The 120086-nt window shown below is 33.1% G+C and overlaps 7 protein-coding genes across 11 annotated transcripts; 4 read left to right on the top strand and 3 right to left on the bottom strand.

Moving 5' to 3' along the window:
• Positions 1–5682: 5682 nt before the first annotated feature.
• On the bottom strand, positions 5683–12481 carry LOC123536431 (metalloproteinase inhibitor 2-like). Its single transcript, XM_045319619.2, has 6 exons — positions 12337–12481; positions 11302–11417; positions 8347–8435; positions 7044–7140; positions 6592–6702; positions 5683–6077 (listed from the first exon to the last, which is right to left on the bottom strand). Exons 2-6 carry the CDS (start codon positions 11405–11407, stop codon positions 6046–6048), a joined length of 435 nt encoding a protein of 144 aa, XP_045175554.2. The 5' UTR covers positions 11408–11417; positions 12337–12481; the 3' UTR covers positions 5683–6045.
• Positions 12482–16091: 3610 nt separating this feature from the next.
• Positions 16092–22696, top strand: LOC123536235 (metal cation symporter ZIP14-like). The gene is made up of 6 exons (XM_045319225.2): positions 16092–16531; positions 17861–18041; positions 18439–18608; positions 20105–20233; positions 21621–21800; positions 22339–22696. Exons 1-6 carry the CDS (start codon positions 16244–16246, stop codon positions 22648–22650), a joined length of 1260 nt encoding a protein of 419 aa, XP_045175160.2. The 5' UTR covers positions 16092–16243; the 3' UTR covers positions 22651–22696.
• A 66-nt stretch (positions 22697–22762) lies between these two features.
• On the top strand, positions 22763–24528 carry LOC128549905 (metal cation symporter ZIP14-like). The gene is made up of 2 exons (XM_053527658.1): positions 22763–22962; positions 23759–24528. The coding sequence occupies exons 1-2, from the start codon at positions 22864–22866 to the stop codon at positions 23921–23923; spliced, it is 264 nt and encodes an 87-aa protein (XP_053383633.1). The 5' UTR covers positions 22763–22863; the 3' UTR covers positions 23924–24528.
• A 4020-nt stretch (positions 24529–28548) lies between these two features.
• Positions 28549–35875, top strand: LOC123536236 (metal cation symporter ZIP14-like). Its single transcript, XM_053527659.1, has 6 exons — positions 28549–30171; positions 30843–31012; positions 32004–32132; positions 33249–33350; positions 33897–35075; positions 35376–35875. Exons 1-5 carry the CDS (start codon positions 30066–30068, stop codon positions 34182–34184), a joined length of 795 nt encoding a protein of 264 aa, XP_053383634.1. The 5' UTR covers positions 28549–30065; the 3' UTR covers positions 34185–35075; positions 35376–35875.
• A 16989-nt stretch (positions 35876–52864) lies between these two features.
• On the top strand, positions 52865–68275 carry LOC128549906 (paramyosin-like). Of its 2 annotated transcripts, XM_053527660.1 has the most exons (7): positions 52865–52924; positions 55369–55431; positions 58071–58208; positions 59919–59981; positions 66466–66561; positions 66844–66936; positions 67538–68275. In XM_053527660.1, the coding sequence occupies exons 1-7, from the start codon at positions 52872–52874 to the stop codon at positions 67674–67676; spliced, it is 645 nt and encodes a 214-aa protein (XP_053383635.1). In that variant the 5' UTR covers positions 52865–52871; the 3' UTR covers positions 67677–68275. The 2 variants fall into 2 exon arrangements, with proteins under 2 accessions (XP_053383635.1, XP_053383636.1); XM_053527661.1 differs by lacking the exon at positions 59919–59981.
• A 26861-nt stretch (positions 68276–95136) lies between these two features.
• LOC128549907 (uncharacterized) lies at positions 95137–100551 on the bottom strand. 2 transcript variants are annotated; one of them, XM_053527662.1, is made up of 2 exons: positions 100187–100551; positions 95137–99270 (listed from the first exon to the last, which is right to left on the bottom strand). In XM_053527662.1, the coding sequence occupies exon 2, from the start codon at positions 99263–99265 to the stop codon at positions 97028–97030; it is 2238 nt and encodes a 745-aa protein (XP_053383637.1). In that variant the 5' UTR covers positions 99266–99270; positions 100187–100551; the 3' UTR covers positions 95137–97027. The 2 variants fall into 2 exon arrangements, with proteins under 2 accessions (XP_053383637.1, XP_053383638.1); XM_053527663.1 differs by having other exon boundaries at positions 100125–100200.
• A 5702-nt stretch (positions 100552–106253) lies between these two features.
• LOC128549908 (metal cation symporter ZIP14-like) lies at positions 106254–114925 on the bottom strand. 3 transcript variants are annotated; one of them, XM_053527666.1, is made up of 8 exons: positions 114701–114925; positions 113955–114159; positions 113407–113576; positions 112501–112629; positions 109470–109673; positions 107811–108018; positions 107108–107295; positions 106254–106533 (listed from the first exon to the last, which is right to left on the bottom strand). In XM_053527666.1, the coding sequence occupies exons 2-8, from the start codon at positions 114079–114081 to the stop codon at positions 106366–106368; spliced, it is 1194 nt and encodes a 397-aa protein (XP_053383641.1). In that variant the 5' UTR covers positions 114082–114159; positions 114701–114925; the 3' UTR covers positions 106254–106365. The 3 variants fall into 3 exon arrangements, with proteins under 3 accessions (XP_053383641.1, XP_053383639.1, XP_053383640.1); XM_053527664.1 differs by having other exon boundaries at positions 114431–114924; XM_053527665.1 differs by having other exon boundaries at positions 107811–108015; positions 114431–114920.
• Between the last annotated feature and the right edge of the window lie 5161 nt (positions 114926–120086).

The raw sequence follows: 120086 nt of genomic DNA on the forward strand, positions 1-120086 counted from the left end.
CAGAAATGGGTCATATTAATAAAATCTGTAAAAGGACCCCTTGGAAGCAGAATATGCAACCAAGAATAATAATAATAGCAGACTCGGTTTGATTGAGTCTGTTCATGAGAGGTAATGTAATGTGCAACACCTCCCACGCGCCCTAGCACCGGCTTAAGCGGAACTCTATTACACATATGTTGAATGAATTCCATGATCCCAAAGGACCAGAAAATCTAACAAGCCGGTGTATTAATGCGCCAATGAGGAGTACAATTTAGCTCCTTCACAGTGTATCTAAAGCACCGTTTGCAACATGAACGTACCAAATAAATTAATTTAAAGGGAATTGAAACACAGCTGTTACAAATAGTTTCTGCAAGGACAACGCTTTCAGTGGGGGAAACTTCCCAATCGGGAAATCGGGACTTCCCCTTTTTTGTTACTATATTAAGACATTTTTTCCCGTTCGGGAAACAAAATCACAGTTTTTTATAGGGTCAGAAAAACTGATCAGTGCATAAGGATTTTCAAGTTACAGAAATATTGATGGTACCATTGTACAGAAGAAATGTAGTTCTAAAATTCTACCGTTCAGAATTTGTTTTAATGATTTTGTTATCTTTTTATTGTCTTCGAAAGTTGGCACTTCTACTTAGAGTTAGTGCAAAATATGCATTTCCCGAATTAGAAATGCAATTTCCCGTTTGGGAAAGGTAAATGGCTTCCTAAAGTGCTGGATATAATTTTGCTTAAAAAAACCTGTAACCCATTTCATTTATTCTGTCTGAAATATTAGCAATGCCGGAAGTATTGGAATACGGAGAAACGTATACAAGTGAAATATACAAAGTCGTTGATGCCATTGTATAGAATTTGCAAAGATGAACAATACTCAACAACAGCAGCATAGAAACACAAACAGAGTCTTGGTATCATGGGCAAATATAAGTAATAGCGATATAACTATTGATATAAAGATCACTGTCATATCAGAATTACATACATTGCAAATGCTGTGATCAAGTTGTATAGTTGCAGCTTATATACAATTTACCATAACTTTTCAGATCCGAACTGCTGTTCTTTAAATAACTGACTGATTTTATAATAGAGTTTCCTTTTCAAATGATGTAGAAATGTAAATTTTACCTTAAAGCCATTAGTACGGGTCTATTGCCATCATACTGAGTATGTTTTTCTAATGTAAGAAGTGAAATCATTATTTGCATTTTGAGAACTTATAGACCAGTCATTCATTTTGTATGAACAATGAAACATAGCATACAAAAGCCATTGACATTTCAGTCTGTTTGTGCATTGTTTATTAACCTGTTTTAAACTAGAGCACTCTGAGGTAAAAACCTAAGCAAAAAAATCCTATCAAAGTTGAAAAATAGACATAATTTTGTAAAAAACGCAAAATTTACAAAACCTGTACAGTGAGCAAGTGTGCGAAGTTCCAATCCATTTCAATCAGTGGTTATGGAGATACAAACTTACAAAGGACTAGAACTGTGTCCATAGAAAACAGATGCCCCACATACTGTCTGTATAGCAAAAACTTTTGAAGTGCCATAACTGCAGTAAAACATTCACTTTACGGACATCTGCACATCAAATTTGTTCATCTGTGAACGTTTGATGCAAATCAGGCTAATAGCATGGAAGAGGTTGTACACACAAGACTTTTCTCTACATTCCATAGAGTAAAAAAAAAAACATCAAAGGGCTATAACTGCAGTAAAAATAGCCGCGGAAAAACAATTCTTCCTTTATGGATATCTGCACATCTAGCTTGTTCATCTGTGAAAGTATGAAGCAAAATAGCAAATCAGGCTTGTTGTGTGAGAGGAGTTGGACACACAACATTTCGGGACGTACGGTCTGACTGACGGACATACATACGGACACTGTCACAGCAGCAACATTATATGTCCTCTACATAAATGTGTGGGGGTATAGAAAATGTAGATCGTACTACTATTGTTAGCTGAAATAAGAAGTTTGTTTTCTTTATGACTGTTTTTGCTATATATTATCTTCTTGAGAAAAACAAACCATAATTTACTAGGGTCTGCTCGTATTTTCTCAAAACTTTTTACTGATTGATTCTTTTTCAAATCTGTTTTCTTTATCCAAGATATTTTTTTTTAAAAAGTAATGTTAATTTATGACTACTAGGTGTTGATATCTGCGATGAAAAATCATTCAGGTTTGATCAAATCAATATAAAAAAATGTCTTGTAAGCGAATAAAAGGGCTTTGGGACCACAGAAATATAGAATATAACATAATAAAATTATGCTCTGATAAAAATAACATTTTAATGGGATTGTTTTAGTATTGGGTAAAATATTTAAGGTATTTCGTTCCAGTTGATGATGTCTAAAAATATTAAACCTTTTTATACCTAGACCTCTATCTGCTCTGGAAGCTGTTTCCCCGTTGGAAAATCAGAAGCAAAATCTGTAATAGATGACTCTAAAATACTATCCTCCATGTACAAAGATGTGTATTTGTTAAGGCAGCTCAACTTGAAAGTATATAAATGGAAGCGGAGTAAAGCTATTATTGTCTTTTTAGGGGGCGTTACTTCAGATATTGGCACTAAGCCTTGTTTACTTAACAAATGCATTGCAATTGAACATATTTACAGTTTATGTAACTCTTACTTAGTAGCAACTTTGTCTTTTATTTGGAACCTAATTCAGTATGGAGCTGCACAGAGTAAATCTGTCATATATCTGAACGCAAAATTAGGTCCTTCTCTCAGTTATCCAACAACTGTCTCAGAACACTTAACGTCATTACATTTCCTAAATGTTGACTGTATGATAGCTTTTGATAATAATTAAGTAATGGGAAAATCTGACAAGAAGTTGAATGCTTCATGGAGACATGTTACTTATATTATAAACAGTATATATGACATCAACTATGGGGAGTTATATAAAAGTTCGGACAATATTGTAAAAAAAAATGTTTATGAAGAGCAAATGCAGACACACAGTCATGTCACTGGTGTTAGTGATTGCATCGATCAATCGTTTTACAGATTTTATCAAACTGACAAAATTTTGCAACCAAAAAGATAACACATTTTATATGCTTTACCTTTGGACTGCAGCTCATATGATTCAGTTAGACTTGTACTTTATCGTAGAAATGGTTTAGACGTTGGTGTTGAAAGATATATTATGTCACAAGAAACCAAAATAGAATCGGCATTGGGTATTTCTCGGTATTGTGTGACAGTTTACCGTATGTGCAGATAAGCTTATACATGACAAAATGTAGCGACTCCATTCGTGGTACTGCAGGTTTTAAACAGCACAGCTTAAAGGGACGACACAAAATATATCTTTGAATTTGATTGGGTTGTTACACCTTTAGGTCACTTTGAAATGAACATGATTCTTTAACTAAACTTTGAACCCTGTTTAAAAAGTCTTGCTGTTTTGATTATGTGTAGGTAAAAAAAATGCTTTAAATTGTGCTAAACTCTGTCGATATAATCGCAAATCTTGGCAGATGCTGACAATATTTCCTTTTGGATCATTACCATATGTCAGGGAGGCCATTAAGAACAATAACGTCCCTTTTGCAGAGGGATACATACATTGATATAAAAGGTGAAAAAATCCAAATCAGTTGTATATGCATGAGCAAGTGTTAAGTATGGAACCTAAAGATCATTATAAAACCTGTATGGATACAAAAATGAATTAGTTTGAAAATGAAATTTTATATGGAGACAGTTTTTAAGGAAGAAAGGTTATGAGATTAATTTGATTCTGGTTTCATATCTCATAACTTTTACCAACTTTGCAACAGTTAATCACCAAGTTTTCTTTGACAATGAAATATCAGGTAATACGGCAGAGGTCCTGTGTATGTAACATCCACTGAAAGACTAACTGAAGAAAGCAATAATCAGTCAAAGGAAGCAATTTACAAATTAATTGAGAGTTGTTTGTACAGGCTAAAGAATGAATGAAGATATGCAACAGTATTATACAGAGAATACACGCCTTGAGTTTTGTGTAAATGTTTTGTTTCCAGAATTTCAATAAAAATAGTTATTATTACTCGCTTTTGTTTAAAGACCCACCACAACCTAGTGACCTACTTTTTTCACTCTCGAAAACTTTGTGAAAATCTTTCTTAAAATACAGGTAATATACCGCTATACTACAAGTTCTCAGCTGGACAATTAAGGCCTTTCCTTAATAAATGTGTTTTGACAACTTCATCTGCAAAGTTCTTCAGTCTATCTGTTTTCAGCATAGTTTCAAATATATAGTTAAATAATTATAATACAACGTAAAAACAAAATGTGATTTATATATAACTTAATACACTGATTTCTGTACATATTGCTACAGTCATTAAATGAAATGTTAAAACATTAAACACATCCTCTTGGCCTAAAATCTGTCACTGTCAATTCTTTACTAGATACTTGTCATTAAAATTTCTCATTTTCTTCATGCAAAGCATGTATAATTACCATCATGGAAACACAAAAGAATACAGTCATTTTGTGGTGCCTCTTTAAACATTTCCTGAATGGGAAATCAAGAGTTAAACAGTAAACTGCTGCATTTCCCAATTGGGAAATTGCATTTCTAATTCGGGAAATGCAGGCTTTGAGCAAGGATTGAGCAAATATGCTTATTTCGGATGACAAATAAAAAATAACAAGACCGTTTAAAGATATTCTGAACGGTAGAATTTTAGAACAACATTTCTCATGTACATTGATATTATCATTATCTCTGTAACTTGAATATCCTTATGCACTGATTAATTTTTCTGACCCTATTAAAAAACAGCAGTTTTGTTTCCCGAACGGGCAAAAATGTCTCAATATAGTAACAAAAAAGGGGAAGTCCCGATTTCCCGATCGGGAAGTTTCCCGCACTGGCTTTTGGACTACAAAATGATAATACGAGTATTATACAGTTGAACTTCAATGGCTCGAACTCGGATCTTTCGAACACCCGGGATCGCTCGAACTCTTCTCCTGGTCCCGAATTTATTCCTTCTTTATTCTATATTGTTCTACCTCGGATCGCTCGAACTTCGAAAATTCGAACTCTCGAACTCATTTGGTGGTCCCCTGGGCTTAATTACAGTGAAAATTACACCTATTCAGTCGAACAGACAATTTGTCGCCGGAATGGCTTGTGTTTACAAAGTTGTTCACACCTCTGCCTGACATTCGCCAAGCTTCCCCTTTAACCGGCGCGTGCGTAATTTTCACACGCTTATGTAATTAGCGTCGGTATACGACAAACAAATTAAATAAAGTGACTTTCGTTCTCTGCAATTCTTCAATGGGTTTTGGTTTATACGAATAGAATCATTTAAAATAATTTAGCAATGACTGTCTTTATTTTTTCTGCATAAGAACGGGAGATCCGATGTCAACTTTCATACTGCTTTAGCATGGCTGAACAACTTAGAAAAGGACCCGGAAACGGGGGCATATCTAAGTCGGCTACTTGAAAGCAATATAATTATTTGATAATATTTGTACTGGACTATGATTAATAAAGGTTTGCTTTTCATTTGATGTTCTCTTCACTAAATTCTTATAATCATATCAGTGTTATATATGTGTTGTTTTTTTTTGTATCTATGTCATGTTTGAAAATAAATAATAAAGCATATTTCAGCGTTCGTTTTTTATTCATGTACTTATATTAAATTATTTAGGATTTATATACAAAACAAATTGACATAGACGGAACATTGGAGGAGTTATGAAAATGTTTTACCAATTCATAGCTCATAACGCAGTTGTAATGTATACTTGTCAACAGTACTAAAATTATAATAAATATACAAAAAGCTTAAAAGGTGAATACAATTCAACGCTTTAATAGGTTTTTTTTTCTCGGCTACCTTTTCAGTGTAAAGTACAGACTGAATGGGTTTCTCTCTCATAGTCTAATTTATAAAATGAAATAAAATAGGTCCCCTCTACACATTGCAAAATGAGGGAAGAAATGGTGTAGGGCAGTGTCCAACTGTATCAAATCGCGTAAAACTGACCACCTATGTTGACATCCGATTAGGAAAGTAGATCCCTGAAAAAGATTCAAAGTCGTAACAAATTCGGTTTATGTTTCAGACTGAAACAGGGAGTGGGTGGGGTGGGTCAGGTGATTTAATTATACTTATTATACAATGGTAGATTGTATCTGTACAGAAAATCCTTTAATTTGATAAGCCACCCATTTTACAACCAAACGCAAAGTTTTTTACATATTATAAAATCATTATGTAATTATTTTTGTATAATAGAACTGCCTCGGCTTGAAACGAAATGGCAATGGAAAATCGTAATTATATCATGCTTTAAGTCAAACTTCTTCATGAAGGACTGTGATATATTGTAAAATCATTTAATTTTGAAGACATGATTTTGTAGACAAAACGGCTATTCCGTGAAGATATGAATCCGTGGATTTCATCATATGAAGATAAAAAGAAAAGGAGTTTTTTATGTTCCTTGGAATTAAATTTCGCCGACACAAACACATAATTTACGAAAATTACTCCCCCACGAATATTCATTATTTTACAGTATCTGATACTAACCATTACAATTCGGCGGTCTGTAAAATCTTTTAGGGTTCCTGTCAAACCGCTGTTGTATGTCACACAGTCCAGTTTTCATTCTTCTTGCTCCGTCGATCGTTCGGTAATACCCTGTTTAATGATTCAGAAAAAAGTATTCATTTTTTTGTGAAGCTGGTATTCTTAGAAATGCAAATGTGTCTTTTTTGATAAAATGATATGACAGAGTAAAGACATATTTTTTAAACTTGCAATACCATCAAAATTAAACCTTCACATTTTATTGAATATAACTTGTGATTTGCTAATTTTGATATAAGTGTTTGAAGATATAAAATAGTATACAATCTATTTCTGGATTTATCAGTTTAATGAAATTTGTGAAAGAGAAAAAATAAAGACACATACAAATATATCTTTAATGAAAGCCATATCGCGAGAACGAAACCCTCTTACTCGGTAACAACACAAACCTGTCAGGATATAGTAATATCCTCGTTGTAAGATAACACCACAAGCAGCACTGTTTGTTGCAGTGAATATCTGGCGTTTGTCCACACTTCCATACACCTGTACAAACAACACATGGAATGAGATATACAGCATTTTAAAAACATTGAGGGAGAAGGTATTATTTCAGGCACGGGAGGGCACCTGTTGGATCTACCGAACTTCCGTTAGTCAGCTGGATGGTCTCCTCGGGAGAATCTATACCCCAAACGAAGTTTCGAACCCAATACCCCGAAGGGCAAGTCGAAGTAATCGATCAAAACCATTTGGCCACGGAGCACCTCCCATCCCCTTTTCCTGAGATTCTCAAATGTTATATTTGAATTATGAATAATAAATGTTTTATTTTTGTATTATACGGTAGAGACATTAATACGTATATTTTTTTCACGTGAACGGATGTACGTCCAATCAAAATAATATGTAGTATGAAAAATAACCCAAAAAATGTTATAATTTTTCAGACATAAAACAACAGACACGTACGACGTTGTAAGGGTACAACTGGTAAAAAACAGAAAAGAAACAACTGAAAAGACACATGTAAAAACAAACAACTGCGGGTTTTCAACATATTAAACTGTCTCCTTCTTTGTGTTTTGCATCAAAAGTCTTGTTACTTCTGTAACTGTTGAAATTTACAAACGAAAGGCGACACACATGTCTATGTATAAATGAGCCGCACCATTGAGAAAACCAACATAATGCGTTTGCGGCCAGCATGGATCCAGACCAGCTTGCGTATCCATTTCAGCATTTATCGGCCGCTACCCTAGCTCATGCAATAACAAATAAAAGTTATCTTCCGTCTCAATTGAAATATGCCGAAATCGAAGACGGATAAATCACATGGAAATTGCCGATTCTCAATACGGTCCATTACCTTTAATCAAAATATGTTATTCAGGGAAACTGTACTAAGAAAAAGAAAGTCTGCGATACATAACCAACAAGTAAGTCTGTATTATAAAACATTACATTCGACCTGAAATGCAGTGCTTTATTTACATCTGATTGTTATACCAGTTTGAATATATAGAACGACCATGTTCATAAAATTTGGAATCTCAATGTTTATAAGCAGAACTAAATTGATGATTTCAAATCCACATTATGACATGGAAAAGAAGGTCGAAAATTAAAGTCAGAGATGTCTATAACTTGTCATGAATATAACAGATTTTAACGTTTTTCTACACAATGGTGTTTCTCAACTTAACACCGTTATTTAGCAATATGGAACAGATTAATGAATAATTTACTTACATTCGATCTATATGTAGCTTCGAGTTTAATTCTGTAGATTCTATTCATACCACTAACACGTCCATTGTTTAGCACCTTCACAAGAACCGCTGCAAAATATTTAACATTGAACATCTTACTTGTTCTGTTAAAAATTTCAAATTTATCGATCAGCATAACAGTTAGCCATATATAAAATATACAAGAATAAGACACGAAACGTATAGGCATAGTACATAGTCAATTAACAAAATGTATGCGACGTATGATAATATACAAATTATGAGCTGTACATAAAACAATTTAAGACAATCTTATAATAAGACTCAAAACTATATTAGTGGTTGTAGTGCCAAATTGCTTAAAAAGGTAAACAACAGAATGTGCACCAATTAAATAAACAGATACTTTTAATGCGGAACGTTTCAACAATGAAATAATAACATAAGACTTAATGCAATTCACAGAGTCAGTGGCTACATGACAAATAGACAAAAAAAAAAAAAACAACAAAAAAACTACAAATATCGAGGTAAATACAAACAAATATAGAAACACACTTTGGCACCGTCCTGACACGGTATATGGCAAAGCCACCACTGGGGGATTTGAACGGGTTAACTTCACTCTAATTCCTATCATGTTTCACTGCATCAAGACTGTGAAAATAATTATTTATCCCCACGAAGTGAACCTCTACGAAATGGTAACGAACATTCTCGTGTAAGAATATATTCATAAATGAAAAGAGAACCGTTTGATACATCCAGACATGTACTCATGACAATGACTTTGAAATTGTTTGAGCAAAACAACAAGAATTTTCCGACGAAACATAACAGTGCAACTCAACCCAAGCGAGCATTGAGAACTGAACCACCTATTATAGAGTCCATAACCGTGGAATCAAGTAAAGCCTTCAGCTGCAAAAGAGCTTAACATCACACAGGCGACGTGTTGTCTCAGAATAGATAGACCGTAACCTCTTATAATAAATAGAAAATATTTCTCAAATAAGACAGACCATAACCTCTTTTAATGAAATATTTTAATAATAAGTGTTAGTTTCTCAAAATAGACGGACCATAACCTCTTCTAATTAAATCTTTTATAGATGTAAATGTTTATCAAAATAGACGGACCATAACCTCTTCTAATTAAATCTTTTATAGATGTAAATGTTTCTCAAAATAGACAGATCATAACCTGTTCTAATGAAATCTTTTATAGATGTAATTCTAACACGATCCGCAGCAATTGCTATATAAACATATAGCGAATTCGCCTATACATGAATCTACGATAAAATATGGTTGGCTGTTACATTTCACCCCCCCCCCCCCTCCCCTATGATTGTAACATAAGAGATTCTACTTCAGTTCCATTACATACGAATTATTTCAGGGCCAAACGGTTGAAAACGGCATTTCAAAAAACATAAATATAATAAAAAGTCATACTAACTTATGTGTAGGTCCGTAAAACACGCTCTGATCTCTACGAGCGAATTCAATTAGCTTAATTATGATTCAGCGGTGACGTCATAATGATGTGACGTCATATAAAAGTTAATCTCGTCACTCGTAACACAGGGTCAACTCGCCTATTTTGATGATTCTGTTCATAATTAGTTTGCGAGCTGTTAGATTACTAATTTATAAATACTTCTCGAAATTCTGATAAAAAAGAAACAAATATATATACGTTCCATTGGCTATGCAACACTTTCTAACCATAGGGGTTAAATTGTAACAGCATATGACCCGAATGACGTATTACGCTGAAAATGTAGTACTGTAAAATGCGAATTATTTGCGTTGTTAGAATCGAAATAATAAATATGTTCCAATAATTTTATCAATTGATAAAACATAGGCAGTCGTTTGGATGCGAATAATTAAATCACTCGTGCTGCGCACTCGTGATTTAATTATTACGCATCCAAACTCCTGCCCATATTTTATTAACTGATAAAATATAGGAACAGATTTATTATTTCCTAAATGTTTCTCAAAATAGGCGAACCATAACCTCTTCTAATGAAATCTTTTATAGATGTAAATGTTTCTCAAAATAGGCGAACCATAACCTCTTTTAATGAAATCTTTTATAGATGTAAATGTTTCTCAAAATAGACGGACCATAACCTCTTCTAATGAAATCTTTTATAGATGTAAATGTTTCTCAAAATAGACGGACAATAACCTCTTCTAATGAAATCTTTTATAGATGTAAATGTTTCTCAAAATAGGCGGACCATAACCACTTTTGATGAAATCTTACAACGTTTGCATAAAAGTGTTGGCTTTATGTCGTTATTTGTTTAGATTACACTAATAAACAAAATATTTCCTCAACAGCAGTGAGGATAAGCATTACAACGAGAAATCATAAGCTCTCTGTCAGATGTGATTTTCTTTCTTTCATTGATTCAGAAGCTGGTATAAATTTTAGTCCGTCAGTATCAATTTTCAGTTTTTGTAACAGATTGTTTAATCACACTGCAAAGCTTGGCAATACGGGCATGTATCCTTCGTGTCGATCAAGACTTGGAAGCGATCATTTTAGATGTGTACATATGACGTAATATAAATTAAACACAAGCTTTCGCGTTCTTTCAGCATATGCTTTTGCAGTAACAAACCTTTTTCTTACTAAAAGATTAAAGCGCTAAATATTATACTTATTTTGTTGCAATACCGAAATAGAACGGATTAAAAGTTAGAAGTATTTTTTCATATTTCTTTTTTTAAAGTTAACTGAATACCCAGAGAATGCAGGTACTACAAAACAAAGGCAGAATCAAAGCCAGAGTTTGTTACTCTCAGGCCTCTCTAACACAGGCTCCATTGTCATAAAGGAACAGAAAATATAACAACACTGAGTACATATTCAAATTCCAAGTACTACTTAAATAATTAAAGCATAAAAGTAACGTATTGCGATTTCAAAAGTGTGTCATTTTGCAATACATACCAAAATCAGCTTTGCAATACTTTTCATGTACCGATGTATCAATACATGAACATGCACTGGACAGTCCTGTAATTGTTAATAGAACAAAAAGTATCAACAGCTGCATTCTTGGTTATCTGAAAAGAGAATATTTTAATTTTTCTTTAAAATAGAGGATATTACATGAGTGTCTTTTCATATTGAATTTATTAAACGAGTTGAATAAAATAATAAAATGCGAGGCTCTGCCGAGAATTTTATTAATTTTATTCAACGAGTTTAATAAATTCAATGTGGAATGTCACTTGTTAGCCTTTCTTGTTGAAACATTAAAAATTCGACTTTCTTTTACTATATAAACAAGTCAGTTTGACCAACGTCTCCTATACTATAAATGACGTCGACGTCAAAGCTTTATTACACTAGTGTATTATCATTTTTATTTAATGGCTTTATTAAACTCCCGCGACGTCAAACATGTGATAAAGCAAATTATTCAATCAAACTAGCAAAATAATAGCATTCCGTTTAATAAAGTTTGTTAATGAGAGGTAATGAAATGTGCCCCGCCCTACATCCGGCTCAAGCGTACCTCTGTTATGCAAAAGCAGTAAACGGATCCAAAAGTACGAGATCTTAGATGAAGTACGGGGTGGCTGAAATGATTTTTAAGGTAAAATAATAGAAGTGGAAACACAAGGTCGCCCTACATGACTGAAATGAAAATGTAGTAGACCCGGTTTGATTAAACTTCTTCATGGATAAAACTTGTTTACACTCGAAATATCCAGTATAAGTGATTCCCGGTAAGATAAATTGTTAACACGTTGAGAAGAAATCACGAAGAGAAAAGAAACAGCCTATGAAAATGAGATATACATTTCGAGTAAAATTTTGATTCATCACAACATTGCCTAGTTATTAAAAGTAAAACTGTCTAATAAATAGGGATATAAGGAAAACAATGAGCTATTTGTTTTCGAGAAAAGAAACAACAACAATTCAGTACCATTTAATTGGAAAACTTTAGACTTATTAATAAAATAATGAACTTACCTTTAGTCAGCTTCAGCAAGGCAAATATAATTTTATCTCGAGAGAAGGTGATTTTGAAATGCGTCTCGCTTTTCTTTTAAGCGTTTTCCACTCGACTGAAACGGGACTTTCATTTGTTTAAAACAACGGGAAGTACAAAATTGTTTACGTCAATACGATTTTAAAAAAATACACACATAAAAAACTAGAGTAATTACAGGATATAGGACAGAGGTTGAACTTAAAATGTTTGCTTTGTTGTGGTTTTCATGTTTTCTGTCAGACAGGATATTAATTTTTGTTTCTTTGTTATGTTTCATGTAGTAGTCTCATCAAGCCTTTCTGTTATCTTGGTGTAGACCCACTAGAGATACAATGCATCTCTACAGGTATTTTGTCCGGTTATATAGATTCTATTTCTTGAGATAACGAATATCATCATAAAGTTTTATACCTGTTAAATTTATAATCAGTGAAATCTGGTGCAGTTTATAAAAAAAATAATCAAAATATATCTAAGCCTATTTTGGGTAAAAAACTGAAAATTCTGTGATGTTTAAGGACACCTTGCTCCGGACTTCAGAATTGCAATTCAATGAAATACAGATGACTAATGTAAATATTAGGATCATATCTTTATTCAGATGCACGGAATGATTTTCAAAAAGGATGTCCAGGATTTAATGGTAGAGGATTGTTTACAAGACATTAACGGCAACATCACTAACGACGAATTGAAACGAATACATTAATTACGTAAATTTGTCTCATTTAAAACATAATTAGATTACTAATAATAGAGTAAAACAACTGTACAACCGGATCTAGAGATGGACTCTGATTGTTATGATTATATTTACATCTGTAATGTTGTGGTTTTCCGCAATATTATCTTTGTTTGTTTATAAAATATTCCTTTTTGTTTTGTTACAGGTATATTATATCTTACGAGATAGTTTCATATAGGGCACAGGTAGTTGCCTCATTTTCATATTTATATCACGCTGTATCTAAATATATGAGCCGCGCCATGAGAAAACCAGCATAGTGCGTTTGCGACCAGCATGGATCCAAACCAGCCTGCGCGTCAGGATCCATGTTGTTCGCTTTCAAAGCCTATTTCAATTAGAGAAACCATTAGCGACCAGCATGGATCCTGACCAGACTGCGCGGATGTGCAGGCTGGTCTGGATCCATGCTGGTCGCAAATGAATGCATTATAATGTTGGTTTTCTCATGGCGCGGTTCATATATCATCCATCTAAAATATATGATAAGAGATAATTTTATTAATTTTCCTAAACTAGAAAGGGATATAGCCTGGGATCAATTATATTTTATAATCAATTAGATTTGCTAGAACGTTTACTCAATGAACGTAATCAATATGATTATAATCAACAAAACAGCTTACCCGCCACTCGTTATTTTGCCAATATCTTAAAAATTACGGAAAGTTGTTTTAACTCTCTCAGAACAATAAATTCTTATAACATATCTTAAGTTCAACAAATTCAAACATGTTACAGATTTTACTACTTTAACTCATTATTGAAAAGTCACAAAAATACAGTAAAATGTTTAGAATGTACAAAGTAGCAAACAATGTTATAAGGGGAGAAAATGGCAACAAAAACAAAATAAATCTCGACATTGTCGTTTGTTATTGAAAGAGCATTTCATGTTTGGGTGAAATATAACCATTTTCTAGCATTATATTCACTCGTTGTCTAATGTTTTTGTGACATTTTAAAAACGGGGCATAATAGTAAAACGAATAGAATTACATCTTTGTGCGATTTGATATTTTTGAAATTAAGATACTTTATTAAAACATGTTGGTCTAATAGTTAGCATAATTGCAAAGAAGTAATTTCAGTATTTTTTATGATATTGGTAAAATAACAAATGGCGTGTTAGCCGTTTATCATATTGCCGAAAACATCCTTCTAGCACATGACGATCGCTATCATAAACTTCGAGAATATTTAACTATATTTTAATGTCTGAATTCAGATTTTGCTTTAAAATTTTATAGAATTCTGAATAAACAGGAAAAATCAACAACAACACGTGTAGCGTTTGTTCATAGATAATTATTAACTTCCAACGTTTCGGCGTTAAGCCTTCATCAGGGAAGAATAACATTAAAAACAACGGACGTGACGTCGTTAAACAACGTCGCGTAAAAAGGCGGTAAAATGTATACAAAGTTTAGATCTACATTATTTACAATGTTAAATGAATTCAAAATAACGTTTCTTTAAACGAATTTAACAAACATACCGAGTAAATTGTCGGATAGTGTTTATACATAATTTCCTATACTTATTTATATAAAAAACAGAAATAGGAAAAAACAACAATATACTCGGCATTACATATCTATATATATAGATCAATACAAGTAGTTAATTGGTCAATTAATATCAAATAAAACTTTAGAATTTAAACTATCTGGATAGAGCGTTTTCAGTTTATGTATCCACACTGTTTCTTTGCAGAGACGATCAATGTCATTTCTTACAACATCAATAGGCATAAAAGAAAAGTCCTTTAAGCAATGATCTCGTAAATTGAAATGTGATGCAACCATTGAGGAAAAAGTAGGGTCAGTAAAACTATTAATATCAAATCGGTGACTGTTCATGCGTTTTGATACAGGTTGCTTAGTTTGTCCCACATACTGTATGTCACATTTTTTGCAAGTAATCAAATAAATTACACATCTAGTTTTACAGTTTACGTTATGATGTAAACTGTATGCTTGACCAGTCATTTGACAGGTAAATTCTGAACCTGTTTTTTTTTTTTTATAGAATTCTGAAGACACTTCTGCAACAAGGCTGCCGAGATGTGTTTTGTGAAGGCCGCGTTCTAGGAACGTGACTTTAACTTTTGGAGCTTTTTCCTTGTTTTTTACAATATGATGGAAATGTTATATGAGCCGCACCATGAGAAAACCAACATAGTGCATTTGCGACTATTTTTGTTAAGATTTTGTATAACTTTTTTTGACAATAAATGGTAATTAAAGAGTGCATGCTGTAAATATTGAAGTTGTGTGACTTTAATAATGTTACCGATAGCCTATCGATACTTAATTGGTCTGATCAGTATAGTTCTTCGTGTTGTGTCTCAGTGGTCAACAAAGCTCATTGGTGATTCAAGAAGAGATTGCAACAACAAAACAACACAGTCAGATTTTATATCAAATATGTTCCTTTATTGGATGATAGAATAAATCAGCGCGAGTCTCTTTCTCTACGTATGTACAAGCTTTAAAAATATAAACAGTCTGATAAAATATGAGCAGTTCCAAGTTCTAAAGTAAAGCACATCCGACGCGAATTGGTGGCTTGAAATAACGTATTAACCTTACAGGTGTCTAGCAAACAGTGCGCCCAACAATACTGTGGCAAGGGTTTTTTTTATAAGATGTATGTGACCTTTAACAGTCTAGACATGAGGACATAGTTATTATTAGCCTCACCTTTACTTGACCGTCTCGGTACACCAAATACCATCTTGATCATGTTGACTTAACACGTAAGTGGGAACATGTTTGACCTGGTCAATCAGCCCTAAGGTATTTCACGTATAAATTAAATTATACAAATATATATGAAGGACATAGAGTTGAAATTAGGCTTAGACCTTATATCGTTATAATAACACAAAAACATTATATTTAGAAGTTTTGTTGAGTATAAAACAACACACATTAACGTTCATCCTAAAAAATGTGCAATTCTTGATTTGCATACGTAGTCCGTAAATGGTATGAATATTGTCACGTTCACAACAGATGCTTTATGTGTGGTGTGCAGTTTATATATCTAAAACAGAACGTTAATTGGGAAAGAATAGTTACTTGTTTAATTACTCGAGGAATAAGAATAGACATTTTGTTATCTAAACATTGAATATGTTAATGAAATTCTCATGTGTACTTTTGGCTTTGATTCTAATTGAAAATAATTTTGCTTTAGCACGCGGTCAGTTGTATTCCTATAATGAAGTAAGATATACTTTTATGACATCACTAATCAAACAGTTAGGAGATGGATCTAACATCACTGTTAGGGAAATTGAAGGATTTTATTCCATGAACGATTTGTTATGGGACAGGCTTTACAGAAAACCAGTGTTAGACTGTTTGGCAAATATGTCATCTGGAAGTCCTCAAGAGCAAGAAAGTTGTCTTCTGGACAGGGTAAAATATATATTATTGATTTATTATCTGGACGACAAATATATGTATGGACCGTTCGGAACGACAAATACATGTATTGGCTGTTCAGAACGAACAAATATATGTATGGGCCGTTCTGAACGACAAATATATGTATGGGCCATTCTGAACGACAAACATATGTATAGGCCATTCTGAACGACAAAGATATGTATAGGCCGTTCTGAACGACAAACATATGTATAGGCCGTTCTGAACGACAAACATATGTATAGGCCGTTCAGAACGACAAACATATGTATAGGCCGTTCAGAACGACAAATATATGTACAGGCCGTTCAGAACGACAAATATATGTATGGGCTTTTCCATGACAAAAATCTGTATTTGTGACAAATAATCAAATATGAGCCGTGCCATGAGAAAACCAACATAGTGGGTTTGCGACCAGCATGGATCCAGACCAGCCTGCGCATCCACGCAGTCTGGTCAGGATCCATGCTGTTCGCTTTCAAAGCCTGTTGGAATTAGAGAAACTGTTAGCGAACAGGATGGATCCTGACCAGACTGCGCGGATGCGCAGGCTAGTCTGGATCCATGCTGGTCGCAAAGCCACTATGTTGGTTTTCCCATGGCACGGCTCATATTAAGATAACAAAATATAAAGAACATTGTTTTACCTTTAAAATCTGAAAATGTCTTCACTACTTCAAGACTTACAATGCTTTTAAGTAAGTCACCGAAGGCATTTAGAGACGTGACGTTAAGAACGTAATGAAAACAGTATGACGGCATTATGCATGGCGTGTATTTTTCATGTCATAAAAACGACAAACTATACATATCACTAACTAAATATCATACATTTGAAAACAGATTAAAATGATTTTACTTAAAAATAACTTAACCATGTATGTTTGGTATTATCATTTCAATTGATTTGTTTTTATAGATATAATAAACTGAAGTTATGAGGAATAATTTTAAGACTGATTATTATGCCGAGAACTTTGGAGTTTGGCTGCTAGTACATACCAGTTATAACAGTTATTTCCCATTTGTTCTGACGCCGTTAAGTCGATCAAATAAACAATGAATTCTACACATTAAATTGACATTCATTCTACATGATTATGGAATCATCCTATAAAATGACATTCGAAGAAACAACATATTCTTAAGTTATCTTTAAATGTTTGAGTTTTGACAACTTCAAAATCCTTCATCTTCCGCACATACATGTAGACAGTGATACATAGAATAGTACATGCATATATGAGCATTTACTGCTGAGTGTGTATATAAGTAATTAAAAATAATTTCATTTCTGTATTTTTCCTATATCTTCAGTGTTTAGACCCTACAGATGTGTACAAGTTATCCGGCCTTTCTAGCAACACAAGTGATAAAGAGGTATCCACCATGTCAATGATATTACTGCACCTTTTAGAAAGCAGAGTGTGTAAACAGAATGTTGACATTCAACAAGGTCGAGCTCAGCAACACGACGAACCACCAACAACAATTGAAAGTTAATATCTTATCTATGTTGTTGAAAGTTAATACTTTTATTCTTGAGTAAAATACGAATGATATTTCCTGTAGAATCTGGTTTGTTCAAGGTTACATAGGCACACCAAAAATGCTGCTGCTGATGATGATGATTATGAAGATGGTGGGAATAAGAAATGATGAAATAATACTAATGATGGTAATGATTATTACCAGAACTAAAACCATTGTGAAAATTACCCAATCTAGACAAGTGATCTATTACTGTTAACGATTGCAGCTTTACGGTTAAAGAGTTCTTATATTTACGTTGTAAAATGAGTTTTAACAATAATTGTTTCAAACGTTTGCTTAAATGCCTTATTTCTGACGAGAGTACACTCTGTAAGTGTAACGAGTTATTATCTATATTGAAGCCTGGGGATACGGAATTCTGTGTACATCCGTCATTGTACTGGCAGCTCTTGGAGGATTCCTTGCTCTCCCATTCGTTCATGGTGTGAACTACAAGAAAGCGTTGATATTTATGGTAGGGCTAGCTGTTGGGACACTTGCTGGTAGTAGTCTGCTCTTCCTTGCACCGGAGGTACTGGTTATCCTGTTGTCTTGTTTTATATTTTAATCAATTTGTTAACCAACCCACATTATTGTTTACCTACGTATCATCTAAAATGCACTTTGTCAACATGCATTAACCTTGACGTTTAACTAAAATAACGGCATACGTTGAATCATTACATAGGTTTATAATGCGTACATTGTATCATGAAATCACTTCAATACGCCTTCGTTGCAAGGTCATTTTTAACAGTGCACATTGTTCACATGCTAAATCGTAAATTACGGTTTGTAATAAAGCTGCATTTTATTGCTAATCTCTGCATTAGATTAGACGTAACGAAACATCTGCCTTACAATTAGATATATTCCCAAGAAGCAGAGATGATTAACACATTCTTGGTGCACATCAACTGGTTCAGTACCGTTTTTTTGTCATTTGACATTTTGTTATGTCATATGTTTTATAAGTTGTTCATTCGGTGAGAATTGCAAAAACAGATTCTTAACGTAGAACGTATAAAAGATTCATTATTCACAACTGAAAATGATTATTGCTATTTCGTGGTATTTTGAGATCATTCAGCCGTTAATTGTTCTTTATAAAACAGATCAGCTTCAGCCAGCGCTAATATAAATGATAGCTGGTGGACATTTTATCACGTTTTATTAACAGAGTCAGTCAAACCGAGCCTGAGGTCTTTTGTTCTTCTTAGGTATTCTTTTAACCTTTAGCCTGCTGGCGGCAAGTGATTCTACCTTTGCGACCAGTGCAGACCAAAATCAGCCCGCACGTCCGTGCACTGTTCGCTATTCAGTCAGTAAATCTTTAGTGAACTCTCCTTTGAATAATAAGTGGTACTGTGCAAACTGAATGATTGACCAATCCATTTTAGAAATTTAACAGGGTAAAGGTTAAGTAATGATGTATAGTTACCATGTCGGTGTTTTGGGGCTGAAGGTAGTGGACCCGTATTTACAATTGGCAGTTTCCTTACATTTACTTGTACGTATTATCATATGTTATTGTCACATTCTTCGGTCATAAGAGAAAATAGCTTTGTCAAAAATCCAGTGAATGCCAAAATCAGAAACGGAGAATATGTAACCGAACGCAAAATGCCGATTGTTATTATGGTTCCAGTGCCTTTAGATAAAATATATTTGAAGATTACACCAAAGTAGCTCTGTAGGCAAAGCTCAAAACCTCTGAAGCGAATGAAATGTCTGCTTTTCTTGCTAATTTGTCAGCCTCTCACCTGTCTAAAGTTCATCATTTTCCACAAGCTCCTTGCGGATAAATTCAGTATATCTACTTGTACAAAATCCTGGATAAAACTGTCATTATTTTCTGTTTGTAACCCGCGAAAACTCGTGCAAATGTAAGCTTGACGTAATAAAAATATTTCTATCTCTTACTATCTCTTATTTTGTTTTAATTTTTAAATAAATGGATATTAATAGCTCATAATAAAGGGTGTAAAATATAAAATGTATGTAGGTTAAGACTTGTTTGCTTTTCAGGCATTGGAACTCACAGACCAAGAGATGAACGAGCATAATTATGTTTGGAAATGTCTTGTAATGGTGACAGCTATATATTCATTCTTCATAATAGAAAGAGTTTTGAAAATGGTCACCGGCTGGAGAGAGGTATAATATTTCCTGTCTTTTTAATGTTGATTCAGTACAAAATATGGGCACTCCACAGGACGCCGAACAAGACAAAAAGGAAATGTTGCAGTCTCGGTTTTATTGAGTCTGTTCATTGACAGCTGTGGGAAAACTGCTACCGTCTACGCCCCCAATCCCCGGGTTGAGCTGAACGCAACATTTTGCACATGTTATAAGTACTGAAATACATTTTAGAGACATCAACAGGTGTGTTCATACGGCGGTGCACATGGAACCCACAATGACTCCATAAAACTGTAAAATCCGCTAATACTTTGCGATTTAATAAGTATTTCGCATCGGGAAGTTGTCTGACATTCTTGTGTTCTGGCCAACGTAATGATTGTTTCAAAGTGATTTTTCTTTGCATTGGTTTATTTTATTTCAAAAGTCATTGAAATTCAAATTTCCGTAATCAATTATTTACAAATACAGAGCATTTTGTTACCATAACGGAGATGTGAAAAACGAGGATGTGGTTTGAGAAATCGAGCGTGACGATTACAATGTACTGATGTATACCTTTGATAAAGTTATGTAATCGTGTTTACTCCTTGTTTACTTAATGTCATCCAATCTGCACGTTTAAGGTTTTGTTAAATGGTGTCTATTTTCAGCACAAAAGGATACTGGAGGTTTTTGTTATACTTAGGTTAATTTATATAATCCATCGCCGAAACACGTTCTGCATCCTGCATTTATATGATAGATACTTACACGTTAAATCGGTTTTTTATTATATTGTTTAGCATTTTCGTAATTAATATTATAAATAAATGAAAACTGTTACTGTCACATTTCGTTTGATTATTTATATATATAGCATCTTCATTTTATGTAGTATGATGAACCTACCGCATTGTTTTCGGAATCGCGGTTTCAGCCTTGTCCAACCAGTTTCCAACAGTTTTCTTGCAGATGCATACTATGCAGTACTCTGAAGATGCGTACCATATTGTACAATTAGAGTATGCTTCAGAGTGCATACAATATTATAATAATACTAGTATTGAGTTTGCTTCATGATGCAGACCATGCCGTACTACGAAAAGATACTTCATGATGTATTCCATATAACACTTATATCGAGTCTTTCATAATGCATACTATATAGAACTTTTATAGAGCATACTAAATAGTATTGTAAGAATGTACTTCATGATGTATATTGTATAGTGCTCTGAAGAGTGTGTTTTTTGATGCTTACTAGGTAATACTCCTAGAATGTGCTTCATGATGGCCACTAAATAATACTCTTAGAACGTCCTTTATGACACATACTATGTAGTACTCATATGAAGTGTGCTTTATGATGCATACTAAATAGTTCTCTTGACATATACTATTACTTTATTATTCGTTATAGCGAAAGAGAAGGAAACCAGTGGAAGAGACGGACAATAGTATATCTTTTATATCATTACCAGTGGATTCGAAAAATAGAGTTCCAAACTATACAGACCTAGATAACACGTCACGCGATTCTGGTATAGATACCGTTGCAGAAACGACAGATAAAGACATTGCAAATAGCACTGGTACAGATGTAAGTTTATAAAATCTGCCCATACCTCTGCAAAATGATTAAACATAGCAGTCTAGAAATTTTACAAGAAGAAATGACTTGAAACAAAGTGATACAGATATTTTCTATATCAATTTAGAATTGTCTTATTTTCATTAGATGTACATATTTTATTTAAATTAGGCAAAAACACAATACATTGTTACAGTATATGATTACGCATTCAGTTCTCATTTTACTAACACACAATCTGAAATAAAAGTTTGTTTCATGCTGCCCGTTCTTTCAGCAAACATCTTATTTTTATATTCATAATCCATGGTTAAGAATACAAGACCTGTATAACAACAGGCAGATTTTGCTAAACACACTAAAGCACACACGGTTCCACTATGTAGATGCTCTACAACAGTGATAAATAGCGACCAAATAGCGATAAACAGCGATTAAAAAGCGATGACACAGATTAAACAGTGATTGAATAGCGATTGAATAGCGTTTTCATATGAATATGTTCTAGTGTGTGGGTTTCAAGCATGTCTCATACGTATTTATTCAGATTAAGACGGAAGTGACGGGTATATGTAACAAAGACCTAACGGAACAGGATGGGAAGCACACTGCGCCAGTAGCTTGGATGATCTTATTTGGCGATGCTGTGCACAACTTTGTAGACGGCGTGTCCATAGGAGCAGCATTTACAGAAAGTGTTTTGGCTGGCGTATCTGTCTCAGTTGCAGTTTTCTGTGAAGAACTGCCGCATGAATTAGGCAAGCTTATTGTACACATAAACCTCATTCAGCCACAAGTAAAACTTTATGTATTTTCTTTTGCTATATCGCAAAACTTTCATAAAAAGGAGAAACACTAATCAGTGTTTGTGATTTGTTAACATATACAACGTATAGATTTACTTGAAACATGATTTTTTTCGTGTATTCTAAGCACATTTCTTCATAGAGCGTTTTTGATGAGTTTTACAATTATATTTGCAGGGGACTTTGCGGTGTTACTCAGTGGTGGTTTGTCAAAGAAGAGGGCTGTTATTTACAATTTTCTATCTGCATGCACGATATATATCGGAATGGTCGTCGGTATTTTCCTCGGAGAAAATGAGTCAGCTCATACATGGGTGTTTGCCTTTGCCGGGGGAATGTTTCTTTATATTGCGCTAGTTGATATGGTAAGAATTTCAGTGTGTCTGTTTGTTGTCAATTCTGTTCTTAAGTTCACGAAAGTGCGCGAAACGTTCTCCTATGACATGATTAGTTAACGTTAGTTATACAGTTACTATAAACATTTCCCCGATTTTGATGAAGTATCTCTTCTGGGCACGACTTTGTACAGAATATTCAGAAGTAAAATGCTTGTTTCGTAAAAGTCTGTTTGCTTAAGTTCAATGGTCTTGTCTGTAGTGCAGTTACTGCGTTTATTTACATTCAAGAAATGCTCCAAAAAAGTGTTTCGAGAAAGCGACAGTTTCGAAGTAACACATTTCAGGGGATAAATTAGATAGAAAAAAAGTGGGAAACCACAGGGCGCCCAACACGACATAAACGAAAATGTTGCAGGCTCGGTTTGATTGATATAAACACATGCTATAAGTACCAGAAAATAATAAAGACACATTCCGTAGATGTATTCATACGACAGTGCACATGGAACCTTCAATGAAACACAGAGTGCAATTCCATGAAAAGCGGCGTATGGTCCCCAGTTAAGATAATGGTTTTGCCCTAAACGAGAAAAAAATAAACTGGAATTTAGAGAAGAGATCCCAGGTTATAGAGCCTGCATATCAAATACACTTCCAAAATACAAAACTAAAAAGCAGGCACCATATCCATAGGGGTGATTAAACAATACCAGTATCTTAATTATTAAAGCAAAGTAGTAAAAATAAAGCTTATTATTGGATTATGCTTGCACCCGGATGAAGCAAAATATTAATAAAAATGTAAACACCTTTTGTGTTTTAGATGCCGGAGATGTGTGCGAGCGGAGAACGCAAGGAGAACAGGAAGCTTATCGGCACCGGGACTATATTTCTGCTCCAGAATCTAGGCATGCTAACTGGATTTGGAATCATTCTCATACTAGCAATTTATGGAGGGAATCTCGAGAATGCTATAACAGGGGAATAATTATATTGTCTTTACAAAATGTGCATAGAAACCTAAAGTGATATACAGAGTTCATGAAGATACTTTATCTGTTGAGTTGTTATAAGAGCGTGTACTAAATGAATGTACTAATCCCCAATGATAACGTGATTCCCGCGCAAACGCGAGGACGCGTCCATTTCATGGTAATAGATGTAACAACAATTCATATTCCTTGTGCAATACCTGACGAGTAAATATCAGTATTTGTTTCATTTTAACTGCCAAACAAGTATACTGCAAACTAGCTCAGTCGGGTAGAATGCAGATACCAATAGCAAATTATCAAATCGATTTGAATGGGGGCTCGAATCCTCATGACAATTTTTCCGATATTTTATTTTTGCTTTTCCTATCCGTTTTCAATTCGGTTTCCCGTATTTTTCGTTTCGTTCTTTGATGGTTTGTATCTGCATAATAACATATGTTCATTATTCACTACCTATTTATAGGTTTAATACATGGATTTAACTAATATCACTTAAGGATAATATAAGGCGTTTGAGACCAGCCCTCGGGTAAATTTTTATTTTGGAAATTATACCTGACGGACCCGTAATATTCATAACTTCATATATATATATGGAGCTGTTTAGAAGAAGTAGAAAATGTCTTCTATAAAAGTCATTTTGTTTGGTAACTTGTATTTTGTCGTAAAATTCACTTAGGACTACTCCACCTCGTATTTTTAAAATATACCTCAGACTCCGTTTTTCATAACATATTTTTTTCTTTAAATTTGTTTTTTTTGTGTGTCTTACATTACTTATCTAAGTACTCTGGGAAATGAAAAATAGTAAACTTATATATTGTTTGAAACATCATGGTTATTTTGTTGTCAATTTGACAGCTCTACTTTCATTTTGCAATTTTTGCATGTTTTAAAAAATGTACATGGTTTGTAAAACTTTCAACTCCCGGAGTACCTGGACAAATATGTTACACACACAATAATTATAAAAGTAATGACAAAAATACTTTTCAAAAAAAGAAGCTTGATATCGTCTACAAATAGAACATGAACCGTCGAAGTACATGTGATACCGGACAAAATGTGTTTTTCAAAAGAGAATAACCTGTTTTGAAAGTTTCTTCTACCGTTTATGAACAGTTTGGTTTATTCTTTATGATAAACCAAGGCCTATGTGGCGTAAAAAAATACTAAAACAAAAATTCATCCGATGGGTGGTTTCAAAAGGCTTTACAAGAACCTTAACTTTTCTCATCTGCCATATCGGTCTTAGATAGTTCGCTGTCGTGTCATATTGAAAATGAAGGAATATTTTTTATGCAAAAATAAAAAAAGAAAATTAACTGCAGTGAGTTTCGAACCCACACGGCAAAAGATCTGATGAACATATTCAGTATGCTTTACCACTGAGCTAATTTGTAATTGGTATGCAAGCAAGCAAGAAATATTTTAAATTACATTTTGACCAATTACAAAAATATTGAATTCCCTATGCTTCATTTCAATCTATTTATAGGTATGTTTGTAAACATCGCGTTATCGTTGGGGCATACTTATATAAATCCCGCACGAAAACTCAAACGATAACTTGTTTTGTAATTATGATACGTTTCAATACAGAAAATAGTTTCGTATAACATTTAAGTTTGCACTTGTCTTCTATCATTGACAACCTTTTTGAGTCCAACGGTGCATGAGAACCATAATCAAACGATACTACTGTCGTTTAAATTATCGTGCGGCAGAAGTACATATGTTTTTGTTAATAATGTTTTGATAGAAAATCTGCTTATAAATGCCTAAAGGAACTATTAAACCAATACCTAAATTATTTCTGAAGAGTTTTAGTTGATCCGCATTTGTAATATAATTTGCATTTACAGTCATACATTCTCGTGTAATCAAATATTTTGTTAGATAAAAAATGAAGTATTTAAAAAAAAAAAAATTAAATAACTCGGTATAATTACAGTATGTAGCTTGAGAAAAGAAAGTCTTAATAAAAGGTATTTCATTAATTTAATTTCACTGACAATAAATAACTAAACAGGATTTTGATCATGGGGGCAATTTGTCATGTGTAATTGATGTGCATGCATGTTAACATTTTGTACTATGATGTTTATTTTGCGATGTAAATGTCGTAAAGTTTCTTTTTTATACAATGTATATTTAAATGTTTGGATGAAGTTAAATGATATAATTTTTAAAGTATATTAAGTTTTGAAAGTTACTTGTCTTTGGTAATCATCATAGTATCTATAAAACCACATTTTTATACTGATATAGAGGTCTTTAACAATGCGTCCATCTAACGTTAAATTCCGTACTTAGTGTTTTATAAATCCCCATGGACAAGGTGATAATAAGAATCGATTTAATTCCCCTGTGGTATTTTGCTAAAGACCTTCAAAACGCGATTCTTTCGTCTTATGTGTCTGCGCCGTTCTGTTCCAGGTTTGCAAAGTTGATGGTCTATTGGTTTGCTTTGGGATGAATAATTCATTGTATGTGGTGTTTCCTATAAATTTGGTCTAATTAATTTCGTTGATCTGTACAAATTACTAACAATATTAATGTACATAAGTTGATTTATTTGTATCGTTTAAATGTCACTGTACAAAGCTCAGATGTATCACATGGTCTTGACAAATTGCTAGGTTAATTTATGTTGTTCATTTCCTTCTCGAGGTAAAGAAATTTACAAATTAGTTGATCTGACTAATCTGTCAAATACATGACTGACATAGAATTAAGACAGACGGACGTAGTTTTTAAACTTGTATCGTTTATTAAAATAAGGTGAAAAGTATCTATAAGATGATCATTTAGAAGCATAGATCGCAACCAAGAAAAACAAAAGCAGACTGGATTTGAGTGAGTCTGTTTCCGAAATGAAATGAAATGGGCAACACCTCTCACGCCCCATAGCAAAACGTATTACGATACTTTAAGCCAAATGTCCAGTGTAGTAACATGGTGAACGATTATCGCGCATACAGCTTGACAGTAACTGCGGGTCGTCCTAATTAAAATTAGTCTAAATACTTTGCATATACCAGTGATGTTGAATAAATGTGCGACATGCTGAATCATGAATGGTAACGATTTTATATAAAAATAACCCATAAAAGTGGTTAAGTTCCAAAACCCTCAATTGAACAAATGTGAGGGGGCTCTTGCAAGGATGTAAAAGGACCAAGATTTATGAAGCTCCACCAAGCAGTTCAAGGGAAAATCATTTACATATAGTTCTATCTTTAGATCTAGTCTCCTCTAAAGGGGCAAAGTGTCACCATTTGTTCCAAATGATTATATAGATCACTTTATAAGAATGATACAGACCAAGTTTGATGAAGATCCATCGAGTGTTTCGTGTGAAGAAGTTGTTTAAAGTTGTTTTGCTGCCCCTAAAAGGGGTTAAGCGGTACCATTTCAACAAATTTTAGAGAGGGCCTAGCCAGGATGCTACAGACCAAGTTTGGTGTAACTTTGACCAGTAGTTTCAGAGAAGATGTGTGCGTAAATTGTAAACAAACGAACGGCAGACGTTGGACGCCGGACCATCCACCTATACAAATAGCTCACTCTAAACCTTTGGAACTTTTAGTCAAGTAAAACGTGAAACAAACTTACATTCGATGATTATCTACGACTTTGGAAACGCCTGATTCCAGGTCTGAATGTCAATCATTTTTGTTCCGAAACAGTAGCATAAATTACGAAACGTTAATTCGCATGTGGCTCACACTGGTGGCTTTGATACTGAAGGAAATGTAATTATGGTCAATATTGCTGTAGTTGGTGGGTGTGTGGGTGGGTTGATATCAATACAATTGAAGTCATTTACATTTATATATTTTCATATATTTTCATATTTTTTTCTTTGCCTCACAAATTTAAACTTAGGCAACTGCCTCATTCGCAGTAAACAATACATGTTTCATTACGAAAAAATAATGTACATAATAGCGATGATTGACCACAGTCACAACTAAAATATAGCAGTAACGTGGTTTAAAACACATCAACGCAAATACACAAATAGGTACAGAAATATCGTATTGCAATCATAGAATTTTATAAATTTGGTTACTAACTGGACGTATACAGTACAGAAATGCATGAAATAAAGATTTTTCTTTCGTTAGGATTTCACATAGTAAGTCGAGGACTGAGGTAGTGGACCTGTAATAACAATCGGCAATTCTGTGCGGTTAGATAAAATTGTTATTTGTGCCTTTGAGCATAAACGAAAATTGCTATGTCATAATAATCAGAGAATGTCAAAATAGCATATGGAGAATCTTAATCGAACAAAACTAGCTGATTGTCAATGGTCAAAGACCTTCAATCCCAGTGCACGAACCGAGTTTTTGAGGGTCAGAAGGGGTAATGAAATGACTTAAACTGTGACATAAAAACAAAACTAAAGAGACAAATAAAACATTATTTGATCTCACTTTTGTTGACGTTTGCAATGCACTGAATGTCTGGGTTCATTCTGAACAAGATTTTTAGGTGAAATCCAATTATTTCGTTTGTGCACGACGTCCTTGATTAATGTTAACGTATTCCTGCTTTGTCACGTTAATAGTCAATTGATCTTGTTTGATGAATTCAACAAATGTTATTTGTTTGATAACTGAAATTAAGAAAAGAAGTGGTTCTTGTTCCAGTGTATGAGAATTGAAAATAAAGAAACATGTTTGTAAAATCGTTTCTCGTGATTCTTATTATAGAACTTTTTGTTCTTGTACATGGATTTTTACTCCCCAGAAGTAAAATCCGACATATGTTTACACGTTCATTAAAGCAACATCTTGGAAATGGATCTAACATTACTGCTTATGATTTAGAAGGATTTTATTCAAGAAAACATTTGATATGGAAACAAGAACCATACAAAACATTTACAGATTGTCTAGAAGATTTTCCAGAGGGAAGTGTTAAAGGTCAAGACTTCTGTTTATTGGAAGCGGTAAGGAACACAGCACACCACGTATCAACACTAATTTAGTAGTGCAGATGAGAAAAATATCAAACAATATTAGAATATAAGTGTGTATTTCTGAAGACTTTTTTTGAAAAAAATTACTTCTTTGCTTCGAAACGTGCATCAGTCGTACCTATGGCAGGGCAAGTTATGTTTGGCGGGTGGAGAGAGCATAACATTTAATAATCTGAATTTAAGACGTCTGACACGAAAGCTCGCTTAATTTTAGGGTTTGCAGGTAAGGTATTCTAGCAAGTTACACAAAAGTAAATAATATAACTTAATTTGGTAATTTCCATCGGTGAACATGCAATTTTATAAGATAGGTCATTATTCCAACGAGTCATACTGACTCCTATCAACCTATGACCGTTCTCCCAAACTGGCCGTGTCCGACTTCGCAAGTTCTCAAACTTTCTAAAGAACGAGAAATCAATCAGTTCTTACAGACAGCGAGTGCATACGTTATATAGCTTTTGCTTGCAATTAAATGTACAATGTATTTTGATATATTATACCAATTATGTTGACCTTAAGGTATTTCTGTACGTTTGATAAATCGGAAGTCATGGAGTAACGTCATTTAACCAGATAACTTAGAATAAATACGGAACGATATGAATTAATGACAATATATTCTGTAAAAATAGCCCGTGAGTAAATTTATTATAACAGCAACGTTAGTATCTCTCTAAAGATGAAATATGATATAAAATAGTTTGACCATTAAAGAATTCTAAATACTGTCTAATATGCCGATCACTTTAATCATGGAAAAAATATCTCACGGATCTATATATTTTGTTTCACCTTATTATAGACCACATTTATATTTCAACTGTAAGAAGTTTCAGAATAATATACATTATAGAAAAAACTCAATTTTTTTTCAGTAAGTCTAACATAAAATAAAAGCACACGACCCTATCCTTTTGATTTGCCGAAATTTCTAAGTATATTTTGAAAAAAGAGGGTTTATTCTGACTTTACATTGTAAATAAATGGATCCGAATGTGTATAGCTAAATTAACACGCTTTAGAGTACAAGTGCACGTTTTAAAACTTGCAACATATTTTTTCAGTGTTTATCTCCAGAAGATGTTTTTCAATTATCTCGTCTGTCGCACAATGCGTCAAGTGACGAAGAGACATCGACCATGGCAATGATCTTGCTGCATCTTTTACAAAGCAAGTCATGTTTACAGAAGTTGCAGACAAACCACAAGATCGAAGAACATAAGCTCAGATCATCGTCGAGTGAAAGTCAGTTTTAATTGTACAGTTATTATGATATAGTTTTTGTGGTTTAAAAATCCAACTAAAGAATGGTTTTACTTCCCATTACTCCGGCAACGTGACAATTTTCCATTTGATAATAGGTTATGGCTTTCCTTCTACTTAAAGTCAAAAAGCCGTGATGACACTCGGCAATTTCCGAATAATAACGTGCTACCATAATGCAATTCGGCATTCTTCGGATGTAAATGTAGTTGAACGCACGCATTGCTTTCCGTAAAACATGACAGAAAATGCCGAAAATGCCCATGGAGAATACGTTATTTGCCAGTTAACTAGACCTTAGTTCTGGCAGAATCATCATTAGAACCTACTGCCCGTTTTTTGTCTGCTTCCTAGTGCTGCGTTTTAAAAAGACTGTGACATCAAATGCGAAAGTAGAAATAATCATGAAATTCAGTTATATGTTTTAAGTCGCTTGTGTTTTTATCAATATGTCTTTTCAGTCATAGTGAAAACTAGATCATTTGATTTTGTTGAGCATTATAGCCTATATGAATATCAGTGAAGTCAAACTATCCAGTTTTCACTTTACTTTGTGACTAAATTAATGTCTTTTCAAACGCAGTGGCTTCCTTAGATTCGTTTTATACATGTTTAGGAAGAGGAGTCTTGACAATTGTGAAAAATGTTTTCAGTCTGGGGTTATGGTGTACTGAGTACATCAATAATTGCACTGACAGCTTTTGGAGGGATACTTGCTCTCCCGTTCGTTCATGGTTTAGCCTACAAAAGAACATTATTATATCTGGCTGGACTGGCTATTGGGACACTCGCAGGAAGCAGTTTATTCTTTCTGATACCGGAGGTAATTTGGTTTAAAAAAATCCGTGATCACAGTATCTTATGAATTTTAAAGCTGCTCTTTAAATTATTAAGTCATATACAGTAGAGTTCTCTATGAATGCCCGAAAGTGGTGCAGACAAGGTGCAGCAAAATATTTTTTCAGTATATTGAAATTTCGTTCAGCAATTAATATCTATATGCCATTGGTCAGAAGATTATTCCATGCATACATTAAAGTGAAAATTATATAAATTATAAGTACTCTAACAACAATTATTTGAATGTCATAGTTGATTTTTGTTGCAGACAATTCTAAAAAAAACAAGAGAAAACAACAGTGCGACAATGTTGCTATAAATATATAAGTTGTCGGGCTCACAACGTTTCAATACTGTTTCACCCACTGACAGTTCCAATGTAGCCCTAAATGAGATTTGATTTGTTTGTTTTTATGTTATACTTTGCCTATGAGATTTCGTGGTTAGTTTATACTTATAGTTTCTCATTTATGTAATTTCTGTGACAGGATGATCGAACAATGAATAGAACCTATTTGAACAATTCGACACTCGGTACAATATTTACAAGTTTATCTACATGAATGAATATTTACAAATGAAAAAAACGAAAAAGAAAACAAAAAGAAATTGATGAAGAAAAGGATAAAATGAATGATGAGCTCATTTTCATTTATAGGGTTCACATTTATAGATGTTTCAGTCCCAGATCTCCTGTCACATTGGTGTCAGAAGTGGGATTCTAAGCGTGAAATCTGACATTTACCTCACTATCTAAAACAATTACAGAAAGATGATGCAATAACCCGTCTTTCTACTATAGATACTTTAAAGCCCGTATGTTAGTTTGTAACAATTTCATAAACTGTCAAAAAATGTTTCAGTGTTAGGGGTTGCAGGTTTCTATAATGCGAATTATCCTCTGGGATATTTTCACTTTCAGAAGGCAAAGAAATATAATTTCGGACAAACTTACATATTCTGCTCTGTTTCAGGCGTTGGAACTTACAGAACATGAAATGCACAGGCCAGGATTTGTTTGGAACTGTCTATTTATGGTCATTGCGATCTACACGTCTTTTATTATAGAAAGGGTTCTAAAAATGATCAAAGACTGGAGAGAGGTACACTTTTATAAACAGAGTTCTTTTTAATATTATATTAACTGTTTTGTTTTTGTTTTAAGTAGCAATAGATTTAATAGATAGGTGTCCTTAATGAAATATGCCTCTTTACATAGATGCATACCTTGATTAATGAATTTTATCCTTGATCCCTTTCAAAAATTTCATATGATATTTTATTTGCCTTTCTGAAAACACTCGCAACACCGTTTATTAAACTTTTTAAATTTGTTTTGTTACCAAATTTAAGTGAAATTTAGACTTCAAACAAATTGTTCTGAACAAATAGAAAAGGTTTTCGGTATAGTCCTTGGTACATTTCAAGTACAACTCACTGGAGGGGAGGTAAGAAAAACATTACATGATTCAAAACCTTTTTATGCAACCTTTGTATATATAAAGTGAATTTAACAATTTGCATGATCACGTTTCGTCCGAATGTTGCAAAAAGGTTACGGATATGTTAAATTGTAAGGGCATTTAAAATATATGCGACCCGCCTGTATATGGTTAATTCAAGTATTTAGAAATGGTATCAACCTAGTCGGTATCTTTTAATCATACGCCCTAGGTACACGACATTTTTCATGAATAAAGGTGAAATAAAACCTTTCGTTTTACCTGAACTATGCTGGAAACAGTTTCGCGTGCACTTGGCAAACATATCGTGATCAGCGGAACGAAGTTGCGAATATGTGTTCTCAGCCTTTCATTCCGCTAGCTACAGTCATGTTGATAGTATTATCATCGAGTAAATCTTTGCAACGTTTCACAAATATCACAGGAGACAAACTCGAACAAACCTGTACTTCTGGAAACATTGAAGTTATTACCCATCACATGTCATGTAGATATGAAACTATTGCCGTATTTTGTTTTTAACAAATCACGAAGTATGGTGTTGCGGCTCTCTGAGGAATATGTTGTGTACAGAGATGTTTCCTATCTAAATATGTTCAGAGTCTTTTCCGTTGTATTGTTTCTCTTTCTATTTCGAGAGCGGTGCCTAAAACCAAAAGTAAAAGTAAATAGTTAATGAATAACGCTGTTTCCATTACATTTTATATCTTTTTATTCTATTTTCTGTTCCACGATCGATTTTCTTTCTCTTTCCAGAGATGCAAAAAAGCAAAAATAAAACACCAAACGGAAAACGGTGTTTGTATTATATCATTGCCATTGGAAGTAAAAGATAAGGCTAAAAATCCAAAACCAGAGGTAAGGAAGAATATGTATTGCTTAACGGGTACTTGATAAAATAAAGGTCTGACTTTTCAAGTATTCATCCACTAGGATGAAAGTACAGAGCAACATGTTAAGGTAAAAGAATAATAATTCAGACTACGTGCTAAAACTCATTTTACAAAACGCATACAATTGATTCAATTAATATTCCAAAGCACAAACGCTTGCTTAAATTTTTATCGTCAAATCCTGTACAGATATTCAAGTACAATCAAATGATACATAAACATGTATATCAATTGTCTTATCTTTCGCCCGCTTAGCTTAGTAGGGAGGGCGCAGATCTACGGAGCCCTCGTGATGCCGTATAGATCTGACAAAACTATAGTATGGAATTGTGTTATCAAGGTAACGCATTTTTGTATAATTCTATGAAAATAATGCTGTCTCTTACGCAAAAAAAAAACTTTTACACACTGCTAATCTATTATGTTTTAGATAAGAACAAGTAATTTCAATACTCAATAAAATTGGTATTTATACTGTTCAAATTGCACAGTATCGGTATATGAATTACAGGATAAGCCGGTTGGAAAAGACACAAGTAAAAATGAAATGACTGAACAAGATAGAAAACACATTAATGCTGTGGCGTGGATGGTTATTACCGGTGACGCCTTGCACAATTTTATAGACGGTGTTTCTGTAGGTGCAGCATTTACCGAAAGTGTTTTAGCAGGTGTATCTGTCTCCGTCGCAATATTCTGTGAGGAATTGCCACATGAATTAGGCAAGTTTAGTTCTGTGGGATTTAGGCTGTATATTGACACATTTTTTTTCAAAATTTTCAAACTAACTATAACTTGAGAGCTAATAGTTAAACAAAGCGAAAATGATTTTACGTTTATGAAAGTGTTGTGAATTGTGCTTAACGTTATTACTAATTTTTTTTATAATAATGTTTTACGATGTTGTAATGATTTAGTTTGGTAGAGGCCATTTTGATACTTTATTTCATGATAATGAAATATTCAAAATACTAAAGGTAGCAAATCTTTGAATTAATCCTTCAAGCAAAAAATGTGACTTTTAAAAATATAAACTACAGTAACTGTTAAAATTCTCATAAGAAAATCATTGTTTTAACATTATTCATTAGCATTACATTCATTCTTATGTAAATTGGCAGCATATTGTTGCTGGGCTAAAGTCAAAACTTGAAGAAAACAAAAGATAATTTATTTCCGATGTCAGGTAATAAAACACATATTTTAGACCACTTGAAATTGTTTCGGCCATTGACCTGCAAACTCTGAGCGGCAAGGCAGTCAATAAGTGTTACTTAATGCTCAAGTTACTTGTAACTTTTCAGTAAATTTTTCATAGGCAATTACCGTATACATAAACAAATCCAATTAATACCAGAAACCAATTTTGTAAGGATCGCCTGAGCATGAAGCTGACTTGTTTGATGACTATTACTTGTCATGTCTTTCCATATGATCTGAGGAAATAACAGTATTGATTGATATCTCTTGATTACGCATAATATATTGTTTGCTTTGTTTAGGAGATTTTGCGATCTTATTGTGTGAAGGCTTGACGAAGAAACAGGCAATCATTTGCAATGTTTTATCTGCATGCACCATATACATTGGACTTTCAGTAGGTATTTTTCTCGGACAAAATGATACAGCTCACAATTGGATGTTCGCAATTGCTGCCGGACTGTTTCTGTATGTTGCTCTGGTCGATATGGTATGTACTATAAAGTTTGATTATATTTCGTAACGGATTTATTTTCGACATTTTAGCGGTAGTAGACATTTATATTGTGTTCAGCCACACATGTATACAGCGTGTACTATTTTAACCTAATGAATTGTACTGTTAATACATATTAACTTGCTAATTTTATGTTTTCATAAACTATATGCAGTATTTTTTCATGGTTTCAAATATGAAACTTGGGTCTAGTTTACATTCCAGGCGTTATTAGTTTATTGCAACAAATAAGTTGTACTGTAACCACAATTTGTTTTTCTTTTTGTCTTATAGATGCCAGAGATGTGTGCTGTTGGACAACTTGAGGAGAGCAGAAAATTGATCGGAACAGGGAATATATTTTTACTGCAGAACCTAGGCATGGTTTCCGGATTTGGCATCATGTTTATTTTGGCATTATATGGCGGTCATATAGCAGAAGCGATTAAAGCGGGATCTTGATAAACGCTGCATGTACCAGAACTCGTGTAAATAGTGAGAATTGATCCATACATCGGGTACTTTATTGTCAAGTTAAAAGCTTTTAGACAATGAACCATTAGTACTTTTGGAGCAAGGGTAGCGCTAAACATTGATTAAACATTGTTAGTTTTTAACTCTGTTTAAAAACAAAAAGGCAACAGTTATGACATTGCATATTGTTGAGACTTACCCTAAGCCTTCTTTACACAAGGGAAACAATCTGTTTATATAGTGAAATTGTTGAGTCACCGTTTGTTAATCCTAATCATGTACATGTTATATGTATCCTATCTATGTTAAATGCAATGCATGATAACACAGTTATGCATCTAGCAGTCCTGAAATTGATTTCTTCGATTTTCTCATACTTCTAAATATTTTTCCCATGCTTTGACGCATGTGTATGGGTAGTTGAGATTGTTCTCTTTCAAGCAGTTGCCTTACAAACATATTTCACTTTGTGAAATTCTGTGGGTTTTGACTTTTTTAAAAAATCGTCTGTTTGTTGACAAATTTCACCATAGAAAATGTCCCACTTTCCCCGGGGCAATCAATTATTTGATCTTTACATAGTTTTGTATTCAGGTTGTTAATTCACGTGGCAAGTATGCATGCTTTTTCCATGCTTAGAGGTAAAAAGTGCTTAGTCCACGATAATCCGTAAATAGCCAATCGCAAAGCAGACTTGTACCCGTCTATATTTCATATACAACATTAGCGTTGTATATATATATCGGGGGAAACTTGGGCAAAAAAACGCGTGAATTTTGTGTCAATTTACCATCTAACAATACAGGCTAACGCCGGAGTTAAATGACCTTGCAATATTCTCACCAGTTATCAATGGGATAAAGAATAAGATTGACTTGGAGGTAAATTCAGTTGACAACGTCTAAATGATAATATCGTAAAAATGACCCCATGTTATTGGATGTCAATAAAAGGGTTCACATGACTGAAATACAAGACTAGAATAACTATACATATAAAAATCAAATTGAATTACAAGAAACACATTTGTAGTGTCTAAGAACCAACTGGGTAAATACGTAATTTACACATTCACAGAAACGTTTCCAACAGTTGTAACTTTTTATGTTCACTTGTTACAAAATAGACATGTCAGCACGATCCTTACATTTGCAAACAACTGGATCCAGTTGTTCGAAACTTTAACAGGCGATTGAGCTAATGGTCGATTAACTTTATTAGTATATTTCGACAGTTTAGAAAACTTAGAAAAACAAATGTACTTGTTAAGGATTATAAACACTAAATCATCTTTACAGTAAAATTAAAATATCATACTAGTGTTTCCCACCTACCAAGACTAGTATCTTGAATAGAAATTTAACAGGCGGTTAGTTTAACAGCTTAATGCAGTGGTCGTGAGTTCGAGCATCATTGGAGTCACGACCACGACTTCTCATATGACACCAGTACTGGTTTTCCCAGGAAGCGGACTCGAGTGGGATTACAATAAGCTTAAAGCTTTCATCATAATCGAGCTGAAACAAATTAGTATAATCTAAACTAAACTAAACTAATTCGAACAACTGGGCGCTGTTAGAAAGTAGAACAACTACATCATTCTTACAAGAAAGGCACGATATAGTAAAAAGTGTTCATAGTCCTACGAGCATTTACGCATTAACTATATCCTGATAAACAAAATAAATAAATAATTAAAACACCGACACTGGTTCCTGTTTTTATAAGAACAAAAATGAATATAACCATAATTATTTTGTCACTTTATTCCGATTGTCGAAAAGTGATTTCTAATAGAATCTGATAATTTGTGTGTGATTAATAGTATGTATATTACCAGTAAGCACTAGTCCATACTTAAAATACCAGATTACTTCAAACAACAGTATTTTTTTATCCAACATGTTTACCTCCGATTTGCTGTCAGCCTTTTTTTTGTAGTTTCGGAACCTGGCTATCTTCTTGAATCAACGTATCTGTCATCGTGTTTCGCAAACATGCAAACTCCTCATAAAAACTAATTGTTCAGCAGTTTAATTTTGAGTATTTTTTAGAAATCCATATCTAACTGTTTAGCATTTGCGATTGCAAATGACTCAAAGTGTTAATGAACGTCAAATTTTAGTAAATCCGGTATTTGAGTAAAACTGAATTGATACAAAATAACCTGCATTCTTTCATATGCCCTACTGACAAATAAACGCTAACGGTACAAAGATAATATCACTCTTATAAAAACACGTTAATCCTAATTTCTATAGAACGCGTGAGACAGTTTTCAATAATTGCAGTTTTTATGTCACGTGGTCTAAGTCGGATAGACAACTCGTGCCGTTGTCTACGGGATATATACAACTCGCTTTGCTCGCTGTATATATCCCGTAGACAACGGCACGAGTTGTCTATCCTATACATAGTTTGCACGAGGTTCTAGGTCAATAGCCACCTAAGCCTATCATAAAGTCTAAGCGGAGTTGTCTCCATTTTTTCCAAATACACTGACGAGATAAAGAAACGCCTCATTCAAACTCGGTATACAATTTTTCGTTAACCGTGATTCAAAATTAGAAAAGAACAATTCCATTCGCAAATTAGATGCTTTACAAGAATTTATGGTCAATAAGAAATCATTTCATTGTCGCATTAAGCTTAAATCTTGAATTTTAATAGCCCGGTCGGAGAAATTGCATTAGAAAAATCAGTAGCGCGTGTGGCCAACTCTGCTAGCAACCACAGCAGCAAGACGACGCCTCATAGAGCCGCACCAGTTGCGTAACAGATACCGTGGGATTCTGGCCCACTCCTGGTGCAGCGCTGCTACCAGTTCCCGGACGTTTGCTGGCTGGGGTTGACGTTGGCGTAACCGCCGTCCGAGATAATCCCACGCGTGTTCAATCGGATTGCAGTCCGGTGAACACGCCGGCCAAGGTAAAACATTAATGTTTCTAGCCTGTAGAAAGTCCCTGGTGACGTGTGCAACGTGAGGTCGCGCGTTGTCGTGCTGATAGACTAATCCTTGACGTTGACGGAAAGGGACAACTACATGACGTAATATCTGGTCGATGTAACGCCTGGCTGTGAGATTACCTTGGCAAACGACGAGTTGGGACTTAAACCTATGGTTGATTGCTGCCCACACCATTACTCCACCTCCACCGTAACGATTGTGCTCCAAAACGCAATTGTTTGCGTAGCGTTCATGGCGTCGTCTATAGACACGGATACGTCCGTCGGCGTTCCACAATTTGAAACGCGACTCGTCACTGAACACTACGTTCTGCCAACGCTGGCCGCGATGGTTGCGGGCCCAAATAAGACGTTGGTGACGGTGGCGTAACGTTAGAATTAGACTGCGGTAGGGCCTACGACAGGTACTTCCGCGTTCTCTGAGTCGATTTCTCACTGTATGTCGACTAATTGGTGTCCACGGTTACCTACAACTATACGTGACGTAGATTGCGCCGTCACAAATCTGTCACGTAAATGACGTTGACGTATATAATTATCCTGTCGTATTGACGTTACACGCGGTCTACCTGAACGTGGTCTATCGATAGACGTTCCCGTGTCTCTAACACGTCGAATAAGACGCACAATTGTCGAACGAGAGACGTAAAAACGTCTAGCAACTTGTTCCTGCGTTCGCCCACATTCAAGCATAGCCAAAACCTGAGCCCTCTCTTCAGAATTCAGCCTCGGCATTACGAAAACTAATGTTTTTTCAGAGAATAGCTGAAAATATGGTTGTGTGTCGTATTACACATGTACATGTGCAAAAATCGTTCAATCAAACCACATGGTTTACATGCACGGACTGCACGAGGAAATCATGACCAGGTACATGAAGTGAACAAATGGCTGAATGAAATCGCGCGAGTTTTTGTTCACTGTGTTTGTCGGTCAGAGTACATGTAGATTTACTACATTTCACAACAATTAAAAGCGTTAGGAAAAAAATAACGCCAAATTTCAATGAGGCGTTTCTTTATCTCGTCAGTATATTTTACCCGGGATCATTTTTTCAGCCCAAATAACTCTTTTTCAGGAAGTGATATTTTAATATATTTTTCAGTCTTTGTATTTTGATGCAGGTAACTACACATATATCTAATATAGATAGCTCCTACTTGAAGTTTGTATTTTTAGTTACAATGCCTACATATTGTTACATTAAAAAGCTGGTCAAACAAGGCCGATTGTAAGTGGTAAATATATGCTTTTATAATGACCTAAACAAAACAGGTATGATTATTCCAGCTTTACAATATCGCTATTGCTCATAATGGTATTTATCTCATAGAGAAATTTTAGATTATCGAGAGGTCTATAACCGGTCTTTCTCCATTTTCTCCATTTACATGTACTTTCCTCCACGTTTTGATATTTCGAAGAGGACATAAAAGTAACACACATATCAGTTTCAGTTATCACTTAAGCACGGGGATAATTTTTCTACTCTTTGGGTCATGGTTTAGAGTAAGGTTATGTTCGCACCATTAACCGGTTTATACTCTCCAGTGGTGCCTTTGTCCCTGATAGTTCCAAGACGGTGCCCTACTGTGTTGTTTTGTCCTCGTTGTGTGACGGTTTCAGCATTCAACAAAACCACTAAATCTAGTGTATTTTATGCATATGTTGAAACATACCTTCGTACAGTGTGGAAAGTAAGGAACAGAAGTAGAATATTAAAGTTAGCCTAAAACATTTATCAGAGATTAAATGGCAGTCAAGGATATCCAAGACTGATAAACTAGAAAGTCGTGTTGGCTTTGGAACTATGAAGAATAAAACAAGAATGATGTAATATATATATACATATCAGTGAAATGCGATTATTATCGAGATTGTACAATTTTAGTTAATAATTATGTAAAGAGCTACGTAAATCGCCTTTGAACGTGTTAATCATTGAAAAGGGCGCTATATAAATCTGGTTTAATAATAATAATAAGAGTCCGACATTCCAACAATATGAACAATAAGAATAAATTCATTTTCTGTCTGTTCTGGTTGCGCGAACAATATCTGTCATATCTGTTTTTAATACAAAAAAATGTATAAACAGTTTCGTACCATACATGACATGACCAAAATCCAATTGACCACCATTAAACAGTACTAAAATATTTCTTATACAAGTAAAGGTTTCACTTTAATTCACATAACCTTAACCTTTACCCTGCTATATTTCTAAATGGACTGGTCCATCATCCAGTTTGGGAAATACCAATTATTATACAAGGGAGTGTTTACTGAAAATTTACTGACTGAATAGCGAACAGTGCAGACCATGATCAAACTTCACAGATGTGCAGGCTGATCATGGTCTGCCCTGGTCGCAAAGACAGAATCACTTGCCGCCAGCAGGCTAAAGGTTAATCAATCCAGTGATGCAATCTATGGAAGAAATAAAATCCCTCAAACAAAATACAGTGGAACTTCCGAAAACCGGACCTTCTTAAAACCAGAAACCTTTGAAAACCGCATGAAAATCAAAGTCCCATTTTTGTTATTAGAGAGTTTGAGATTTCAAACTTCGCCTTCCCCTTCAACGTCTCTCATATATATTTTGGGTAAAACGTCACCGATATGCGTGTATTTTATTTACATCACACGTTGCTACTAAAGTTTTCCATGTAGTATCACGTAAGCCTAAGACTTCTCTTTATTACTATGCGAAATAAAAAGCTTAGTTTCAGGATGTCTGCTTAGTAAGCTATTTGATTATCCATATATATAATTAGACTAAATTTGATGCGAAACACTATCAACAGGTATAAGAATAATGAATTTTTGTATGGCTAATGATTTTAACTAAATACATTGAATTGAACCTGGAAGAATGAAGTTATCAACTGATTTTGAGAAACTTTGAGATTTTGTTCAAACTTTAACTTCTACGGCATATTTGTGTCCCCAGGCGGTATCGATTATACCAGATGGCCCTTTTTGTCGTATAAAGTGAAGTTTTGAACGTCCGAAGATGTGAAATCACGAAAGTCGAAACTTCATTCTTTTTACAACTACTCTGTCCACATACTCGGCATCAAAGACTGAAATCTGGATGGAGGCACATGGCATGACAGTCATTTTACTTGAAAAAATAAATAATTACGCGCAATTATCATTTGGTGGAACATTTTATTTTCTCATCCAAATAAAATCAATCTGTTTCTGTCGGATACTTAATACGACAATTGCGTTTTAATCATAAACATAAAATGGTACTAGTAAGACGGAAATTCTTCTGAAGTATCAAACAATTTCAAATATATATGATATCATGATGAGAGACGTTTCCTGTTAGCCGTATGGGATAACTCCATTCTTAAAATGCACGGAACCAGAGCCTGGCAGAGGGACATTGTGGGTTAATTCCCCCTTTGTTTCTTACATTTTACAAAGAAAGTAGGTCTTAAAACTCGGTATGTCCCTACCCTACCCCCCCCCCCCCCCCCCCCCCCCCGCCAGCCCCCTGAAATGGGTGACCCCCTCTTTAATGTTGGTGTCCCTCTAACCATAATTCCTGGATCCGCAGATGCTTTTCTTATAAAATAGTATATTAAAATCATATTGTGCTGTCTGAGAGTTTGGCATTACATGTATACAGAGTCATACAGAGTGTCATTATCACTTTGATACGATCATTATAGGTTATTAATTTTGTATGTGGATATATGTACGAGTTCTGCAGCGGTAATATTGCGCGACTTTAGGAGCGCAATATTGTCTGCGAAAGAACGAGTGCCTATATCCACATACAAAGTTGATAACCTTTTTATTACATATCCATTATCAAATGATTAATGTATATTTAAATTATCGTTGTGTCACGAAAGACAGGAAAAATACGAAAAAAAAATTCTCCGAAAACGCAATTAACAAATCAAACTGACGCGCATTAATATTTTCCGCGAAAATGACGTCAACATGTTGTCGCAACGTGCGCGTGGACGCCATGCACGTCACGCGATTCTTTCCATTACAACGTTAAGAAACCATTCCACGTCCTATATTAGTCCAACTCATGACGTAATTATAACTTTCATTTCATTTCAGTCTGATAAATTACTATATGCCAGTATCTAATAGGTCAGATTAATCAAAGTGTAAAAGTAAACAAAATGTTGCATAAATTACAAATTAAACAAACACACAATAGCAACAAAAAATCTAAAGAAACGAGATCCGCAATGGATGCACCGTCAGGGGAGGTAACTAGAGTCACGGATTGGGACTAGTCCGATATGAAAGCTTTCAACGTCATGATATGGAAAAATATTGCACGATCGCGGTCAATTGAAACCGAATTGAAAATAATTTTAGGTATGTAATAATCCTTTTTTGTTTCCTCTCATGTATGATTTACAATCGTGCATTGTATACTGACTATACTGACATAAGTTTATATAAAACCTAAATGTTTGGAGCAACACTAACGACTTTTTACATTGTTCGCATTGTTTTATCGTCTGATTTTTTTTTTTTTTTTTTTTTTTTGGTAATCGCTCTAATATCCATGCGATGATTATATTAATTGAAATGTTTTTTATTTGATTTTCAATTCCTGCCCTTTCGGACAATTGGTATCAAAATGCACGAAAAAAACGATCATAATTACGGATAAATTGACTGGGCGGATTAAAAGAAGTAAGGTTCATTCTAATGTTTGAAATCTCAAGGAATTTTAATCGAACTTCAACTTTATACGTTAACTTCGCAAGAGACGTTGAAGGGGAAGGCGAAGTTTGAAATCTCAAACACTCTATTATTGCTATAAATTTTTAACGTCTGAAAATCAGAGCTTCCGAATTCTGAAAACAGGACGATTTTTGAAGGACCATTTGTATTTTGACACTAAAGTTGACTTCCGAAACCCGAACAGCAAATCATTTGACGGATTGAAAGTGTCACCTGTCTTTAACATGTGTTAATCCAATAAGCGCCCGTGGTAAGTTGTCACATGTTCTTTTGTTTATCTATTACTGGCGCGCGTTTATTTTGACACGTGTTATAATCACAATGATTATTTGATGCAAAAGTTAAGAAATAAATGGCGATTTCTTTAATTTGTTTGTAATTTATGAAAACGTGATAAATTAAATATCTGAAGTGTGGAAAACTTTCTTAATGTTTGAATGAAAGAAAGATCGGTGTTTTAATTGATTTAGTTACATCGATTAAACTATGCATTATCAACATAAATCAAATATTGACAAACTCGGGACTTCAAGGATGGTAAAAAGTAAGTTGAAAATGTTTGAGTAAATGCTATTTATACAATTATAAAGGATAATAATCCCCATCATCTTACGTACTCTAGTGCATCTTGTCCATTCTGCCTGTACACGTCCAAACTTCTGAATTCCGGAAACTTCCAAATACCGAACTTTTAGGCTGGTCCGGAGGTGGTTCGGTTTTCGGAAGTTACATTGTAATCACTAACGGTTGTTTGAACAAGAAAAGTTTTTTGTCACGTCACAACAAACGCCTGAGTGAAATGTTCATTATATCCGAGTTGAGACCTCTTGAATGTTCCGTGTTTGCGGTCAACGGATTTCATTGACATTTGAATGCAATCGCTATTTCTTTTCATCAAACCAACGAATTTGTATGACAGGATAGTACATATTTAAGTTCAAGTAATCGATTTTCTTCCCTTTTGCTGTGACCTGTTTGAGCAATCTTGTTAGATAAAAAATAATAGATGGCAAGTTATCATTTTCAAAGTGGTAAGTAATACAGAAATTGTAGGTAAGGTTTTCATGGATAAGTTGATCATGATTTAAAACAAACCATTGTTCTCAATGAAGCACTTAAATTGAAGTACGAAAAGATAGTGTCCGCTATGAAATTTATAACTCCTTTGTGGATAGATCTATACACATACACTAATCTATACCTGTTTTTTTTTTTTTTGTTTTATCTCTGTACATTAACGTCGGCAATTTTCGAATTTACTTTTTGCTGTCATTTGGGACTTACTGATTATGTGAGTCAGACTTTTAATTTAAGGGTTACCTTATTGACACTGTAATACATTTGATTGATAATTGATGCGACTTATAAAGACATCTGCGAGTGTCTCTAAATTGTGACCCGGTACTTATAACATGTAAAAATGTTGAGTTTTGCTTAACTTGGGGCTAGAGGACTTAGACGGCAGCTTGCATTTCCACTTCCGTCTTGAATAGGCTCAGTCAAACCGAGCCTTCAACACTTTCTTTCATGTTTGGCGACCTGTGGTTTTTCACTTTTTCTAATTTATTATTTGCCAAGTAAGTAAGGTATGTATAAATATTACCCATCCGCTTAACTCAATATAGAGAGCGCAGATCTATCCCCGCGCGGGCCGTATGTTCTCCGTGACGGTTTGATAAAAGAAATTGTGTCTGAAATCATTCATCCTCCACTTCTGATTCATATGGGGAAGTTGGCAGTTACTTGCGGAGAACAGTTTGTACTGGTACATAATCCATAAACACTGGTTAGGTTAACTGCCGCCTTAACATAACTGAAATACTGTTGAAAAAAAGGGCGTTAAACCCAAAACAAAATCAAGTAAATTGTTCTCTAATTGACGTATTTTACTCACACCTTCGTAATAATTTAATGTTCTTCACTGCCTGCATTGTTTTATCTTACATGTGCACCTATTGTAATAGATATCATCAATAAGATAGCACAACGTGTCGTGACGAAGCAGCTCTTATGCGATTGGTATGTAAGTGTTTGATCAAACATTGAGAAACAATTATTAGGTTGAACTGATTGAATTTCACCGAATGCAAGAATATATTAGTATAATAATCTGGAAATTATAATTTATTTCGGATTAATTGCATAGTGTTCTTATCAACCAACAGAGAAAACCTTACTGCTGGATTTACACACAAACAACCTTTGATCTTAAAATAGTTTTGGGAAATAAATTTGATAGATTTTGTATGTGTTCTTATTTTAATACTTAGTAAATAAATAGTATATTCTAATTTCAGCTGTTAAATAATATTCACCAGTAGCAGGGGTTGAAAATGTCTTACTGTAAGAATCTACCGAAATATAAATATAAATTTGATGACTCGTTGTCTTTGAATAGCAGCTTTGTCAGTGTCAGATCAGACACAGATTCAGATTTTATTTTTGTGCAATGTGTGCATTCTCTGGAAAAAGGAATATTCGTGAAGCATCGTACTATTGCTTATCGTGCAGTGTTTTTTTGGAAGATTTTCTTTGCAGCAGATGTATTCCAAGACATACACAAGAAACAGCTAACCATGTTTTGAAGCACATTCCAGACTTCAATGAAAACATGAGGTATAGAACATACAACCTTATTGAAACTTTAATTGAATATTTATACCACTATATTATTGAATAGGAATCATAGAGACCTCTATCAAATCCTATTTTTTAACTTTATATATGATGTCTAGATGCATAGAGACCGTATATCTAATGCATGTATTATTCTAATAGGAATATTTAAATAGGTGTCCAACATAAGTCTAACAGAAGCATTCTCTTTCAAAAAAAGATATAATTATTAATTATAATCTGATGTAAAATGACAAAATAAACTTGACAATTTCTTTGAATCATGTCTATTATTTCCTTTGTGCCAACAGGTTTTTAAGTTCATTTCCGTGCAAATAGAGCGGCTTAACAGTTCACGCATTCGCACTTGCACTCACTATACCGGTATCAAAATTTTGTTGTTTTGGTCTATCTGATTTAGAGTTAAACCGACACATTGTAGGTCATTGTAGGTCATATTGCTACTTTTCTAGCTGTTGATGTTGAAGTAAGACGTCAGGTGCCACTCTGGGCATCTCTTCAGTCTGAGTATATGTCATTGTTTATAGATAAATTTAATGACAAAGATAAGAATGCCAGTTTTGAAACAATAATTTCTGATCCATGAATAACTTCAAAACGATTGAAGAAACGTTCTACATATACACACTGATGAATTACATACAAAATTTTTTATTTACTTTTGATGGGTTATGCTGCGTTTATTTATTGGTTCTGTGTTTATCTGGTAATCATTTACTTGAATAGTAAAATGGGGAGATAACGTGTAGGCGGCCGTGTAGCTCAGTCGGTAGAACATTGAAACAGTATTCCGAGGCCCGGGTTCGATTCCCAGTCTGGCTGCACATTTTCTCACCCGTGACAATTGGCGCTACGTGGGGCCGTGGCAGCATTACACTATAAGAGGGGTCGCTCACCTGAGTTACACATCATATCAGTGTTAACATGTTTTGTTTAACCTAGTGATTTCATGGAGACAAATATTCTGACCAATTTTCATTAAGACTGGACCAAACGAACACGGCCTCTTGAGTGTAAACAAACATTTTCTTTGATTTGACCTAGTGACCTAGTTTTTTTACCCCACATGACCCAGATTCGAACTTGTCCAAAATTACATGAAAACATGCATTCTAACAATTGTTCGGGAAGATTGGAGCAAAACAAGTGGCCTTTACAGTGTAAACCAGTTTTTCCTTTGATTTGACCTAGTGACTTAGTTTTAGACCCCACGTAAACCAGATCTAAAATTATTGAAGACTTTATGATAACAAACACTCTGACCAATTTTTATGAAGATAGAATAAAAATGTGCCCCTAGGGTGTAAACAAGCTTATTCTTTGATTTGACCTGATGACCCAATTTTAGACCTTACATGACCCAGATAAATGTTCGTCCGAGATTCATGCAGATAAACATTCTGACCAATTTTCATGTACATCAAAAGAAAAATGCAGCCCCCATTGCATGCACATTTTTTTCTTTGATTTTAACGTGTGAACTAGTTTTTACCCAAGATAACCCAGATTCAAGCTTGGGCTAAAGATCATCAAGATCATCATTTTGACCAAGTTTCATGAAGATAGGTTCATACACGTGGTTTCTAGAGTGTTATCCAGTTTTTCGTTTGATTTGACCAGATGACCTAGTTTTTGGCCAACATGACCAAGATTCAAACTTGACCTAGAGGTCATTAAGACAAACATTCTGACCAGTTCTCATGAGTTTTAAACTCAAACTTTGGACTCTAGAGTGTTAAAAATATTTTTCTTTGATATGGCCTAGTGACCTAGTTTTTGACTTTACATATCCCAGATTCGAACTAAGCCTAGAGATCATCAAGACAAACATTCTGATAAAGCTTCATAAAGATTAAGTCACAACTGTGGCCTCTAGAGTGTTCACAAGCTTTTCCTTTAATTTGACCGGGTGACCTAGTTTTTGATCCTATATGATCCAGATTTAATCTTGACCGAATGGTGATCAAGACAAATGGTCTGACCAATTCTCATGAGTTTCAAACTTAAATTGTGGTCCCTAGAATGTTAACAACATTTTCCTTTGATCTGGTCTAGTGACCTAGTTTTCGACCCAATATAACCCAGTTTCAAACTTGACCAAAAGATCATAAACACAAACATTCTGACCAAGCTTCATAGAGATTGAGTTACAACTGTGGCCTCTAGAATGTTCAAGTGCTTTTCTTTTGATCTGGCCTAGTCACCTACGTTTTGATCCAACATCACCCAGTTTCAAACTTGACCTAGAGATCATCAAGATAATCATTCTGACCAAGTTTCATAAAGATCGAATTATAACTTTGGCCTTTAGAGTGTTCACAAGCTTTTCCTTTCATGTGGCCTAGTGACCTAGTTTTTTAACCCACGTGATCCAGTATCGATCTGGACCTAGAGACTATAAAGATTAACATTCTGACTAAGCTTCATAAAGATTGAGTCACAACTGTGGCCTCTAGATGGTTTACAATCTTTTCCTATGATCTGGCCTGCTGACCTAGTTTTTGACCCCACTTAACCCAGTTGGAGACTTGATCTAGAGATTTTCAAGCCAAACATTCTGACCACGTTTCATAAAGATTGGATTACAACTGTGTATAACCCAGATTTGAACTTGACCTCAAGACAAACATTCTGACCTATACTCATGAGTTTCAAACTTAAATTGTGGTTTCTTGAGTGTTAACAATAGTTACCTTTTGATCTGGCTTTGTGTCCTAGTTTATGACCTCACATGTACACAAGCATTTCCTTTGATTTGACCGGGTGACCTAGTTTTTGACCTTTTAGTGTGAAATCATTTAATTTCGTCGGCACGAAATTTCGTGGTTTTGGCCAAACCGTCTGTTTCGTAGGGACGTAAATTCGTGGATTTTCAATTTTTGAATAAAAATCATAATTTCCACAGGAAAAGATCTGGTAAATCATTTGGTTCTTAAATGTGTAACCTGCACGTGTCAAACAGCGCTACCATGGTTAACGAGTTTGCAATCTGCGCCGCGGGAGATTAGCGAGTGATCATGTGCCAATTTACTATCGCGTTTTCTAAAATTATACGACCTTTAATTTGCAGAACTTAATGAAATTATGCAGTATTGAATAAGAAAATTTGGCACCAATTAGAAAGTGTCAAAAACGTAGTACCTGGGATACAATCCTACACAATTAGCATTCATAATCGGAGCAAATAAAAAGTTCATCACATTGATCATTAGATCGTGTTTCAAACAAGAACTAGTTATTATATTGCAAATTAAGAAAAAAACTATTATAGATTTACAGATTTTATGTTGCTTAAATGTGTTTTTGAACACGAATGTAAGTGGTTTAGAATCATGAAAAAAATGTCCGTAAATGGCTATTGTTTTTATTGAGTAGTACTAGTATAATCCTTACATAAACTACTTAAATCCGGTTGCTAGACTTTCATCCGAATGTTTACTACATACGAGTACATTGCAGAGCGGGGCCGAAAAAAATAATTAACAGCCGCAGAATAGTGCGGTTGGCACGTGACGCTACGTCAAACGTCTAGTTTTAGTATCTACTTTTACTTTGACAAGTATGTCGAAAAGAAACCACGGGTAAATGTCTGAACAAAATAGTCGGCTTTGTTCCGACGCATACCTATGTTTATCGTTGATGGAGCCTCAATAAACTACACGAAAACTGCAGGTCAGTACTGCCGCATGCTCACAACTTCGGACCAGATCGGACGGCTAGTATGGTTTTTTTTTGGCGACATTTAATACAACATTAATAAACATTATCGTTGGCATAATTTGTTTGTTGGGACTTAATTTCGTGGTTGAGCTTAACCATGAAATCCACGGAAATTAACCCCCCACAAATAATAATGATTTCAAAGTATTACCCAGATTTGAACTTGACATAGAGGTCATCAAGACAAGCATTTTGACCTATTCTCATGAGTTTCAAACTTCAGTTGTGGTCTCTAAAGGGTTAAAAATATTTTCCTATGATCTGGCCTAGTGACCTAGTTTTTGACCCCACACATGACCTAGTTTCAAACTTGACCTAGACATCATCTAAACAAATATTCTGACAAAGTTTCAAGAAGATTGAGTCACAACTGTGGCCTCTACAGTGTTCACAATCTTTTCCTTCGAGTTGACCGTGTGGCCTTGTATTAGATCCCACATGACCCAGATTCGAACGTGACCTAGAGATAATCAAGACTTGACCGCGATTCTTAAAGAATGAGTCAAAACTGTGGAGAGTGTTCACAAGCTTTTCCTATGATCGGGCCTTCTGACCTAGTTTTTGACCCAACTTAACCCAGTTTTAAACCTGCCCTAGGGTTAATTAAGTCAAACATTCTGACCAAGTTTCATGAAGATTGGATCGCAACTGTGGGCTCTAGCACGTGGCCTCTAGCACGATGGACGCCGGACAAAGACCGGTCATAATACCTCACGCCGAGCACTTCGTGCACAAGTGAGCCAAAAAGGGGAGAAAATGTGTAGGCGGCCGGGTAGCTCAGTCGGTAGAGCATTGGAGCGGTATTCTGAGACCCCGGGTTCATGTCCTGGTCTGGCAGCACATTTTTTACACCCTGTTACAAATATTGATCTTTTAAACTACAATGCTATATATATCATATATGAATCACTTTTTAATACAAACGAAATTACTTTAGTGTAGATTTTATATTTAACATTTTGTTATTAGTTTGAATGCATGGGAGAATGCAGATGATGCAGAAAAGCACAAGAAAGAAACAGACGAATTGCAAAAATAAGTTTCTGAAGTAAGAAACGGAAAAAATAATACGGCTAAGTGAAGAAAAGGACAAGGCAGAGAACGATTTGAAAGAAACAGAGTAAGACAATAAACATTATAAATAGTGCACGTAAAGATAATAAACTTTCACTGTCTAATTCTTAGATTTTGAGTAGTGGCCGTTTCTACTATAATTTGATCATTCGCACCCATTGTTTCCCGGTCAGTCCCCTAGTACTCTTTATTTGCATTTGTACTTTAAAATAGCTTGGCACACAGGGAGCATAAAACTCAAATATGTCGCATGTAAGACAAGGACCACTAGCTCAAATGTTAACGTAAAACTTAGGCGTCCAATATCTTACTAATTTGACACAAACTTTATCGTAACACGAAATCTTGTCACGTACAAAACCCTGAATTAAAATATTGATCAAACGTTTAAGAAATTTCTCAGTTTGTTCTTTATATTTTATTCAGATATTTTTGCACATTGTTAACAAAGTAAAACTATGTTGCTTGCAAGTTTTAAACGCTTAACTCTGTAGACTTTCATTATTGTTGGTGATTATTTCCATAACACTATAACACTCTTTCAACAGAGATGTAGGGTAAACGCACGTTTCTTATCTGTAACCCGGTGCGTTCGTTGTTACACGAGCCTATAGTGCATATTTTGTATAATAATATCATATGCTGAGCGGCAACGTAAGTAGCATTTCTGTGCATGTTGATTTCTCATTCTATTTATGTAAAACGGGTTTGAAACTAAAACATGGTCCGCGAGATGTACAAATAAACTGAAAAGAAAAACAACAAATAAATACCTCCTGAATGCAAATGTTCAACAGCAATCGAAAACAATCATTCAAAATTAATAATTTCACAATTTTCAACCCTTTCAACGTCATTTTTATGATTGACATTACACATTAGGCTGCAAAAATGTGTAAAATAAAGCTATGTATAAACATTTAATGTAAGATGTAAATGTAGCATGTTAACTTTCTCGACTCAAATTCAATTGAATAACGAAATTATTCTAAATGTTTTTATGCCCCCGAAGGGAGGCATATAGTTTTTGAACCGTCTGTCTGTCGGTCTGTCAGTCTGTCCGCAATTTTCGTGTCCGGTCCATATCTTTATCATCCATGGATGGCTTTTCAAATAACTTGGCATGAATGTGAACCACAGGAAGACGACGTGTCGCGCGCAAGACCCAGGTCCGTAGCTCAAAGGTCAAGGTCACACTTAGACGTTAAAGGTCATATTTCATCATAGTGCATTGATGGACGTGTCCGGTCAATATCTTTGTCATTCATGCATGGATTTTAAAATACTGGGCATGAATGTGTACCACAGTAAGACGACGTGTCGCGCGCAAGACCCAGGTCCGTAGGTCAAAGGTCCTAAACTCTAACATCGGCCATAACTATTCATTCAAAGTGCCATCGGGGGCATGTGTCATCCTATGGAGACAGCTCTTGTTGTTTATTATATTGCAACATGTAAACAAAAACGCGAAATAATACTTAACGTCAATGCAGGCACTAATAATATGGTAGACATTAATTGCAAGTTAAATAATGCTTATTGTTAAATAATGCTTATTTAAGTATTTCATAAGTTTCGAATGTTTCGGCCTCGGCAAAATAGGTGTGGTGCCCAGATGGACACGTAAGTGCATATCTAAATATCCAACAACCGCAAACGGTTATGAAAATCTCCTTGTTTGTACTTGATTTTTTTCCAGGTCTGTGCAAGCCCAATGTTTACAAAAAGAAAGGTTTTATGGAAGAATAATTATCATTATTACTAACATTTCTTGACATTAACTTGGGACATAATAGGACAACATTTCGTTTTGTTCCGTGTTTCCAAATAATCTTTCTATAGATTTTATTTACAAGAGCAGCAGTCTTCAGGTGTCATGTGCGGGCAGAAAAATGTCTTTCCGTACATGGACATGGATATGTTATATTTTCTAATCTTTTTGGTATAACGAGTCAATTTTATGTATGTGTATAAATGCCTCTCGGTGCTTGGATAGAAGAATGATGATGCACATTCCATTACTTCTCACGTACAGGTTCAATTAAACCGAGTCTACAAAAGTTTGCTTGGTTGCGAACTATGCTCTTAAGATCTTATAAAATGTACAATGTATATGTCATAGAGCTTCATATTAGTTCAGATAATAATGATAATTTCAATTTCTTTTATTTCAGAAGTGAGCTTATGGCTTGTAAAAGTCAGCTTGAAAAGACGGAGAAGAGCTACAGCGTATCCAGGTATAGATAAATGTTTTACATTCATTTAGGAAGATCATTGTGATATATACAATGAATCATATGAAGCACGGACAAGGATAAGCATATGTCAAAGTTCAGTTTTTATTCTTCAAATCATCTGTACGGAAAGATAGTCTCACTGAATATTAAAGTAATATATTCATGTTTTCCACAGTGGCACATACGTAACTGATTTATATGTAGATATGAGATATGAATAACTATGAATAATATATTTGAAACATTTGAAATACATCTTAACTCAAAAGATTTCCATTATTGTTGGTGATTACAGAGTTCTATGGTTGACGCACTTTTTCTCTGTAATCCGGTGCGTTCGTTGGTACACGAGCCTACAGTGCATATTTTGTATAATAATATCATATACTGAGCGGAAACTTAAGAGCATTTCTGTGCATGTTGATTTCTTATTCCATTTATGCAAAACGAGTTTGAAACTAAAACATGGTCCGCGAGATGTACAAATAGACTGGAAAGAAAACAACATATAAATACCTCCTGAATGCAAATGTTCAACAGCAATTGAAAGCAATCATTCAAAATTAATGTTTACACAACTTATACCCTTTCAAAGTCATGTTTATGATTGACATTACACAATAGGCTGCCATAATGTGTAAAGTAAATCAATGTTAAGACATTTAGTATAAGATGTAAATGTAGCATGTTAACTTTCTCGACTCAAATTCAATTGAATAACGAAATTATTCTAAATGTTTTTGTTTATTATATTGCGACATCTAAACAAAAACGCGTAATAATACGTAACGTCAATACAGGCAGTATGAATAGGGTACTCACTAATTGCAAGTTAAAAGGAGGTTGACAAATAATAATTATGAAAGTATGTCATAAGTTTCGAATGTTTCGGCCTCTCCAAAATAGGTGCGGTGTCCGTCTTTATTGTTTATGATGGACCCGGAAGAGCATATCTAAACGTCGAACAACAGCAATCGCTTATTAAAATCTCATTGTTTATACTTGATTTTTTCCCGGTCTGTGCAAGCCCAATGTTACAAAAAGAAAAGTTTTATGGAAGAATAATTATCATTATTACTTACATTTCTTGACATTCACTTGGAACATAATAGGACAGCATTTCGTTTTGTTCCAGGCTTCAAAATACTCAATCTATATATTTTATATATAAAAGCAGCAGTCTTCAGGTGTCATTTGCGGGGGGAAATGTCTTTCCGTACATGGACATTGATATGTTATATTTTCTGATCTTTTTTGTATAAAGAGTCAATAGTATGTGCGTGTATAATAGACTCTCGGTGCTCGGAGTTGTGATGCGTTCATTGTTACACGAGCCTGTAGTGCATATTTTGTATAATAATATCATATGCTGAGCGGAAACTTAAGTAGCATTTCTGTGCATATTTATTTCTTATTCTATTTATGTAAAACGAGTTTGAAACTAAAACATGGTCCGTGAGATGTACAAATAAATAGAAAAGAAAAACAACAAAAAAATACCTCCTGAATGCAAATGTTCAACAGCAATTGAAAACAATCATTCAAAATTAATAATTACACAACTTATAACCTTTCAACGTCATTTTTATGATTGATATTACACAATAGGCTGCAAAAATGTGTAAAGTAAAGCTATGTATAAACATTTAATGTAAGATGTAAATGTAGCATGTTAACTTTCTCGACTCAACTTCAATTGAATAACGAAATTATTCTAAATGTTTTTGTTTATTACATTGCGACATGTAAACAAAAACGCGTAATAATACGTAACGTCAATGTAGGCAATATAAATAGGATAGGTATTAATTGCAAGTTGAAGGAGGTTGACAAATAATACTTATGAAAGTATTTCATAAGTTTCGAATGTTTCGGCATTGACAAAATAGGTGCGGTGTCCGTTTTTGTTGTTTATGTGTTTATGATGGACCCAGAAGAGCATACATGTATCTAAACGTTCAACAACAGCAAACGCTTATGAAAATCTTCTTGTTTGTACTTGATATTTGTCCCTGTGTGTGCAAGCCCAATGTATACAAAAATTTCTTGACATTAACTTGGAACATAATAGGACAGCATTTGGTTTTTTTCCATGATTCAAATTACTCTTCCTATATATTTTATTTACAAGAGCAGCAGTTTTCAGGTGTCATTTGCGGGGAAAAATGACTTTCCTTACATGGACATGGATATGTTATATTTTCTGATCTTTTTGGTATAAAGAGTCAATTTTATGTATGTGTATAAATGACTCTCGGTGCTTTGAGGTGTGAATGATGATGCACATTCCATTACTTCTCATGAAAAGGTTCAATTAAACCCAGTCTGCAAAATTTTGCTTGGTTGCGTTCTATGCTCCTAAGATCTTATAAAATGTATAATGTATGTCATAGAGCTTCATATTAGTTCAGATAATACTGATAATTTCAATTTTATTATTTCAGAAGTGAGCTTATGGCTTGTGAAAGTCAGGTTGAAAAGACGGAGAAGAGCTACAGCGTAACCAGGTAAAGTTAAATGTTTTACATTGATCTAGGAAAATCAATGTGCTATATACAATGAATCATATGAAACACGGACAAGGATAAACATATGTCAAAGTTTAGTGTTTATTCTTTAAATCATCTGTACGGAAAGATAGTCTCACTGAATATTAAAGTAATATATTGATGTTTTCCACAGTGGCACGTACGTAAATGTTTTATATGTAGATATAAATAATCTAATGATTGCGTTTATAAAATTGTAGCATCCTTATTGTGTTTACATACTCTTCACCATAACATGCCAGTTATCAGCAGAGGATAAGCTCGATATATTCATATGTGTATTGTATAACAGTTACCACGGGAGAACACATGTTTGAAATATTTGAAATACATTCTTTACTCAGTAGATTTCCATTATTGTTGGTGATTATTTCCATAATAACACTCCTTTAACAAAGATGTAGGGTTAACACACTTTTTTTTCTGTAACCCGTTATTCTATTTATGTAAAACGAGTTTGAAACTCAAACATGGTCCGCGAGAGGTAAAAAAAAACCTGAAAAGAAAAACAACAAATAAATACCTCCTGAACGCAAATGTTCAACAGCAATTGAAAACAATCATTCAAAATTAATAATTACACAACTTATACCCTTTCAACGTCATGTTTATGATTGATATTACACAACAGGCTGCAAAATGTGTAAAGTAAAGCTATGTATAAATATTTAATGCAAGATGTAAATGTAGCATGTTAACTTTCTCGACTCAAATTCAAAGTTTAGTGTTTATTCTTCAAATCATCTGTTCGGAAAGATAGTCTCACTGAATATTAAAGCAATACATTTCCACAGTGGCACGTATCTGTTATTTTTTTATGTAGATATTAATATTCTTATGACTGCGTTTATAAAATTCAAGTATCCTTATTGTGTTTACATAGTCTTGATACTGCCAGTTATCAGCAGAGGATAAGCTCGATATATTTAAGGTGCATTTTATAACCGTTATCACGGGAGAACACATATCTGAATGATTTTAAATACATTCTTTTCTGATTTACGTTCTGGTTTAACTTTTCAAGTTGACATATGACCTTACGAATTAGACAAAATTATGTCGTCATAAAACAATAAAAATTATGAAATCTTAGAAATAACAGATAATCTAGCCGCAAACGGCTTAGTTCCAGATAATAGTTTTGCCACTGTTGAAGGGAAACCTTTTTATAGCGATGAGTCATAAGTCTATCCGTAACGGTTTTAAATTTGTCTCCCCTTGTGTACTTATTTCCTTAAAATTGTTTACCTACACAATATTCAATAGCATTGCAACTGCTAAATCCAGCATGAATAATTTCTAAATTAATTTGTACTTTATATTTTAGGCAAAACTTTGCAACAGCTGGATTTATTTTCAATAAACTTATCATTCATTTTAATAGATGTACAGTGCGCTTATGGACCTATTTTGTTGAAATATTTCTTTCTTTTTTTGACTATTGAAGGAAAATTAGTGAGTCCGAGCCCACTATTTGCGTGATTGCTTTCTTTGCTTTCAAAGGATCTTCTAAAAGATATTATCAACTATCACAACAGCAGTCCTTCAGTGTTGTTAGGTGGCTGTAAAATGTCTCCATGTATTCATTATTGTTGTTTTTGGTACTTTCGGAACTTGGAGTACTTACAATTTTAATATAATAGTATTCCGCTCAAGCTGGAGCTATATATGGGGCATGACACATTTTTAACTCTCATGAACGGATTCAATCAAATAGAGTGCATTTATTGGATATTCATATGTAGATCTTATTAATGAAAACTGACATTATGATATGACATCACAGCCAGTCTTTCAGTTTGCAGTCTTCTTCTTTTTAATAACTTTATCCTGAATTGCCTACGTTTCTCAAAATAAATATGTACATTATGTGAGAAGAAGAATATGGGCCTTTTATGTTGTATAAATATCAAGAAAATGTACAACAGGAAAAGGTGCAATCAAAAAACGCAGTCACACATTCTGCACTCCACATAAAATATTACTACGTGTAGATGCATATACAAGCACATGTAACATACAGAATGAATGCAATAATAATGACATAATTCTAAGCATCAAACAGTTACAAACATACACGCAAAAAGAACAAAGCAGGGCACCGCCTTGGAGACGTCAGAAACCACAACTGGGGAATTAAAACTAGTTTCCTGTTACTCGTTAACTACCATCGTGCTCCTGTGGTTTACAAAACAGGAAAAATGAACTTACTCTCCGACGGGCCGGCACCACCTTTTTATAATAAACAGTTATTTCCTATAAGAAAACTTAACTAAATAAATAATACATTTTGTTTATTTCTCGTTTCTCGCCAACGAAACATTCAGTATAATTCCTGTATGATTTCACACTTGCTCTATGTCTTTCCTTAGAAAAAACCAAAAAAGGTGACACGTTAAATTTACTGGTATTCAATATTAGCAGTCATTATATATCACAAAAGGTGTTTAGCTAGTTGTGTTATTGATTGAATGACCTTCGCATGGAATATGGTCAGGCACATAAGAGTTGTTTAGCGTACGGCTATATTTGACATATTCAAACCCTCTATTACTACTGTACAAAAATATAAAGAAATATCTTAAATCATTTTATAGTACTGACGCTAATGAAGCTGAAGGTGTTACAAGAACTCATAGAAAGTATGTAAAGGAACAAAGAAAAAGGACAAATGAAAATATCAGACGTTGTAAAGACGAAAAGTCTCAGATTGAAGTCGATCTAGCGGAGATTAGGTAAGACCATTTTACTATTATCTGATATCAATTAATATTAGGCAATACAGCACTGGATATCCTGATATGATATCCTCTAAAGTAAGGGATATTTTTTGGCGGGACACCGGGTAGGCAGGGAGATTGGTAACTTTCTGATTTCTTTCTGAATGGTAGGAATTCACGTACATCAAAGGTTATGATATGAGTCGTGCCATGAGAAAACCAACATAGTGGCTTTGCGACCAGCATGGATCCAGACCAGCCTGCGCTTCCGCGCAGTCTGGTCAGGATCTATGCTGTTCGCTTTCATAACCAATTGCTATTAGAGAAACTGTTAGCGAACAGCATGGATCCTGACCAGACTGCGCAGATGCGCAGACTGGTCTGGGTCCATGCTGGTCGCAAAGTCACTATGTTTGTTTTCCCATGGCACGGCTCATATGTTGTGATAATATTTGGTTATTTACACTTTGCAAGCCACTGAAGATGAACATTTACAAATACATGTATGTAAACATAACTAATTAAGTTGTAGAAATAAAACTATTTGACTACGCGTAAACGCATGTCTCAAACCGAATGTTATATAAGACATAAAAAATAGTTCAGAATTTTATATAATAATTTATGTGTTCAGTTTGGAATAGAAATTAAGGGAAAACTTAGTATGTATGACCAATTCAGCGACATATATATCGAGGTAAAGCTAAATTAATGTATCCATCATGCATATCCGATTTCATTACAGTTGATACACACTTGACCCGAGTATTAACTTACATAAATATATCATTTTAACATTCAGTAGTGTTGTTAGTATATGTATCAAAAAGGTCGAATGTTTATGTCTCCCCATGCTTGGACTCAGTGTTGTTATATTTTCCGGTTCTTCGGGATCATGGCGTACATCCATTTTTACTATAATACTATTCCACTTAAGCCGGTGCTAGAGTGTGTGAGAGGTGTTGCACATTAATTCCCTTTCATAACGAGACTCAATCAAACCGGACCTGTTATTTTATTGCTTGGTTGCGTTGTATGGTTCCAGGGGATATTTTCACAAATTTTCTTTTGGATAGTTTCGATAATCTGCAGACAAAGCAGCAAGTGAATCTGTATTCAATATGACACTGTTCGAATCTTCTAGAAACGAAGAAATTATACAGTATTGATAGTGAACCTTTGTTTTTTTTTCTCTTTAATTATATTTGATTGGTCTTTGGGATTGTAAAGTTTATCCCTTGTATCTGTATAATAGAGGTCTGCTTGAACGGGTGCTATCCGGCGTGAAGGGTTTTGTACATTTGTATATTTCATTGCCTTTTTCATTACCTCTTATGAAAGACTCAGTCAACCCGATTCTAATATTATTTTATTTTGTTGCATTGTATCTATTTCAAAACGATACTTTATATATTTCATTTTTGTAAAAATATATTTTCAGGTCTACAGTTTGCATCACTCAGAAAAACAGTGATAATATTAAAAGCTCTGAATAATAGACATGTTTTAACACATGAAAGGCATAAATTTTGTCAATGCTCGTGTCACCCATGAAAGAAAGAAATAATACAAATAATTGACGTTCATTTAAACTAATACATCATTGCACGAATTCAATGTGCATTGCATGTTAGGTCAAGCATTCTTAACACAAAGAGACTATGATGCTATTGAACATGTACATACACGCTTGTACACATAAAGAATACTTTCTGTTTTGTTCAGGACCAAATTGCTGATGTTGGGAAAACATATCAAGGACTTAGAAAAGAAGACCAAGGAAACGGGGTAATTGAGCAATATATATATATACACTCATATTAGGTTAATTAAAATATAATATACGAGACTGAATTGTACTACACATTCGTACTGGTTCAATATTTGCATATATGTACTCAAATCTCTGTTTTCATGTCTCACAAATCAGTAGTGACATTTTGGTGTTTTTAACTGATTGGGACCGGAGAAGCTATATTTTTTCTCTCTTAAAATTAACAGGATCTAGAGGAATATTGAATATATAGAGATAGTTTGCATTAAGGGATATTTATAGGTTATTAGCTTTGTATCGGAAAATATGCACGAGTTCTTCAGTGGAAATATTGCGCGACTTTAAGAGCTAGGATACAAGTTCGCATTATAAATTATTATATAGTAGAGAGAATATATATATATATATACATGTGATTTATTGTTTATTTTGGTGATTTATTGTTTATTTACGTCTCATCAATGTACATACATATGATACAACATAAAACATCATAATTAATTAAAATATGATCTATAAAATAGTACATTGCCACTCTTAGCAGAGTTATAAGAGACAATAATTATTCTGATATCATAGACATAATTCATTTACATTGACCAACATAGGTAAGTGTTTTAAAATAAAAATAAAAGGAAAACACCACCATTAATCAGTTATAAAGAGGAAATGTCTTAAAAACTGATAATAAAGTGAATTTATAACTGGGCGTTACTATGCTAGATAAAACAGGTATAAAACATTTTTCTGTATTATTCTTAATTAATCATATATTACTGATTATTAAAAATATTTTAAAGGTAATCTAGATAAGAAACAACCTAACACTTAAGATTTCTGCTAAGATAAACTGGCTATATATTACAGGATTGTAAAAAGTCTTAAAATACAATGTTGGAATAAACTCTTAAGAATGACTGAAGAACTGGTATTTGCCAAAAGCATGATAATCAAAGAGTAATAATGCCTAGGAAAAACCAATTTATATATGTAATAACCAGCCCGTAGAAGTCATAGCAAATTAATCAATATTCTACGACCCCCATCCCCACCCACAAAAAAAAGATCATGATTTCAACAATGACAATTCTTCAACCATGATAAACCAACACACTTGTAAGTTTATTTGTACAGCAAATTGTTCCTAGTTTTTAAAATCATACAGCAGGTTTTGGCAGTAACATTAACTATATCCTTGTTGAAGAGCACAAAAAATCTATTTCTCTTGGTTATTAAAATTCACGTAAGTATTATTAATATCACTATCTTTAGCACTGAGTACTTTTCTTAAATCTTGGTGTGCATTACATTCAAATAGAACATGCATTTCATTTTCAACTGACATTTTACATATTGGGCAAACACGCTGATTTTCTGGAATGTTTTCATACCTTCCAGTTTCTAACCTAAGGGGGGCAACCACACATCGGAATTTAGCATAAGCAGATCTATGTGTGACAGATAAATGTGATTTGAGGTATGACTCTGTTTCATAATATTGTTTAAACAATCTATATGTACGCAACTTGTTTCTTCCCCGACCAGATGGACCAACTTCATTCTGAATATTGGAACTCCATGCACTAATAAAACCATTCATAGAACCTTGCAAAACTTTATCACAAAAATACTTTGATGTTGAACTGATTGTAACATATTTATACTGTTTATGAATATGATTCTTAAACTGATACTGCCAATTCTTACAACGAGTGTTACTTTTGTAACAACAATAAGTGAAGACCTTACTGTTAGTTTTATTAATATCCATTGTTTTCAACCGATGCCACTGTTGGGCTACAGATTTCTATTGTTTCACATGAGGGGACTGCCAGGCAAACTCACCATAAAGGGCATTGTTGGGTGAATATTTACCAGTGCCAAGAAAAAACCGCATGGCTCGGGACTGAATAGCATTTATACAGGAATATGACTTTGTACCCCAGACTGAGGAACCGTAAGCAATGACCGGCCATACTGTACTGTCATAAAGTTTTGTGAATACATTGTACGGTACACCACCAAAAGCTTTACATTTTGCTATCAGTAAGCCAAGAGCTCTTCCAGCACTCTGAGCAACAGATTTGGCGGTTACGCTGAAATCTAAATATTCATCCAACAAAAGACCAAGGTAAGTGTATGTACCTGTCACCTGTAGTTCATGATCACCACATGTGAAATTATATGAAGTTCTGTTTACAGAATTTGTCTAAAATGCACTATTTTACTTTTAGAAGCATTCATAATCATTGTATTAACATTACACCAATCTTTTAAAATGTTAAGCATAAACTGTAAATCTTCTTCATTCTCAGCTAAAAGTACAATATCGTCTGCATATAGAAGAATGCATACTCTTTCATTTTCTATACATATACCTCTACCAGCAGCCTTTATTTTTACAGCTAAATCATTCACAAACATATAAAACAGTAAAGGTGACAGGGAGCATCCTTGTCTGAGGCCGCATTGTACATCAAACCATTCAGTATAATATCCATTTACTCTAACACTAGATGATACATTGTTAAACAAAGATTTCAATGCTGTAAGGATTTTTCCATTAACGCCTATACTAGGGCTATTTAATATACTCCATAGTATACTTCTATTAATAAAATCGTAAGCCTTTTTGAAATCTATAAATGCACAAAAAGTAGACTGCTTTAGTTTTTTCCTAGTATCAATAATATTGGTTAATGAAGAAATATGGTCAACAGTACTTCTACCTTTCCTAAAGCCATTTTGTTCGTCTTCTAAAATGTTATTCTTATCAGACCAAACAGATAATCTTTCATTCAGAATAGAACAATAATGTTTATACATAGAACAGGACAAGGCAATACCTCTATATGATAAGGGATCTCGGGGGTCTAATGTACTAGATTTGGGAATTGGACTTAATATAATTTTACCCCAGTCGGTTGGAACAACTCCGGTGTCAACACAGTTGATATTCTTTAAAATGTCAACTGGAATAGTATCTATGCCGCAAGCATTTCCGGATTTAGCTCTACAAATGGCTTTCTCAACTTCCCATATGGTAATATCCCCATTAAGAGCAGTACAGTTACGAACATTATGATTATCATTGCTAATACTATCTTGAACCTTTATAGTTATATTTGGTGTAAGTAACTGTTGGTCAATAAAAAGACTACTGACATCTGTTTTCGAATACTAAGTACAGTGTTGATATTACTAGACAATGAACCGTCTTCACAAACTACCTCCATAGGGATTTACTTAGTCTTAGTCTGAGCAACACCTACCCGACCTATAGATTTCCAAAACTCCTGCTGGTTCGAATCACAGTCTTTAAGCAATTCTGCCTGAAAAGATACCCAATGGGCTCTTTTACTTTTCTGAACTTCACGGTCAAAGGTTTTCCTAGCGTTTATAAAAATCAGCTTCAAGTGCTTCTTAACAGACATATCAGTACGCTTTAACTAATTCTTTTCTGCCACACACAGGGAATTCCATAAGTCGGACAGTGTGTTATTCCACCAAGGTTTTCCAACCTTTCTCTTTTTGTTACAAATACCATGTTGAACAGTTTTTATAGTTCAATTTATTATACATTTCATTTTTTAATAATAAACAAATATTTGTATAAGCATTATCAACGTCACTGTGATATCTTAGACTCTGTTCTAGACTGAATACTTTCTCATGAAGAGACTGAACAATATCATCTGTACATTAGAAGTTATCTGGTATCTTTCTGAGATCAAATTTATGATAATGAGCAGTACTGAACTCTGACTGAGGTAACTTTCTTCAACTAAAAGACCAAATCTGGGTGATTCAAATATACATGGTAATACAGAATGGTCAGGTATAGATGACGGTGTGAGTCCATTTTTCAGATGGACATTAGAGATGAGTTCAGTACTTCTCAATACACTAAAGTCTCTAAAATAATCCATATATTCATGTTGAATAATACAGTAGTCTACAACTGCACTACCTTTTACAGAAATAGATGTAAAATCATTCTTTATATAACTACGACCATTTAAAACACACATATTACAATCAATTAAAAATTCTATGAGTTTGTCACCATAAAAATTAGCTTTAAAATCAACAACATTTCTTTCCACTATCTCATCCACTCCAACAATAAAATCATCTGAGTCACCTATCCGACTGTTAAAGTCTCCAAAATAATTACTGGCCCACTATTCTGATATGAATATACATTAGTTAACAATGTATCATAAAAATCATCTGCATCAACATTTCTAGACGAATTATTAGGTGGCAAATAACACACACAGGTATAAAATGAATACACAGACTGTTTATCAACAAATTCAAGCCATAATATTCCTTCATAACTATCATTAAGTGCACAAATATGAAAAACTTCGGCTAAATCTGCTTTAACTAAAAAAAAACACCCTACCTGAACCATTTCTTGCATTTATATGTAATGTTTTTCTATTATTTCCAAAGAATATATAACCAGGTAAATTAATAACATTATTATGTGTTAAATGAGTTTCACAAACGCCTATAATATCAAAGTCTAAAAAGTTAATACATTGATGTCTCAAATAAAAATTGTCTGCACTCCAACCATTGACATTCCAAAACCCCATGCGGACCTATCTTCCACCACGACCCGGCCATGCACTCTGGCCTCGCTGACCTTGACCTCTGTAGCCTTGGCCTCTTTGACCTCTATGACTTTGACCCCTTCCACCTCGATATCCGTCACCACTGTTCTGGTTTCTTTGAACATTGTTTTGTGCACGACCACCACTACTTGCACCATTATTATGGGTGCTTACATAATTGTTGTTTGACACACTATTTTGGAATCTGTGATTCTGGACACGATGAGAATCATTATTAAAACTGTTTACAACTCGTTTTCCGCGAATTGACAGGTTCCCTCCCTTGTTCACTGCATTTACTATGGTACGCAAATTGTTTGACTCTATACGCTCCTCCTTAGTTTGATCTGCATGAACGGACACGTCCTTATAAACTGTGTTAGATAGTTTGGACTTGGTCTTCAAGACTTTGTTTTGATCGTCCTCACTTTTAAACGTGGCAGTTATCACACCAGGTACCAGAGACTCATTATTTTGATTTGGGAGTCTACGTGCAGCAGATACCACGACATCTTTAACTTCCATATGTTCCTTGATGATATTATTTAATTTATCAACTAACTGTTCATTTACAGATTCTGGCAACTTCCTAAAAATTGCATTTAAACATTTCTCACTGTTTTCTGGTTTGACAGTCTGAATAGCATCTGTGAGTGAATTTACTTTACCATTCAATGAATCGAGATCCCTGTTGGTGTTGATATCCACACGTAATGTGTCAATACGTTCATCCAACGTCTTACCAAGACGTTTTACCTCATTGTTCATACGTTTATCCAAAAGCTGGGAAAGTTTGTCAGACAGTTTGTCAGACAATTTCTTTTCCAAATCCATTTTAAGGCGGTCAATTCTCTCTGTCACACTCTGATTGACGTTTTTGAGCTAATTCGCCAAACTGCCTATTTTACTGATGATAATATCTATCCCACTGACCTTTTCCTGTGACTTTATAGGGGTACTTCCATACAAAGTTCTTCTTGCCTCTGCCATAAGGCGATCTGTGTTGGACGGAAACTCATTCTGGTCTTAACCCTTTACCTTCTTAGCACTACTCATCTCTGCCCCATCAGAGAAATGGCGATTGCGTTCATTACCTTGGGTACCTGACACAGCGTGGACAGGCTGTGATTGCATCACAATAGTTTCTACGTACTCATCTGCATCCATGATAGTCACTGATAGTAATTGATTAGAGACTCTAGCTTCCGATCATTCCAATATCCAAAGTATGTACTGAACTGGTAAATCAGTTAAATCAGATAAAAAAAAAACAGTTTAAAGTTCAAAGGGTATGTAGATATTTTAGACGGTGTATGGATGTATTCAGCACAGAAAGTCTTAACTTCGTCTATTTATAACTTCACCCAATTTCGGAACACTATCCGACTATTCGACAATATGTACACTTCAGTTGAGGAAAATGTCAATGTCAACTACACTCTTATTTATCAAAGTTCACACATATTTGCTATTAGCATTTACGGCATGTTGAGATGTATCATATTACGTGTATCGTGTCGCTCCTGTTACTACGCAAACGGCTTAAATACTAAAAAATATTGAAATTTTGTCAACGATAAATTCTTCGCACGCTTTATATATGATTTGTTAGAGAGTGTTTCAATTCTTCATCGCTTAATTCAATGATGTTTTTCTATCTTGTTATAGATAATATCTTTAGGACCAAAGCAACACTATTTGTTAACAACGCAATTGTCGCATTTGTATCCATGAAAATGTGTCACAGTGAATGCATGTACAGCGGCCTTAAGTTTATTTTTAATACAGTTGCCGAGTATGTTTATATTATTATTAGTAGTAGTTCCGAATTCCGTGGCAGTTCGCTTCCATTTCATTTCGTTTTTATCTTTAGAAAACAAAAGCATGCAACTAACACGAAGATAGCTGAGCTGACGATTGAAATTGATAAATTAAAAGAAGAGAAAAAGAAACTTCAGCAGGAAAAGGAGTATGTACTATTCCAATAATATACTGTTTATTCATGTGTCTAGACAGAAAGGTGTATTTAGTAGCATATACGTATATATACAAATGTGTTTACGAATGGATGGACATACTTATAAGGAGCGAAAAACATGTCTACTGTTTCAGCTTGAACCACCAATGCATTTTTACACCTCGGCCGTTATCCTTGTAAGTTTTCATGTTGTTTTTATCTTTTTTTTTGTTATAATAAGAATGGTGACATTGGTCAAATACAACTAACAATAATTAATGCCTTTTGTTTTAGGATTTTATTTCAGACAATGGATAATATTAACAAGAAAATAAGTGCCGAGGAAAGTGCGCGAGAATGTTTAGATCGTCTGGATGCGGTCATCGGGTAAGAACACTTCGTTGTATATGAACAGATTCGGAGAGAGAAACACCTCGCAAAGCTCCTGGAACCGAATTAAGCAAACCATTCATCTAATTTCAACCGTATTCGACTTTTCTTAAAAATTTTTATACCAACCAAACCTGCCAACGCCCATTTGCAATTAATGATTAAAGTATATAATAATGTCATGAAACAAGATCATGCAATGGATCCACAAATGTGTATGATGCCAAAAAGAAAAGTACAATTAAAAATAAATAAGCCACGAAAGGATGTTTTGAAAATTAATTGTCACTTGGGTTAAACTTGAAATGGTCAATTTTAATAATGTTACAAAAGATAAACCTGTCACACATATTTGGAATGAACTTTACCTACTTGCTGATATGGGCATAAATGAATATACATGAAACTCAGATCTACGACACGCCAACCTGGAACTGTCCAGTCGACCGTGTACGATCCGCCAAAATTTAATACTACTCCGCTTACTATGAAGCTAAATGGCAAAACCATGTTTATTTCGTTTAGAAAGTGAAAATGTCGCAGAATATTAAAACTAATGCTACATATTTATATGTATTTGACATATTTCTACTTTCAGGCTCAATACAACGTTACTAAACAAAATTAATATGCTAGAAGAGCAACGACATTCAATCATTGGAATTAAAGGTGCTCCGCTAAGATATCAACCAAAAAGAAAAGTTCCGGAACCGTTGCAATTGAATGATAAATTGTGACGTGACTTAGTCTATAACAATCTTAATACGGATGAACTCAGATGGAAACCTCGCATTTCGTTTTCATTCAAGGAAAATGTAAAGAAAGTCCTCGGAATTTAACGTTATCTCCAAAGCACCGACAACTGCGGTGCTATTACTTTAGCTTATTTTCTTCTATGAGCAGCACTTTTAATATGCAACGGTATTAAGTGACTAGTCCATGGTCTCAGAATCGGTAATTAACAAGTAATCGGCCATTTTTAGTACCGCGAGATAAGATACCGGGAGGACATTCTAATAACTTTAATAAATTGTTTTGTTTATAAAAAAATATTTTGTTTAACCATACAGTTACTTCATCGTTTCTTTTAACCTGTATCATACAGGTGCATAGGTAAATGAAAGGTAGACTTATCATTACATTGATTGATTTAATTTTATTATATATAAACATCAGATGTATCGATAAAAATTGTATGAGTGAAATATTTCCTGTTTATGGTAATTGCGTTTTTATTCACGTCATTTCACACATAAATAATTCGAATCAATTATTATTTCAAGAAACAGATTGTTGAGCAACGCTACATTTTTGCATGTGACAATAAACACCTTAAGGAAACTTGTGTCATGATATCAAATTAGATTTGACATAACATCAGTAGTTAGGGACTTGTTTGTTCTGGCGCGACCTTGACCTCATCTAACTCCTTGACCACTGCTCAAGCTTAATAAAAAACCGACTAATGTCGGACAATTAAAATACTTTAAAAACCACAGATTTCAAACATACTATTGTGTAAATCTCCGGTATAACTGAATGAAAATATTACTTCCTCATTTTACTCATTCATAAAACTAGCGTAAATATTTACCACAGATTTCAAACAGACTATTGTGTAAAAAACACTCAACCGATAAAAATCAATCGGTTTTCTATACAGTAAAAAAAGATATACCGATATCGCTTTTGTGTTATAATAATAGCAGTACGTGACATTTTCTGAAAATGATAATGAATTCAGTTTTATAAATAAATGGCACATTTTTGGAAAACTGTAATACTGGTTTTCTGTTTACTAATACTAGAACATTCGCTGTTGCTATAGTGTTAAGTCACGTAAAACTTTGTAGCAGTTTAGTATTTGGCGTAAATGAATAAGGATTTAAAGATTAAAAATGTAAGTGTTGTTCATTTTCTTTTTACTGACTTTGAAAAAAATGTGTTTTTGACAAATAAATATTTCTTTACTTTGTAGTGCTATGAAAATTTATTTTATTTATTATTCAGGGTTTTGAAGAGTTCTTTAAAGATATTGATTGCTAACTGTGGCTTGAGAGAGAAATACCCTAACGACCCTGATGTGCAGAAATGGAATGAAATATACTGCAAAAGATACTATAATCTTCTCAATCAACTAATTTGGAATCCAGACGAATTTCAAATACTTCAAGAAGAGAACACTAGATTAAAACAAGAATTACAGACTTTAAAACAAGTACTTCTAAAACAATGACGCCGTCCGTATCAAAACAAACGAAATATGATAAAATTAGAAAAAATATTCAACAATCATATTCAGAAGAAAGAAGGTTAACTTGCGACTGTGATTACTCTGGAGAACCAACGATTGATTATGTATTAAAGCTTGGGAACGTATGACAAATTGATCAGCTCGGATAAACGGAATGTAGTTTTAAATTCTGCGAACAAAGGACATGTTTTAAAAGATTTAAAAAAAACTATCAAGAAAGGAAAAGAAAGGATTTATGGATATACTAAACAATCATGGTTTCGTTTATTCATTATCACATTGCAATTTTTTAATACGTTTATATGATTTTGCAATGACTCATAATAAAATATTACATTGTGCTTTATCTATTGAGTATATTTGTCAAAATTTTACAATCATTAAGAAAATCTTTCAAGAATTGACTTGGTGAATACAAATAAGTCACTCAACCGTAGGATTATATTATAATCACATGCACGAATGAACATCATAATATTACGTTTTCTTGAAATCATTCAACCGTAGGATTATATTATAATCACCTGCACAAATGAACATCATAATATTACGTTTTCTTGAAACATTCAACCGTTAGGATTATATTATAATCACATGCACGAATGAACATAATGATATTTCATATTGTCAAAATTATTCAACTGTAGGATTATATTATAATCAAATGCATGAATGAACATAATAATATTTCATATTGTCAAAATTATTCAACTGTAGGATTATATTATAATCAAATGCATGAATGAACATCATTGAAAAGTAGTATGAAATATAACGCTTATGATACATTTTTGTTAGTAGTAAAGAATATTACGTTCTTGGTACATTTTAATACATTTTTATACATTTTAACTCATTTTATTAAAATAATTTATAATTGTTTGTTCATTTACTCTTTGATTGTTAACTTTTAGTATTTTATACAATAAATCATACAACGGTATTTTATCTTGTAACATTTTTATGAAAAATAAACAATAATAACCATAGTGTACTTGTTTTGTCTTGATATTGTATGTTGTTATACTTGACCCCAGGTATATAATTAATTACTTCCTTTGGTGGAGAAAGTCCAAATGAATCAAAGTACATATTATTTAAGTAACAAACCCAATGTGTTCCAGACCCAACAGAGTCATCTAAATTGATTATTCCACATTCATTATTCAGCTTTGATTTTGGTAAACCTGTGGTCTCCGAGAGTTTCACTCTTGGTAAATTATTTCTACTAAATACACCCCTTAAGTTTATTATACCGAGTTGTTTTACCCATTGTTCAATTTCAAAGTTAGAAATAGGTTTGTTTATAAATTTTATTTTTTTTTTACTATAGGAATTCGTCTGTAAGGTCTTTTCTGAGAATCAATCTGTATACCCTGGCCATGTCCCTTACCACTTAACAAAGATGTAATCAAAGGTATCCATAGACTAGCAGCCAGCATACCCAGGAACCCACCGTCTTGTTTTTGTTTTTGTGTTAATTTAATCACTCCAGATCCTACTAGTTGCTTTCTTTGATTAGGTGTAAGATATGGCGATATTAATTTCTCTTATCATTAGCTACTGAAATCATACCATTTCCAAGTATTTACTAACACCAGTACTAGCCAGCCCAGGCAAAGCGCCGATGCCTAGAGGGGCTAATATTTTTGGAACTATTTTGCTGCCATTGGAAGAATTGTTTTCCTAACAAACCAGCCAAAGCTCTAAAAATCCACCATTTTGACCTTGACTGGACATTTGTTTTTTTTAAATTTAATTTCTAATCCCTTTTTATTTGCAACAGCTTTTTTAATTTGATTAAGTTGTGTTTTGTTAATAGAAAAGGGAAGTTTCCATGTAATTGTTCATGTTTTTATCTAAAAGTATGTGGAATTTTATTATTAAAGCTTGTGCTAAATTTTTTCTTTTGTCCATCTGTTAGGTTAACTTTATATTCAATATAATTTGATGTCATTATATATAATTTATATTTATTTTATTTAAACAATAACAAGTTCATTTCCAATAGTATTTATTTCAACTGTTTCCTCATACAATACAATTGCGTAAACACGAATGTTAGTGCTGTGGTGGAATATTTAATTTAGCTGTCAATGTAATATGCTTAGGATCTTCTGTTATTACTTCCTTTTTATATTCCAAGTTAAAATGAACAAATCCAAATAAATTAAAAAAGTTTGATCTATTTAGCAGACTTCCAGTAGTTTTGTTATTTTGTTTATAATAATAATTAATTACATCATCATATATTCTTGATATACTTGTATATTCTGTTTCTGGATAAAAAACACCATTACCTACTTCAAGACGACAGGAGCTCAAAGTGCAATTATAATTATTAGCATTTACCTTAAATGTATCCAACAGGTGTGGGTTATGTTCTTGTGAATTACTTTTGTCAGGTCGTTGTAAATAAACAAATACATGTTGTGGTTTTGTTATACCAGCTGTTATTCTAAAGGTAATATTATTTTGTTGTGTATCAGTTGATTGCGTCACCATTTCCCGAAGGTATGACCATCTTGCTTTTGTAAATCTTTCAGAAATTAGATTAAGTCCAAATTCATTAAAAACCAAACGTGGAACCCATAGAATTAATTTTTTTACAATTACTCTACCAGCATCAGCAGCATTAGCTCTAAAAATTAATTCATCATCATCTGTCAGTTGTAGTGTTATTTGAATTTGACTGGGAGGTATAATATTAGTTTCTAAACCCTGAAAAAATGAATAATTATTTAATGGAATTTTAGCATTTACCTCATTACCACCTTGGATTAATAACTTCCTAGTAGCAAAACCTTTATTATATTCAGCTTGGTCATCCCTACATTCAGCGACAGCAGTAGTATCTAAAGAGATAAATTCATTTGTTACAGTTGATTCTGCATAATCCTTAGATAGTTCAACTAAATCCTTTACATTTATTACTTTGTATAAATTATTACAATCATAAACAATTTTTCCATTTGTTTAAACCACTAATGATCAATTAATGAAGCTGCATTATTAATTAGAGCAATTTGGTCTCCATCGCATAATTAATTACCATTAGCAAGCTTATTAACCTTAAATCTTACTTCAAAAAGCATCAAACCAATCAAAATATGAGCTTCTATCATTAATTGTAAAATGATATCCGTTTTTTTGTTGCTTAACATTATTTCCCAAGACAGATATTAAAGCTGTATCTAATTGAATAGGAGTTAAATTATATCTTTTCACAATTTTGTTTTGTTCTAAACATGTATATATTATATATTATTTTATTTTTTATAAATTAATCTGTTAATACGTTTACGTGTCCCAGATCCTGACATATTCTATTTATTCTCATATGAATATCCTCCTCCTCCTTATTATTTTTACTGTATTTCTTTTCTTGTAATTCTTAGCAATTAAATTACAACTGCCGGAGCAGGTTTCTTTTAATTTTTTCAACAATTTTATTAGCAGCTAAATTTCCAACTTCTGTTCCAACCTTTTTTGTTCCACTTTCAAGTGCTGCTTTTCCTGCTGTTTCCAAAGCTTTTTCCAGCTGTGCTAATTGAAGATGCGGCTGAACTTGAAAGCAATTTCGTTATAGTGTCAAAGTACCTGTTCCGCGTATAATTTCTTTTCCTGTGTTGAGCATCAACATAAATAAATATTCCTTTATTTTTATTCATAAACTTTTTTGTACATTATATAAAACTAAAATTTAAAATTTCATAATTAAATAAAGTTTTAAAACTTTAGTTTTAATTAATTTCTTTTAAAATTAGTGTAAAACTTGTTTCAACCTCATTAAAATTAATTATTCTACCAAATACATCTGTAATATATATTCTAATTGAATTATAATATATTTATTAATTTCAGAATATCCAACTCTTTGTGGTTTCTTTTGTAAATGGATAAGCTCTTGTAAATCTGCAGTACTTAAAGCATAAATAATATCACTGAAATTACCATCAACAAGTGAATTATTAATAAGATCACAATGAATGTAAATTGTATCCACAGAGTTAGTTATATTTGGTGTTGTAGTTCCCCATTCAGTTTTGTTTACAATTTTTTTCTCAAATCCAAGCAATGTATGAAAATTTGATTTTTCTAAATCCAACATAAAATTATCTTTAATTGAAATCAAACTCTTAAAACTACTTAAATCAAATTCCAAACTTATTGGAGCAATGTCTGATTTATCAAATTCATAATCACCATTACTTATTAACGTTTCCCTAATATAATTATTAATATCTGTGTAACTGTAAGAACCATTTGTAAATATAATATTTTTTCCAATCCTTACCATTATTATAACGAATTTTTTATTGTCATATTCATCACTAATATTATGCCAAGAGTAGGTCATAGTGTTAATACTATCCAAACCAACAACATAAGTTTTATTTTTATCTAAAATTAAAGAACGACTAATCTGATGTAAAATCACTCGGAGTATTTTTGTTATTATCTTTAACTGTTTCAGAACTTAATACTATTTTTTGTTCCATTTATATATAATTAAAATTTAAAATCAAGAAAAATATTTTTTATATAACATTTCATGTCTTTTGGTAAGAGTGAATTCATTTTTTAATAGTTCATCAATTATTCTAATACCTTCATTTTTAGTTCTTCATTATTATTTCCAGCATTAATTGAACCACAAATTAACTCCAATCATTAATCAATTCTTCTGGATTACATGGACAAACGTCATAACCTTGTCCTCTAATACTTTTTTAAATTTCATAGATCTTTTATGATAGGTAATCCTGATTTTCTGTTAATTCTTTGAATATTTGTCTAGAATGAATTGAATGTTTTTTATTATTGTTATATATTTTATTAATCAAATCAATCAAATCATTATCTACTTCAGTATTAATTACTTCTTTTCCGGTCTTTGATCCTTAGCAAATTAATTTGTTTTGACCATAAAGTTTATTTAAGTTAATAATTAAATTACCATATTGTCCATTGGTGAAACTTTATATGGGTTATGATATCTTATTCTTTTCCCATATACTTTTTTCCTTGTTTTAAAATATCATGATTACGTCTCTATATTTTTTATAATTTTCTGACTTAGCTATAATTGCTTCCTGTTGCTTTAAATCAAGATCTGTGGGATTTTTCATTCTGGTTATTGCACCAGATTCATTACCCAATTTTTTTATTTTCTTTGATACCTTTTCTATGATATCCTCTACTTCTTCCCTAGTCATTTTTCATCAGGATTTTCAGATTCAGTGTGAAAAAAATCAAACACTTCTTGTGGCGTATAATATTGTTTTTCATCTAAAAGATCTAAATCAATATCTTTATTAAAATTAACTGTAAATTCTTTTGGTCTTGCTCCCAATTCTTCTTCTGATTCTTCAGTGGTATCTTTAGTTGTATCATCAGTTGTTTCAGTTATTCCCATCTTTTTTCTTCCATAATCTTCTAATCTCTTAAGTTCATCTTGAGGAACCCATCCAACAGGTTCATCTCCCAATCTATCGATGAAGTCGATTTTTAAAGCTTGTTCTTTTCTTATTTTATTTTCATAAATCTGCCAATATTTTTCAAGATTTGTAACACGTTCAGAGGAGTCGGTAATGGTGGTAGCGGTTCTTGGAATAGCTGTGGTAAACCTTGATATGCTTGTATGTCTTTCATTTCATCACCTAATAACGCTAATTGTTGTTTTATTCCAGGTAATGCTTTAACTGACTTTGATAATTTTTCTTTTTGACTTTCTATTCCTTCAGTAATTGGCTTATAAATTTCAGTATACATGTCCGATTTGTAGCTTTCTTAATTTTTTCTCTCATTATTTCTTCTCTAAGAGCTCTCATCTTTTGCCCGACTAAGTTTTTTATTATTCTTATTCATTAAGTTTTGATTGCATTTATATAATAACGTAAGATAATGTAAGATAATGTAAAATAATGTAAAATAATGTAAGATATGTAAGATAATGTATTATTATATTAAATGGAAATTCCAAATTATGATACAAAAGTGATAAATCTAATAACTTTAAACAATTTAAGCAATATCCTTTATGCAGATTCATGTTTAAGAATTTAATATGTGGATCTTCTGGATCTGAAAAAAACAAATACATAATGCATATACTTCGAAAACCTCTTATATATTATGATAAATTATACTTATATGCTAAAAACCTAGAACAATCTAAATATCAAGATTTAATTAACCAATTAAGTCAAATGCAAAAAAATTAAAGTAGAACCAAATGAAATACTTGAATATTCGGCTGATCCAACCAAATTGAATCTTGTGAGAATCTTGATCAGAAAAACAAAAGTAGTAATATTTGATGATTTTGTATGTGAAATAAAAAGGTTCAGAATGAAATAAACAAAATACTTATTCAAGGACGTCACAAAAACTGTTGTGTTATTTATTTAAGTCAGTCTTACTATGAAACACCAAAAGATATCCGTATTAACTGTTCACATTATATTTTATTTGAAAGTCCAGGTAAACGAGAAAATGATATGATTTGTAAGAACAAAATATTAACCCTAACTCTTTTGCTAATGCAACAAATCAAAATATGATTTCTTATATATTGACAAACCAAGGAAGTTTTTTAGAAAAACTTTACCGGTAATATATAAGTAATTATATAATGGGAGTTTTTAATAATATAGAACAAATAAGTGAACCTGACAGTATAAGTAAAGTTAAATTTGATATTGATTTAAGTGATTATGCTACTAAAAAACAATTCAAAAAACTTAAAAAGGAAACGGAATCGTATCTTCACAAAAAATAGGAACTTGATAACACAATGAACAGAGCATTAGATATGGGAGGTAATGAAATAATCAACCTAGGAGATCCAGATAAACCCAACGATGCAGTTTCAAGACGGTTTATGTATAAAAAAGTTCAAAGTGTAATAGATGGCTATAATCTTGAAAACATCAAATCTATAAAACAGACATTAGAAGAAGAAGTAAAGAATATTGAAGATTTAACAAAAGACTTAAAAAACATTCATTATTATAGTTCAATTACAAGGTAAACTCGGAGAAGAAATGAAAGCATATAGTTGATTCTATTAAAGAACTTGAAGAGAAATCTGATTTGACAGATGACAACATAAAAGAAGTATTTAGAGTCAATTTAAACATTTTACACAATAACATATGGAGTTAAAAGATAGTATGATTAAACATGAAGAACTAAAAGACAAGATTATTGAAGCAGAAAAAAAGTTACAAAATATGTATCAGTTAGAAATCAAAACAGAAGTAAATAAACTAAATACTGAAATGACAAACGGGAATCAAGATTTACTTGATACATATTCAAATAAACTTGCAGAATATAAATCTGAATTGGAAAAGGCAGCTTCACAAAGAGGTGATGATCATGACACAGCATTAGATAACCTTAAAAAAGAGCTCAATTCTAAAATAGATGACTTTAAAAAACAAATTCGAATTTGGATTAGTACTGTTGACAACCGTCATAATTTAATGTATGCAGACTTAAGTAATATTACAAAAAAAATTACAAGAAGATATTAATGAATTTCATGCTAAAGTTGAAAAACATAAAAATGAACTGGACTTTGTAGTTGAAAAATCAGTTAAACAAGGAGAATCAATCACTGCTAATGCTAAAGCAATTAACACAATTAATGATCAGCTAGAAAATTTTAAGAAACAACTTCGGAACTTGATTAGTACTGTTGACACACGCCACAATTTAAAGTACGCGGAATAAAGTACACTTACAGAAATGTTAGAAAAAGATATCAGCGAATTTAATAATAAAGTTGAAAAAATAATAAATGATCTGAACTCTGTAGTTGAAATATCAACTAAACAAGGAGAATCAATTACTGCTAATACTCAAGAAATTTCTACTAATACCCAAGAAATTACAAAAGTAAAAAATGTTTTTCTAAAACAAGAAACACAATTAGCTAGAACAAAGGTGTTGTTGATAGTTTATCTGCTTTGAAGTTGCTACAACAAAACGACTTGATGATTTGCTGAAATATTCTTAAACTTAAAAAGAAAGATGAAAGATAGAGAAGAATTGGAAAAGAAATAGAAAAAGTAAAACATGAAGTGTTTCTTTTGAATATAACAGTTTTTATGAAACAGATCCAAGGTTTAAATACGGTCCTCATGAATACATAAAAATGAAAAGTATTTTGACCGTCGGGTGCCTGGATACATTCAACATATGAAAATATGACCGGCCTGAACTATTTAAATGCATTTCAGTTTAGGATCTGGAAATATCGTAGATTATAAAGATTTTATACAAATAAACCAAAAACATAAAATAGCTGTACCAGATATACTTTAAAAGGGTGTGTTTATAGTCGAAAAAGCCGGAATGTATATAATAGATATTAAGATTTTATTATCGGGGCCGGTTTTAAAGATGAACTGAGGAAAGCCCAATATCGCATTTTATATTTAGGTGGTGGAATGCTGGTTTTGATTCATTTCTTAGTATATTTACCAATAATACAAATATAGTAGCCGAGGACTTTGACATTGGATCGGACAAAACAATATCTATGTATAAGAAAAAAATTAAAATTTATCTAAAACAAGGGACAATGTTTGACATTCATCCTTATGACGATTCAACATCTACAGAAATAAATTTTACGCTTTTGACGGATAGTTACATCAGATTTTACATATCGGATGAATATGCATTTTATGATAGAAACAACCTTTTTAGTTAATCCCTAGTTTTTATTAAAGTTAAAACTTTAGTTTTTATTAATTACTATGTTTTTATTTAACTGGAATAACTAATATAATGGGAATATTTAATAATATAAATGAAAAAGTAAATAAAATAGAAAAACAAATAGAAAAACAAATAGAAAGACAATTAATAAGAAAACCTCCATTGTTTCTAACATGTTTTACTCAAGATACCGGTAGTGGATTATTTCAATGGAAAACTGTAAATGCTAGTCCTGGTTTAGTTCAAAATGGTAATAATGTAAGAATTAATTTTAATTGCATTTTAATTATTCTTGTTGATGCAATTAAATTAGATAAAGGAGAAGCTAAATTACAACTAAAAATAAAGAAAATGTAATTCTTCAAAGTTTTAATGTAAAAAATAACAGAAAAAATGAATCTATTTCTATTAATTATGCTAATAAATTTAAAATAAATGATGTTATTTCTATTAATTCTTTAAACGTTATGAATATTCAATTAACAATTTATGGTTCTATAATTTAAGAGTTAATTTAAGAATTAATTTAAGAATTAATTTAAGAATAAGCTAATGTATCAATACCATTATCAAGAATATATCTTTTATCGTCATAACATGATAAAGATGTTTTATTTATAACATAACTGGAAAGATTATGCTTATCAGAGCGAATAACTTTAAAGGTGTGATTAGTTTGGGTTGAATTAAACAAGTATCTTTGTAATTTTTATGAACTATTGTTTCTTAACAACAAGTTTTGTAATTCCTTTACATTTTTTAACATTTACTTCGTTTTCTAATAAATATGAATAATTTTACTTCTTATCCGACAAATTCAACAATGGGAATGCCGGCAGCTTCATCTTTAAATTTTCCAATTATTTTTTATTATTATCAAAATAAAATTTGAGTTGTTATCGTAATCACTATTATCAAATATATCTTTGTCCTTATAAAAATCTCATATGCATCTTTGGTTTTTATTCATAACATAATGAATCAGTGTCAGTGAATAGTAATTTACAATACCTCGTACTTTCCCTTAATATAATTATAATGAACATCATACATTAAATATTTTGATAAATCTAGAATGCACATTCCAACATAACAAGGTCTGTTTAATAACAAACTTTCTTTATTCTATGAATACCAAACAATTCTTGTTAAACATCGTTGAACTAACAAATGAGGTTTGGCTATATACTTTAATAAAAGTTTTCATCATGAGTTAATTTAATATTAACCCTCTTGCGTAAATTCTCCATCGTCTTCCGAATACAGAGTTGTTCATTAACTTAAAAAGTCCTTTCAAATGAATTTTTGCTTTAGATCTTTTTTGAGTATTAAAATCAATATATATTTTTAACCAAGGACTTTCGTCAAAAGTTAATATTTTGTGTATTTTTGTTACTTTTAAACCCTAATTGTGTATATAGTTTCAAGATTTTTATAATGAACTACATAATTTGTTTTTTCATTAAAGTTGGAACTAACTTTTTACATTACTTTTTCCTATTTCAAATTTTGTTTTAATAGTTTTACTATAGTCAGAAAGCCATTCGTCTGGTATTTTAATTTTTTCAGGAGCCAAAGGATAATCGTTGTGGGTTTTTATGTAATTCTTTTGGATATTCAAGATCACATTCAATTATAAAGTTAGTTTTACTTTTGCAATTAATTTCTTGAATTGTTTTTCAGATATAAATTAAAGTTTCCAGAGGGTAAGGTGACACATAGCCCAACCGTAAAGATTATTGGCATCGAGGTACATAATGTATTTGCTGTCAAGTTTAGGATCATAATCTTTCATATATTTATTGTTTGCTTTACGTATCTGTTTGAAATATAACTTATTCCTCCTCTCAGTCCTTTTTCAATAAAAAGATGCATATCAATATCAGTTATTAAATCTAACTTAATTCCAGTCATTTTTAACATTGCATCCCAAGCTAACCCAGGACTACTAAAATAATGACAAGGATCTAATTTGTAGTACTCTAAAACATAATTTTCTAAAATTTTCGAATACATCAGCTAAAAGTAATACGTCAGTTTTTTAAATATAGATCATGATATTCTCCCATTGTTTTAATTTTAAATTTATTCCAAAGAAGCTTTGCTTCTTCATATTCGTTGTCAGTTATGTGTGTTTCATTTAAAATGAATAAAAATCTTCTTAGAAAGGTAATTTTTGTCTTTTTTTTCAAATGAATCATGTAACATATGGATAACACCTTTGTCTTTAATAATTCATATTTTTATCAAATCAGTTATGATGTGATTGAAATTCTGGAAATATTTTTTACTAGGTTATCCAATGATTGATACATAAATTGGAATGAATCAATAAAGACCAAGTCGGAAATCATAAATGCCATATATCTTTCCACATTGTTAGGAATGACATTAATTTCTTTTTTGAATTTTCCTATTTGTTGCATAATAAAATGACCGTCATAACCTCTTAAATTGTGAAAAATAACAGGAATTTGGTTGTTAGTCTAAAATTAATATTACATTCTGAGTGAGCACTTCCTCTGAATTTTCTGTTATATGACAATGATCCGGACCTTTGGTCCGTTTGGAAAACTTTGCTTTTCATCACGTACTGGCATCTTCAGCTTCTTTATTTCTTTTCACAGATATGACAAACTTTTGTTTTTTAAATTCAATTTCGTCTTTTTTAGACATTCTTAGTTCTTTGTTAAAATTATCTCTAAATATTTCTTTACAATATTCCTCTTCCTCAAGCATTTTTTTCTATAAATTTATAAACTGCATTAGGACCTCTGTAAATCTGGGTTGGTTTAGTATATTTGTCATCGTAACAACAAACAACTTTATAGCCGTAACCACAATCTATATTTTTTTGATATGGTTCAGTAAATGAAGATTTAGATGAAGGTAAAGCAGTTGATATCTTTCTTGTTATACTTTCAAAATCAGCATAGATAACAAAAGGTACTGGTACTTGTTTATAGTAGTTTCTAAATTCTACTTTACTACCTTCTGGTGGCATTTTTATACCTTGGGTACCATTAATAGCTAAACAATTTGGAATATGTTCATTTAATATTCTTTCTTGAGTAAAATGTTGTAACCAACTTTTACAAAAATGTTTCTTGTTTGTATTTTTTGTTTTGTTATTCATTAATCTATTAAAGCTTTTATCCAAAATAATGTGGACTACAGTGGCTTTAACCCTCTTACAGTCATCATCAGTTATCTTATCATTAGTAATTAGCAACATGTCACAGTGTTCTTCGTATTGATATTTTGATATGTACAATGAATAAATTCCTGTAGATTCTTCATAACCAAATATATTAAATGATATTTCATTTAAAACTTCTATTTTAGGTATTTGATTTAATGTAACAGGAAACTTTATTGCAGTATAATCAAGATCGTTTATATGATTTTTATATTTTGAAACTCTTTGAGGATCTTTTCCAGCAGGAAATTTGTAAGCTAAATGACACCATCTAAAACATTGATTATCATCATTCTTTATATTTATTAATCCTTTCTTCGGATTTTGTAGTTTCTTTGGTAATTCTAAATAACTTGAAGCAGCTAATGGACTATACTTATATCTTTTTATATAATGAGCATCAACTGACTCTATTCTCCAACCACTTCCTTCAGAAATCCAATTACCAATTCTATTTATTATTTCATCAAAAGCTTGTCGTAAAGTGTTTTTTTTTTATTTCGTTTGTGTTAATAATTTCTAAAGCCTTGGATTGAAAATAAGCTGATTTATATATTGTATCTGTTGCACTCATTTTTACAAAAGTTAATTTTAAAACAATATTTATTTTTAAAACCTTTTAAAGTTTTAAGTTCAGATTTAAGTATTCATAAGAGTCGTTTATAAGTTAAATAAAATTTGATTCTTTGGATCTTGTCTATATTCAATTTTAAATTTTTCAAATTTCTTAATATATTGATTTTTTTATCTCTCAATTTCCATCTATATATTATATTTAGAAAAAAAATCACTAAGGAAAAAGGATTAAAAAAATAATAAAATAAATAAAATTTAAGAAGAATTAAAATATTTAAATTTATATCTTTTTCCGCTGGTTTTTGATATTCCACTTTTAACTTGGTTTTTTCCTTTGCAGCACATTGTTATTAACCCTGAATTAATATTAAGGTCTTTGGATGCTGCATAAGTGCTTTTATATGTTTTTTCTTCATTAGTATCACAATCGGTTGCAATAACATTTTTAGGATTGTTTCGAATATTATTTGGTCTGGGACAGTCACATAATCTTTCAGTATTTTCTTCTTCAGTTAATAGGCAACCGCAGTTCCATTCAAATAAATTATTTTTTAAAAGATAAGGATCTATAACATTTTGTAATTTATCAATGACATGGTTTTTATATTCATCGCTAACTATTTGATTAAGTTTTGATTTAATAACATTTCTTCTTTTAAGAACTTTTTTATATGAATTTTTGTCTGGATTCATTATTTCTCCTAAAGTGCTAGATAATTTTGGCATAATCATTCTATCTATCTATTAACCATCTATATATAATATACTTATAGAAAAAATCTTTAAAAAATACACCTAATGAAATTATATTGATTTGAGAAATTTGTTTATATTATCTATATCTTTTGAATAAGATTTTAAAGTCATTTTTTCTAAATTGTTATCAACTGTTAAAATTTTAATACCTTCTTGAGACATTCTGTTTAACCATTCTTCGTGTAATTTGTGTAGTTTTTCTAAATAATCTAAACCAACTTTGTTTTCTTCCGTTCTGTTTCTTTTTTGAAGTCTTTTAAAACATATTTCTGGGTCGGTTTTATCATAAACAAATCCATCAATTGGGATTTTTCCGTATCGTTTTATAATATGATCAGTTAAGAAAAGATTGTATACTGCCCACTCGGGGTCATTTATAACACCGTTGTCGTGATGTTGTTTTGTAAAAACGTTACTGTTAGTTAAATAACAACGTTCAAGGACAGAAACACCGTCAAACTGTTAAGCAGAAGATAACATTTTTATATGACTGTTTAAAGTTGTTAGCTGAAAAGGAAATAAATATTTGGACGGTTCTTGAGCAGCAAGTTCAAAAAGGTTATATGAATTATAATCAGAGTCCATAACATTTTGCCATTCGTGAATTGGTTCTGGAATTATATTAAAATTAGGATTATATTCTTTAATAATATCTAAAAACGTACTTTTTCCTGATGCAATATTACCTTCAACTGATATAATTTTTCTCATTTATATAAAATACTTATAGAAAAAGTCTTTAATAAATCTTTAATAAATCTTTAATAATCTTTAATAACCTTTAATAACCTTTAATACAACTCTTCTTCTTTTTTTACTTTTATATCCGTTAAGTTTGAATTCCTTCATATACATTTCAAAAGGCATTGAATAATTTTTTTCTTGTTGCTTTTCTAATAGTATTGGAAAAATATCCTGAATAACTTTTTTCTCTTCTTCTTTATTTACTTTTCCAGGATCATTAGGGTCATGAACAGCTAAAGTTGCAATCCGTGCTTTTGTTATAAGTTGTTTTATTTTATGATGATGTGCTTTTAAAATAAATTTCTTATCATCAAGTTTTAGTCTATTAGTAAATATGGTAATTACTGATGGAACAGCACCAGCAACTGCTACAAATACAGGAATAGCTGGAACAAGTGCTAATGCAGCCGAACAACCAAAAATACCTGCTGTAATATATAACCCAGTACTTACTCTTCCGCAAAACTTATAACTTTTTCTGTAAGCAGCAGCTAGTTTAGTTAAGTGAATAATTAATTGATCTATTGTTTCTATTCCATTATTAGAAATTAGATTTTTATTACTCATTTATATAATTAAACTTTTTATTTTTTAAATTAAATTTGTTCAAGATCGCTAAACGGAACCAAACTATTAAATATTTCGCTATAACCCTTCCATTTTACTAAAGCTTGTTATTTCTTATAGTCTCGTCTAATAACTTTTTCAATTCTAAAAACTTCTTGTGTAGTAGGTAAAAAATTCTTGTTCATAAATGAACCTTGAATTATTTCATCATTTAAATCTTTAATAGTGTATGTCTGGGATTTGTATTATTAATTTTATAAATTATAAATATTTCCTCTGTCCAGTTTGGTGTAATATCCTTTTTCAAAATGTCTTTTAAGTTTACTTAAGCGAACACGATCACCAATTTTAAAGTTTGCTTTACTTTTTGGTGTCTTTAAATCACCGTATAAATTAAAGTAAACCGTACCTTTATTTAAGTTTTTACTGGCTTCGGTTGGTGTCATTTTTATATTAGAATGTTTTGTTTTGTTATATTTATCAACCATATCCTGCAAATTATCTAAATAAGTATAAGTATTATTTGCTGTAAAATATTTCCACATTATTCTTTTTAAAGTTCTATTGAATCTTTCAATTACTACAGCTTTGCCTTCATTAAATGTATGATACATATGGATCTTATTTTTATTCAAAAATGATTCAAACTTATTATTATAAAATTCTTTTCCTTAATCCACCCATAAATTTATTGGTAATCGCCCCTTCTAAAATTATTTTTTCAAATGCTTCTGTAACAGATTCTCCGGTTTTATTCTTTAATGGAATAACCCAAGCATATTTACTGAATATTTCAATAACGGTTAACAAGTACTTTACTCCTTTATTATATTTTGTAAAGGCTTGCATATCAACTAAATCAGCAGACCATGTGTCGTCCAAAATCATTAACTATTACCCTTCGTTTTTGAAATTTTCGTTTTAATTGGTTGTGTAATTCTTCTGCTAATTCATCACTCCAATTTATTTCGGGGTAGTAAAAGTTTGCTCTACCCCCTTTTCCCGTTTTTTGATTTTTGTCCGAGACCAAGTTTTGTATTTCGTTTTGATAGCTGGTTTTACAACTAAAGTTTTGCAATCTTTTCTCCAAATGTTTTTGATTTAGTGTTCTTTAAATTGGAAAGCATTTGTTTATCACATTCACTTTTACTTAGTCCTGAGTCGTAGCAAAAGTCATGATTCATACATACTGCATCTAGTTCGTTAACAGGGGGTCCATTGTCTAGGGGGTTCCCCGGCCCACAATAGTTATATCCTGGGAGGGTAAGTCCTTTTTTAGGCAACAAAGGTAACATTGCTTTATGGATATCTAATTTACCTCCAGTTTTGTTTTTAACGAATTTTGATTTCGTTTTTCCGCAAGATTTACATTTTGCTTTTATCATTAGCCTCCCGTTTTTTGTTGTAACATAATGAGGATTTATATTATCAGTAAATTTTCTTTCTTTCAAACAATATATTTTATTTGGTAAACTCATCTTATATTATATATGTTTAAAACTTTTTAGTATGTTTGAAATCTGTGGTTTTTAAAGTATTTTAATTGTCCGACATTAGTCGGTTTTTTATTAAGCTTGAGCGGTGGTCAAGGGGTTAGATGAGGTCAAGGTCGCGCCAGAACAAACAAGTCCCTAACTACTAACATCTGTGCAATTATGTCAAGGGTGACACTTTCCGCTATATTGCACGAGTGATTTGACGACGTTAGCAAAACGCCTTAACAAAATGGTGTCGTTCGAAAATAAGTCCCTGATATTGACAATCAAAGTAAAAAAAAAATCATTCAATAATAGCCAAACTTCTATTTCCTTATTGGAAAGATTAAAACTGAATCGACAACACTATGCAGTTTTCATTGGATTTAAGGATATTTTGAATGAAAATCGTTAACTGTAAAAAAACATTTATTTCGTTATGAATGCAGTATATGCACAAAATCATGTAACTCACATTTAAAGATGCAGTGACAACTTCATAAAATGTGCATAAAATTACATAAAATTAGTCTTAAATATTTTAAGTCCATAATTATGAAAAGAAAAGATCGATAATAGTGACATGCGGATCTAAAATAAATAATTCAGTTTGTAAGGACATACCTTGGAAATACAGACAAGCATAATAGGAGCCTCGGTTTGATCTGTTCATGAGAAGTAATGTTAAGTGTACACCTCACGCACTTTATCACCGGCTTAAGCAGAATTCTGTTTCACAGATACTGAATGAACTCCATGATCCAAAAGGATCAAAAAGCTATCTTTAGATACAGTGTACCTTACACATTAATTTTACTGCGTGATTAATGCTGTTGTGTTATCAATCATTACTGCCTAGAACTTACTAAATCGTTTCTTATGTACACATATTTCTTTCCAGATTTCCTACAGATAATAAGGTTATAATTTTTAGTCATATTCTAAAAACCATATCTTCACCCTTTCCAGTGCGAAATCATTCTTATCAAAGTACTTGTTTATCATGTTGTTATCAGGTTTTATTAGCAGTCTAAGTTTTTTTAGTGGATGACAAAATTTTTCAAATGACGCTTGACTGTCAATCCGGAGGTCCGGGGTTCGAATCCCGGTCCAGGCACTGGAAATTTCTGAGATGCTCTTGAGTGTATCCCACCTAACTAGAGGCTTGTACTGGTTCTTCCCAGGAAAGACGGCTTCGCGTGTATCGGTGCTATACACCGGGCACGTTAGAGAACCAGACTGTTTTTTCGAAAAGAGCTAGGCTAAGTTAGCCGGACACGTCTGTATCTGAAAAGTTCTCTCTGTCTGTTCTGGGGGCTTTATCTCACTCTGTCCCTCTGGTCAGATCGCTCTGTGTCTGTACTAGTAGAGGATGATTTCGCGCCCTGTATGGCTGCAGTATATGTAAAGCGCCTTTGAACGTGTTTATCATGAAAAGTGCGCTATATAAATCTGGTATAATAATAATAATAATATAATAATAATAATAATATAAATAATTTCCTTTCTCTCAAAATACCATTTTGTTCTAATATAGTGTTATCATCATAGTTTTGGGCATGTTTGACCTAGACAGGACAAAATTACAAATGGTCCAGGCTCGGTTTGATTAAGCCAGTTCATGGACGGTAGTGGAAATGCATGCTACCGTCCACGCTTTCTAGCCCCGGGTTGACTAGAACACAACATTTTTACATGTTACAGGAACATAAATGCAATTTAAAGACATCTGCCGATGACTCTTGCCCATTTCTAATAAACAGTTAGGTATATCTGAACAAATCTATGCCAATATAAATCTTGCCATCGCTATACTATTGCGTAACGTTAATATTTACAGCTAACATATGTTACAGTTACTGCTTACACTTATAATTACTGCTAACATTCGTATTTGGCTACTGATTGTAAATGAAAAATTTCAGGTTATAAAAGTATCAGAAAAATTGCTGTAATCGAAACAAACGAAAAAGGATGTTTAAGACTACATCACATCCTTGCTTAAATGAAGCCAGATTAGGAAGATATTTTTTCGACGACTCATATAATACCAGATTTATAATTATATCAGATTTATATCGCGAAATTGTCATAATAAACACCTTTAAAGGCGCTCTACATACAAGGGGAGAAATCCAGTCCGCCATTCATCCTTTACTAGTACAGACATGTACCGATTAGACTAGAGGGACGGAACGAGAGAATGACCTTGTACAGAGAGCGCGAAATCCATTAGATACATGACTGTCCGGCTAACTTAACCCAGCTCTTTTCGAATCGACAATTTGGTTTTTTAAACCCCCCAACTGCCATATAAAAGCCAGAAGATGGCACTGGGGCAGGTTTTTATATAAATTATGCATGCTTCACATCAGAGAGCCCTTTTTCAAAAATTTTAAATGAACTACTGGATAAAAAGTTATAAAAATTGCATAAATACACCTTGAAACATTCTTTATCAATTGGTATAATTATTTTTGAAAGAAACAATTGTGAAGTAGAGTTTCAAAAAATAATTTAAACTAATTGCCAAACATTTGAATTTGCCCGGAAGAGCTAACGAGGTCAAGAACCCTGGAGAAATAGAGAATGTAAACAATTCCCACGTGGTTAATTTATCAACAAACCTGATAGGCAGAAGGCTTCATGTATCAGAATTAACACATAGAGCATATTGTAAAGCTTTTCCAGAAAAGTAATTTTGAATTTTTAAACTGAATAGAAAATCAAAACCATTTCTGCAGTTATTTTTTTATGTTATTTAAAAATCAAGTTTTGAATTAAGATGTTGAGAACTAAACTACAGACATAAAGTGATAAATTATATCAAATAGCTATTCATTTTCAAGACCTTATCACAGCCACTCTTGCTAATTTGTGTGTATTGTTATACATCCCATACTTTAATAATTTATCATTTCAACATTGATTGCTAGAGTATCTCAATTAATGGGCCAGTGCCAGCAATGACAGAAAAGCTAAATGAATGTTTGATTTTGAAGTTTCACTGGTTAATTTACATTACGAAGTTTAAATATCAGGAATGCTAGTCTCAACTTCGAAATTTTTCATAAGATTGATTCTAATATGGATGCACAAAATATGGATAATATTAATTTGTAACCATCAAAACATGTAAGTTCATATTTCTTCTTCAACTACCCAACGTTTATATTTGTTTGTGATCATTGAGAGAGAGAGAGAGAGAGAGAGAGAGAGAGAGAGAGCTATTTTTTAGCTGACAGAGAGCCTAGATTAGCTTTGCTATTTGAAAGGCTCCTCCTACAAAATGCACTACCACGGCAGTAAAAGTTGGGGCTTTAACGCGCCTATTCTGTCTGTAGCGCCGATATACTCTTGAAACCGTCTTTCTATTTAAGAACCAGCACTGGCCCCTTAGTTAGTAGGGAGAAACTCAAGAACACCTCATAACTGTCAAGTGCATGGACGAGATTTGAACCCCGAACCTCTGAATTGAGTCCACATGTTACCAATAGATAATCGGGTCACCCATAAAACAATTGATAAGGATAAATCTATAAATGAAATAGTTATCATTTGAGCAGAGAACATGCATTTTCTGCAGATTGATTCTAGGATATCTTTGTTGGAATCATGAGGCCTGGTTATATACGTACTTTAATATTGAGGCAATGATATTTTTTCTGCCAGGCTCTCATCCCGCCTTTTTATTGGTCATTCCTATAGATAAACCTGTGTCAAACAGCAATTGGACGAACAGTCATCCTTTCCTGTTTTCAGCCAAGAAGACAACGGAATTGTAATGGCTGATGTTATTTGTTAATAGGTTCAGCATTCATCACTTATTTTTGAAAATCAGCTGGAATAAAAATTGCATGTCCAAACTGGAAACTACCGTATAAGTACTTATTTCTGCGGGCTTAATATTCTGCGATTTTTTCAAAAATGAGGTGGTATTAAATTTCTGCGTACCTTATTTCTGCGGTGTCTTCCTTCGCACGTTGGTAGGATTTATTTTTGCGGTTCTGTATTCACCGGTTGTTTTATTAATTTCAAATAGGTACGTATTTTGTTGTTATTTTGACAATTATGTTGGCTTCCGTTTTGAAAATAAAAGTTGACGGATACTGATGTAACATCGCCATAATCACACAACGCAAGGAGAAACAGTCATCTTATAGTCATTGACCAATTTCAACAAGAATGGCACACCAAGATGCAACAGTCTAATAAAGGAATGATACGTAATAGTTTTAAAAATAACTTAGAGTATGAAAATTATTTCCGAATTCTTCCGAGGAATGATTATCTTACTTTTTTCAAATTCCGCACATGTAATCACAGACTGCCGGTTGAAACCGGGAGGTATGATGGCACACGTTTTCTGGATCGAACATGTTCAAAATGCAATAGCGGAGCTGTAGGCACTGAGCAGCACTATTTGCTCAAATGTAACTTCTTTGAGCAACAACGAAACCATTTCTTGGCGAATATTAATGTTACTGATTCTGAACGTTGCTTTCGAAATTTTCTTAACTCAAATTCACCATGTATTTTGTCAGAAACGTGCAAAATGATTAGAGCAATAATAACTCAGTTTTAATTGAATTAACTGACCTACTTTTACCTTAGTTTATAATCCGCCCACACATGTTTACACCATTATGAATGAATAATATGCTTGAGTAATTGTTATAACCGCACTACTATCATAGTAAACTTATTGCGCGTTAAAAATAGTGCGATGTAGCCGCTATTATTAGAATAAATCCCACGCGATAGTGACTCACCTTTTGACCACATTACCCAAACAGAAATGAAAAACGTCCGCATGATATTCATGACGACCTTTTTTGTTGATTCGTTCTTTAATTACTTGCAAGGATTCCTTTTATTTTTTGCCTACAATTTAAATTAATGTTTGTAAACTATAAAGACAACTTGCAGTCTCTGTAATTTTTGAAATATTGATTTCTACTAGATGTATAAAATTTTTGATACATTCATGATTTCCCCCAATGACAATTTAAAATTTGCCTGTCGGAAGTTCATGTAAACATGTTATTATGTACTATCATTATGTTTAATCCCCATATTGTATAATTACTTGGGTGTAATAAAGATCATGTTCTGTTCTGTTCTGTTCTTATAAATACGGTCATGACAAACAGACAAGGAAAATGACCTGAATCTATATTTTGCAAACATTCTTATCTGTGCATTGTAACGGTATGATATTTTTTGTTAGTCACGCCTTTTTCAAGTCCCATGCAAATTACGGTGAATATGACCATCGCCAGACGGATCGGTTAACAATAGACACAAATGATACAATGGATTGTGTTTGTCACATAATTAAAGAAAATTGAAACTGACAGCTGACTACTCAATTGCGAGCGAAAATCAAAACAAATTCATGTTTTTTCTTGTTATGGTTTATTCAACAGCAGAACAATAGTAAAACGGTTCTAATATATTACTGTTACTACTAAATTTTCAACTTGCTTCGTCGGCATCCGGCTACATGTGGGACAAAAGCTGATAACGCTATCTGACATGCATTATCTTATACTTAACCGGATTATAACGGTGGTTTGTATCGTCGTATCACGGCATGTCAGGACAAAATGTTCTGCGGATTTTAAATCTGCGGTCTAATTGTCCTCCGCAGAAAACGCATAAATAAAGTTCCCGCAGAAAAAGTACTTATATGGTATGTCTCTATGAAGATTTTTTTCTGCTCGCACGTGACTGTCTGTATAAATTGGGAATCAGTCGAACGTTCGATGTCGATTTATAAGTACACATAATTCAATAGCTTTAACATTGAAATAAGACAAATGGCTTACGAAAATTGGTCCAAATTTCTTACATTATGAATTTTAGCCGATACAATAAATCTGATATTATGCAGTGTTTGCGCATAACGTCTATGGCAGACAGTTATTTATGAAAAGGAATTATAACAAACTCATGTTATAACAACATGAAAATGTTAAAACACCTGCGGAGTAATTAATTATACACGCGGCATATAACCGAAAATAGGAATAATGACAATGAAACATAAATAAACTATGAAATATGAATGTATGTGTATGATATTTAGAAGAATAAGAGAGTTAATTCAATTATCCTTTTAATGTTCCTCTGTCAATTATAATGTGCTTTTTGCCTTAAAGCTAATCGACCACAGTGAAATTTTCAACATGTTCGTGTTTGGTATAAAATGTATATATGACAAGGAAAATGATAAAGTTGGTGAAAATAAAAGTTAGATATTGTAAAAATGAAAGAATGTAAATTTTCTGCATTATTCAAAAGCGTTGCAATGGTTTACTACCTTCTGTACTATATTTTGGTTATTTGTTGAGAATGTTTTGCAATAATCTTATGTCAATAAGTTTGTACCCCTATACACTTTCAGAGTACTCACTTTGTTATGGTTTCGGAGAGATATTTTTCGCCTTAAATGCATGGACAAGTCTATTTAAAGTAGGACTTTGAATAAATTATCTGAAAATTTTGTTAATTTTACTTCGAGGTCCTAGTGCCAGAAGGTGTAATGCGTCTTGAACATTTAGTACTATTCATAAAGACACTCATATAAACTGCATCTATTAGCATGTTATTTGGTTGTGTTCTATGATTCCGTTATCTTATGTATTTGTCATTGTCAGTTTTATCAATATAACAAACTATTATCAGCTGTTTATTAATTGATAAGACTTTGAATACATCAGTTTAAATTAAGCCAATTACATATCATTCTACTTTCATCTTATATATTATTATGTCACATACCAGATTTGTGCCAATTATGTACGTTCTTTTAAGGACGCTCGCTACATTTTCGTAATTTTTTTCTCAATAATAGATTTTAATGAAATGTTTTGCATTAAAAGATCATGTTATGATGTATTGAAAAATGAAATAAAAATACTAGGTCACCAGCTTTGTTTAAATTTAACTTGCCCCTAGATATGGTGCTATTTTAAACATTTTTCAAAATTTCTGTAATCCTAAAATATATTTAAGTAAAAAACAATATATCTATTTGAAACATGCTCAGAGAAATCAAAAGAACATGATTTTGTAAAGAAAGGAATACTTGTTCAACAGACCCAAGAGCTATTTTTACTTATTTTTGTCAGTTTTAAGTTGGTACTTCTGCTATTTTATCGGGTTTTACATAATAGAATTTAATCCAACTCTGCACATACCTTTGGTTATGTCTACTTAATCTAAAACAAAAAGAAAATTGATAGGTCACCATATTAGATTCCGCTTAAATTAAGGTGGGTTGTGGCGGGCATTAAAACAACGCAGGTTGGTACGAAATACTCTTTCAGAAATATATATATAAAATTATCAAACGGCAGATTTCTTAATAAGCGGATTTTAATGTGTTTCTGAAGCATTTTGATGACATAGAACGATGAAAGTTTCCGCCCTTTTTTTAACAAAACCTAAAGTTTACGAATGTACGGTACGGGTACGGTACGGAATTAGAAACAGCTGTGACTCAATGCAGAGTTTGAGCGCTGGTATAAATAACAGACTCCAGTATATGTCGGATTGAAGCAATATGAACTAAGTTGGCACGGTGTTGGGGTAAATATCGACCCGTACGGAAAAACTGTAGCGAGTGCCTTTAACAGTATAACTGTCGCATGCAGGTAAAATACAATATTCAAGGCACTATATAATGACAGCCTCAAATACAAATCTGTATATGCCCATACAGTTATAGGACAAGGGTAGAGAGGAAAATTCTCTTGGATTGCTAAATTGATGCGTTTAATTAATATTAACCCCCAAGTTAATAAAATGGACACTAACACTCAGCAGTGGGGCTATAAATTACAACAGTAGTCAAATCTGGACAATGTGTGAAATCATAAGAAGGAATGTGTAAAACAAAAACATTGCTATACCATACAGTTTAAAATGGCATAGCTCATGAATTTGCAACAACTCTGTTCAAGCATCAGTGAAGTCATTAAAAAAATCAAAGTTATTATGATATACATTAAACAAAAATTGTGAATTAAAATAAATTTAACATGTAAACTAAAAGACATACAGAAAAGTACTTTAGTTTAAAACTTGTCATATAGATTCAAGTGTAACTCAGATACTAAATCAATTATTTTGAGCTGTGAAATTATGAAAAAAAGGAAACATACATAATACTTTAATATTTAACTGTAATTACTTAAACATGTCACATTGCACAGTTAACAAATTTACAAATTGCACTATAAAAGCAATGTCTGACCATGATGGTAAGCAAGTTTTCAAAAGCCATATATCAAACAGTTAAGACAAGATATGGAATGGTATGTGAGACTAATTTCTATGTCAAAAAAGGGGCTAAACTGAGATAAAGTCCTTGTCCTATTTATGAAGTCTTGCCTACATATGTAGACTATAATGGGAGGTCAAAGTTTTAAAGCCATTTATGACAAAAAGTTTAGGCAATATATGGACTATTATGAAATATTTAACTGATTTCCAAGTCTTAAAAGTACATAATTCAGGCAAAATAGTTGACAGAGTTAAGTAATCTTGCCTACAAATTGAAATCAAATACTTTTGACATAACACTGACTTTTAAATTTTAAAGGAACAGTACTGCATAACTTTTACAGTCAATCTGTTGAAATTAAAAAAAAGACTGTGATTATAAAGCTTACCTATAAATAGTCAAAAGTGTTTCTGTTAAAATGCTTATTATTTCTTAAGAATTTTAACATTATGTACAAAGTATAATTAACTACACATGTATATATTGATTCGACAGTCCACAGTTTTGATGGCTTAGCTTTCTATTTCAAGTCCCAGAGTCTCAATGTTGCATAATTTTATTAATGTATACCAAAAATGTGTGCCGCATCTCAACTATGTTAACAATGTAACTATATACAGCAAAAGCACTGATTGGTTTTCATAATTAGTGAAAATCACACTGCTCTTTTTCAGTTCAGTGTCTGATTTCCTGAATTATTCCTTTGGATTTACATGTTTACGAAGGTAAATATCATTTAATACACTTCGCTTAGAATTATTCTTTGCACAGAAAGCAGTTTGCACTGTCTTCTCATCTTTAGACTGACAACTGCTGCACACTTTGTCATTGTATGGTCTACACACTTTTATTTACCAAACTTCACTTAAGAGTTATTCCCTGCACTGAAAATTAGTCTCATTTTTATCAGTCATTCATGAAAGTCATTCTGAGTTAAGCTAGATCTTTCTGTATAACTGTCATAGTCATTCTGGATTAATTCTGAATTAATGTCACTGTCATTGTAGTTACTTGATTCAAACACATTCAGAATAAAGGTCACAGTCATTCTGACTTGTCATCGCAGTCATTTTAATTTAAGGGCATAGGCATTCTGAACTTGATTCAAAGACATTCAGAATAAAGGTCACAGTCATTCTGACTTGTCATCGCAGTTATTTTAACTTAAGGGCATAGGCATTCTGAACTTGATTCAAAGACATTCAGAATAAAGGTCACAGTCATTCTGACTTGTCATCGCAGTCATTTTAACTTAAGGGCATAGGCATCCTGAACTTGATTCAAAGACATTCAGAATAAAGGTAACATTCATTCTGACTTGTCATTCGCGGTCATTTTGACTTAAAGGCATAGGCGTTCTGAACTTGATTCAAAGACATTCTGAATAAAGGTCACAGTTATTCTGACTTGTCATCGCAGTTATTTTAACTTAAGGGCATAGGCATTCTGAACTTGATTCAAAGACATTCAGAATAAAGCTCTCAGTTATTCTGACTTGTCATCGCAGTTATTTTGACTTGAGGGCATAGGCATTCTGAACTTGATTCAAAGACAGTCAACAAAAGTAATATTCTGTATTAGTAAAATTAATTCAAAAGACCTTTAAATATTTATTCATTATACATGATGTTAAAATATATAACTGAATATTAAAGTACTTATGATATTTCTTCACTAAATGTACAAGCAGTTTTATAGAAAGAAAGGTGAAATATATATGTGTACTAAATATAAAAAATATAACACTATTATACACTGCCCATGCATTCCCTTTCCAGTGTTTTAGTCTGCATCATTGACGATTTAAACAACAGAAAGGTTACAAAATGCGCCAAAACGCACCATTTTGCATTTAGATATTACATAAGAATGTGATTTTTTTTCCAGGGGAGCATGCCCCCTAACCCCTAGAACATTATTGCTTACACTTCCATTTTGGCCCAGCGACACTGACAGGGGTGTACTTTGTTTGAGGTACATTAGTTGCCCCGGGGTCTACACTTCATTAGGAAAAAATTTAACGTCCTGATATACAACAAAAGATGCATAATTTTGTATCTATAATGTAAGAATTCTACAGGGGGCATGCTCCCAAACCCTCATAGGACAGCGGCTTATACTTCCATTTTGGCTTAGCTACGCCCCTGAATTATGAATTTCACCAGAAAGCACCATATTTTGCATTTAAATGTAAAAATCTTCTAGGGGGAGCATGACTGCTCACTCACCCTCCCCACCAAACACCCTAGAACAGTGGCTTACACTTCCATTTTAGCCCTGCTACGCACTTGACACTGGTGTACTTTCTATAAGTTATAGTAGTTGCCCTGGACAAACACTTTATGAAAAAACTTTAAAGGCCCAGCTATACACCAAAAACGCACAATTTTGCATCTATAATGTGCAATTTTCCCGAACCCCCTAGGACATTGGCCCACACTTCCATTTTGGCCTAGCTAAACCCAAGAATTGTGAACTTTGCTAATATACACCATTTTGCATCTAATTTGTGCAATTTTTACGCGAGAACAAGCCCCAGAACCCCCAGGACAGTGGCATACACTTCCATTTTAGCCTAGCAACGCCCCTGAATTATGAATTTTACCAAAACGCATCATGTTTTATCTAGAATGTTCTTTTTTTTCAGGGGAAACATCCCCATCCCCCTTAGAACAGTGACTTATACTTCCATTATGGTCCAGCTACGCCTTTGACACTGGTCTACTTTCTAAATTGTACAATAGCTTCCCCGGGTCTACACTTTATTTTGAAAAATGAAAAACATTAAACTCCAGGTATAATCCAAAAAGCACTATTTTGCATCAACAATGTGAAAATTTTCTGTGGAAGCATGCCATACCCTCCTTGGACTGTGGCCAACAATTCCATTTTAGCCTAACTACGCCCCTGAGTTATAAATTTCAAGTTTTAGGTCTTGAGATTCAAAGCTGCATTCATATTAAAGTATTATAAAATATTGCCATTTACAATGTAAATTATATTTTATCACAATATAAAATGATTACATTCTTTATTCTTAATTTCATTATGTAAAACAGTTTCAATAAAGATTTTTAATAAAACACATCTCAAAATAAAACAACTATTGAGTTATCACATTCATTCTTCTTGTGAGACACAAAATTTAACATTGACTAAAGCTTTACAATCATTAAACCTTAAACATGTTCTAAAATTCTCAAACTACATATTAATTAGAACAGATTCATATGGTCAGTGCCATTAATGCCATTATCTAATTCTTAATGGGACATCATGCTGACAAGATAACAAGCCTGAAAGTTCCAAATCAAAATTGATTCTCCAGCTACCCCTTGTCCTAGAACTGCATAGATGATTTCTCATTGCATGAAATTGACAACATTTTGGCACAGTAACCAAAAATCACTACACTGTTCAATTTCTATATGTATTGACGAAATCATGCATTCATTGCGTTCCATCCTGTCTCTATTTTGTCATTAATTTCACTGTGTCTTTTCCCATTCGTTCCATATAAGTACTGCAAGATGCCAGTATGCTGAATTATGCGTCCGCTGCATTATAAGTGATCCAAGGAAAACATCAACAGCCCAGTCTATATCTCCTACAAGCTGAAGGCAAAACCCAGCTATATTCAAAGCGGTGATGCTACGCACGAACGGTACACCTTTCTTCGCTACATATGCTTTGATTTGAGACAGAGTTGTGTCTCTCAAATGCATCATTCCATGTTTGTGTGCCACCAAAAATTTCAACAAAACGGCATAAAAGTTCGCGTCAATAGCGACCCATCTTAAGGGATTGTCTAGATCACAGTCTCGTTCTGCATGTATAGCCCTGCTGATTTCAAACTTTATTGGAGCTGGAGCTAAATCTATCTCGGAGGGCAGAAACACCACTTCAAGTGCACAGTGTTCTCTTATTTCTGAACAAAAATCTGGTAGCTTGTGCAAGATTCGCAGGACATATTCCATTGATATACCCTCTGGATTTGTTGGCTCAAAACCGGAAAGCTGAATGGCATGTTCTCTTGACAAAACGACTTGAACTAGATGCAGACACTGCTCTGTGTCACCTCTAGCAAAATGTAGTGTAGCTAACTTCAGTTTTCCAGACGATGTATCAAGGCAGCTTCCATTTTTTATGAGATATTCTGACCTTTGAAGCATTTCATTTTTCTCTGCAAGGCTCTGAACATTACATGACTTTGAATACCATTGTGCTCCCAAACTGATATTGACCAAATTCGACAATGCATTGACAAAATTGACTTGTTCTTCGTTATTCATTGACACTTCAGACAGCAGTCTTAGATATTCTTCGTGTTTACTAATTGTCATGTCAACATTACGATCTGAGATCAACTGGAACATTGGCTTCATGGCTGAAGTTGCAAAACTGATTAGCATACTAAAGTGTAAATTTAAAGTTTCCTTCATCGAAGTGTCGTTTCTAAGACAAGCTGTACGTAGGTCGTTGAAACATTCAGTATCTGCATCTTCTACTGCGGAAACTGCGATATGGAAGGTTGGTAACTCAAAAACTTTTGTCCAAAACTGCTCTGAAAAGTCAAGCAGAACTGCGTTCAGCTGGTTCTGTATTTCGGACGAAAATTTGCCTTTAAACATATTGTTTCCCCGGATGAAATAATTAGGACAATTTCCAGTTTCCACAAACTCAATTAACTTTTCTAGACATTGTGCAATGCAAGTCGGAAAGTTTTCCCTATTCCAAAATTCAAAAGGCCTCTCCTCTGACATCCAAAATATAACAGTCTTCAAATGGTAAGACGAAATTACGTCTGGAATTTCTGGTTCGATTACGTCTCTCTTGATTACTTTCATAAGCATGAAGCACTTGTACTGGGTATTTGTCCATGTCCATATCAGCTCCCTTTCTAGTAATGTGAAAGACAATCTCCATTCGGTGTTTTTAGCTTCTGGCAAAGGACCTACTGGAACAAGAAAGCATCCTTGTTTTGCAAGCTCAATTGTTTTTTGAAACGGCCATTGAAATAAACGCTCTCTTGTCAACCATTCTTCTGCAGACTTTGGCCAGTACGCCGATTTAAGTCCATAGACAAAGTCAGAAGACCTGTAATCTTTGGTTGAATCCTCGGTCAGCGCTGGACCATGCTTGTACCTCGATGGCGTCACTAACGCTATTCTTGCCTTCCATTTTTGATGGGAAAACAAACAGTTTTCGTTTTCGTCTACTTCAAAAAGATGTGACAGCGAACAACTTACACCTTTTGACAATGGAATGCATGTGTCTTTATCAATAGCAATGACTTTTGCATAACCAGGGCTAACGTCGCGGTCATCAATTAGACCTATTGGTGGGTTTGATATATGTTTTCTAGGTAGAATAGCATTTCTATCCTCAGGCAAACCAGTTCTACAGTATAATATCTCTTTATTTGAAATCCGTGCGTTTCGCTTATAGTCATCCACATCTGTTATTATGGTTATTTCTCTGTCAATAAACATCATATCAGCATCAGAATCTAAACCAAGCAAAGTCCCGCCTTCAATCTGGCTGCCTATAAAGAAGCCATCCAAACATCCCTTTCCTATGTTTGCTATGGTATGCATTGATTCCATGGACTTGAAACTAGATATTCTGTATCGAATGAATTCATTTGAGGCTCCATTTAAATTCAGGCAGTTTGTCAACTTGCAAGACATCCTCCGCAGATCGCTTACACCCGTTAACATATTCATCGCAACTAAAAGGCAGAAGAATCAAATATTAGTTTTTTGCTTCACTCAGATGAAAATATTACTGAAATACATGTATTCTAATGACATGTATGGATTTATTCGAGTGATGTATATTATTGCTAGAAGTTCTTGGAAAAGAATTATGAAAGATTGTACAATATGACGTCGTTTTGTTTCGTTCTAATGTTCCAGGGACGGAGTAACTCGGATATAAGTACATGACCAGATTACTATTTGCTTCATTTTTTATGACTTCACCTCGACGTATGAATTGCCCTTTGCAAGTGAAATATACCTCGCACCAGTCTTTCAGTCTGTTGAAAATGAGAATTGCAGTTCAAATTGCTCTGTAAACTTGTAAACTGTTATCAATATAATTATTACAGCAATCGTCCTGGACACCATTTAAAGACAAAATATATCTATTTTGGATGAGGGAATCCTTTCCACTGAACATTGACGTGTCAGTTCTTTCTGGTAATATTGGAAGCGAAATTATGAAATTCAAGCTGTTTCTTTTAAAATCGAAAGTACGTAACCGCGTCTATTTGTTTATAAAAGTGAAACTTTTCCAGTGGTTTACATAAAATTGATAGTAAATAATTTCAGCTGTACGCATAAAAACCTGTTGATTTTGTAACTGAAAGGAGGTTAAAATGCAGCTGATTTTTATGAATTAGAATTTGGTAAAATCGAAAGTAGCTAAATATGTGTACTATTTAACAGATAAACTAAGACATACTATTCCGACTGATTTTACGATTTTTATAATATTTCACAACTAATCAAATTTGTTCAACAATTTTAAGACTGAAAGTGTTTTTAAAATGTATTAAATAGTGTTTTTCGAAACCCTTACCTAAAACATTGAGCAATTTGTTATTAAGCCTTTATCTGATTTTGTGAAATTGAAATGCATACCTGTGTAGTCCGATTGATACACCGTTATACTGGCATACACGTTTTGTAATTAATGGTTAATACAATCCACATGTTAACTTTTTACGCATATGTGTTAGTCGGCAAACTATTACTTAGTCTAACAACTCCCGGTTTATTCCTATCCGTCTGAATCGTTTAATTAAGTATATATAAAACCTTTGTCTATTTATAGAACAATAATCAATTATAACACTTTAAACACTGTCAGATAAGAAATTATTCATTCGTTTGTTATAACTTTAAAGGTAAATTTGAACGTAATTTTGTTTCCATTCATTATCATTCTAATTAGATAGATATTAATCGAATTACTTAATTGCAATTCGGTATACTATAATATTATTGATCGCGGCCGATCATATTGAATAGGACAAGTATTTGCACGATGGGGAAAATATTTCATGATGGACCTGTCAATTCTTTACTTATGGGTGAAACAGGTCTCATAAGCGTAAATACGACTAGCTTCTACTGATTATAAAACATACCGTACGATTTGTTGTGAATAAACTGTTGTTGTACTTCTAGTAGTTCAACCGCCACCCTTGTTTAAGAGCAACATATAAAAAACACGTTTTTTTTCATCCTCAAGTAATAAGTAAGTAGACTCGCCCAGTTTAATCAATCTAGACGCATAATCTACATAGAGCGCTTACTTCACCCGATTTACATTCGGAACATTTTCACGCGTTTCGGGCTTTATCGTATGTTTAACATGGGATTTTTGAACCGTCCAAAGATGTTGGAAATGCTTGTCTCATTGTTTATTTTTCTTTAATGAAAATGTTACTGCTTTCATTGTCTACCACTTTTTTTCCACCCTTGCCTGAAAAAACAGTAATGAGTTTGTACACTGTTCAGACAATTGTGCTCTGTTGAAATTTAACCAAACACAAGTTTACCTGCATAAACAGAAAGCATGATATGTCACCATGCGCGGATCCAGATGGGGGGTCGGGACCGGGGGTCCGGACCCCTTCTGGAAAATCTTTAAAAAAGGAAAGAAGACAAGAAGGAAAGAAAATGTTTTTCGAAAAAGGCAACATTAGGACTGCATGTAAAGTATATGCGGCTGCTGCTACATACGATCCCGACATAATTCATATTATTTATCTAAAAGAAACTAAGAATTTTACCTTCAAGAAAGCTTGATTTTATCATTTTCGCAAATTTAACAGGTTAGTCCATAAAACTGTCCCAGAATGCAAAAAATGAAGTGCCAAATTGCAAAATTTCCAGGGCGGGTGGGGATTGGGGCAGGGGATCGGACCCCCTCTGAGAAAATTGGCTGTGTTCGTGCATGGTCACTATACCTGTCCAGTACTGGACATTATGGTAAACGCTTCATTCCTGCACAATTGACAATTTCGCAACTTCTGTCCGGTTTGTACAAATTTCTGGCCGCGATAAACCATTTGACTTGTATTCTAAATGAATGAATTGTCTGGCAGATGGCACAGCTAATAGGTTTGACTATTGACCGACAGGCCATGCAAGACTTATTATATTATATGTCATTTTAAACAAATTTCGAAGTATTTCCGTCTCAAGTTTTGACTTAAATATCAGAGCAAACAAGTGTAGACGAAAAGCAATTTATTACATGACACTTACATACACGCCGGTCATTAGTTTGTGCTAATACTTGTCTAGTATATTCAACACGTTTTCTTGGCTAATTAGTCAAAAATTGATTAGTTTCTGGCGCCATGTAATACAACTATTATTGAACCTGACCTTGTGCAGTAGTTTTGACTAATGGCCGGCAAGCCATTCATTCAGTGTAAGCTAAGGACGACTTATACAAGGAGTTATATAATAACATATCTTCTTAATCGTTAAATTATCTCTTGCTCACGTTTCTGTTTCAGTTGTTAAATATAATTATACCCATATATGTATTTATAGTTAGTCAATTGAGAAATAAAGAGTTTAGGATGGTTCTTCCATACATTGAGTGATAGGATAACTAGAAATGTATGTTTTATTTTTTTTTTATTTATTTATCCAGCCCCTTCCTTGTTTATAGGTATTTCTTATCTAAACCAAAAGACAGTATAAGATTGTGTATTAAAAAAAGTAGCTTCTTGAGTCATTTTAGGCTAAAAGAGGTAATAATTATTTTCTAACCTTGTATTTCTGGTGAATTTCAGCTAAAAATTCAGTTGTTAATGCAATTCGTTTTTGTTTTAACGCCGTTTTTCAACAGTATATCAGTTATGTAACGGCGGACAGTTAATCTAACCACTGTTCATGGATTCTGTACCAAACTTGTTCTCCACAAGTAACTGTCAACTTCCCCATGTGCATCAGAGGTGGAGGACGAATGATGTTAGACACAATGTGTTTTATGAAATCGTCACAGAGAATATACGCCTCGCCCGGGTGCGAACTGGCGACCCCGCGATCCATAGGATCTAAGCTCTCCCTGTTGACCTAAGCGGGCGGGCTTATGCCAAAATTTTTACCAAAGATAATACAATACTTGGAAAGGTATGTTTTATCAAAATTGCACTTTATTTCTGTTGAGCAAACTGGGTAGGAAAGTCAAGTTTTGAAATGGAATGTAACTTGTATAAAGCGCTAAATGAGGAAAAATCATTATTAATGAAAAGATAAAGCGTTCAAAATGAGGTAACCCCGTTCATTTTCTTATAATTTTCAAAATCATAGCATACTATAACAATTCTATCTGGCTGATGCAGTATATACTGAAAAATTAGTATCAGTCACATTTGTATAGTTTCTACTAAAAACTAAAATGCAAGTGATTATATAGTGACTTATATTGACGAATGGTTCTATGGCTGTCTTTTGGGTGTTCCGTACTTCCGGGAAATCAACCTACCCTTACATTCTATCGATTGTAAGTTAATGACAATATTTCTTTAACATGGAAGGAAAAGATTTGTCAGATTTCCATAAAAATTTGTTTGAAACAGATTTCTTTGATAGACAGATATATGTAGTTTTCGTTCAGATATATACTTTTTTCATGTTTTGTGGCATTTCTGCATTTCCAGATATGCCACTTAGGTTCCAATACAATAGTATTCAAGCGTTTATATATAATCAGAGAAAAATATAGCCAAATATTAGGCTGTTATCTCATTGTTTTCTCCTTACAAATGATATAAAGGTCGATGGACAGGACGTCCCCATTAAATGTAACTTGTGTTCTGTAAATATAGTATTGTGGCGAAACTTCAATTAAAATTGCTTTGCTTTTCGAAAAGCACTGGATTTGTAATTAGTAGTGCATATTTTTACCATTGAAAACTTGCGTCAAAATGTTTTTTCGCATTTACATTATACAACAAGATTATTTTGCTTAAAGTTTTTATCATTCTGTTTCAAGTCATTATTATAGTTTATGTATATTTATTCATTCTTGGCAATGTGAAGCTATGAAAGACTAACTGGAAGATTGGAGGGAGTTAATTTCTAAAATATTAACTCTTGAATTCATAACTTTCGATTGAGGTTTACGTTCTGTTCTGAAATGAAATTCCTTTTCTCGCAGTTTTTGAAATAGCTTCATACTTTTGATGAAGCTTTTCTCTTTAAAGTCCCATATGTCCCAAATGTTTACACTTTTGGTGAATGTCTCATGACTCAAAAAAGTGGTCTTTCTTTAATCTTAATTATTCATTGAAACAAAATTAACGTTTCACACAAATCTTTTACTTGACAACGATCTGATTAACCTCTTTTTGTGCAGAACTGCGCATCGGTGAATTAATGAACACCTGTCAAAGAACAGTATTTGGTCACGTGACAAAATATTTCTCTATATTCCTGTTTGCACACGTTTCGCAAATAAAAATCCTCCAACGGGTGATTCCCTAACATACACAATGGCAACAAATGGCATGAAATATGTACACAGATTTATTAAAAACAAATCATAAAAAAGTATATACTATAAAAACAAGGATGAATATCCAACAAGGAAAACCACGTTCAAAAACGCAGCCTACCCAAACGTTAGTCAAGCATGCGGACGCACACACGACCAACACACACACAGAGCAAACACGCAAGGCAAAACGAACAAAGACAGGAACACTGGGGCACCGCCTTGGAATGGTCTGTGGCAAAACCACCACTGGGGAGCTTAAACCAGTTTTACCTCACTCTTACCCCCATCATGTTCCGAAGTCACAGGACAGTGTAAATAAAAGTTATCCCTGCTAGGTTAAACCCTAACAAACGCAAAGGCAACAGAAGGCATGTTCTTAAGGGCCCGACGAAACTGGCAAGAAAACAGAAATCAAAATAGCTCAGTCCCAGTGGGATTTAAGAACTATCTATCATAGAGTCCTCCACCAGTTCCGTCAGACACAATCAAAGAGGAAAGCGTAGCGTCCAACTGTAAAAGGGCTGAACACCAGATATGCGATGTGTCTCAAAACAGCTGGATCATAACCTCTTTTAATAAAACGTTTAATAACTTTACAAACTGCAGTTGGAAAATTGCCAACACCCAAAATCTTACGATCTTACATTTATAAACCATATCCCCATAAAAACGGAATTTGATATACCTTCTCGCAGAAGTGTCTTTAATTTGGTATTGTATTTTAAAACCAAATGCGAATTACGATAGTAAAATTTCGCAAAGTATTTGCGTAATTTATAATAACGGTAGCCCTGTTGAAGAAGCTTATTTGTAATATATTGATTACGTTCATTAAAATCCACAACAGGACTACGCGCTCTTGCAAAACCGAATTAACTGAGAAATATATATATCTCATAAGATGTTGCCGGCGGTACATCTCCATCCAAATTGGGGAAATTTACACATAAATAGAAATAAAGCAGTAGTATCCGAGTTGTTAGTTTTATTTAACTGGAGCTCCCGGGGATAAATAGTTTCCACAAATTGAGCAAAAAACGGATTATCCATATTAAGAATATCATCTAGATAGCGTGATGTGTTATTAAATGCTGCAATAATGTCTGCCTGTGTATCTGGAGAAAGGCCCAACATAAAATCTCTTTCATAACAATGTAGAACCAAATCTGCGACAAGGGGTGCACAATATGTTCCCATGGGAATACCAATTACAATGTACTTGTCTTAAAACTACATACTTAAACCTGACGTAAATATTGTTCAATACAAAGGGCTTTGCAAACTTCGTCACAGGTCCACATAGTATAATTTTTACAATGCAACTAGTAAAAAATGATTTATCGAAATTGCAAAAGAGGGAAGTAGCTTTTCCCTGGCAAAAGTCTTTTGAATTAAGGGAGTTAAATTTTCATTTATTAAATTATGTGGTAAAGTGGTATACAAAGTAGAACAATCGTATGTACCGACTGAAGACACATGGCAATTATTAATTCTAAGTTTATGCAGGATCTCGCCAGATTTTTTAGCGACCAAAATAAGTTTATAACAGAGTCTTCGTATACTTTGTCACAATATCTTTTCACGTGGGCTTTTACAGCAGTACGGCATGATGTTAATATATTGAAAATATTGTAGTGGTACAACAGCTTAAATTTGCGATAAAATGAGTTTGATATGGTTGTTTCTGTACTTTTGTAATCCAGTACATGGTTGAACGTTTGATTTGCTGGTCATCTTTCTAATTAGACACTTCAGTGATGTGATCAGTGATCAAATGTTGTTCAACAGAATAACTCAATATATAATCTTTAGTACAATTTAGTTCGTTTTGTAAAACATTAATAAACTGTAAGCGTCAAATGATGATAATATTGTTAGCCGCCTTTTCTGCTGCAACTAAAACATACTTAATTTCCTTTTTTCAGATGTATTAAAGTAAACTTAGGTTTAGCTCGAAATAGGTCAAATAAGCAATATTCTTAATGATATAAAGTGTAGCCCTAGTAACTTTACTATATGTAGTATTACTTTTTGAAAATAAAATATCGTTAAAGGAGCAAGTTTTCGCAGTGTCCCTAGTAATCGGCTTCTGCATTCATCGGTTCAATATTTTTCGGCAAGTGCCCTTTTCGGTTATTTCGAAAAGGGATGTTTGATCAGGTGCATCAAAACAAGAGAAGCAGCTTCATTAGTAAATATACTTTTATTTAAAAAAATAGAAACATTCACAATAAATAATGTAAAATATCACTTCTAAATGGTTCAGTGATAGTCCAGTGTTTAAACAGTTCTCACACTATTCTTCTCCAGTAATTGCTAACTGTAGGTGTCCGCCATAGATTGCTAAAATGAGCATGATACCAAATCCACTAAGAATTCCTAGGTTTTGCAATAGGAATATATACCCTGTGCCAACAAGCTTCTTGTTTACTTCTTTTTCACCAGCCGCATACATCTCTGGCATCTGAAACATGAGTAAAAGGCAATTTATGAATCGTTCTTTCTACATGAAAGTAAATTCATATAATGACGGTTAAAGAGATCGGAGTCTGAAGAGACAAGATGGATTGCAAAACTTATACACCTGATAAGAAAGTAGATAAAGAAGATGCCTTGTATCATCAACAAACAAGGGAGTTGCTTATGGAGAAATTGAAGAAGTATTTTATGTTAAATTAAATGTTCCACCCAAAGCACCGAAAATCGCCCCAGAAGCACAATATGCGACCAAATTCTAGTACAATAGTTGACCGACTGATAATTAATATTTCGTATTGACAATGATGTCAATACACCAAGTTTAGACTAAACTTAAAGGAAAAAGTTTAGAAATACTTTAGAGGAGCATAAGAAATGGTGATTATTAATGTTATTTTGTATCAAAATTTGAACAGTATGATGCAAATAGATTTCTTTCTGAGATACCAAGCCTCAATGAAATGTAAAAGTAGTTCAAAGCTTACTGGTCAATGATAGTATCAATATAGTAACATAAATAATTATAATCTTATAGTATTATAAGAAACTTTCCATCTCACCATATCAACAAGTGCTATGTACAGAAACATTCCAGCGGCAAAGGCATATATCCAAGTATTGGCCGCCATATTTTCACCAAGAAAGACTCCAACTATCAACCCAATATATATGGTACAGGCAGACAGGAAATTGCATATTGCTGCCCGTTTCGTCGACATACCGGCGTTCAGGAGAACAGCAAAATCACCTAAAGCAATAAGCAGATTATTCGTGTTTTTAAAACAAGTCGCCATATGGTCTATGATGATAACAGACACAGTTTTATTGAATGTGTATACGAAATGTTATTAAATAAACAATACCCTTTACATCCATTACCACTGAACTAAGAGCAGCTCTGTTATATAGTTAAATATAATTAACTCATTGGTATCAAAACGCTAGACTTATACTGAGCACCTTAAGTAAAAATGGTATGAAGTGAAGTCATATATAAGTAATTTACAGATTGGCACCGAACTGTGAGAATCTAATACAGTTACATGTAAATGTCACATTAGCTTGATTTTAACGAACAAGACACAATGCCAATATTGAGCCCAAGTACAGGACGCCTTTAGTAAAAATGGTAAGAAAGAAACGCTCTCTGATCTTTTGCCATATGTCTGTAATTTACACCAAATAGAATTTATGTCTCTCACTATTCAATACATAAATTATCCTCTTCTTAGATACGCTGTATAATTCAAACATGTTACTTGCCTAATTCATGCGGCAATTCTTCACAAAATACAGCTACTGACACTGACACTCCACCAAGAACACTGTCGGTAAATGTTGCCCCTATTGATACACCATCAACAAAATTATGTAAGGCATCGCCAAAGATTATCATCCATGCTACAGGTGCAACACGTTTGACGTCATTTCCGCCTTCAATATCGGTGTTTGATGATACTGAGTTTACCTGCTTAATTAGTAAACAGACACAATTCTTTCATACTCTTGTTGGTCATGCCTATGCATTACAATAAATCACAGCTTTACAGATACGTGTTAAGGCAGGCAAATGTAACTTATTTATACACATATGGTAGTTTGAGAAGTGTTTTGATGGAAGGTTCAACTTAAGTTATTACTTGCTTACAGAAACTGTTACTTGCAAAATCGTATTTTCTAACATAAAGCACCATATCAGACAAAAGTACCATAATCTCTTAAGAGTATAAACATTTGATAAAATTGTCTTTACAATATATAAGCGCAAATATTCTGATAAACAAGATAGATTTTAGTGCTTATAAATACATACGTTTACATAGTAACATACATTTTTGATTACAATGAAATAAATGCAACATAAGCGGTTACTGAACAAACACACAAAACAACTGGTATAAGTAAGTTAAGGATAAAAATTAAAATGTAAATAAGAGCACTATCTTAGAACGGTCGGTAACTAAACATCCTTTAAACATATTTTGAACTAATTAGGATGACACGAAGTTGTTAGAAATAAAGAATAAATGAAAACTGTGTTGCACGGGGCTGACTCTTCGCTAGTGTAGCTGAGAATATTCAAAATCACAATCGGACTGATAGTAATTCTTATCATATTGTGTTACAAGTAGCAGGCAATCAACTCACGCATGATGTGAGATGTTTCAATCTTTGATCATTACACATCGTAGGATAATATTACAACGATGTAGTTTGCTCAGATGGGATAACATTCTATCAAAGGGGATACAGTTCTAACAAAGGGGATAACATTTTAAGAAATAGTATAACTTTCTAACAAATGTTCATGTATACATAGCATTCTAAAAATAATGGGTAACATAATACTAAATTGGATAGCGTTCCAATGAAAAGAATAGCATTCTAAAAATTGGGATAACATTCTAAAAGTAGGTTAACATTCTACCTGTTCAGTATACACAAATGGTATATTGAGAGATTTCTTAGTTTATAGCTTTAGGACACTGATGATTGTATCCGCAAAACAAAGAAGATGTTACTACTGCATGCTCCCCATCCGCTTAGCTCAGTAGGGAGAGCGCATATCTACGGATCTCGGTGTCGTGAGTTCGAGTCCTAGGCGAGGTGTATCTTCTCCGTGGCGATTTGATAAAAGACATTGTGTCTGAAATCTTTCGTCCTCCACCTCTGATCCATGTGGGGAAGTTGGCAGTTAATTGCGGAGAACAGGTTTGTACTGTTACAGAATCCAGGAACACTGGTTAGGTTAACTGCCCGCCGTTTCACAGCTGAAATACTGTTGAAAAACAAACGGCGTTAAACCCCAAACAAACAAAACTGCATGCTCCGGTATAGCTAGTATGTGGTCACAATGTTGTACTCTAATGCATCATAAGGTATCGATATAATAAATATGTCATTGTATTATAGAGCATGTACCTGTGTATTAGAATCGTTGACTGTTTCATGACCGGATACAGTGTCTAAACCTGAGTCTTTTGATACATTTTCTGTACTGATCGGAATTTGTGATATTGTATTAAGATCAGTAAATCTAGGATCACGAAGTCTGGCTTCTGGTTTCAGTTTGGCGAAACGTCCTCCTTGGATTTCATCATGCAGCTCTTTATGACGTTTATGACTCTGGAATTAAAACAGAAGAATTTAATTATATAAATAAGTAGATATCAAATGAGACTTTCTGCCTAAAATGTGTTCACTAGTATATAAAAATGTCTATTAGTAAGTACAATATTTCTGTGACAGAAAGATTTTACAATAATGAACTAATACACTTCCTACATGTACGACAAACCACAGCATAAATTCTGTTTCTGTTGTGAATGCATCTCTAATGGTCAGTTAGAATTTATATTTGGCAAAGTTGTAAACATGTGATGTTAAACTTCTAATACATGTTTTAGTGAAATAGGAGTAAAGTACATATTTTATTGTTAGATTGAAATCAGCATAATGTTTATGTTAAGTGAATTATTTCCACCAATGTTGCATCTATATTTAATTAATATGTCTGCATGATCCGTATTTAATTAATTAAATGAACATTACTCTAATCTATTCTGTTCTATTCTAATATGTTCTATTCTATAATTCCAATCTATTCTTTTCTATATTTTTTTATTCTATCCGATTCTATACTACTAGTATTCTATTCTATTCTACTAGTATTCTATTCTATTCTATTCTATTCTATATCCTAACCTATTCTATTCTATTCTGTACTATTCTATTCTATTATATTCTATTCATTCTGATGAAAAAAGAAAGGCCACGATTACTAAACTAAGCACGCATATTTATTTTTTTTTTGTGTAGTATGTCACAACTACACAATTATAAGTCACGTTGCAACTTTCCTGCTTTTGATGGCGGAGAAAGAAAATAGTTGTCTATGCAAACATTATTTGAGGCTTGGACGGGTATCGCGAAAGTACCAACGATCTTCTGGCAATCATGCGCGTAATGAAATGACTTCCGCTCTTATTTCGATTTATGATAAAATCGTTTGTGCCGTATGATACATTTATATTTAATTCGTAATTGTCATTGCATGAACGGGAAATTTAAATCAGTAAAATGTTAAAATTAAACCGTAAACCACATTATAAACCATAACGGTTATATCATTACAATCTTTTCATTCAAAATCAAGAAAAACACACTGAATAACTTGGTGAAGTTTTTACTAGAGGGATATGGGTGGTTAATTGTATGATACGTTCAGGTTTGTAGTAAGTGGGATAACTGCATTTCTGAATATCGCGGGACTGTGACAAATCAGATTATGAAATGTTAACGTTTGTTTACATGGAAAAGTTGATATTTTTTATGCTTGGTTTAGGTGCATTTCCGTGCATTATTTCAGCACTAGCGGGCACCTGGTAGAACCACCGAATATCCTTTATCCAGCTAGATGGCTACCTCACATGATGAATTCAACTCCCCGAGTGAGTTGAATCTACATCGGTGTGGGGCAATTGATTCGCAGTCAGCAACCTTAGCCACTCGGCCACTAAAGCATTTTCTTTGATATTTATCTAATCTAGAAGATGGCACAGGTTTTAAAAGTAAAAGATCATCTACCTATAAATAAAATGCTTCTCACATTAAAATTTAAGTGCATAAAAATTATTTAAATTATGCATGTGCCAGCTGAAGGATATAATTCTTTGTTTCTTTACTTAAAAGGAAGTCTCGAACTGCAACGCCTTCCCTGTTTGGATATATTAAAGCGTTGTTTCTAAACACAAATTGTTGCTGCATTGTAACTTTCGATAAAATGGAACACACGCCTGATTTAGTTGACCGAAATAGTTCCACCTTTAAGACAACTGAAAATACGTAGTTACGTGCAGTGTATTTAGATGTTATTGTCGAATATACCTGTTAAACTTATATTTTAAGTTATAAATAAACAACATAAACTATACAAATCCAATTAAACATGGGTTATCGGGGACTCTGTGCTTTATATGGCACGATACATAACAACCGAGTACATTCACAAAATGTTTAAGAAATAAAAGTAAATTGATATCGGTACGGTTGTTTTGACTGGTATACGTGCACGTTAACAAGGTTGTCTTAAAACGTGGATAAACACATATAAAGCTGCACATAAGAATGCATTACAAAACTGGGATTGCTAGATATACATGTGTATATTTAATTAACAACTATAATTTTCAAATTGCTATTTAGAACAAACTGCAAGTTTATAGTGATACTAACGGTAACAGTCAACGTTTAACAGCCATTTTGAACTAATCATAATTCATTTCTTTTTAATTTAATTCATGTAGGAGTCGGCTGGTGGATGCAAAAAAAATAACTTCCATTCCAAGGTCTAAACATTTTACAGTTAAATGAAAGTCCTTATTTCCGAAATTGTGTACAGCTGTTAATTGCTTTGAATTCACGTCAAATGGGTTGCGGGTTACCACCGACTTTCATGAGCAGAAAGTTACGGTCATTTAGAGATATATTCTATTTTTAAACCGATATTTCTGAGAGCATCAAACAAAGCAACATGGTAACCAACTAAGTTTCCTGCTACACCTATCCAGATAAATATCTTTCATTGGTTCCGTGTTTCCATGCTTATTTATATAATACAGTAAACAATTATTTCTCCTTAGTTCCCTAAGACAAATTTTACAATAAGATATACAAACCCATCTCTTTGGCTCCCAGTTTTCATGCGTTGTTACACCATACGGTACTTTGTTCCCTGTTTTGTTTGCCTTAATTGATACAACAGAATATACAAACCCCGCTCCTTGGTTCCCTATTTTCATGATTTTACACAATACGATAAACCAAATTCTTAGTTATGTGTCCTGCTTGTTTTGGCCTAAATTTTCACAACAAGATATACAAACTTCTCTCCCTGGTTCCCTGTTTCTATGACCATGATGACTAGATATACAATACGACAAACAAAACGAACCTCTCTCCAGTGTGTGATCATCTTAAGAATTCTCTCGACGAGGAAGAATATATATATTGCACCTATGACCACCAGAGATTTCCAAAGGGGGTTGTTCGCGCCAAGATCTTCCTCGTGCAAATCTAAAGCCTGTTATAAACAAACATTAGCATAAAAATGTGCCAGTAAATACCACACGATGAGAGAATGTCTATTCGACTTAGATTAAAATAGGTTTTAAGTACATAAAATAAGATCATTTGGGTGTAACCAACGGATCCAAAATTCAACATAAGAACACTCCTTACGTTCCCTAGCACCGACGTAAGCGGAATTCCTTTGTAGAAAAATTGAATGGCCTCAAATGACGAGCAAATACTTCAACACTGAGTCCAATTACGGGATACATTTTACAGTCGCATTGCGGCACCATAAGATTCATTTTCTTATAATAAATATTATTACATGACTGTATTCTATTGTTTCTCCGACTGGCTGAAAACGGTTCGAAAAGTAATGAGTACATATCATATCAATTTATCTTGGGTTATAAATAGTACGAAAATAAAAATAGATCGAAGTAGGTGCTTGGAAAACCAATATCAACCTGATCTGGTCTAAATTTATTCATTATTTCTATATTAAAGTTACAATTGTAATAACAAGACTGACTTTACATTTGTTCATGTAATAAAACAATTATTGACTTTTTCATAGGTTGATATCAAGATTTATCAACCCTCAAAAAAAGTCGATAATTGTATAACATCAATAAAGGATAAGACTCAGACTAGTAAACTCAATTTGAATCCTTTCTATTCATTCGCTCTAACATTTAAAAGCAGATCTTAAGTAAGAACATTAACATGCGGTGTTAGGTAGTAATTCGCAGTATAAAAGTTTTAGGTAAAGTGTAGCAAACTTTACCTCTGGCATTAAGAATAAGATACTGCTTCCAGCGAGAGTTCCGACAGCCAGCCCAACCATATATATCAGAAGTCTTTGGTAGTTAGCGCCATGGGCAAATGGTAGAGCTAACAGTCCACCTAGTGCCGCCAAAACTATGATGGTTGTACACAGTATACCAAATCCCCAGGCTGAAAATAGTTACCCGCACTTCATTTAATCATAATATAATTATGTTAAGTTCCCTATTCACCCAATGTGTTTTTTAATCATTTAAAGGTCCACATTTACTACAATAGCAGTGAGGCTTAAAATTTGTGGCAGGACTTAATATTCACCATTAAAAGACAAACGTTATTAGAATATAAGTGATACAGTACGGTGAATGTTTGATTACTACGGCAGGAATAAATTTTCACCATTAAAGGACAAAAGGTATTAGAATGTCAGTGATACAGATCGGTAACAGTTTTATTACTATGGTGGAATAGTTTACGTCATTTAGATAACCATATCTATTAGAATATCAATGATAAACAAAATGAAGGAATCAGGATATAAGGACATACTTTCTGCTTTTGTGACTGGTACATACTCATGAAGTTCATCGTGATGATCGACCTGCGAGTGCTTCAGTGCTGTTGGCGGTTGTTCGTCATAGCAGGTTTTGCTTTTTAATGTATGTAGCAATATCATAGTAAGGGTTGATACGTTCAAGGTCGTCGTGCCTTCCGATAAGCCTGACAGCTGATAAACATCGGCTGGGGACAAACACTGTAATTATGTAGAAAAATACTCATTTCAAGTGCAGAAAACAACAAAAACACACTTTAAATTAGATCTACTGTAATAACTTGTTTACGCACAATACACAATGGCAAACTGTAGAGTTAAACGTTTTTATGGAAGACTAGTACGAACAAAGATACGTATTTTGACAGTTGAAATGAACTGTCTTTGTTCTTTAGAACGCATTATGTTTCCATTAATTTAATTTAAATGAATATAACAAACAAAGGAGTACTATATTATATTGTAAGAATACCTTTTCAAGCAGACAACTTTCTTTAATGGTATCCATTCCGTTACCCTTTTTATTAAAACACGATTCCAGTGTACTTTGCGTTGGCCATTGAAAGGAGTGTTGTGTATACACCTTTGTGACATTATCAACTGTTATTTGTGCCCCATTTCCAAAGGTGTTGAGAAATTGTTTGGCAAATGTTCGGCGAATATCACTCCCTAAATCACCGGCCACAATAAGACTTACACTTCCATATATTAGAAACACGTAATACATTCGGTAAAACATTACCTTTAACAGTTATTTAATGTAAAAGTATAATAACTGTAATATCCGTACAATAAAATAATCTCGCAGCAAAATATTATCTTAAAATTGCAGATCTAATGATAAACATATATATGTACCCCTGTTGCTTATATAGGGAAAACGAAAGACCTTGAAATTATTTCTTATCAAATTGATGACATGCACACATTTTGAAACACATCGACGCTTCTTGTAAACAACGTGTTTTTAAGCAACGCAAAAGACAAAAACCGTAATGAAACTGTAATTTAAAAGTTCAACTGTATTGATTGGTTGCAAACCCACGAATGAAATCTTAACGTAATTGTCACTGAAGTTTACATTTGAAGCTTAACATATCAAGGTGGGTAGTTTATATCGGAATTATTGACACCCAGATGAATCATAAAGTCCATGTTCAGAGATAGGTAAAATACCTTACGTGCGAGGTTTTGTAAATAAAAGTATTTTGTAAATAAAAGTATTTTGTTTCAATGTTTTCATTTTTGCATTTGTGAAGTATAACGGGAACAGTATTCTAATATTTATTCTCATTTTATGATACTAATATAATAGAAAAACTCTTTATTTGAAACGATTCTGGAGAAAATTGCCATCAAACTTTTGATTTTTAATATTTACATGACTTGTATTATCAATGAAATAAAAAATAGCGTGTTATGAATTTAAAAAAATCTAAACTGTAATTTAAATTTAGCAGCCCTTAAAAAATTAAAGTGATGGACCCGTAATGTCATTTCTGTATGATTACCTACTCCAGTTACGCAATTCGGCATTCTCCACTGTAAATATGAACGCACACACGAAAGTCTGATAAAACACCCGGACAATACGTACATTGTATAGACAAGTAACTTTAAATTACTTCTCATGAACAGACTCAATCGAACCGATTCTGCCATTATTTTGCTTGGTTGCGTTCTATGATTCCAAAGAATCTTTTAACCGATCTTATTAGTTTATTTATTTTTCTACATGTATATACACAATTGCCTAGCAAAATTCTAAAGTATAATTCAATATTTCAATATTGTAAAAGATAAAGATAAGAAAATGTGTATATACCTACAACATTATGTTAAAATGCAAAGAAGTAAAAGATGCGTGCCACGCTTTATAAAGTTTTATTTCCTAAAATCTTTAAAGATTTGTATCTTTGGCGTTAGAAATGTATACACCTATACATTTTTGGAAAGCCTTTTTTCAGTCTCTGAACAGATGCTGCTTGTTTTTAACATCACAACAACACAGTGATGGATCATATGACTTCTTGCCAGTTTTTGGTGGTGGACGAAGACTAAGGAAATATCCCTTCCTGCAGGCCTTGTTTAAAAATTGATTATGACTTAGTTATAGAAACCGACCGGCGGTGGTGTAAACACCAACCTACTGAATGCTGAACCGTGAAGCGGTGAGATATTAACGCTTTGCACGAGCTCATGCTGGTACAACGGTAATATTGACACTGAAGCTTGGTATCTAATTGATGGCAGAGTCTAGTAACATGTATGTGTTAACATTGGCTCGACACGTTAATGATTGGTATGGGTGTGCCAAATAAGTCTGGTATAAAACAGTTGCTGGGCCCTTGATATTTTGTATCCAGTAAGATAAAGATACAAAACACTTTGTTCTTAACTTCCTCCAAGACAGGTTTCGAAAATGCTGGGAGACACTTAAGACAGATTAAATCTGGTATAGCCTTATCAATAAGTAGTACACTGATGATTTAGGATGACACAAAAAGTAAGTTATACTTGGATTAATTTCTAAACAAATGGTTTGTGATAATCTCACACGTCATTGTGGTGTTGCTACTGCAGTTTTTTTGGTGGACTTTTCAGTTCTTTCTCACCAGCATTTCCCCCAATACATAATAGTATCATAGAGAGTGATGTAAACAATCCGGATTTTGCATACAAGGAAGTCAAACTTTCATCCGGCATAGTGCTGCTTTGAGGTTAGCGATGTTTTTGAAGTTTTAATAATGGAATGGTCCGTTTTTAAGGTAATGCGTACAAATCAGTAAAATTCATGTATTTATCAAATTAACACATAGTATTTGGTATCGAATTTCTGATCTAAACAAGACAGATTCGGATCCTAAGCAGACGTATGTATTTTCATTTATTTATCTTCATTAACTGCGCTTAAGTCCCTTTTCGTACTACAATTGATAATTTTCAAGTCTACAGTTGATTTTCGCTAGCCGTATCTCCCTCTGAATTATTTTCAATATCTTCTTTCGAGTCTGGTGGACAGGGGATAATTGTCTCTTGATTATGGACTGCAGCAGTAGCAGTACCTTGGTGTTTTCTCCTACATGCATTTAATCACTCAGCAGCAGTTACTGACTGTAAGACATCTTATCTCAAAGTTAATTCTTTCTTAAAAAACATACACATTGTTTCCCGAGGGATTCGAACCATGGACAAACATATCTTGTGCATACATAATTAATTACTTGTATACTATCCGCTTATGCTATTAAACACTTCGACGACACGATTCAGATTTAAAAGTCAATTTATCATTATACCTGTGTACTACATTTATTTACATAATCCAGCACCCCATAACCAGGAGCAGTCCATATTCTAAAGTGCAGTCACAGTGCAGTGCACAGTGACGATCTATACTATTTCTGAAAATGTACGTGCATTTTATTTTGTTTACAAGGTAAAGTATCTAAAGTACACATGCGAGATTAATATCGATGAAGTAAACCGGGTGTTTTGAAAGCTGTAATGAACTTTTTTTTCGATATAATATAGTATTACCCGGATAGTCCTATTTGATATGCCGTAAGTTGTGTAACACAGTGTTAACTTTTTTGTTGGTACTTCTCTTGTTATCAATACTGACTGTTATATATATATATATTATGTCTGTTGTTATCAATAATTTTCTGTCTGTCAATGTAAAAAGTGTTAAATTGCTCTGATACTGTTCTTGTTATCAATACTAAAGATTGTTAAATGGTTTTGATACTGTACATGGTTTCAACACTCGCCACTGTTCTGATACAGTAACTATACTTGTTTTCAATAACTTCCAGTGCCTATCAATGTGAATAGTGTTAAATGGTTTCAATACCGTACGTGCTATTAATACTCGCCATTGTCTATCAATGTGAAGAGTGTTAAATTGTTTTGATACTGTGCATGTTCTCAGTACTCGCCATTGTCTACATAGTTCGGTTTTGAGGTCAGCTTTGTTTTTGTACTTTTAATAATGGAATGGCTCGTTTTCAGGTAGGCCTAAGTTTTACAACTCAGTAAGATTCAGTACAGTATATATTGGATGATAATTAACTTTAGCAGCACAAAAATGACTCTACCTGGCTATGATAGTAAAATAAAAGTAGAAGCATTGTAATTTTTGTATTTTGTGGTCGTAGGCTCGATATTTGGAAAAGTCGCTTTTTTGTTTATTCTTTAAATGTTCACATGTAATACATTCCCATGAGAGATACAGATAAAGCGAAATAACATGGAAGTGTGTTGAGTATTGAAACACCTTTGTAAAATACTTAATACAGCACACAATGAATGTGTTGATGAAATAAGTTATAATAGTATCTAATGTTTGGTTAGAAAAAGAAGTAGTATAAGAAATGGCGCTTCTGGCACACTTTTTTCAATTTTAATTAACCACCCTCTTCTAAAAAATCCAAAGTCGACCAATTAAAAAAACAAAAGATTTTAATAAATAATTTATTAAAATCTTTTGTTTAACCAAATGAAGAAAACATATATTTAAAAATAAAATCCAGAAGGAAAATTTAAGAGATTCTATATTTAAACTCCGCACTTAAAATAGTTTAAAATAATTTATAATTGTTTGTTCATTTACTCTTTGATTGTTAACTTTTAGTATTCTATACAATAAATCATAAATGTTTATACCATCTTGTAAAACATTTTTATGTAAAATAAACAATAATATCCACAGAGTGTACTTGTTTTGTCTTGATATTGTGTGATTTAAATTAAAATACATATTATATAGATGAGTTTACAAAATAAAATATATTGTTTGAAAGAAAGAAGATTTACTGATAATATAAATCCTCATTATGTTACAACAAAAAAAATGGGAGAAAAATGATAATGGCTACTTGTTCGTCTTGTAGAAGAATGAAATCAAAGTTTGTTAAAAGTACTATGACAGCAGGTAATTTAGACATCCATAAAGCAGTGTTACCTTTATTACCTAAAAAGGGTTAACACTTCCAGGATATAACTATTGTGGACCAGGAAATCCTTTAGATAATGGTCCTCCTGTCAACGAACTTGACGCAGTATGTAAGACCCACGACTTTTGCTATGACAGCGGTGTAAAAAAGGGTATATGTGACAAACAAATGCTTTCCAACTAAAATAACCCTAAATCAAAAACATTTGGAGAAAAGATTGCAAAACATTTAGTTGTAAAACCTATAATTAAAACGAAATATAAACTTGGTTTTGGACAAAAACGAAAGTCAAAAAACGGGAAAAGGGGGTAAAGTACACCCCCGAAATAACTGTACCAAGCTACCGCTGGAGTGATGAATTAGCAGAAGAATTACATAAGCCAATTAAAAGAAAATTTACAAAACGACGAGTGATTGTCAATGATATTGATGATACTTGGTCTGCCGATTTAGTTGATATGCAAGCTTTTTCAAAATATAATAAAGGAATAAAGTACTTGTTAACCGTTATTGATATATTCAGTAAATATGCTTGGGTTATTCCATTAAAGAATAAAACCGGAGAATCTGTTACTGAAGCATTTGAAAAAATAATTTTAAAAGATAGAATTCAGGGACGAAAGTCCCCGAAGACTGCAAGGATTCCACAAAATTTATGGGTAGATGAAGGAAAAGAATTTTTATTATAAAAAGTTTGAATCATTTTTGAATAAAAATAAGATTAACATGTATAATACATTTAATGAAGGAAAGGCCGTAGTAATCGAAAGATTTAATAGAAGTTTAAAAAGAATAATGTGGAAATATTTTACAGCAAATAATACTTATACTTATTTAGATAATTTGCAGGATATGGTTGATAAATATAACAAAACAAAACACTCTAGTATAAAAATGACACCAACCAAAGCCAGTAAAAACGTAAATAAAGGTACTGTTTACTTTAACTTATATGGTAATTTAAAGATACCAAAGAGTAAAGCAAAATTTAAAATTGGTGATCGTGTTCGCTTAAGCAAACTGAAAAGACATTTTGAAAAAGGATATACACCAAACTGGACAGAGGAGATATTTATAATTCATGGAATTAATAATACAAATCCCAGAACATACACTATAAAAGATTTAAATGATGAAAATAATTCAGGGTTCATTTTACGAACAAGAACT

The sequence above is a fragment of the Mercenaria mercenaria genome, chromosome 17 (genome assembly GCF_021730395.1).
Source record: "Mercenaria mercenaria strain notata chromosome 17, MADL_Memer_1, whole genome shotgun sequence".
NCBI classification, from domain to species: domain Eukaryota; kingdom Metazoa; phylum Mollusca; class Bivalvia; order Venerida; family Veneridae; genus Mercenaria; species Mercenaria mercenaria.

Bases quoted from the DNA above. Each gene is read 5' to 3' on its own strand.
- LOC128549905 (XM_053527658.1), top strand. From the start codon at position 22,864: ATGGTCGTCGGTATTTTCCTCGGAGAAAATGAGTCAGCTCATACATGG. The intron at 22,963-23,758 runs GTAAGAATTTCA...TTTGTGTTTTAG, and splicing joins ATATTGCGCTAGTTGATATG to ATGCCGGAGATGTGTGCGAG.
- LOC128549908 (XM_053527664.1), bottom strand. From the start codon at position 114,697: ATGTTTTACCGAATGTATTACGTGTTTCTAATATATGGAAGTGTAAGT. The intron at 113,577-113,954 runs GTATGTCCTTAT...AACTATTTTCAG, and splicing joins ACCAGTCACAAAAGCAGAAA to CCTGGGGATTTGGTATACTG. The intron at 108,019-109,469 runs GTACATGCTCTA...TTACTAATTAAG, and splicing joins TCAACGATTCTAATACACAG to CAGGTAAACTCAGTATCATC.
- LOC128549906 (XM_053527660.1), top strand. From the start codon at position 52,872: ATGGCTTGTAAAAGTCAGCTTGAAAAGACGGAGAAGAGCTACAGCGTA. The intron at 52,925-55,368 runs GTATAGATAAAT...TTATTATTTCAG, and splicing joins AAGAGCTACAGCGTATCCAG to AAGTGAGCTTATGGCTTGTG. The intron at 55,432-58,070 runs GTAAAGTTAAAT...ATCATTTTATAG, and splicing joins AAGAGCTACAGCGTAACCAG to TACTGACGCTAATGAAGCTG.
- LOC123536235 (XM_045319225.2), top strand. From the start codon at position 16,244: ATGTTAATGAAATTCTCATGTGTACTTTTGGCTTTGATTCTAATTGAA. The intron at 18,042-18,438 runs GTTAATATCTTA...TCTATATTGAAG, and splicing joins ACCACCAACAACAATTGAAA to CCTGGGGATACGGAATTCTG. The intron at 18,609-20,104 runs GTACTGGTTATC...TTTGCTTTTCAG, and splicing joins TGCTCTTCCTTGCACCGGAG to GCATTGGAACTCACAGACCA.
- LOC123536236 (XM_053527659.1), top strand. From the start codon at position 30,066: ATGGCAATGATCTTGCTGCATCTTTTACAAAGCAAGTCATGTTTACAG. The intron at 31,013-32,003 runs GTAATTTGGTTT...GCTCTGTTTCAG, and splicing joins TATTCTTTCTGATACCGGAG to GCGTTGGAACTTACAGAACA. The intron at 32,133-33,248 runs GTACACTTTTAT...TTCTCTTTCCAG, and splicing joins TGATCAAAGACTGGAGAGAG to AGATGCAAAAAAGCAAAAAT.
- LOC123536431 (XM_045319619.2), bottom strand. From the start codon at position 11,407: ATGCAGCTGTTGATACTTTTTGTTCTATTAACAATTACAGGACTGTCC. The intron at 6,703-7,043 runs GTTTGTGTTGTT...ATCATTAAACAG, and splicing joins ATATTACTATATCCTGACAG to GGTATTACCGAACGATCGAC. The intron at 6,078-6,591 runs GTTAGTATCAGA...AATCTTTTTCAG, and splicing joins CAGACCGCCGAATTGTAATG to GGATCTACTTTCCTAATCGG.
- LOC128549907 (XM_053527662.1), bottom strand. From the start codon at position 99,265: ATGAATATGTTAACGGGTGTAAGCGATCTGCGGAGGATGTCTTGCAAG.